We start from the raw sequence: 144,179 nt of genomic DNA on the forward strand, positions 1-144,179 counted from the left end.
AGGCAACAAACTATTTTACACTGATCACCATATTGCACCAACAACTAACCTTGCAAAGTGTCATATCTATCGTCAAATGCAGAAAGACACTTACTCAATTACACTGCTCTTTCACTGAGGATGGGAGCTTGAATATTAGAACGTGAAACCGACCTCCAACCCACCAATATATCACCAGGTACCAAGTCGATGTAGGTAACATATATTTCATATCTTCCACCAAATAAAAGCAAACCCTTTTACATCATTTGTACACATATCGCGAAGACAGGGAGCACAGTACGTATAATCACCCCAGTAGATATTTGCCGCAAGGTTGGGAAGGCATCCACCCCCAACACAAGACCAGAGCGCCCTCAATGGATCGAAGTCACTCTCAGAACTGTACCACAAATTAGTTCTCGTTTCCCCCCTCGGCACAAACGCATTACAATTTCTAGTCCGGACCCGCTTGCTTGCTCACTTTTCTACACCCTTCTCCAGACTCTGGGAGTACAAGAACAAATCTCATTTCGCATGATTTGCTGGAATATCATGCCATTTTCGCGGTACTTCTCGATATCAAGCACACAGCAGTAGCCTACCGATCGCTCACGCAACGTAATTCCGAAGATATAGACTGGAAATTATTTCTCTACAAACCCAAAACTTCAGCACTTATCCTGTCTGTGAAGACCTTTATGTGTGAACTAGTACAAATAGAGGAAAATGACATTTCCACTCGTGAATGCCGATGTCGGTGATATTGTTGTTGTTGTTGTGGTCTTCAGTCCTGAGACTGGTTTGATGCAGCTCTCCATGCTACTCTATCCTGTGCAAGCTTTTTCATCTCCCAGTACCTACTGCAACCTACATCCTTCTGAATCTGCTTAGTGTATTCATCTCTTGGTCTCCCTCTACGATTTTTACCCTCCACGCTGCCCTCCAATACTAAATTGGTGATCCCTTGATGCCTCAGAACATGTCCTACCAACCGATCCCTTCTTCTGGTCAAGTTGTGCCACAAACTTCTCTTCTCCCCAATCCTATTCAATACTTCCTCATTAGTTACGTGATCTACCCATCTAATCTTCAGCATTCTTCTGTAGCACCACATTTCGAAAGCTTCTATTCTCTTCTTGTCCAAACTATTTATCGTCCATGTTTCACTTCCATACATGGCTACACTCCATACGAATACTTTCAGAAATGACTTCCTGACACTTAAATCAATACTGAATGTTAACAAATTTCTTTTCTTCAGAAACGCTTTCCTTGCCATTGCCAGCCTACATTTTATATCCTCTCTACTTCGACCATCATCAGTTATTTTGCTCCCCAAATAGCAAACCTCCTTTACTACTTTAAGTGCCTCATTTCCTAATCTAATTCCCTCGGCATCACCCGACTTAATTAGACTACATTCCATTATCCTCATTTTGCTTTTGTTGATGTTCATCTTATATCCTCCTTTCAAGACACTGTCCATTCCATTCAACTGCTCTTCCAAGTCCTTTGCTGTCTCTGACAGAATTACAATGTCATCGGCGAACCTCAAAGTTTTTATTTCTTCTCCATGAATTTTAATACCTACTCCGAATTTTTCTTTTGTTCCCTTTACTGCTTGCTCAATATACAGATTGAACAACACTGGGGAGAGGCTACAACCCTGTCTTACTCCCTTCCCAACCACTGCTTCCCTTTCATGTCCCTCGACTCTTATAACTGCCATCTGGTTTCTGTACAAATTGTAAATAGCCTTTCGCTCCCTGTATTTTACCCCTGCCACCTTTAGAATTTGAAAGAGAGTATTCCAGTCAACATTGTCAAAAGCTTTCTCTAAGTCTACAAATGCTAGAAACGTAGGTTTGCCTTTCCTTAATCTTTCTTTTAAGATAAGTCGTAAGGTCAGTATTGCCTCACGTGTTCCAGTGTTTCTACGGAATCCAAACTGATCTTCCCCGAGGTTGGCCTCTACCAGTTTTTCCATTCGTCTGTAAAGAATTCGTGTTAGTATTTTGCAGCTGTGACTTATTAAGCTGATAGTTCGGTAATTTTCACATCTGTCAACACCTGCTTTCTTTGGGATTGGAATTATTATATTCTTCTTGAAGTCTGAGGGTAGTTCGCCTGTTTCATACATCTTGCTCACCAGATGGTAGAGTTTTGTCAGGACTGGCTCTCCCAAGGCCGTCAGTAGTTCCAATGGAATATTGTCTACTCCGGGGGCCTTGTTTCGGCTCAGGTCTTTCAGTGCTCTGTCAAACTCTTCACGCAGTATCATATCTCCTATTTCATCTTCATCTACATCCTCTTCCATTTCCATAATATTGTCCTCAAGTACATTGCCCTTGTATAGACCCTCTATATACTCCTTCCACCTTTCTGCATTCCCTTCTTTGCTTAGAACTGGGTTTCCATCTGAGCCCTTGATATTCATACAAGTCGTTCTCTTATCTCCAAAGGTCTCTTTAATTTTCCTGTAGGCGGTATCTATCTTACCCCTAGTGAGATAGGCCTCTACATCCTTACATTTGTCCTCTAGCCATCCCTGCTTAGCCATTTTGCACTTCCTGTCGATCTCATTTTTGAGACGTTTGTGTGATGTAAGATTCCAAATCATCCCTATAATTTACAAGGTCAACTAAGGTGTTTCTCATGTCTAGAGAACAATCAAATGTCTCTTTCACCTGCTAGGTACACACACCACAGCCAATCTTCTCTCAACTAAATAAAGGCATGAAATGTGCAGAAGCAGTCAGCCAAACAATTTACATGGGAGGGAATAACGGTCCAGCACAAACACACCTCCATATTCAATCTTCTCGAATTTTCACGCCATCACGAAAGCTGCCCAACACATACTAAGTAGTAGTTCGCTATTCGGTAGTCTAGAGGACGGCAAAGTTACTCAGCTACATTTCTGCATTCCAACAGGCCTCTCCATTCTGACAGCTCCTACCATTAACGGGATACGTGAATCACCCCTGCACATGCCACCAGCTCTGCAGGTGGAGCACACACAGGTAGAATCAATCATCCTAAGAAATCGGTTACATGTATATTTTATCCCTGTACCTACAACTAAAAGTTACGTTCACGGTCTCAGTTGAATGACATTCAACAAATTGACGGCTCTGGCTCTGGAAATAGAAATATCAGTACCATTCTTATGACTTGACATGCTCTTTCCTTTGCTATCACAGTAGTAGACGTCTAATCCATTCCTTCCTTATGAATGGTCATAGTCTTTTCCTTTGCATATGTCGGAACACAAACACATAATTTATAAGCCTGATGCTCAAGGCGGAACTATCATGCACCCACTACTACTACGTATAATACTTCGTCAATAATTCATTATATACGAAACGAAATAATACTAACAGAAAATCCTCGATGGGTCGACTTGACTCATTATATTTTGTTGTGAGTGATGTCACTGTGTCTTAGAAAGAGAACCGTAACCATCTCATACGTGAAAAAGCCCGATCGCAACAACTACTGTATGTTACGGTCACGAGCGGTCTTGGTTCTACAGGTGCACACAAGTATCCCTGTTAAAAGCTATACTTGCTTTATAAATCCACATATGGCATTACCTACGAATCACGTGGGATTTCCAGACAAATACCGAGACGGTGATCATCTTAAAAACTGTTAGACGTTAAGAAATACGATCCCAACAACTACTGTGTGTTACTGTCACAAGCGGTCTTGGTTCTACAGGTGCACACAAGTATCATGTTAAAAGTTATACTGGCTTTATAAATCCACGTATAGCATTAGCTATGAATGAAGCGTTTTTTCAAGACAAAAACTGCACTGCTGGTGTGATAATATTCACTCCGGCATTCACCGCCTATATGCCATGTCATGGTATTTGTCTGGAAAATTTCATTCATAGGTAATGACATCCGTGGATTTATAAAGCCCGTATAGCTTTTAACATGATACTTGTGTGCACCTATAGAACCAAGACCGCTTGTGACAGTAACACACAGTAGTTCTTGGGATCATGTTTCTTAACATCTGACGGTTTTTAAGATCATCACCATCTCGGTATTTGTCTGGAAATAACACGTGATTCGTAGGTAATGCCATATGTGGATTTATAAAGCAAGTATAGCTTTTAACAGGGATACTTGTGTGCACCTGTAGACTGTAGCAGCAATCATAATATTTAATTGTAGTTACACTGGTAAGTATGTTACTGGCTTCCAATATTCTTGTTAGTCTTGTATGTATTTGATGATTTGTAGACAACTTTGCGGATTTAGCTGTCAATGCAATTTAGCGATCTGTGCAAAATAATTTTACCGCTGAAAGCCTTGTCTGTAGAAAGAAAGAAAGGGAGCATATTGCTTCGATAATGGTGGCACCAGTAATTCTACCGGTAAATTCGATAAAAGCCAATCATAATGCTCGATTCATTCACAAGACATCCCTTGTGCTGGGATATAGGAGTCTCTACGTAGCGTTGGGAACGTTTGTGTGTGTTGAAAGCAGGAAGGGTAACATGTGACGGATGGGGTATCACGTTCGTACCGTTTGGAAGAGTCATTCGATGTTATTCTGCGCTAGTTTCGTAAACAGGTTCTGTTAGGGCAAGAATTTCCGTGCATACAAACATACAAACTCCTACAAAAGCACACGTTAAGTATTTCTGGGGCACTCTGCAATTTACTAGAGTTCAACCTGGTTATTATTTTAGATAGCTCTGGCTCTGAGCACTATGGGACTTAACATCTGTGGTCATCGGTCCCCTAGAACTTAGAACTACTTAAACCTAACTAACCTAAGGACACCACACACATCCATGCCCGAGGCAGGATTCGAACCTGCGACCGTAGCAGTCGCTCGGTTCCGGAGTGAAGCGCCTAGAACCGCACGCCCACCGCGGCCGGCTATTTTAGATAGCCATGTGGCTTCAGTATAAGATTGAGAATGCTGATAAATGCGCTTGTGATGGTATGTAGGCATGCATGGCGATGTGTCAGCCATATGTCACTCATGGTCCATTAGAATCGCTAGGGAGAAAGCAGCTTGTGGTATTCTGGAATGGATTTCTGCAGCGCCGCTCAGCAATAAGCTCTTTGCCAGACCGCAGTAAGAATGAGGTTTCATGTCAGCAGCAGCGAATACATGCACGTGTGGCCCATCTTGGAGTGTCTGCACTCTACAAATAGTTCTTCACTCCCGTGTGGTCACGTCACCAATGGTGCCTAGGTGAACACGTATTTCAATAGGAATTTCTCATGTTCCAAGTGTGAAAGGGATGCCACCGCCTCATGCAGGTGGGACCCAAAGAGGCACCTGTGTTTTGTTTGACGGCTGATGGCAGCATCACTTCACAGGGGTGTCGGTAGCCTCATGTGCATTCTAGTTGACAGGGGCGTGGCAGGTGGTGTCTGCATATGTTGTATGTGTGTCTGTTGCATTATTTTGAGAGTGAGTCTGTGGGCTACACTATGCATTGTTTGGACATTTTATGAGTTGATTTCGTGTTTTCACATCTGTGAACTGCACTATTTAGGAGTTTGCATGTCAGTACTGAAATTGTTTTTGTAAGTTAGGAGTTCTCTGCGTGTCTGCAGGGCATTATTTAGTAGTAGTTTACAGATCTGTGGGCTGTGTGGTGTGACCCCAAGCATGTCAGAACGTGTGTTTTGTATTTGTGCTAAATACACTCCATCCCTAAATAAATTGTTCCAAAATAAATAAAGTACACTTCTTCCTCTCCAGCAGCCCTGCACCGATCAAGTCGTTTTCCCGCGAATCCCTAGGATTAGGTGCGGTCGGATGACTTAAGTTAGTGGGGGTATCCCAAGTGAGTTTTGTTCCCGCCATTTTTATATGTTAGTGGAAGTAGCCCAATTGACCTATCTCCCCTCCAAAATTCAAACTTCCCGCCAATTCGTTGGAAGAGGTGGCAGTCGGATGACAGGTTAGTAGAGGTAGCCCAGGTCACCTATTTTCCTGCCAAAATCCACCACCTTGGATAACGTCACATCCGCCATCTTGGATGACGTCATTTCTGTTACAAAGGCTACACACTGCCATCTTAGATGACGTCATCGCCGCCATCTTGATTACATCTGACAACAATGGAGAGTGGCACAGAAAAAGGCTTTGTCCCCCCACTAACATGTACCATGACGCGAGCTATATTCGTATGAAAGCCACACACAAGCGTTATAACAATGGTTTTGCGAATGTGTTCAGTATGTGGTACTTTTGTAACAGACTATACAAAGCAGCATATGAAGAGATAATGGTTGTCCACCGAATCGGAACAGAGGAAGACATATTACAGCGAGGACGAGTGGAAGCTTAGATTCACCATAGGAAGAAGAAGATATGCATTTCTGAACTCAATGTGCAGGATAGCGGAAACTGTTATCAGACCATACGAAATTCGAAAACTGCGAAACAATCCCTGAACACCCATGGGATGGAGCAAGAAAACGACGGAAGGCTGTTCAACTTATATAGATGAACAACCAATTACAGTGAAGAATACACAACAATACACTACAAAACACAACAAGACGCCATAAGAACGGATAAAACGAGAACGAGGTTAAACAGATCTTCAATCCTAATTCCCGGTCCAGAGAAGATCGTAGATATAACTGAGAAGACAGCGAGATGCACCAAGAACAGAAGATGCAACAAAGAAGATTTGGAAGAAGGAAGTGCCTGGACCAGAAGAGATCAAGAAACCTTTTCAAACCCCTTCCAATACAAGACCGTTATCGCATTTAATCACCAACGAGAATCCAATTTTAACTGTTCTAGTCCCCCATTCGGATCTCCGGGCAGGGACTATTCAAGAGGACGTCGTTATCAGGAGAAAGAAAACTGGCGTTCTACGGATCGGAGCGTGGAATGTCAGATCCCTTAATCGGGCAGGTAGGTTAGAAAATATAAAAAGGGAAATGGATAGGTTGAAGTTAGATATAGTGGGAATTAGTAAAGTTCGGTGGCAGGAGGAACAAGACTTTTGGTCAGGCGAATACAGGGCTATAAATACAAAATCAGATAGGGGTAATGCAGGAGTAGGTTTAATAACGAATAAAAAAATAGGAGTGCGGGTAAGCTACTACCAACAGCATAGTGAACGCATTATTGTGGCCAAGACAGACACGAAGCCCATGCCTACTACAGTAGTACAAGCTTATATGCCAACTAGCTCTGCAGATGATGAAGAAATTGGTGAAATGTATGATGAGATAAAAGAAATTATTCAGGTAGTGAAGCGAGACGAAAATTTAATAGTCATGGGTGACTGGAATTCGAGAGTAGGAAAAGGGAGAGAAGGAAACATAGTGGATGAATATGGATTGAGAGAGAGAAATGAAAGAGGCAGCCGTCTGGTAGAATTTTGCACAGAGCATAACTTAATCATAGCTAACACTTGGTTCAAGAATCATGAAAGAAGGTTGTATACATGGAAGAATCCTGGAGATACTAGAAGGTATCAGATAGATTATATAATGGTAAGACAGAGAATTAGGAACCAGGTTTTAAATTGTAAGACATTTGCAGGGGCAGATGTGGACTCTGACCACAATCTATTGGTTATGAACTGTAGATTAAAACTGAAGAAACTGCAAAAAGGTGGGAATTTAAGGAGATGGGACCTGGATAAACTGAAAGAACCAGAGGTTGTACAGAGTTTCAGGGAGAGCATAAGGGAACAATTGACAGGAATGGGGGAAAGAAATACAGTAGAAGACGAATGGGTAGCTCTGAGGGATGAAATAGTGAAGGCAGCAGAGGTTCAAGTAGGTAAAAAGATGAGGGCTAATAGAAATCCTTGGGTAACAGAAGAAATATTGAAGATAATTGATGAAAGGAGAAAATACAAAAATGCAGTAAATGAAGCAGGCAAAAATGAATACAAACGTCTCAAAAACGAAATCGACAGGAAGTGCAAAATGGCTAAGCAGAGATGGCTAGAGGGCAAATGTACGGATGTAGAGGCTTATCTCACTAGGAGTAAGATAGATACTGCCTACAGGAAAATTAAAGAGACCTTTGGAGAAAAGAGAACCACTTGTATGAATATCAGGAGCTCAGATGGAAAGCCAGTTCTAAGCAAAGAAGGGAAAGCAGAAGGGTGGAAGGAGTATATAGAGGGTCTATACAAGGGCGATGTACTTGAGGACAATATTATGGAAATGGAAGAGGATGTAGATGAAGATGAAATGGGAGATACGATACTGCGTGAAGAGTTTGACAGAGCACTGAAAGACCTGAGTCGAAACAAGGCCCCGGGAGTAGACAACATTCCATTAGAACTACTGATGGCCTTGGGAGAGCCAGTCCTGACAACACTGTACAATCTGGTGAGCAAGATGTATGAGACAGGCGAAATACCCTCAGACTTCAAGAAGAATATAATAATTACAATCCCAAAGAAAGCGGGTGTTGACAGATGTGAAAATTACCGAACTATCAGTTTAATAAGTCACAGCTGCAAAATACTAACGCGAATTCTTTGCAGACGAGTGGAAAAACTGGTAGAAGCCGACCTCGGCGAAGATCAGTTTGGATTCCGTAGAAATGTTGGAACACGTGAGGCAATACTGACCCTACGACTTATCTTAGAAAATAGATTAAGGAAAGGCAAACCTACATATCTAGCATTTGTGGACTTAGAGAAAGCTTTTGACGAGGTTGACTGGAATACTCTCTTTCAAATGCTAAAGGTGGCAGGTGTAAAATACAGGGAGCGAAAGGCTATTTACAATTTGTACAGAAACCAGATGGCAGTTATAAGGGTCGAGGGACATGACAGGGAAGCAGTGGTTTGGAAGGGAGTGAGACAGGGTTGTAGCCTCTCCCCGATGTTATTCAACCTGTATATTGAGCAAGCAGTAAAGGAAACAAAGAAAAATTCGGAGTAGGTATTAAAATCCAGGGAGAAGAAATAAAAACTTTGAGGTTCGCCGATAACATTGTAATTCTGTCAGAGACAGCAAAGGACTTGATAGAGCAGTTGAACGGAATGGACAGTGTCCTGAAAGGAGTATATAAGATGAACATCAACAAAAGCAGTCGAATTAAGTCGGGTGATGCTGAGGGAATTAGATTAGGAAATAAGACACTTAAAGTAGTAAAGGAGTTTTGCTATTTGTGGAGCAAAATAACTGATGATGGTCGAAGTAGAGAGGATATAAAATGTAGACTGGCAATGGCAAGGAAAGCGTTTCTGAAGAAGAGAAATTTGTTAACATCGAGTATAGATTTAAGTGTCAGGAAGTAGTTTCTGAAAGTATTTGTAAGGAGTGTAGCCATGTATGGAAGCGAAACATGGACGATAAATAGTTTGGACAAGAAGAGAATAGAAGCTTTCGAAATGTGGTGCTACAGAAGAATGCTGAAGATTAGATGGGTAGATCACATAACTAGTGAGGAGGTATTGAATAGAATTGGGGAGAAGAGGAGTTTGTGGCACAACTTGACAAGAAAAAGGGACCGGTTGGTAGGACATGTTCTGAGGCATCAAGGGATCACAAATTTAGCATTGGAGGGCAGCGTGGAGGGTAAAAATCGGAGAGGGAGACCAAGAGATGAATACACTAAACAGATTCAGAAGGATGTAGGTTGCAGTAAGTACTGGGAGATGAAGAAGCTTGCACAGGATAGAGTAGCATGGAGAGCTGCATCAAACCAGTCTCAGGACTGAAGACAACAACAACAACAACAAAGCGATATAAACATCCGATATTCTTTATGGCGAATTGCAGTACCTTCAGATGTCATACCGAAAATTGGAGATAACTACTCGTATGGAAACCTAGAGACGAATTGACCAATGATGAACCACCGTAAAAAATACGACGAATGATGAAGAAAGCTTTTATGCTGCCAAAAGTTAATCTCCAATACATTTTCACCATGTGCATATGCATCGTGGAACAAAGGCTACCACGCATTCACGACACGCCCAGACATTCAGCAACCATTCTCTGTGCCGACCGTTATTTCATGCTCAGCAGAGACACGACGAGGCACACATCCGACCGTCATTCCATGTGTAATGGAGACAAGTCGAAACACATGCAGAAAAAAGTGTCAATTGCAAGGAACCATGTTAAAGGTGTAGGAAAAGAACTGTCTGTGGCAGACTACTATCGAGACAAAAGGAAACAATTTAATTTTTTTTTGTTTGGAAATAATTTGAATTAGAATGTGTTTGTGTGTTAGGACTTGATTTTACTAACGATATTTTTTTATCTTGACATATCAATAACATATCAATAATATTTCCTTGAATATTTTATTTTTTCGACATGTTTAAGTTAAGAAAACCTAGTGTCAACATTTTTGGAGGGTTAAGATTCTAGTGTATTGTGTTCATTGAAATATATAGGATAGATAAATGTGAAGGGTTTAGCTATTACGTAATGTCAATTTAAAATTTTGTAAAGTAATTAGTAGGATTAGGAATTTAATATGTTTGTGAAAATCAAATTTGAAAATTTTTGTAAAGTTAGAATGCATAGAGTTAAGATTTTTGGGGAACATAAATATGTTCATGTATAGGATTATGACTGTAAAGTCATTGTAATGGTTGACTTATAAATCATAAAGATTTATTCAAAGTGATAAAACTGTTTACATTATAATTGATATGGAAGCTGAAAAAATTATTATAAAAGGGGAGAATAATGTCAAATGAAGGTTTCCTTAACTTCAATACATATCCATCATCATTTAATATAAATTAAGCAAGCAAGAATGATGGAGGGAATTATGATATGTACGCTCCTCCAGCCGCGTGCGTGTGTATAGCCATATTTTAAGACTAGGGATGACTGCATGTTTTATTGCATAACGAGAAACACAGGGAGACTTTATGCTGCAAAAAATCAGCAAAGGTTTTAATTAGTTTTATAGGAATTTCAGAGGAGAGAGCGGCCTAGCAGACGACAGCTCATCACAGCTTAAGGTAAACACCGCGTGCAGAGGTGTGAACTTGTTGGTTCACCAGTTTGCATCCACTGTAAACTCGAACGACCGTGGGTAATCTTTTGCTCAGTCTGTCACATAACTAACCTTCCACTGTAGACTTTATTGTCATCCTAAAAGCAGTACCGAACTTTGAACCGGAATCGGATGATTTATCGTAGAACTGACCAACATCATAACGAAATCGTAAGAATAATTTTGTAAAGATAATTTAACTTCCTGATAGCTAATATTTAATACTGTTGTGTTTAGGATTATTTCACTTTGGATGTTGATGAGATTCGTTATCCTGACAACTGTTTTAACATTGTCACATGGTAAACTGTGTAAAAGCGTGTATTTCTATGATAATATTGAGACTTTAAACATGTCATTTTACCTTACACAGTTGTCCTCAGTCATAGAATAAGTAAACCATATATATCCCCTTACACATTCGAGGGAAAAAGAAGCTTGGCAGTTGCCTAAGGAACCGCAAATGCAGCCAGGCCAACATGATAGCGATTTCTGTATTTTTGGAGCCCTGAAGAAAGACATTTGTGGTCGTCGATTTGCCTTGGACGCAGAAGTGCACGCCAGGGTGACTCATGGTTCCGTAGGCAACCGCAAACATTTTCCTATGAAGACACTAATCATCTTGTCTCACAGTAGGATAAATATATGAACTGATATGCCAATTACGTTTGAAATAATAAACAGTTAACTTACTTTTTCCAGCTGTCTAATTTTCATTTGATTACCCCTTACAGAATCAAAAGCCAGAAACACAATGTGCTGTTGCAGACTCACGAAAGAAAGCGGGCTGAAGGAAAAACAAAATGTGCTACTTCTTTGTTGGTAACCTGTTGTCTGTGACTCCTTAAAGCAAATGTGTATTATGAAGCTTACAAATATTGATAATTCCTGTCAGATTAAAACTGTGTACTGCAGCGTTTTCGAGTCCCTGTGCAGCACACAGTTTTAATATGTCAGGGAGTTTCAAAACAGTACGCACTCCACTGCAGAGTGGAAAATCCATTTTCGAGATTAAGAACACTAAATTTCCATGCAGTCTTCCTTTATTCAGGACAAATATCTCTCAAAGAAACGTAATCAGTGTACATCTCCATCTACATGAGGGAATCTTCATCCAAAGTTGTCACTGACGTACTGGCCGAAGACTCGTATTGCTTCGAAGAATGGCGTCACGATGCCGATGATTTCAGACGCTGGAGGGTCGAAACCTTGGCTGCCACCACCGGGAAGTTCGATGGTGTAGGCGAGCTCCACTCCGCCGACAGCTTTCGTCCAGTCATCGCTACTGCCGGCTGATGCATCTGTTGAAACAGCACGTCGGCCTCATAATTAGATCAAACATTTTCTAGCCATCGAATCATGGAAACAATTGTATGCCAATAGAGAGTAAAAAGTAAATAAAGTTAAAAAATGGATGACTAGCCATCTATCTGTAGTGATTTGCTCCAACGACGAAGCAATCATTTCAAATTGTATGAGTTTGGTTTGGTTTGTGGGGCGCTCAACTGCGCGGTCATCAGAGTCAAATTGTATGAGTTGTTTATTGAAGTCCGTATTCTATTTGTTTATATTTTTTCAACGGGACTTCGTCTGAAACTTTCCCATATAACACATCATTAAATATCCTGAACATTTTTTAATAAATAAAAACAGATATGGCAAAATATCGAGCTTAAAATTACCGAAATGAAAGTAGTAGCAATAAAATCATAACAAATGATGAACCTATTAATTTAGAGCATTTTAAAATGTGAGATTAAGTAAGGAATGGGGAGGGCTTCAGTTGTAGCCTCTGACTAGCTGTAAAATGGAATGATTTCAGGAGACCATGGAAAATCCAAATTAGGATTACTGGGAGATGTACACCAGGCATACAGCTGTCGTAATTACTGTCTGACAAACCGGGACAATTCTCTTAAACTGACTAAAAATGGACGTAATTTGCGTAGTAGAAACCGGTACACCTCTTCAAGCTAGAAAAAAAGTGAATTAATTAATGGAAATATTTTCTAGGTGCTGTGATTGGTTCAAATGGCTCTGAGCACTATGGGACTCAACATCTTAGGTCATAAGTCCCCTAGAACTTAGAACTACTTAAACCTAACTAACCTAAGGACATCACACACACCCATGCCCGAGGCAGGATTCGAACCTGCGACCGTAGCAGTCGCGCGGTTCCAGACTGAAGCGCCTAGAACCACTCGGCCACACCGGCCGGCATTTTATAAGTGCTAGCAGAGTACACGTTGGATTTATGATTTACGCTAGGTAAATAATCCTTAATAATCTGCTGTTCTCCTATTTGGAATGGAAACGTATCACAAATTACACGTTCTGCTTCATATTCACTTCTCTGTCGTTTTATGAAGAACCATTCTTCTGAATTTTTTTTTTATATTAACACTACCCCGTTGGCATTTGAGGTCACTTGAAACAGTCGACATTTTTATATCAAATTAACTGCTATACGACTCACACAGAGAAACAGAGAACCACATTGTTGCAAAGATTAAACTGAACTGAGATAAGGGAAGATAACAGAAACTCAGTAGCGTTACTGTGAAAAAATACTCGTTAAGGAATCCAGTCAGCTGCGACAATAAAAGCTTTCGTCATTTAGATTATGAGCTGGAGCTGAGATACAGATCCACGTAAGACTTTGGACATAAATTTATAGAGTGAGAATACTCCTCTGAAATAAAAAATCCAGGTCAACTGCCGTCCCGAAAGGAATGATGCCAAACAATGCACCAGGGAAAAAATTAAGAAAATGAAAAAAAAACGAGGGCGGCTTGATAAGTCTGGTAAATTTCCGTGAAAAAATGGAACATTTTAGATGCGCCTTCATAATTGGTTATAGTTTCGTATAACGAATTTCAAAATTATACAGCGTACAGTTTATTGTTGTCAGCCGTCTGTATTTGTAAGTGTGTCGGCTACGATTGAAAATGAAAAGAACCGAATTTCGTACTGTTATTAAACAATTCCATTTGAAGGATTCGACAGCTGCACAAAACAAATCAGAACTGGACGAAGTTTAGGAGGGCTCTGCACCATCATTAAAGACCATTTATTTTGGATTAATTTAAGCACTTAAGACGATGTGCGTACCTGCCGTCCAATCGAGGTCACTATAAAAGAATCCAGTGACAAAATCAATTATATTGTAATGCAAGGCCGCCGAAAAAAAAAGTGAGATTGCTGAGACCGTAGGCATCTCAACTGAGCCTGTGCATAATATCGTGCACGTAGAATTGGCTGTGAAGCAACTACGTGCGACGTGGAAGTCAAAGACCATTTTTGTCAGCTGGAAAGGTGATGGCCACAGGTTTGAGATTCCCTAAGAATAATATTCGTTGTATACTTGAAAAAAGGTAGAACCATGACTGGATCTTATTATGCTTCATTGTTAGATCGTCTGTAACTTACATTGGCTCGAACTGGTGCGCAAAAAAATGCTTTTTCACCAGGATAATGCGCCATTACACACATCAGCGATAACAGTAGCGGAAGAGCATGAACTGGTCTTTGATTTGGTCCCTCATACACTCTATTCAAGAGACTGAGCTACAAGTGACTTTATTCTATTCCCTAACTTGAAACTTTGGATTGATGGGAAGAAAGTTTCATCAAATGAGAATATGACAGTTGCAGAGTTTGACAGAAACTATTTTTCCGATAGGATGAAAAAGTCAGGGGATTGGTGGACGAAATGCATATCCCTCAAAGGAAACTATGTCGAGAAATAATGTGAGTTAAAAAAAGGAAAATTTACTGTCTTATAACATCCGCATATTTAATAAATTCTATGCCGTATTGCGGCACTGAAACGAGTTATTTCAACCTGCAAATGATTAACACAAGCTTACGCAGAGTGTTATTCGAGTCATTAATAACATCTGTTGACTTTTTTATTATCAAGGGCGGACGCCACAAGAAGTGCGTTGTTATTTTTTTCCTTTACATTTAATAACAGAGTTGTACGCCTAAAGGTATACCGAAGAATGGTGTCCAATAAGAATGACAAGTCAGTGAATGCGAAAAAAATTGTAGTTGGGAGAGTACTGAAATACTGCTCAAAGGATGAAGAGCAAGCCTGCAACGAGTGGAGCGAACAAAATAGATGTTGTGGCAGCTGTGCTTATAATTCACATGTTAGCTCCAGAGAAATTACGTGTGCTTCTGGAATAGGTCAGCCTGAGTGCTTCACATTTCGAGCGGAAACAGTTTCCATCCGTAACACGTTTTATTTCACCAGCACGTCAACCAGTGCAGTTGTGTCCGCCCTTTCCCGGTCGCTGACAGGACTTCTGTGGGGTAAACTACGTTCTTTTGTGATATAATTTTCGTTGCTGTTGCTGATGTAATTTTGCAATGAAAGTGTGTATCTTGAGATTAAACTCAGGGCAAAAATGTTATTGCAAGAAGCAGCCAAGAAGTTTCCGTTTGAGGGCGTTACTGCGGCGTATATGCAATATAGTGTGACTTCGACACGGGCATTTGTGTCCCTCCGATGTGCGTGCGTCAAATATGGAAACGTGAACTATGGCGACGTCATTATCAAGTGCATCCAAACAGGACCAAAGTGGTGTTATTGTTTTCTCGGCTACCGAAGGACAAATACCTGTAGGCATCCATCGGAGAATGAAGAATATGTATGGAGCAGCTTATTTGTCTAAAACTAACGTTGTGGAATGGTTCGCAAGTTCATGATAACGCTCGTCCCCATATCGCAATTGTAAGGCAGAAGTTAGACCAATTCAAGTAGGAGGCACACGAGAAGTCTCCCTATAGTCTTGATCCCGCCCCATGGGATTATGACGCCTTCGGGATGCTAAAAAAGGCAATGAAGGGTCGGCGATTCCTGTCGGACGAGGACGCGTAGCAGGCAGTTACGGACTTCTTCACGCAGCGTGACACCATGTTGTACCACACGCGTATCTTCAACCTTTTTGTCTCAATGCTCGCGGGGATTTTGCTCATAGGCGTACCGGCTCCGGACTGTGCGGCCTTCGAACAAAAGCTTTTTGATCGCCTCTTATATTTAACTCTTTATACCTGCTACCTTTCTCAAAAATACATTCCATTTTTTGACGTGGACGTTTCTTTCAAGCCTCTGGTAGAAACAAGAATAATTACCGTCTTTAACTACTGAAACGCTGCAACTGTGCATGCACAGTCGATGCTCTATCTTCTGAAAAAACCTAACCAATTACGCTGGATCAGTTAATGTATAGCAACATAATGAAATGTAATTAATTACCAAGTGGATTAGTTTACTGCTACCTAACAACCGGTGGGCAAGCACTCAATCATTTAGTAAATGTAGTTTCCCTTCTGCCAACATTTGGGTCTGGTTGTGCGCTGCTGCATTGTGATCTTAAGAAATTCTTTAAAAAGTAGTATGCCAACCTAAGGAACAGTTAATAAGCATAAAAACCATACATTAAATAAATGAAATGTTCCCAGAATGAGATTTTCACTCTGCAGCGGAGTGTGCGCTGATATGAAACTTCCTGGCAGATTAAAACTGTGTGCCCGACCGAGACTCGAACTCGGGACCTTTGCCTTTCGCGGGCAAGTGCTCTACCAACTGAGCTACCGAAGCACGACTCACGCCCGGTACTCACAGCTTTACTTCTGCCAGTACCTCGTCTCCTACCTTCCAAACTTTACAGAAGCTCTCCTGCGAACCTGGAGAACTAGCACTCCTGAAAGAAAGGATATTGCGGAGACATGGCTTAGCCACAGCCTGGGGGATGTTTCCAGAATGACATTTTCACTCTGCAGCGGAGTGTGCGCTGATACGAAACTTCCTGGCAGATTAAAACTGTGTGCCCGACCGAGACTCGAACTCGGGACCTTTGCCTTTCGCGGGCAAGTGCTCTACCAACTGAGCTACAGAAGCACGACTCACGCCCGGTACTCGCAGCTTTACTTCTGCCAGTACCTCGTCTCCTACCTTCCAAACTTTACAGAAGCCTCCTGCGAAAGGTCCCGAGTTCGAGTCTCGGTCCGGCACACAGTTTTAATCTGCCAGGAAGTTTCAAATGAAATGTTAGTAATCTGTTAGGACAAAGTTGTTCAAATTATATTCAGTGTTGCATTTATTCAGGTCAAAGAAAGAAGTGACTGAAATGATGGTCTAATGATCCTGAAAATACGCACAATAATTAAATATGATTTGAAACAGCATGGCAGTGAGCAAAACGTACACAGAAAACACTTAATTGTTGCCAGCTAATGTTACCAAATTTGCTCATTTAAGCACTTCGCTGGAGATCGATAAACACTGTTGATTCTGAACTCAAAGTTTAATATAACTGTTGATTTTAAAGCAATGTGGGACGCATTTTCATAATCGTAAACTATTGCATTGAAATAACTGAGTCCAACATTATACATTCCATCTTATCGTAAGCGGTTCGTAGGCTGCACAGAATTTTACCCACTCTAATGACAGCAAAAGAAAGGCCCCTAAACGTGCTCTCCCTCAACCGTGTCACGTGTCTGCTACTGTAGAACGTCATTGTTGCTATTTACAAGATTTAAACATATTTCATATTAAACATACAATATACAATATGGTAATTTGTATACATTCCATTAATGAACAGATTAAATTTATAAATAGTTTCAATTAAGTCTTTTAGATAACTCTTTTACGATACAATCGGAACTACAAGAACCTAGCGAAATCCACAACTTTCTTCTCTATCACCCTGCCGTGCTATTCTAGTCAGCTAGTTCTCCTACAGTGTTATGGTAATAAACTATCATGTTAATTCACATAAACACTAAAGCGCAATAGTATCAATAGTTGACGCTCAGGCTATCCTTGTTCTGTAACTGTGGAGATTATCTGTTCTGTTATTCCTTAACACTAACATGGGATTTTATTTATAACCGATTCCTCTTTTGCCTTTAGTAGGATGTCAGTAGGCTCATTCTACAGCCGTCATCATTCTTTTTTACATCGGAAATCAACTGCTTACGAAATTGTTAGTTATTGTGAATACCTTCGCTAGATCAATTTACGTATAATTATTAATTACATTGCTAATATTGGTCCTACATAAGTACTGACAATTGTACTGGAATCGTTCTTTTTATGACGAATTCAATGATGTATTCAGAATCGCTGTAGGTAATCTGGGACCAACTTTACTCTTTTTGGCGAATATTTCAAGTATTCGCATTTTGATATTGCAGAGAACATCGTAAGCCGCGCGTGATTAACCGAGCGGTCTGGGGCGCTGCAGTCATGGACTGTGGGGCTGGTCCCGGCAGAGGTTTGAGTCCTCCATTGGGCATGGGTCTGTGTGTTTGTGCTTAGGATAATTTAGGTTAAGTAGTGTGCAAGCTTTGGGACTGATGACCTTAGCAGTTAAGTCCCATAAGTTTTCACACACATTTGAACATTTCTGAACATCGTAAAAACGCAGGCACTGTAATACAGTATTTCATACCAAGACAAGACCTCGACAATTATCACAAGTCTCTTCCTATGCGGCAATCACAGCAATTGGGCGAGAACCGGACACTGGATGGCGGTGACACATGGAAGTTTTCGGCGGTCCAGGAGTCGTGCTAGGATGGCCGAGGCGTCGGCACGGTAGCTCAGCGTGTTCGGTCAGAGGGTTTAGCTTCCCTCTGTAATAAAAAAAACTGAGTGAACGGATCAACAAACAACCTGAACGAGTGTCATCGGACGTCCGCCACGAAGACATAAAACAAAAAGCCGGGTCCGAGTCCCTGTTAGGTACAAATTTTCATTTCAGCAACACAGTGTGTAGTTTGAGTCTGATCGTATTCGCGATTGTGAATACATTTCTCGTGTTCCCATATCAGCGCTAACATTCTCTTTCCATGCTGGTGTCCCTTGCGAGAAGGCATGCAGACCGCAAACTTAATCGTTATTGCCTTCCAGTTCACGTGTCTCTCTCTCTCTGTTTCACTTGGGTCTAGCTGGAGCGTCCATCAGCCTGGCGTGACAGCTCCGTGCAACAACACGAGATTCCTCATTAGACAGTAATCGGTCTCACGTTCAAAGCAGAGTTAAACCTGAAGTTCTAAATATTTTACTTTCGCCAAAGCCACTAATCGGAATATGAAGAGTGAAACGTCGTTGAACGCATCTCTCTTAGAACTACGATGTTAACAGCGAAAATTAGCTCTACCTGGAAAAGCGAAGCTAATATCAATATCTCTGAAATTACTACAGCTATGAAAAGAGACTTTACGTCATCTAGTGGGCACTTTTTCATATTTCATTCGAGTGAAAGAGAATTACGTTGCTTTAAACGTTCCGTAAATATTTGAGAACAACTTAGCTGAAGCATCCTGTTTATCAGGACGATGTAGAAATGGTAGAAATGTATTAATGCTTTAAAAGAAAATGAAGAAGACCTGGTCATTATTACTTCTTTAAGAAGTCGTAGGCTCCGACAGTACCAATAAAAAGGGATCCTACGTACTTTTTCCTAATAAAGGCCTCTCTGATTTCAATAGAGCCATGCTATTTTGTTCTGTCACTTTTCCTAAACGCGTATTGAAATTTAGATACTTTATTATTAAATCTGGACTGAAACGAATAACTGATTTTCGCTATTCTAAGGTACTGTTGATACATGAAGTTAAAGGAGCTGGACGCAACGCAGAGACAAACTGTAAGTCCTATCCTGGCCTCAGAAGATGTGTTACAATTTGGATGGTGCAACTCGGAGGCAAAACTATAGTAGGCGAGTCAGGAGAAACAGAACATGCTTTGAGTGGCGATAGAGTTGGTGATTCTCACACAAAAACGTCTTATGGACATATGTCCTATCCCGAATGGTTTCCGAGATAGAATACCTTTAATGTAAGGTTTTTCTTGAATACCTCGAAAATCACGATCTCTAGCGAAAACGTGTCCCTGTGCAAAATTAAGTGCATTAAATTTCCTACAAATAAGGCCCTATTCATTTTTTTGTCTAGGGCTAATACTTTGTGCGAAGAGAGCGAGAGAATATTGAAAATCTTGTGCGAGGCGCATGCCCTGTAACTTCGTTAGTTTTTGTAGGACAGTTTGTGGTAATTTCTTGACTTGACAGACCAAAAATGTCCCGTATCGAATTGTTCGTCTCCAATCCCTCTACACTACTGTGGCACGTTGTAAACAATGAAAATGTACTGAATAATACAAAAATTAACAATGTACATTAAATGTGTCCTATCTCGGAAATCATTCGGAATAGGGCATATGCCCAAGTGAAGTGTTTTGTTCGGAATCACCAATGCTGTCTCCTGTCAAAGTGTGCACCTTCCCTCCTGACTAACCCTGTAAAATTTTCAGCAGCAGCGTTTTAGCTGGGTTAGGGAACTTATGAAAAATACGTAGAATAATTCATAAGGACTCTCCGTGGAAATATACGGGAGGTTATATTTCAGGTATCTGCTAAGGAGACACACACACCCATGCCCGAGGGAGACTCGAACTTCCGACGGGAAAGACCCGCGCGAACCGTGACATGACACACAAGACCACGCGGCTACCCCGCGCAGCTTTCTGCAGCGGAACTCGATCCTACAGTCATTTATTTTCTTTTTAAAGAAATCAATCTCTTCATCTGTTCTTTTAGATTCTGAGTAAGGAGGCTCTGATTGAGAGTTGCGTCAAGACATTTCCTGTTCTGAAGCATTCACTGTCCCACCGTACAGTCTCTCTCCTTCCAAAGATATTCATCGGCTCTTTCTTTGGGATACGTTTTCCATCTCCTTCCTTCATGGGTGACGTCAGACAAGTCGATACCTTTACTTATTTACCAAGCCGTTTGACTCTGTGGACACTACTTCGCTGAATAAATCCCGTCGAGGCTTCTAAATGTTCTCTTCCCCAAACTAATGTCACGTCTGTAGGCGTGGTATGCGAGAACTCAGCGAAATTTCAGTGCAAAAGTGATCTGATCCCGTGGGTCGCGATGAAAATTCCAACTGGATATCAGCGAAAAATCAGGAGCGGACAGCTTTAAGTCTGAAATCTAGAGCCGGCGGAACAGAGTGGGGACTAACGTTGGTGTTTATTAAAACTAAACCCAACCCAGAAGATTTCACTTCTAGTTAGTTTAGATAACTTGCTCAAAATCAAGTGCGCAAATGGATGCGTACATGTCATCCTCGCAAGTATACGCTATGTATGGCTTGTGATATTTATTATGCACTTATGAGACGGATGAGTCCACATCCATTTGAGCACACATGGAACTAGCTAGCTGTCCTTAATAAAGTGTTCTGTTAAACGAACAGCCTGATGCAAATGATGTTGCTCGGTAAAATATCTAGCAAAAGGTGAATTACTCGACAATTCTTCAAAGAGTACTCTTGTTTGAGCAATCACTGATCGCATACGCGCTCCATTTCTTGAAGGATACTAAAAGTAAGAAGAGTACTCACACAGGACGACCGTGGACTCTCCAACCGTGTAGGTGGGACCACCCGCTGCTTCCTGGGCAGCATTGGCTGCGTCACCCAAGGCTTGCTGCGAGCATAAAAAAAAGGAGTGTTGTTTGGTAATAAATACAAAGATGAATGTTCTCGCTGCCAATTTATTTGTTTTTATTTGCATCTGACATATGATTTAAAACGAATGATGAACGTAGGAAAAATTGCTCACCAGTGTTTCCCAGTTATCAGGCATCTCAGCGGTGTAGCTCCACGGGTAGAGTATATACTGCAAAGAGAACAAAAAATTATTCATCCTTTATGGAAGTGCACGCAGAATGTGATAATATTGAAAATAACAAGAGCATCTCTACAGCTACATCTATGCCTACACCCACAGGATGTTTGTTTTAACTTCAGTCAACTAAATATCTCGAAAAGGACGCATCGTACTAAAAAAAAAAAAAAAATGTTCTAGATCAAAAGTTAATGTTAGTAGAGGGAACATCTGTGTGGGCTCCACCTGGCCACCTCCTAATCACCCCTCCTGCGTGGGTTGGGTCAATTTTACATCTTCATTTGTGAGTCCCCCATTTTTACTGCATATTTGGATTCTACGCCAAAAAATACGTACAGTGCACTCAATACCATTGTTTTCCATTCGTGGTAGATGGCACTATAGTGGGCATATACAAAGTGTGCCAGTTTTTGCAATTAAGAACCGATGCATTTGGTTCTACACTTCATTTATGATGTAAATGTGAACATTTGTGCTTTAACGGTTGATATATTTATATTCGAAATTTATTTTAATGCTGCAAATTTGGTTGTGCAGTTAGCTGTATCAATGTCTGGTTAAAAACTACGTTTTATGTGATCTAGGAACAACAACGTGGATGTAATAGTTTTCTGTTACCATCGTGATGCCTGATGTCTGTGAGTCTCCTTGCCTCTCGCCATCGGGATGCTTGATTGTAGTGAGTATCTATGGCAGGTGCGCCCGTCATTATCACTTCAAGGACATTTTACGTAATTACAATGGTTGTGGTTTGTATTCAGCCGGTAACCGCGTAGTGGTCACCCCGATGGCGGCGTTCGAGGACAACCACAGAAATCGAGCATACCGATGGTTAAGGGAAGTCGCCACAATCAACCCAGTAGAATCATGAAACTAAATTACCATACAAGTAGCTTATTTGCCAGAAATGTCAATGTCAAGCCACAATATTTGTACTGTACAATAACATTTGCGACACTCAAGTAACGTTTGAACAGCAATACAAACCGTTAGAGTACAAAGGTTTACATTTACATCGTAAATAAAATATGGAATGAAATGCATCGGATCTTAATTGTAAAAAGGAACACATTTGATATTTGTTGATTATAGAGCCATCTACCACGATTGGGAAACAATGGTTTGAGTAATCAGTAGAATTTCTACTGCGTGCCTGCATCTCGCCTGATCTCTCCCCATTTGAGAACGTTCGGAGCATTATGAGCAGTGTCCTCCAACCATCTCGGGATTTTAACGATCTAACGCGCCAATTGGGTTGAATTTTGCCCGACGTCTCTCAGAAAGACATCCAACAACCCGGTGCCAAGCCGAGTAACTGCTTGCGTAGGGGCCAGAACTTAACCAACGCGTTATTCTTTTGCTGAATTTGTGAAGCTCTTTATCTTGAATAAATCATTTACTTTATCTGAAAATTTAATCATTTGTTTGTCACTACATGTACGTTATATCTACCGATTTACGTTTTAATCGGATAACTCCTTCGCGGTGCGTCGTTTCTTTTGTCTTAAAGTGTACGAGGGTTATTCATTAATTAACCTCCGATTGGCTGTTAAGAATAAAATGCTCGCCTGCGTGGTTGGAAAGGGAGACTTTGAAGGTCAACTAACGTCTGTCAACTCTCTGCGTTCGTCAGTGTGTAAGCCTCAAGCGATTGTAATGGGCGGTGTTATTGGGTCTCTCGCCATTTGCAACGTGCGTTCTGTTATTCGCTTCCTGCTCGGAGAAGGAGTCAACGACGCCAAGATTTAACGTCTATTGTGGCGTGTGTATGGGGATGGTCCTGCGTATGACGGTGTTGTGAAGGAACGGTCCAGAAAATTCGAGGCTGGTCGCCCAGAGTACATGCTGAAAGTGAGGACGACATTCAGAATTGAATCATGAACTTGTACAAGATGTCCACGAAATGATGCGTGCGTTTATTATTTCCGATCTTTCTGATGGTGAACCTTAGACTTCACGGAAAACCCTGTTTAAAATTGTCTCAGGGAGATTAGGTAACCATAAGTTTTGTGTGCAGTGAGTACAAAAATGTCTAATTGATGTTCCATAAAGTTGAAAGGACGTGTTCGGGCTTGACGCTCCTTCAGCGCTACCACGAAGGAAAAGAGGAATTTCGCAACACACTCGTGTGGGAGAAAGCGGAGGGTGCAGTATTTCAATTCTGAAACTAAGTAATAGTCCAAAAAGTGGGTGCACAATCATTGTCCAATTAGCCCTAAAAATTCAAACAGATTGCAAAATGATGGTTACAGTTTTCTTTGTGATCGCAAAGGACTTTTGACAACAGCTTTCATGAGAGTAACGCGTGAGAATATTTTGATATCACAGGTTCATTGTGAGATTCTTACGAAGCTCGGTAGGTCAATTCAAAACAATCGGTGCAGGACGATTACCGAAGGAATCGTTCTCCTTCGCGGCAGTCCGCAACTCTATGTTGCGAATCAAACAAAGGAAAAACTTGGGCTTTTTGGCTGGAATATTTTTCAACACTGTTCTTATACGAGTAGCTCGGACTTGGCACCAAGCGACCTTTATCTTTTCTTCAATATGAAAGACGGGCTGACTTTACAGCACGACCTACAGTGATCTCAAGGACGCTGACAACAATTGGCTGAAGCACCAGGAGGAACCATTATTTAATCAAAGCATAAGCTGGTGTCACGGTACCACAAATGTTTGAATAAACAAAAAGTCAAACGAAGTTAAAATTAGTGTAAGCAGGGCTACACGCGAAGCGTCCAACGAATACAAAAGGAAAACTGTAGCTACTAACTTGACGGAAAATCGTAAGAAGTTCTGTCTTTTGTTAAATCAGTAAACCGATCGAAGGGATATGACCATTCACTCAACGACACTGAAACAAAGAATAACACAGAAAAAGCGTTTTTTTTTCAAAATTGTTTCAGCGAGAAGATCACACTGTGTTCCCTCTTTAAATCGTCACACAAACGACAAAATGACAGATACCGAAATAAGTGACGAAGGAGAGAAAAGTAACTGAAATCGCTCGTCAGAGGAAAGGCCACTGGACCTGACGCGATACCAATCCGATTTTACGCAGACTATGCGAAAGAACTTTCCCTTTTTCTAGTAGCAAATGTATCGGAGGTCTGTTGAGGAGGGAAGGGTTCTTAATGATTAGTAAAAAGCGCAGTTCATTCGCGTTTTCAAGAAACTTCGTCGAAGAGGCACTCAGAACTATACGCCTACATCTCTGACGTCCGACTGTTGTAGGATTTTGGAACATGACTTGTACTAGCGTGTCACGACATTTCTGGAGACCGTGAAGCTCCTCGAAGACAACGAGGGCCCTATTCATCCACGAGACACAGAAAGCAGCAGACACAGGCGCGTAGGTTCCTTTACTTCCAGAAGGCGTTCGATACAGTTCTGCACTGTCACCTAACGAACAAAACTAGAATGTACGGAATATCAGACCAGCTATGTGATTGAACTGAATAATTGCGAACAAATACAACACTGCACGTCATTCTCAGTGGAGAAAAATCTTCAGATGTAAAAGTAACTTCGAACGTGCCCCACGTGAATGTTATAGGACCGTTACTTTTCAGAATACATCTAAATGACTTAGTAGATTATGTCGGAAGTTCCATTAGTCTTTTCGCGGATGATGCGGTTAGGTACAGAGAACTTGAAATACTGGAAAATTGTAGCGAAATGCAGACTTTACTGCACAGAGGCTCGACAAATGGTTCAAATGGCTCTGAGCACTATGGGACTTAAATGCTGGGTCATCAGTCCCCTAGAACTTAGAACTACTTAAACCTAACTAACCTAAGGACATCACAAACACCCATGCCCGAGGCAGGATTCGAATCTGCGACCCTAGCGGTCGCGCGGTTTCAGGCTGTAGCGCCTAGAACCGCTCGGCCACCCTGGCCGGCAGAGGCTCGACACTTGATGCAGCATAAACAGATGTAACGTACTGTGAGTATGTAGACAAAAGGCCTCTTTTTGTATGATTACAAAATTTCGGAAGACTCGCTGCAAGCACTTACTTCCATAAAATGTCTAGGAATGTGCGTATGGACCACTCTGAAGTGGAACAACCACATAAAATTAATTGCAAGGCGGAAGAATCTTCAGAAATTGTAGTCCATCAACAAAGGAAATACCTCACAAAACACTCGTTCAGCCTGTGCTTCAATATTAAACTTCCTGGCAGATTAAAACTGTGTGCGAGACTCGAACTCGGGACCATTGCCTTTCGCGGGCAAGTGCTGTACCAACTGAGCTACCCAAGCACGACTCACGCCCCGTCCTCACAGCTATAATTCCGCCAGTAGCACTTGCCCGCGAAAGGCAAAGATCCCGAGTTTGAGTCTCGGTCCGGCACAAAGTTTTAATCTGCCAAGAAGTTTCATATCACCGCACACTCCGCTGTAGAGTGAAAATTTCACTGTAGTACTTTAATATTGTTGATCATTATCCGTACCAAATGGGGCCAATAGGGGAAATAGAGAATATTCAAAGAAGTGGAGCACGTTTTGTTACAGATTCATTTAGCAAGCGCGAAGGCGCCCAAAATGCTCAGCAAACTCCGGTGGCAGACGCTGCAACAGTCACTCTGCATCACGTTACGGTCCACTGTTAATGTTCTGAGAATGTACATTCCTCGAAGACTCAACCAATATATTGCTCCTTACTACGTCTATCCCGCGAAAAGATCATTAAGGCAAAATTAGAGAGACGCGAGCCCACAGGAGGCTTACCAGTGTTCATGGTAACGGCTAGCAATGGTAAAAATTTTTGTTGTATTCTGCTTCCATCATTTTGCCTTAGTCTCAGGCAGTGGCATGAGCAGTTACGTAAACTACTCCACAGTACTTGTTGGCGGCTCGCACCCGCAATTACGCTGACGTAGGGACGCCACCACGGTATTGCTGAGTGAGGGACCCCAACTTCCTGCCACAAACCCGTCTATGGGAGAACTTGATGCCGTCACGTGAGGTACGCAAGAGTGTCGACGAGGTAGCGGCCACAACAGCGGGTCGCTCTCTTGCCTGCCAGCTTCCTTACTCACCAGTCCTTCCTATTGAGGGTGAAATGCTCTTCCCGAACCATGTGCGGTTCACTCAGCAGCCGTAGCCAGTTTCCGTGAATACTGTACTCCTTTGCTGCAGTTCTTGGGAATAAAACCCATTTTTCTTTGAATTCTGGCATTTTCTTTGAATCCTAGCATTTTTTACGTGTAGGAAAACCCTCCCGGATGCCCACCTGAGCTCCTGATACTATCTTGACCATGTACACCAGCAGCCTCCCTACCCGCGAACCTTAGGCGATGGAATGGAAAAAGGGGGAAATGACACTGATTCACAAAGTACACTCCGCCACCCACCGTAAGGTTGCTTGCGAAGTGTAGACCTAGACGTGAATGTGGAGAAGTAATGTTAACATCTAAGTACATCTACATCTACATCTACATCTACATACATACTCCGCAATCCACCATACGGTGCGTGGCGGAGGGTGCCTCGTACCACAACTAGCATCTTCTCTCCCTGTTCCAGTCCCAAACAGAACGAAGGAAAAATGACTGCCTATATGCCTCTGTACGAGCCCTAATCTCTCTTATCTTATCTTTGTGGTCTTTCCGCGAAATTGGCGGCAGTAAAATTGTACTGCAGTCAGCCTCAAATGCTGGTTCTCTAAATTTCCTCAGTAGCCATTCACGAAAAGAACGCCTCCTTTCCTCCAGAGACTCCCACCCGAGTTCCTGAAGCATTTCCATAACACTCGCGTGATGATCAAACCTACCAGTAACAAATCTAGCAGCCCGCCTCTGAATTGCTTCTATGTCCTCCCTCAATCCGACCTGACAGGGATCCCAAACGCTCGAGCAGTACTCAAGAATAGGTCGTATTAGTGTTTTGTAAGTGGTCTCCTTTACAGATAAACCACATCTTCCCAAAATTCTACCAATGAACCGAAGACGACTATCCGCCTTCCCCACAGCTGCCATTACATGCTTGTCCCACTTCATATCGCTCTGCAATGTTACGCCCAAATATTTAATCGACGTGACTGTGTCAAGCGCTACACTAATAACGGAGTATTCAAACATTACAGGATTCTTTTTCCTATTCATCTGCATTAATTTACATTTATCTATATTTAGAGTTAGCTGCCATTATTTACACCAATCACAAATCCTGCCCAAGTCATCTAGTATCCTCCTACAGTCACTCAACGACGACACCTTCCCGCACACCACAACATCATCAGCAAACAGCCGCACATTGCTATCCACCCTATCGAAAAGATCATTTATGTAGATAGAAAACAACATTGGACCTACCACACTTCCCTGGGGCACTCCAGATGATACCCTCACCTCTGATGAACATTCACCATAGAGGACAACGTACTGGGTTCTATTACTTAAGTTTGGATGTGAAAATTTGTCAACTTCTTCCTTTTTCAATAATCGGAGGTTAATTTACTAATAGCCCTCGTACAGTATTGTTAGATAAGGGTCTTTTGGTCACTTACGGGGCCGTAGCTGTGGAACGAAAGGTAAAGCTGGATGCGGCTGCTGTCTGCCAGAACATGGTCCCTCAGGGCCCTGGTTTCAGACTCGGAAAACGCTTCAGATCCGGCGTACGTCTCACTGCAGGGAAATGAACTGGCTCCAACCTCTGAAACACATGTGGAGGATGTCATGTGAAATTCCGTAACGTCGTTTGTGTCTTGAAAAGGTTATTGTGTGCATCCACAACAATTTCATGTAAACGTAGATCATAAACTGTCTGCAGATCTCGAAAAATAATCTAATGTAGCTATATGTCATGAAATAGCAGGAACGGAACGTCTAAAGTTAAAATGTAGGATAACAATGAGGCGAGTAACCGTTCATCTACAATATGTCTCCACAGTAAAGCACTGGAAACTCGGTTAGAGGACCCCTGATTTTTCAGCAGCTATGAAAGAAATTTAAGTGAGAACTATATAAAATCTAAAACAAGCCTAAAATTTTAAACATAATTTTCTTCTTACCCATCCAATGGAAATCGTAATTTCTGTTGCCGTCGACACCTACGCATAGAATCGACTCTGTAGATCGGGTCTTCCTCCACATCCGTTCCTGTAACATTCAGAGCAGTTACGGAGATATATTACAATGACGTATAAATGGCTCTGAGCACTATGGGACTTAACTTCTGAGGTCATCAGTCCCCTAGAACTTAGAACTACTTAAACCTAACTAACCTAAGGACATCACAAACATCCATGCCCGTGGCAGGATTCGAATCTGAGACCGTAGCGGTCGCGCGGTTCCAGACTGTAGCGCCTAGAACCGCTCGGCCACTCCGGCCGGCACAAGGACGTATACCTTGAGAACCAAAATGATAAAAATATACAGAGAGGCTCTTTTTTTCACAATGCGCTCTGTTCTGTTCTCCAGTGTCTGAAACGATTGGATGTGTCAACTAAATTCTTCATACAATATAATCATTTAAAAAGAGATTTACGTTAGGTATTTGCGGAATTCCAGTATGGAGGTTCCACCTTTCTTACATGTTTACCGCAAACGGGGATACAATGTGTTTTAGGTATGTGAACTGCATCGTTTGCAGGACTGCATTCAGATTTCAAGCAAAATGGGTACCGAGTCACTAGCGCAATGCTTTCAAATGACAACAGCTTGTGTCAAAATGTGCAAGCGTTGGAACTACGGAATATGGATACAGTTCTGAATTAAATACAACAGTAATTCGAGAATTTGCTGGATGCTAAGAGGAATGAAATAAACTTAAAAAGAATGTTAAACTGTTGTTTGAGCGATCTTCCTTTACGTGAAGTATTTTTAGTGACTAAATAAAATCATTTTACTTGTTATCAAAGCGTCTTCATCTTTATTTTCAAAGCATTCTCACTGTGCAATTTATTATCTGCTACCCTTATGGAACATATTTTCCGTGTTAGTTAATTATCTGATTGAGATTTTAATTTGGGGAAGCGTAGTAAAGGAGTGAGAGACTGCTGCAGCAGAAGGTAAACAGTAGAGACGTGAAAACGTAGTGTTTAAGCAATTGTTTCACTTAGTTTTTGCGTCACGGTAGGTTTGTAGATGTTTAAGAACTTGGGGCACTGACGCTCTCCGATTTGTCAGATATTGTTAGTTTCTCTTACGACTTTCGCTATCAGTTATTACATCTGTGTTATGTCGGACCGTTGCCTAAGATGTAACAGTCTATGGCACCTCCTCGAGCACAACTCTTCAAAATTTCATGTGTCGCCAGTCCGTGTTTGAGAATTTTCTGCCTCTCTGTAGGCCAATAATACTGCAGGTGTGTTTCAGTGCCACAACTTGGCATTCGTCTGTGATATGGCTGTTTGAGGCAAAAGAAGATAGTGGAAGGAGGGGGGTATAATTGGAAGTAAACATGCAGAGGAGAAAAAAAGGAGATAAATTTACTTTTTTCGTGTTATTCTGTATCTGTTTGTAAGATCGAAAATTAATAAGGGAAGGAAGGAGTTGTTGCAAGAGGAGTCTCATAAATGACATAGACCGTGAAGTTAGGATGAGGATGTTGCAATTTATTTCCATCTCTGTGTGTTGTTAAGTTCTGACGTTGTTCTTATCCTCGCCCCTTGCTTTGAACGCTGATTGTTGATTCCCATTCATTTCGTCTTTTCTGATAAATGATGCTTGATACCATGCTAACACTTTTATCGAATGCTACCTGTTTAATGATAGAGAGTTGTAATGAGCTACTCATTGAAATTAAAGGCAATTTTACACAGATTACCGATCTTCAGCAGCAGACAAGGGTCGTTACTAAGCTGCAATCATTACAGAATGAACACTCACTCTAGAATAATCACTTCCTTAACAGAGTTTTCGTTGTTTCTATTAGCAGTTAGTCAATTACCAGCTGAGAAACCCGTCATTGCCCCGGTATTTATTTATTCCAGTCTTCTATTAGTCCATCGTCTCTTTCCCCTTCACTCTGTATATCTCCTTCCTCCTCTCTTCGTACATTTTCTCCTTTCCCCTCTCTCTGTACACCTGCTCCTTTGCCCTCTTCTCCTCTCTCTCCTTCTCCTCTTGCCACTTTCTTTGTCCATGTCCTCTTGCCCCCCCCTCTCTGTCCTTCTCCTCCTGCCCCCTCTCTCTATCCATCTTCTTCTTCCCCTCTCTTTTTATCCACCTCACCTCCCTCCTATCTCCATCCTCCCCTCCCAGTTCCCTGTTCATCACCACTACCATCCCCTCTCTCTGTCCATCTTCACCATCCCCTCTCTCCGTCCACGTCCTTCCCTACACCCTATCTCCTATTGCCCCCATCCCCCTCTGTGTCCATTTCCTCTTGCCCCTTCTCTATGTATCTCTGCAATGCGTTGTAGTTCTTCTCAACTTCGTTGTACAATTATGTCACGGATTGTGTTTCATTGCCCGTAATTACGATGTCGACGTCTTCTATCTTCTTCTATCTGAGTAGCATTAAATCGACTTTCGTGTTCTCCAGGTGGCCTTTTGTTAGCTCGAATTGTAGCTTCATAGTCATGACAAACCATTCGGTCTAGTGCTGTTCTGAATATGTGCATCAGTAGACTGTATGAGTGTAAGGTCTTCTGTCCATCTAGAATTACTTCTCGTCTCAGTACATTGATATCTGTGCATCGTTGATCAATTTGTGTTTCTTCATTTCCGACGAAATATACTTGTAAAATTTATTGTCTTCGTTGCGTAGTGGTAGTAATGATCCCATATTGTGACGTATTTGTCCTTGGATGGAAAAAAAAGTACTCGATTTCACTCTGTTAGTGTTGACCGAAGTGACAGAAATAAGTTGTTTGGAAAGAGGCGTAGTACGCTTTTGTATTTAGAAGAAAGTGCTTTGATTCTGGAGGTTCCCCTCTCATTAATGTAAAAATTCCTGTGGAGGTGCTTCCGGTGGCAGTAGTCGAATTTTTCCAGTCATGCAACGGAATCCTGGTGTTTCTCTACTGAAGTTTTTCGCGTTGCAAAATTGGCTGACGCTATCCATTTTTACAATTACGACGTGTTTGTGTTTATCTTCTATCGTCGGGTCGTAGTGAAATGTTTCCTTTGTTAGGTTGTACTGTTAACTTGTCCTCGTTTGCGCTTCTCCTAGGGTGATATTTTCATGGCTGGCTTGAGTTCGCAGTCTTCCATCATAAGATAGCCTCTCAATTATTGATCCTTCAATCCGTCTATTTCGTTGTTCTTCGGTTTCTCTGCTTCACACGGTGCTCATTGTCGTTCATTGGGTACTTAAACGTGCTTTGCGCTGTTCGTCTGCTTCGATAGCGATAACAAAGCAACAAAAGGCGTTTTACGATCTCTGTTTCAACTGGTACAGTTAAGTTACAATGGTACGCCACGATTTTCGACGGATCGGACGTGGGCAAAGATATTGCGTTGCCGTGTTGCCCTCCAAGGTCGCCTGGGGTTTCGTTAAAGACTCTGCCTAAGCCCCTTCTGGTGCGACTTTAAGTGAATCGCGACTCAGCGTAGCGTCCGCACTGTATGCTCCCGACATGCTCACAAGGTTATGCCACGAGGATAACTATCTAGAACGAATATTTCACTCTGCAGCGGATTGGGCTCTGATATTAAACTTCCTGCCAGATTAAAATTGTGTGCGGAACTGATAGTGGAACTCGCGACCTTTGCTTTTCGCAGCCAAGTACTCTATCGACGGGTTACCCAAGCACGTCACAGGATCCTCCTCACAGATTTACTTCCACCAGAACCTCATTTGTCACTTTCCGAATTCCGCCGTTCTCCTGCGAAACTAGCCGGACTAGCACTCTTGGAAGAAAAGATATTTCGGAGCTATGGCTTAGCCAGAGCGTGGAGAATGTTTCCAGGGTGAATTTTCACTCTGCAACGGAGTGTGCGCTGATGTGAAAGGGCAATAAAAACTTTGACCTAAAGCGTATGTGGTGTAGTCAATGCCCACACCGTGGCGCCTGCAGCTGCGTGGCCGCGGTCTTTACGTCATACAGCCAACGGCCGGCACGCCCCGCTTATGCGCAGCTCTGCACAGCTGTACAGCGCTGGCGCGGGCCTCACACACAGAGTGCTTCCGCACTGTCATGGCAACCTCGGCCGGGTCCTCCCGAGAGACAGTCACGTGAGGCCGCGCCGCCAATCATATCAGACACGACCAGCGGACTCGGTTACGGCGGTCATACTCCTCCGCCACTCGCCCTATATAGCGGCATACACCGCCACGCCTGGCAGGCTGGCTCGTGTTTGGCTACCTCTGCTACGTCGACGTCGCACCCAGGAATGACGCTACACTGTGCTACGACTGTTTGCCATACCAGACTTGGACTCTGGAGCCCAGTCGCTGCTCTTGATCAAGCACCAAGTTGTGTTAGTATTTTGGAGCTGATGGCAATAAACAGAATTTGGAGCTCACGCCAATCATTATTTGTTGTTAATCCAATTCCGGATACAACAGCGTAATTGTTAAAAGTTCCTCGAGATCGTGTGTGCATGCATGCAAAAGATACACTTTTGTAAAACTGGGTGGTTCTTCTGAAAATAAAAACTCTGTAAGCCTAACTTAATCATAACTTAAAATTTACTCCGAGTTTCTTTTATTCATGTAGAAGATACAGTCTTGCAAAATCGGATAAGTCTTTTTGAAACAGTGTTTATTTATATGGCCTCTGATTACTAGTGTGCTGGGTTCCTTACGCCCTATACACGTTGGCAGGTAGAAAGTCCAGCGCCTGCACAACCACAGAGGGAGGTGCCCCTTGCCTCGCAGATCCACGGTCTGGTCGATGCGAAATTTACTGTTAATAAGAAGCTTGCCTACCCAGTACTCACTTTCAAGGCGTAGCAGGCCTAACGACATCCCAGTCACGTGAAGTGGCAACAGCGCCATTCGTTGTGGCGACATCTCTCTGTCCTATGCAACAGCTATCTCTAATGCAATTGCTTGTGTGTGCTGTCTCAAACAGGGTGTGCATTAGTTAGGGGGGGGGGGGGGGATATGCAGTATTTTAATATTTTGGAAGATGAATGGCGATTCGCAAGTAGCCATGAAAAGCTCCATTTTCGCAGCTGTTAAAAACCTGTGTAATACCGACTTTTAAATCATTTTCTTGAAAGAAAAAAAATGTGAATACACTATATTTTTTGCTTTTCCTGAGATCTAGGGGAGAGGCGCCAGCCGCCCTTGCCCCTGGGTATAGGTGCTCTTGGTGTACACCGAAGGAGTCCCTGATTTTAAACTTAAGCATCTCGAAAAATAAGATCTATAGACGAGTACAACAAAACATATGTTTATTGTGAAAGCTGTAAAAATTTCATGCAGAAGTTTCGAAAAGCTGCTAACGGATGCCGCTGTACACAGTGCAGGACTTACAGTATCAGCATGCACAATTCAACTCGTCCTCAGCAGGCAGGCTTTGGAATCAGATCACAGTCTTTTCGAAACGTCCACCAGTCGCAGTACGGAGGAGGCACAAACGAACGATGGAATTTGCCACTTCATCCCATAGTGTGTCAATGCAAACGGACTCAGATGCCAAACAGATCGCTGATTCAAGGTTAGCCGTGTGGCGACGAACTGATCCAAAATTCTAGCGTTACGTTCACTCGTCATTGCTTCTCGGTTGAAAAAGGGCCAATAATGCCTGCTGCATACCGCAGCCAAAACAGTAACTTTGGAAGAAAGCAGTGGTATCTTTACACACAAATGGGAATTTTCGGAACCCCAAAGCCATCAAAATTTTGTTTATTCACGACTCCATTCATGTGGAAGTGCAGTTGACCTGTGAACCAGTTGCAGCCAACATCATATCCTTCTTTATCAAATCATTGTGAGAATCTGGTTCGTAAAGTCATTTACCTGTCACATAGCTCATACAGGTACGGCCTTGTGGCTTTGGATTTTGAATGGAAATATAAGTAAGCTCTGTCTGAATATATAATCCATGCGGGAACGCTTCAAGCCAGACTGTGCGGAAATTGTCTTTGATTTTGCAGAATAATTCAAGAAACCACGGCGACATTTTCAGGAGTAACTGCAGTTTGTCTGGGGCCAATATTGCCCGCTAGATCATCAGCCACGCTGCGTGTCCGTTGGAATATGGCGAAGAGATTGCGAATGTTTTTCTTTTGGAACAGTAACTTGTGTTTGAAAACTGCGTTTGTAGTCATATGACTGTGTTCCAACCTGTGGTATTCCATTACCATAAAAAGACGTTGTTGGATGGAATACATGATTTCAATCTCTTCGTTTGGTAGGCTAATCTCCTTCCGCGGTTCAACGGTGGATCTGATCCCTCTGAGCTGCCGGGCGATATCTGTAGGCACGACGTATTGTGAGTACACCGACATCTATTGGCAATGTACAACATTTTCACAGCCTTCACAATAAACGTACCGTTTGTTGCACTCGTACGTCGATCTTACTCTTCGAGGTATTTCATTTTGGAATCAGGGACTCCTTCGCTGGACACCTTGTACAACACCAATACTAAGGTCAGAAATGCTATAGTCCAGGGGCGGGCAAACGTTGCACGCGGCTCATGAGCGCACAGCGCTGCACGTGTGCTGCTCGAGTGCAATCGTCCACTGGGGCAGTGGCGACAGCCGGCAGGTTGCGGCAGTGTGGTGCCAGGCTAAGCTGCGGACGTTGATACCAAGCGACCACTACGTAGTGAACGTTGTATTTCAAGAACCGGAAAGTGCAGAGTGAAACAAGGAAACGGAGAAGTGGAAATTTGCTGTCTTTTAAAAAGTAATGGGAGAATCATTTTTTCTTTGTGCAAAAACGTGAAAATTCGAAATGTTTAGTATGTGGCAGTATTCTCGCTGGTCAGTGGAAGTTTAGTATTGAAGGCCATTATAACAAATTTCACAAGGACGAGTACAGTTTATTGTCGGATTCTGAGCGGATGGGGAAATTGACTGAGCTTAAGAAGAGCGATCTGACGATACTAAATGAATATGTCGTAGTTGCTGTGGTCACGAGAGATCTGCAACTTTATTTCGTCATGTCTCTCATCTAACTGATTTAACATTTTATGGAGCACTGTTTTCAATTTTTCAGGACGACAACAATAATAGCCCAGCAGTACGTGCAAGTTACAAGATTGCGCTTAATATAGCGAGAGCTGGAAAACCATTTGCTGAATTACTAAGTCTCGGTTAAGAGCAGATATCAGTGATGAAAATTGAAGTAACTGTTTGCGTTTGTCTGTACGTAGAAATTTTGTTCCACTCCACCTACGATAATTAAATAAAACGTATCGTAGGTAATAGGTACTCTTTCAAACCACGCACTCCTACTAACCTTATTCCTTCATTCAATAAAGCAAGATAGGAAACAAAACGCATTGCAGAGGAAGGAGCGGACAGAAGGTATGGTGGGGAGGGGAGATAAGCGGGTGGCCAGCTTGCCCCTGTGTGCACGCAGAACACCTGTTAACTGCACGCGTGCAAGTGCACCGCACACGTGCAGGATTCCTGCCCGCCCCTGCTATAGTCAAAAGTAACAAGTGTTAACATTACCGATGTGAACGTGTACTCGTAACCATCAGGGTTGATCACGGGTATGATGTGCCAGTCGACGCTGGCTGTGAGCGCGCTCTCGGTTGCATTCTCAACCAGCTGGTTGATGACGTAGAGGGCGGCAGCTGGAGCGATCCACTCTCTGGCGTGGATGCCTGCGTCGATTACGATTACTGGACGGGTGCCGTCCCCACCCGATGAAATCTTGATCATGTCTATGGGCCGACCCTCGAAGCTCTGCCCAATGGTCTCCACGGACACCAGGCTGGGGTAGCTTGAAGCCAGGTCTGACAGGTACTGCCGAATCTGTAAACCAGAGGTACAGCGTAGACATAACTCATTGCTCTAGGCAATTTATTAATTTAATGAATACACCTTGTAAACTCCATAGCAGTATCTACCCCTAAGGTTCATTAAAATTTAAACATATGACTGTTTGAGCAACAGGAGGACTCACATCTATAGATCGCATCTCTTCTTAACAGTTTCTGTATGCGCCAAACAAATGCAATCACAGTTTGGTTTCCAATCAACATTATACAGTATTAGCAAGCACTCTCTACCCTATTTTGCGATATTACGATTAGAGCTGCATTCTTTGAACTTTTTCGATGTCCTCCGTCAATCCTGTGTGATACGAATCCCACACCTCATAGCAATACTCCAGAAAAGGGAGGACAAACATAGTGACAGCAATTTCTTCAGTAGATCTGTTGCATTTTCTAAGTGTACTGCCAGTAAATTATAGTCTTTGATTTGCTTTTACCACGACATTATCTATGTGATATTTCCAATTTAAGTCATTCGTAACAGTAATCCCTAAGTATTTAGTTGAATTTATAGCCTTTAGATTTGTGTGATTTATCATGTAACCGAAATTTAGCGGACTCCTTTCGTTATTCATGTAGATGACTTCACATTATTCATTATTTAGAGTGAACTATATTAGAGAATGGTACCAACTTCTGAGTAGTTCTTACATGGCCCTTATCAGAAAGAGTGTTGGAAATATCTGCATGGTATTCCATTCCAAAAACACTTAACATGGTTCGAGAGATAGCCAATGCATACACAATTTACGCAGTCCCTATACTACAAAACAAAAAATAAATTGTCTATTAATTACCATTTTTTTAATGGAGAGGGTGTACGCATGTAGAGTTCGAGGAATATGAAAACATACCGTATCTATAATCCGTTAAGGCTGATTTTACTCAATTGTGACTTGTCTAATGTTTAAAAGAAATTAAAAACGGCATATACAACACAGATATAGTGAAATTTAGAAGATAATTTGACAAAACGAGACGTAGAGATTTCGAAATTTTAGCCGAGAAGCTATAGGTTTATTCAGGATACCTTTGTTGTACCTATTCATAGTTTCATAGACAACGGAAAAAGTGTCTTCGAAATCGTAAACATGAAGCCATAAGTAACGATATTTTGTGATCTCCTGCAAACGGAACAATAAAAACTGATCTGTCATTTTATTTTTAATAATTGGACTAGTTTTGAACAGCGGATTTGGGATTTACATTACTTTTACTGCTGTCCCTCCCGTCTAGGCTCTATTTTGAGCTGTATATTCTCTTTGCAACATTACGTACTGGTCAACGAAGGTGGAGTCGCCTTGGTATATCCATATCAGAATTGTTCATCCAGAATGCTCGTGAAAATTGGCTGTCTCCTTTAAGTCATCGATCACGTATGGTTTTTCCTTCCACACCATTTAAATAGCATTATCTGCAAATTATTGAAGACACTCTTAGCAATCTATAACAGGATGAGTTTTATATCTGAGGTGTTTGAACAGAATTTTTGCTGTCGGATACGTCCCTATGTGAACGACGTAATCAATGTCCACTTCATTATCAATATGTTTTAAATATGGGAACCCTTCCACCGCCTGGTAAAAATATATTTTTCGCAGCTGAATGTTATTGAGATTTTTTATTCATTAATAAATACAAGTTTTTTTTATCTTATTCCACTTTAAAAGGACATTAACAAATTATTTCGTTTTATAGCTTTACATTTTTCTCCCAAAGTCCTTCAGATAGGGGTATCTTAAACTAAATGAATGCTTCGTTCTCCATAGAGGCTGAAGCTAGTAACTCAGTAGCGTTATATGCGCTATCAGATCGCTTAGCAACATACTGTCGACTTTTTAGAACTTTCTGTATTTACGCTAAACCCTCTGAGAATCGCGTCAATTGCAATTATCAATTTAGGGTCACGGCATTTGTGTAGTTATTTAAATCGTGGGAGATACACACCTCGTCGTACGTTTGGTACTCCGTAAACGATATGCGGGACTCGTGACGTCGAGGCAGTGCCTTGTGCTGCGTCGAATTCCGCTCCTTCTGGAACACCCTGAAAACCATTCACATCATCATTACAGCACACACACTTGACTGGGACGAAACTTTACACTGCTCACACCACCATCATCATCAGTCATTTGACATTCACTGATGGATAAAGACTTTGGAAAGAGTTTTCCATACATTACGGGCATCAAAATAATATAGGTTGTATACCGTCTTTGGCGACTTTAATGCAATATCTTATTTAAACCACGTGCGTTTCACTTTATGTCAATGCATTTCCAGTATCCGGATGTTTGTTTCCTTCTACACATTAAGAATGAAGCAGGAAACAAAATACCTAACCACTGAAGACGTTTGAAATAAAGTGAAATGCATACAGTAGCAAAGGATCGCCTGTGACCTACACTGAAGCGCAAAAGAAACAGGTATGGGCATGCGTATTCAAATACAGAGATATGTAAACATGCAGAATACAGTGCTGCGGTCGGCAACGCCTGTATAAAACCACAAGTGTCTGCCGCAGTTGTTACTTCGGTAACTGCTGCTACAGTGGCGGGTTATCAAGATGTAAGTGAATTTGAAGGTGGCGTTATAGTCGGCGCACGATCGACGCAACACAGCATGTCCGAGGTAGCGATGAAGTAGAGATTTTCCGTACGACCATTCCACGAGTGTACCGTGGGTATCATGAATCCGGTAAAACATCAAATGTTCGACATCACTGCGGCCGGAAAGAGAATCGTTCAAAGAGACAGAAGTACAAACCTTCCGACTCAGATTGCTGCAGATTTCAATGCTGGGCCATCAACAAGTGTCAGCGTACGAACCATTCAACGAAACATCATCGATATGGGCTTTTGGAGCCGAAGGCCCGCTCGTGTACCCTTGATGACTTCACAACACTAAGCTTTACGCCTCTCCTGGGCCCATCAACAAAGACATTGCGCTGTTGATGACTGGAAACATTTTGCCCGGTCGGACGAGTCTCGTTTCAAATTGTATCCGGTGGATGGACGTATTCAGGTATGGAGACAACCTCATGAATCCATGGACCCTGCATGTCAGCAGGCAGCTGTTCAGTATGGTGGAGGCTCTGTAATGGTGTGGAACGTGTCGGACGAGTCTCGTTTCAAATTGTATCCAGTGGATGGATGTGTTCGGGTATGGAGACAACCTCATGAATCCATGGACCCTGCATGTCAGCAGGCGGATGTTCAGTATGGTGGAGGCTCTGTAATGGCGTGGAAAGTGTGCAGTTGGAGTGATATTTGACCCCTGATATGTCTACGTACGACTCTGAGAGGTGACACGTACGTAAGCATCCTGCCTGATCACCTGCATTCATTCGTGTCCATTGTGCATTCCGACGGACTTGGTGAATTCCAGCGGGATAATGTGACATCTCACACGTTAATAATTGCTACAGAGTGGCTCCAGGAACACTCTTCTGAGTTTAAACAATTCTGGTGGCCACTAGACTCCCCAGACATGAACAATATTGAGCATATCTGGAATGCCATGCAACGTGCTCTTCAGAAGAGATATCCTCCCCCTAGTACTCTTGCGAATTTGTGGACAGCCCTGCAGGATTCATGGTGTCAGTTCCCTCCAGCACTACTTCAGACATTAATCGAGTCCACGGCATGTTGTGTTGCGGCTCTTCTGCGTGACCGCGGGGGCCATACACAATATTAGGCAGGTGTACCAATTTCTTTGGCTCTTCAGTGTATATTACTTGTATAACTGCGACTGAGGAAAATAAGCCTAAAAACAAAAACAACATATATGCGCATCCATGTTCTCAGTGCATGTTTTATGAAGTAAACTACTCATCCGTCATCTCCGTCGTTTAAGTCCTTCTCTCCAGCACCTACCGTCGATACGCTTGATTCGCTCACTTCCATTTTATTTTAGTTAATCATCCAGTCTTTTATCCTGACACATTTGTTTAAGAATTTAAATAATTTCCAAGATACATCTCTCAACTACTCGCTGAGGAGCGTTTTGGTTATGAACAGTTTTTATATTGAGATTCCATTTATTACTTCCAAAGCCATTTTATGCTTTCCTTGACAGTCACATAGAGACATTAGTTTTGAAAACCATTATTAATTTATCAGTTTTTGTTTCTCTTAAAAAAAATTTTGTTTTTCCCCACTTGCAGTCGAAAATACGATGGAATGCTGAGAAGAAATGCCTCAGATTTTTTATATGAAAATTCTTAAGGCCTAAGTAAAACAAACGTTATTAATAATCTACATCTTTCTTGTTCACGACTGCATATTTATTCCTCAACATAGTCACCCTGGCGACGAACACATTTCTGCCAATAAGAGAACAGTTTGTTGATACCATTGCTGTAGAATGTCTGACTTCGTTCCCGGAGCCACAACCTCACCTTTCCTTGCACCGCTTCATCACTGTCAAAGTGAAGTCGCCGAAGGCTTTCTTTAAGTTTTGAAAAACAGAAAATCGGATGGGGCCAAGTCGGGACTGTGTGGAGGATGATCGACGACAGTGGACCCAAGGCGTCGTATTGTTGCAGATGTCGCTGCGCACGTCTGTGGTCGGCATTGTCATGCTGAAGGAGAGGCGAACTCTTCAAATCGAAACTCGATTACAGCACGCTGTCTCTCACTCACCGGCATAGTAACTTTGCACATTGTCGTATTACACGCAACACTTCGGAGCCCTCTAGCGACAAAGAACTGCAAATACGTAGACACGAAGAATAAACATGTAGAATGTTAATGTTGTTTGTTTTATTTAAAAAGTTGCAAGAGTTTTCACATAAAAAATAAGAGGCATTAATTTTCAGCACGCCCTCGTATATACTAGAACAAATACTTTTGCATATTGTTCCACGTAGCCTATCTGTTGTAGACTGCCAAAAGCCCAAATCTTCTACTTAATAGATACCTCGTTGAATTTGAGATTTTCTTTTATTTTGCTTTTACCATAACTGCAACATCTTTGGCTGTTTTACATGAGTACCTTAGTTTAAGGATACATGATACTTTTCCGACTCAATATTACGTAAAAATCAGCGCCTATTTCTTTCAGACACTGTTTATAATGTATAGGTTTTACAGATTTTTTGTTGATATCAGGCAATGGAGCACACTTTCTAAACAAATTAAAAGTATTTTGAATATTTTTGAAACTGCTTAGGGTTATTAAAAAGATTACAAAGAAATTGATGTAATTTTTTTCCAAAATACTTCCTCAAATTGAGGTACCATTTAATCCAATGCCAATGTTATACATTTGAAGGAGACCAAACTTTAACCAGACATGCATGACATGATGGTTGAGATACTAGACCTATTTACTTCCACCTATTATGTATATAAAAATATCACATCTTACATTTTAATTTTTATAATTTTTTCCTAGTGAAAATGTTATTTTTTCTATAATTTAGGTGATTCTGCAATAAAGCTTAGGTCTACTACATATACATACATGGACTATATACTTACATGGACTACTGCAAGTTACAGAAAAAAATTAGAGCGATGCTTTATAAACCTTAGGAAATATTTGTACCTGAATTCTGAGAAGTACAACTTGCAGGAAATTGCAAATGAAGATATGAGTCCAATTAAACTGTGCCTCAGCTGAAGCAAGTCTTCATCCTGCTGCATTTCTTCATCTTCAGGCTTCCTCTTGGCACTTCTTTTGGCGCTTACTACTTCTATGGTAACCTGAAGAGCGAATCTTTCAGCTTCAAGCACCCTTTGTCTGTCACACGCAAGCAATTGATCTTCCGTATTAGAGCGACATTTTATGCCTAACTTTCTCAGGTCTTCCAACCTTCCTATCACTCCAGCACTGAAACATATGACTCCATCTAGTACACCATCTTTTAATGTATTTAGTCCTACAAAAACGTTCTTGGGTAATCTTTCCCATATGCAATGGTTGAAACTTTCGTATGTATTCTGAGTGACTACATGAAGACATTTACTAACAAGGGAACCTCCCCATCGCACCCCCCTCAGATTTAGTTATAAGTTGGCACAGTGGATAGGCCTTGATAAACTGAACACAGATCAATTGAGAAAACAGGAAGAAGTTGTGTGGAACTGTGAAAAAATAAGCAAAATATACAAACTGAGTAGTCCATGGGCGACATAGGCAATATGATGGAGACCGTTATCTCACGGGCGCCGTGGTCCCGTGGTAGCGTGAGCAGTTGCAGAAGGAGAGGTCCATGGTTCAAGTCTTCCCTCGAGTGAAAATTTTACTTTCTTTATTTTTGCATAGTTATTATCTGCCCGTTCGTTCATTGACGTCTCTGTTCACTGTAATAAGTTTAGTGTCTGTGTTTTGCGACCGCACCGCAAAACCGTGAGATTAGTAGACGAAAGGCCGTGCCTCTCCAATGGGAATCGAAAACATTTGATCGCAAGGTCATAGCTCAACCGATTCCTCCACAGGAAAACACGTCTGATATATTCTATACGACACTGGTGACGGCATGTGCGTCACATGACAGGAATATGTTGTCGACCCAGCTAACTTGTACACTTGGCGAATGGGTAAAAAGATTCTTCTACCTTGCCCGATTTAGGTTTTCTTGTGAAAGTGGTAATCACTCCCAAAAAAGTGATGAAAACATAAGAGTTTGTCACATAAACTGAAAATAAAAAATTAAAATTTTCACTCGATGGAAGATTTGAATCAAGGACCTTTCGTTCCGCAGCTGCTCTCGTTACCACGAGACCACGTCACTCCTGCGTTTTGAGTGTCCTTGATGTTTTATATCTTCCCATGAACTACTCAGTTTGTATATTTTGCTTATTTTTTCACAGTTCCACACAACTTCTTCCTGTTATCTCAATTGATCTGTGTTCAGTTTTTCAAGGCCTATCCACTGTGCCAACTTATAACTAAATCTGAGGGGGGTGCGATGGGGAGGTTCCCTTGTAAGCAAAACAGGGTCACTCAGGTGTCTGAAAATTGGTTTTATTTCATTCATAACAGGCTCAAGAAGAGAATTCTTACGATGGTGTATTTGATCACTTTCTTTTGCTTTTTGGTGACTACACCAAGAATCTGCCCCTTTAGGCCAAAGTCCCTGAACAGGGTGGTCATTTGTGGCCAACTTAGGAAAATAGGTGGCCCATACAGCTTTTTCCATTGCTGTAACATCATTCAGAGATGCAGTACGTCTAATGGCCAGTCCATAACAACTCTGAAGAAGGTCTGTTTATTTTTCTGTCAATCCGCCTAGGCCACACAGCAATTTTCCATCAGATAGCACCTTTCCTTTCCTTTCCCTTCGTAGCTTCCTCAATCTAGCAGCCATCCTCTTTTGCACATGTCCACAACACTCCAGTTTTGTTACCAAGATATCACCTTAAACACTAAACTCATTAATTTTATTGAAAGCTTTGGAGTCGCCATCGCCTAGGTACTTCGTATATCTAACGATCTCTGAAATATTTTGAGAGCTCCCTCACTCTCCATAACTCCACTGTAACCGTCATAATTCTTAAAACACTGCTGTTCAATGTGTCCTTCACTGTTACCATGGTAGGTGTGGCAGTACTTAGATAAGCACTCAACACCAACTCCAGAGAAGTAGCACTTACACCACCATTCCAGGAACGATCTCCTTGACGTTGCAATGTCCCATGAAGTGCAACAGCAATGTCTCTGGTTCCACTAATGTTTACAGTTTCTTCTACTGCACGTTTCATAGATGTTTTAGACACAACCGTCAACGCACTTAAAAGTATTTTTATGTACTTGCTGAACCTATTGGGAGGAGAAGGAAGGTCCATCAAACCACAAAACGTTTGAGCAGCCTTTTCTCCTTTTTCATTGCCCGCTTTACGTACACTAACTTCAAATGAATTATGCACACTGTTCAAAGTCATTTTCTTATTGCAGGATCTAAACAGAACAACTAATTTTGACGCTAAACCCTTCCTGCTACTTTGCTCAGTTATCTCCAGACAGCCTACACCATCACATTGTTTACATATCGCCACTTCCTTTATCAAAGAAGATAAGATGCCAACATCAACAACAACAAATCCACTACAAACGGCGTCATTGTTAACACAAAAATTTGAATCACCAGGAGGCGTGCCATGAGGGAGTTTCTTCCCTGAAGAAATGATACATAGGTTGCTTTCAACAGTGTGGCTTGTTTCGTTTGTGAACTGGTTACCACGGAATTTCCTTTTTTATATTTCTTGATGCGTGGCATAGTTCGTATTTATCGCACACTAAAATATATGTACTTCCACAACTATCTGTAGCACTTGGGCAACAAACATTCAGTAACACGTGAACAAACTGCTTCAGCGAAACAAAAGTAATTACTAGCAAAGATAATCATTTACAGACACTAGAAACCTACACTGTTACCAATATATACAATGTATCGTATGTGTAGTCGCTGTAAACAGAAAGTTCACAGTGCTTTTCGAAATAATACTGGTTTATGTAACAGAAATGAAGGGAGTGTGGCAACATACATGACCATAACTTTAAAATTTGGTATATGTAGGTCATTTTTCATTTGAAACCCTATAATGCATATATCAATGTAATCAGGAAAGACTATAGAATTTAATAAAGTCATAAAAAATTTCCATTCTTCCACCATTTAAAGGTACCCTGTATCCTTACTAAGTTTTCGTTCGGTCTATGTCTGTACAACCTTTATCTTCCGAGATTTTGTTACCTCTCAGTTTTTGGATAATTTTGGATTTTTTTGATTTATTTCCTCAAGAGCCTGTTTCATTCTAGCTTTATACTTTTTTTAAAATGTGCATCTTACAAATTTATGATTACCTACAATCAGAAAGTAGTTTAGTTGTATCATAGCATACCTATCACCATTATTTAATAAAATGTGGTCAACTTAATTTGTTGTTCCATTTGGTCATCACCAAGTTCATTTTCTATTTCTTTCTTTCTGAAAGAAAGCCTAAAGGACTAATTGTTTCAGCAAATTCTTCTATCTTAGATATCGTGCCCAAGGTTTTCCATTGAAGAATCGTCCTTTACATGCTCCTTTCCCAATTAAATTTACAATCAATATCCTGTACTTAGCCTTCCTGTTTCTTATCCGTTTCTGTAATTCTTCATGGAGATTTAAATAAGTGGGTAGCTGCAGCTTGCATCCCTCTTCAAACCCTTCACACATAATACCTAACTCTATAACGCAATGCGCCTTGCCTTTCCTTTCACATCCGATTACATTTCACACGCAAATCATAAAAATGTGACATCGAATACATACAAACTATCAGAAAGCGAATTGTTTCGTTGTATGTTCTGTAATAGCACATTCCTTCGTCTGTTCGGCTCCACTCGCTCTTAACCCCTTTTCCAGAGCAACTTCCGAATAACGAAATTCGTTACATCATATGTTGTTTCCTTTCATTTCTTTCCCTGACTTTTTGACAATGTTTTCTCCACGTAACACTGAGCTCCAAGCTCCATCCCTCCCGCTCTGTAACGCTCGTTACCCTCCGGACAACTATTCAAACTTCCTTCTCCAAACTACTTTCCTACGGAACGCGTCCTTGATCTGAGTGCAGTGTATCGTCATCGTCTTCATCGTACGTTAGCACTATATAAGAGTGGTATAATCAACAACGATGGTCACAGGCGTTTTTCAGTCTCTTAAACATCAATACTCAGTAACTGAAAAATATAAATAATTTATTCTTCATAAACTGAATGGTAACAGTGTTATTATCAAATGTGTCCAAGCGGATAAAGGAATTTATACTTGCGGCACACGCTCTTCCACAATGGTGAAGGAAATGAATGAAAATGGAGAAAATAAGTAGTATCATATCTAGTGTAAGAAATGCATGAAAAAACGGTTTATTTGTCAGAAAAACCACGATTTAGCTACATCACAGGTATATAAAGCGATAGTTAACTTTCTGAGAAATGAAATGAGTGTTACAAAGACAGCCATTTATGTACTTCAGGTTTTAACAACCCTGACCGAGGAAGGTATGTATACGTTTTCTGCTGTAGAGGCTATATATGGCGACTGTGAATGTCTTGAATTTGAAAATTAGAATGTATGCTGACATACAAGATGACTAAACCACCACTGTTATTGTTATCTTTGTATCAAGACGTAAAATTGTGCTAAATATACAAGCTTTCCTGGTGAGATCAAATTCTGTTACCTTGGATCCAGAGATAAATTAAAAGAAAATTGCAATATTTTTCAGATAATTGAAATTACATTGCTGAACTGTCTGTGTCGCCATTTAATGCTGTTTTCCGTTATTTTCGTTATCAGAATGACTTTCATCAGGAAAGATACGTCACTATACATATACAACCAAACATTATACTGAGGAGACTGTTGAAGTTTCTGCTTCCATCCTTTGGAGAGAGTCCAGTGGATGCAGTTTCTCAGAGTTGAAAGGGTTACTAGAGCATTTTCCACAATGTTATTCGTGCATGCTTCCTAAAACAATGTAAATAAAAAAACGACTAGTATACATGGAAAGCAAACAAATGAGGGTGTTTATAATCTGTAAATTTATCCTTTATTTTCCACTTTTATTCTGTACCACCACAAAACACGTACTCTCTGTAGCACACTGAACTACGATAACAATAAGTCAATATTGCCAGAAGTGCAAGTATCTGTATCCTCTTGTGTTGCTCAAGGACGTGTGATAGCACTGTTAAGAGTCCACAATATTTATAAATGACCTGACAGATGAGGACTACAGCTTTCTGTGTTTATTCGCAGACGAAGATTTTCTGTAAGAAAGGGCCTACCACTAAAAAATTATTTGGTACTACAGGTGACCAGAACTTGGTGCGCAGCCAAAAAAAAACAAGAATTATTGTTTTTAAGGAAGAATTTTATTTATTCGTCTACATCAATGTTGCCACCTTAAAAATAGTCCACTTTAGATATTCTACCTATGTTTGTAAAATGACGCCCCTTTAAGATTTTTTTTTATTTTTGCGTGCAGAGAAATGTGACATGGTACCAAACTTGGCGACCAGGTGGTTGGGGCGTCATTACGGTATTGTTTTTGGTGGTTCAAAAATAGCAACATGCTTCAACACAAATCTCCTTGTTTTTTTTTCTAGTTGTTTCACGCAAACGGCGTTGAGCATGTAAGTAGAACTCCACACTGATAATTGGTACCTGTAACAACAACTCGTGGAACACTATGCTCTTAAAATCTAAGTGCACAGTGATCATAACCTTCAAGCTTAACCAAATTTATCAAGCTTTTTATGGTATTGGTGATCCAAAATACTTAAATAGGGATGACTGAACGTTAGTTTCAAAGTCATATATGCAAAAATATGTTTTATCATGTTTTGCGACACATTTTAATTGTACCGGATCATCGATGACTTCAACTAGAAGCTGAGCAGCTTCTATTTTCCGCTGTTTTTGCTCGAAATTCAACAATTTTGAAACAAATTTTGCTGTCACACATTTAATGCCGAAAACAGCGAAAAACGAGAAGAGACAGTTGATACACCAACATGATCATCGATTTCTCTGACAGTGGTTCGCCGTCATTTCAAAACCATTTCTTCCATTTTTTCCGCGATTTCATCGGTTGATGATGTGCTTGGTCCTCCAGAGCGCTTATCAGCTTCTTCGAAACTGTTAGATTATTCGTAAGTCCTTGCTTTGCCCATGATAGACTCACCAAACACAATATTTAACATTTCTAAAACTCTGCTGACTTCCCTCCCTTCCAATGGCAAAAGTTAATACAAATTCCTCATCCACTTTTGCACAAAACACAAATAATCGTGATATTACCAAAAGCATATGATCTTTTTGACAGCCGATGACAGACGTAATATCCAATATGGTGAACACTGTGTACACACTTTTCAGACATCTTTACCAAAACAACTACGAAAATTCGCACGTATTCGACTAATGCAACACGCAAAATTACAGAATTTTCGCTCCTTTCTCAAGACATTACGTAATTGTAATTCATTGAGCGTAAATATGCGAAAGTGTATGCTATCAGTTAGCTACAGATCGGCGAAATTATGAGAATTAGTTACGGAAGAGAAGACAGGAGCGGTATAAAGTGGCTTGGCCACATATTTAGCTGTGTGGAAGGCGTTTCCCGTACCGGAGATATACTGGAAAAGATCCTTTCCAGCAACGTCGTTCGACCCGTTCGGGAGAGTTGTTTCCGTTTTGGGACTCTTACCAAGTGCGATTGACGAAAGAGAGTTGTTGTTGTTGTGGTCTTTAGTCCTGAGATTGGTTTGATGCAGTTCTCCATGCTACTCTATCCTGTGCAAGCTTCTTCATCTCCCAGTACCTACTGCAACCTACATCCTTCTGAATCTGCTTAGTGTATTCATCTCTTGGTCTCCCTCTACAATTTTTACCCTCCACGCTGCCCTCCAATACTAAATTGGTGATCCCTTGATGCCGCAGAAAGTGTCCTACTAACTACTTCTAGTCAGGTTGTGCCACAAACTCCTTTTCTCCCCAATCCTATTCAATACTTCCTCATTAGTTATGTGATCTACCCACCTAACATTCAGCATTCTTCTGTAGCACCACATTTCAAAAGCTTCTATTCTTGTCCAGACTATTTATCGTCCATGTTTCACTTCCATACATGGCTACACTCCATACAAATACCTTCAGAAACGACTTCCTGACACTTAAATCTATACTCTATGTTAACAAATTTCTCTTCTGTAGAAATGCTTTCCTTGCCATTGCCAGTCTACATTTTATATTTTCTCTTCTTCGACCATCATCAGTTATTTTGCTCCCAAATAGCAAAATTTCTTTACTACTTTAAGAGAAAGAGAGTATGAGGGTCGAAAGTATAGCTGTCTCAGGTTTGTATTGTCTGTGTGTCGTAGAAGAAGGTCTTCTCAAAAAATTCAAATGGGCAGGATAAGAAGAAAGGCATTACTGCAGAGAGCATGCAACTCATGCACTAATAACGTTCGCAAAAAACTTAAAAATACAGATCAAATGTTTTGTGAAATGATTCATATAAAAATAAGAAGTAAAATAGATTAGAGAAACATTTTACTCTCCTTTGAATGGTGCTGGAAATCGTCTACCCAAGCTTAAATGCTCAAGCGTCCGACTTAAGGAGACCACTGACAAAGAAATATCGAAAAATTGGTCATATTTTAAGGGAAAAAAGTACACATGAAAGATCTCAGGCCCAGCAATCGGTTCCGCGCGAAAACATTGTGCCATAATTCTGATAGAACACAGTTATGACCTTCTGAAAGTACAGCTTTTAAACTTCGTTTGGTTTGCCGAGTACAAATGTAAATACAAAGCTCATAAAATAAGTCATATTTATGTTGTTCTCAAATTGACTGTGCTTTATTTAGTAGCTTCATTGCCCACGTTACTGCTTACAGCTCCTCCTCAGACAATATCTGACTAAACACGGTCATCCTATTTTCCAGGGTTTTTAAGCCGCTATTTCTACATAAAAAAAAGCACTCCGTCTGCAGGCCACAAGTGGCCCATCGGGACCATCCGACCGCCGTGTCATCCTCAGCTGAGAATGCGGATAGGAGGGGCGTGTGGTCAGCACACCGCTCTCCCCGTCGTTTCGATGGTTTTCTGTGACCGGAGCCGCTACTATTCAGTCGAGTAGCTCCCCAATTGGCATCACGAGGCTGAGTGCACCCCGAGAAACGGCAACAGCGCATGGCGGCCCGGATGGTCACTCAGCCAAGTGCCGGCCACACCCGACAGCGCTTAACTTCGGTGATTTAACGGGAACCGGTGTATCCACTGCGGTAAGGCCGTTGCCCATTTCTACATAACAGGCTGCAAAATTGGGCTATACGAAGTAGTAGCAAGAAATCTCACAACAAAAATGTATTTCACCAGCAGTTGTAATGGCACAGCATAATGAGGAACAGATAGTTACTACTTTTGAGCACAGTCAGATTATTTGTACAAGCAGACACATGGTTGCTCCTTTGGTATATCAGGGCATCAGTTATAATATTCATATAACAAACGGGCGTTAGACCCATTTAAGTACGACAAAAGCTTGCGCTTGTTTATAGTAAACTTCTTCCCTCTCAAATGCTTCACTGGTGTACATGTGTAGACTGAAGCGACGAATGAAAATTTGTACCAAACGCGGAATTCGAACCCAAATCTCCTACTCACTACGCATATGCCCTATCCACTACGCCACCCTGGCGCGCTGACTTTGGACAGCTCAAGGATTATCCTAGACATCTCCCTGCTCAGCCCCAACTCGCATTCACGTCTCAGCCTACTTGGTATCCCTCCTAAACTCTAACAGCATTGCTGAGACTCTCCAGGAGTATTGTCACAGCACCTCAGCATCAAATGAAACGGGAGACTCTACCTGAAACACAGGAATAGTGTCTCTGGTAGGGTTTCAGTCAGGATCCTCAATTTCGTTTGATGTTGAGGTACTGTTCCGATACTCCTGGAGAGTCTCAGCAATGCTTTTAGAATTTAGGGAGAATACCAAGTGGGCTGAGGGGTGATGTGCCAGGGTGACGTAGTTAACAGCGCATCTGCCTAATAAGCAGGAGAGCTGGGTTCGAATCCAAATCTTGATACAAATTTTAATTTGTCGCTTCATTCTGCATATATACATCATAGATGTTTTGGTTTTAAAAGGTGTCTGAAACTATATAGTTCAATGTGACATCTGATAAGAGGTTCGTACTACTCAAAGAGCCGAAACGAGAAACAGCGGGAAGATTGGGTTCAGCCACCTTTCTAAGATGACGAGACCACTGGAGCACAATCTAAGATTGGGGAAGAATGGGAAAGAAAATCTACCATGGGCACTTAAAGGAACCACCTTGGAGTTTGCGTTAGCGATTTAGAAAATCAAGAACAACCTATGCTGAAGAGTCGAAGCAGTAAGATCACTACCTACCGAGAGATAGTTTTTCAACTGGTGACATTTTGAGGAAGGTGTATATAATCGGAGCAGAGACGAATGGGGATTCATTCCGACGGCGATACGGTCCACAACTGAGAAAACCACTGACATAAGGACTTTGAGAACGGGCAGGTTGTTATGGCCTGGCGCATAGAGCGGACATCTCGCAAGAGGTGAAGCTGGTCGGCTGTTCACGTGAGTATTGAGCAACTACCGAAAAAACCCTGAAGGGTGATGAAACCACGAGTAGGCAATAGAGTATTGGACATCGACGCCTCATCACAGAAACGAAGGTCGGAAGCCTGCCCGCTCTGTAAACCAGGACAGCTGCAATCTGTAACAGATCAGAAGACAGAGTACGTGCTGATGCAGGCACATGTGTTCAGTCTATGTTGTTGACCTCTGAGCACCGCAGCAGACGACTATCTGGGCTTCCATGCGACTTAAGGCAAGTTTTTTATTTATTCGTATGGCTAGGGCCCCCCGTCGGGCACGCCGTTCGCCGGGTGCCGGTGTTTCAATTTGACGCTACTTCGGAGACCTGCAGTGGATGAAGATGAAAGAACGATGATAAGGACAGCACAACACCCAGTCCCTGGACGGAGAAAATTCCCCGACCCAGCTGGGAATCGAACCTGGGCCCAGAGGATTGACAATCCGTTATGCTGACCATTCGGCTACCGGGGGCGGGCACTTGAGGCAGTAATCGGAAGCAACACTATAGACGGGGCTACATTACTGCGGACCACCTTCATTCTGGACGTCTTCCCCGGAGCCATTAGCATCATGCATGCAGGATAGCTTTCCATGTCATAAGGCCAGAATCGTGCTACAGTGGGTAGAGAAGCATGATACCGAACTCACGTTGATATCTCGGTCACCAAATTTGTCTGACCTGAACCTGATGGAACACATCTGGGCTGCTACAGGGCATAATTTGCTGGAATTGCGTGACCTGTGCGTACTCATCTGGTTGCAAATACTCCTGTAAACCTACAAATGACTTCGAATCCATGCTACGCATAATCACTGCTGTGTTGCGTTCCAAGTTGGTTCAAGGGGCTATTAAGCAGGTGGTCAGAATGCTTTGGCTCACTGGCGTAAATAAGAATACGAGTAAGCGTCCACTGGGCCTACTTGTTCCGTGCGAAACTGGAAATCTGAAGTACCGCATTTTCAGAAAATATGGATCACGTGACTTATAGATCTTCTTAACTGACACATCATGTTCACGTGCAGTTACACGCGTCGTCCTCTAGTAGCAAATGGGCTACCGAAAGTCATGTTCCCACTTTGTTCCAAATTGGTTTCTATTACTTGGCGTCAATAACTGTAACTGTGACATTGACGACGTGGTCCCGATCAGATGCACTGAAATGCATCGTCCCGTCCATTCTGCTCACTGCATCATACAGTCGGTCAGTATAAGATCTGACGGTATCCCCGACATGCGACACAAACTACTGTTCTATTCACAATGGGCAACGGAGCGCTCTCGCTCTAATTCAGTCACTCAACGAAGGTGCAGAGCAGCTTGGCAAAAAATGAACAATATCTCGCATTCACTTTAACTCTTGTTTCACAGAGAGACTATTACCGACTGATTGCAATTATGATATCACAACTCCTGGGTGACGCTAGACAATAATCCTAGTTTCAGGTATGAACATCTTTGTACTTTTTGTTTTCAAACAAGTAAATTTATCTTTGTTCCCGATTCATTTTTGTGAACATAAAATAGTTTCTATCTTAAAATATTAAAGAAACAAGAAAAGAGTTCCTCCTGGACTGGCTGTGTTGCTGCATGGACACAAAAAGAATAGAAAGCGTGATATTTCTGTATTTGGAGGAATAAATAATTCTGGAGAGTTATATAAATATTGTCGCTGCTGTTTGCATTCATACATACTAGCTGATCAAAAGGATCCAGACACCCATTAGTGGAGATTAATATTGGATATGTCCACCCTTCGCATTTATAATGGTTTGAACTGTGCTGGGGACATTTTCATTATGTCTGTGGAGGAATGGTAGTCCATTTCTCTTCAAGAGCCAAACCAGAGAAAGTTGTGATTTTTGACGCTGGGTCTGGAGCAGAGTCGACAATGTGACTGACGCCATAGGTCTTCCGTTGGGTTCAGGCCGTGGCTCTTGGCAGTGTAGCCCATTTCGTAAATGTTACTATTCGCAAACAAGTACATCACGGAAGCTGTTTTATGAGATGGCGCGTTGTCATGCTGATACAAATAATTGCTGTCCTCTTATTGCTTCTCTGTTGTACGCAGTTCACGATGCTGCAAAACGTGTCCTTATCCTTCCGCATTTAGCGTTTTCTTAAATGCAATAAGAGGACCGCACGCGAGCCACACGCAATAAAATCACTTCCTCAGTATTGACATCTGGCACTACACACGATGGCAGGTAACGTTCTCCACGCAATTGCCAAACCCAAGCCCTACCATTCGGTTGCCACACGATATAGCATGATGCATCACTTCAGATAACTCGTTTCCAGCATCCACAGCCCAGTTGCGTCGCTGTTTACATCACCTCAATCGTCGCTTAGTGTGTTGGCTACAGAGATGTGTAGCTTATGACGAGTCACTCGACCACTGTACCTCACTCTTTTTACCTCCGTAACCACAGTCGTTATGCTAGCTGCACTGCTGGTAGCACTTTTGAGCTTACGAGCGGTTTCTTCCACTGATTTCTTGCGATATTTTACAACCCCACATCGCACACTCTATGACGTAGGTCCGCCAGTACCTGAGATCTCCCTGCTCTTGATTTAGCTGCGGTTGTTTTTTCGCGTTTCGTCTTCACAGTCATCACCGACAGTCGACTTTGGCACCTTTACATGGATCGAAATGTCGCTGATGGATTGTTACTCAGGTGACATCCAATTACTACTGCACCATCGATTCTCTGAGTCCTCGTGTCAGACACTTTCTGCTCTTACTGCTTCTCTACTAATGACAAAGCACTCACCGCCTCCTTTCATACTGATGTGTCTACTTTTCGTGAAATCTAGCGGTCAGTTCCGCATTACATAAGGGCGCCCGGATGCTTTTGTTCGGATAGTGTACTTAAACACCACTTTGGGACTTTTCAGTCGTGGTCGATGCTAGAAGAACATTTAAATCCGCTGTTTTATGGGGCAGAAATTGTTTTTATGTTGGTTTGGAGCGAAGACATGGTATAATAACAATTATGGCAAAAACAGAATGGCCAGTACGCTGCACAAAGGTCACTCACATCAGTGGAGCTTAATTCTGGGTTATCCATTGGCACATGCTACCTACTGTGCAACAGCGCATACTATCCGGGTCATGGATACTTATTTTTGGTTTCAAGTGGAAGGACATTACAACTATTATTAGGTGAAGAGCAGTTCACATTGGTATCAATAATACGAAGTACCTGTTAAGATTAATACCTTCTCTGAGCTGTCATTATTATGCAGTTAAAGAGGACTACTTACGTGTTAGTGTAGGTAAAACAAATGAAGAGCAAAATACTTCACGAAGTTCTCAAATTTATTAATTACTTCGCACACTGGTTATTTATAACGTGTAAATATATCTGAAAATTCATTAGATTCAGTAAAGCCAATCATTGATGTTAATTTATGGCTTCAATTTCATTTGATTAGTTAATGGTATAAAATTTAAATGACGCAGTGCTGAATTTTTACCAAAGCGTACAGAAATTAAATTTCAATATTTTCATCGGTACTCTGTGTCATACCTACGAAATAAACTTAATTCGATCTTGTTACACGTGTTTTATATTTTATATTTGGTTGAAAGTGCCCTTGTCTGAACTAATTTAAAACAATAATAGTAATATAACAACGACAGTATTTCATTACTGTTTCACTGACGTGTCATGAAGAACATAAATCTTGTCAGTGTGTCTGCAGCACATTTCAAGACAATGAACAACATATCAGAAAACTGTTGAATTTTTTTGGACCACATTTACGAATGTATGGTTTCATCACGCATTTAACTGTGAAGTGTAAGTGTGGCAATAGTGGAGCGATATACCCCGACTGTAATAAAAACTGTGTTGAAACTGATGTGGACCGATAAGATTACTTCCCGTTATCGGCTATCAAATACTGTTGTGAAGTGCCAGCATTACAGATATTGTGCAAATACGTAGCCCCTAGCCCTTTTCCACGAAAGTATCAAACCTTTGTTCCACTTTTGGAGAGCTACTGGGTGTTACACAATCAGGCGCAATGCTGCTGCCGTAATTATGGTCGGTAACACGTGGCTGCAAACTAAAGACTATCAAGGGCGCAGACTATTAGATTGCCAGGATTCGTGTGACAAGGAAAGAGGACGTGGTGGGATGCAGTTCCTGATGATCCACCGACCGAGGTGGCGCAATGGTTAGCACACTGGACTCGCATTCGGGAGGACGACGGTTCAATCCCGCGTCCGGCCATCCTTATTTAGGTTTTCCGTGATTTCCCTAAATCGCTCCAGGCAAATGCCGGGTGGTCCCTTTGAAAGGGCACGGCAGTCTTCCTTCTCTAATCCGATGAGACCGATGACCTCGCTGTTTGATCTCCTCCCCAAACAGCCCAACCCAACCAACCTGCTGTTCTACCTAAGGGAACAAAGTTAGATACTAAATATTGCGCAGCGTCTCATGGACTGAGCGCATATGACGCTGTTGATGAATGGGGGCGCTATTCTGTGCAGCACGCGTGGTGCTATTCGAGAGGACAATAGCTGGTACAAAACGACAAAGAGACCGACTACTTGTTGTTTACAGGGCAGTTTCCATGGTAATAACCGACGAGAAAATTAGCGTGATCACTCCGTCATGCAGCCGTTAACGTAACTGTAGTGATTTCTTTCCGTTTTGTGAGACGTATGTATTTTATACTGAAGGATGGCTGCAAATGGCTGCGAAAACGTGCACAACAATGACAAGACTATCGTGACTGTAAACCGAACTCAGTCCAGCATCTTAACTGGGAGCTGTGAATTATTTTTAGTAGGGAACTACACCGCTGTAGCCTGTATTAAATGTAAAATATTTCGGCAATGTATCGTGGAATGAAGGCGTGTGATACCGTTGATTGTGATCCGTTCTTAGGATTAGGACGTTTAGCCCGGCTGCCGCCGTGATGCTGTTAGAGAGGAGTGGGCTATGTGCCACTCTTCCTGCGTTAGCGGCAACACAAATAAGGGACTACAGTCTCGAAGTATTCAGCACAGTCCCTCGCTTCACACAGTCACACTTAAAGACGTGACGCTAACGCTCTGAAAAGCAATGGTGGCCGATGAGTTTGCAAAAAGCAAACCCGAGTTAGACAGATGAAGCGCTAGGGCATATTCCTGCCGTGTATGCCAAACAAAATTTACAATTAGCTTTCTCCTTGTTGTTCGTAATATGGAATATGTTACTTGATCTACATGAAAAGCTGTAAAATGAACGACCTGTCATAAAATGTAAGGAAACAAGTCTCTAAATGACCAAGAAATCAAATTCGAAAAATTCAGTTCTCCTTCACGTATCCCATGCATAGAATCAAATGCGGTAAGGCCACTGACACACACCGTTGGGTGGCTTGCGGAGTATAAATGTAGATGTAGATGTAGATGTACATTGATTCCCTACTCGGTAAATCCCGCTTGTATAGGTTGGGGAAATAAGAGGCCCAGACGAGTGAATACGATTGGACGTGAATGTATGCATATAACCATATCCCGTGAGGAGGAAGAGAGCTACAATTACTTCCTACAGGCTGGATCAACTGCCCATAGAGACAGCCGAACCTTGGGACACATTTACACAATCTTCACGCCTGATAGAGTTGTTAGCAATCTGATCGCGACCCTAGCTGGCTACCCTGGTCACCGATCTGTCAGTGTGGGATTTATTTGTGTGAGGAGCCCTCAAGTGTAGGGTGTATGGCAACAACCCTCATAGTCTTCCATAACTGCAGCAGAACATTTTTGATGAGATAGCAGCAATCCCGCTTCGATCTGCCTTTAGCAACTTGCTGACCAGAATCCAAAAGTGCCAAGAGATGAATGGCGGTCACTTTTAGCATCTGCTACAGTCACATTAGTACTGTATTTCCTTTCCTCTGCTGTGTTCCTTTATAACCTGGAACTCTGTTCTCCGGGGCACCTTTATTTTTCCCACCCCGAAACAGTGATTGTGTTTTGATTTTGCCTGACTTCTAGACAGTAATGAGGTGAAAATAACAAAACAAACATTGCAACACAGTTATTTCAGTAAGCAGGCATATAACTAATTTTATCTCTCATTAATAAAGTAGCTGGTAGCCAAAATTGGCTGTAGAAAGAATCAAAATTCATATTTTTTGTTATACAGCACATATTGCACAAAACTCATTTTTCTTTGCTGAAAATCATTCTTATTGACAAATTCAGACAGTATGATTGCTCCCTACTTCTTTTGACACTATCGATTTCTCTGTCCTGATAGTTAGTTCGTTTCTGACAACTGCAGAACGAGTTTGATGCCGTTTGTTACGGTCTCCATGAAACAATTTACGCTCTCTGATCAGGAGTATCCAGATACACCTGTGCAACGCGAAGTAGACCTTTCGATGCTACGAGAGGCGGGTCACCCAATATAAATTGTGGCGGAGAATACTGTGTTGCGAGCTGAGAAGCAGTAACAGGAGAATGGGTCGGCCTGGAGAACTAAGTGACTAAGGGTTTGGTCTACTCAACAAATCATTCAGGGATGTTTTAACCCTTCTAAAGCTGCCCAGAAGTTGACTATTGGTAACGTGAGTGTAAAATGAAAACGCGAAGGAACAATCAAGGCTAAATCAAGACCACGCAGACTTCATTACTCATGTACAGGGACCGCGAGCATTGCGAAGGGTGCCAGATTTTCACTCTACAGCGGAGTGTGCGCTGGTATGAAAATTCCTGGCAGATTAAAACTGTGTCCCCGACAGAGACTCGAACTCGGGACCTTTGCAGGAGAGCTTCTGTAAAGTTTGGAAGGTAGGAGACGAGATACTGGCAGAAGTAAAGCTGTGAGGACCGGGCGTGAGTCGTGCTTCGGTAATTCAGATGGTAGAGCACTTGCCCTCGAAAGGCAAAGGTCCCGAGTTCGAGTCTCGGTCGGGCACACAGTTTTAATCTGCCAGGAAGTTTCATTGCGAAGGGTGGTGTTATAAATCACATGACATCAACGGAAGGAATCACTCATGAGTTACAAGTACTACCAGCAGTCCAGCTAGCACAATGATTGTGCGTAGGGAGTTAAAAAGTTGTTGATGTTGTTGTTGCGGTCTTCAGTCCGAAGTCTGATTTGGTGCAGCTCATGCTACTCTGTCCTGTGCGAGTCTCTTCATCACCGAATAACTGTTGCAACTTACATCAGGTAGTGCTTACACTCGCTGTTGATATATACACAACTTTATTATATTGGAAAATACAGTTTCATGGTTAGGGGAATAGTAGATTTGGGGGCTTCGAGCGTACGTCTACTATATCTATGGCACTCAGCCTCAACATCTACATTTAAACCCCCCCCCCCCCCCTCCCCGCCCATCCATCCTTGGGGGCTTCGAACGTACGTCTGCTATATGTATGGCACTCAGCCTCTACATCTACATACATTTAACCATCCCCCCCTCCCCCTCGCCGCCCATCCATCCCAAAGCCACGGTATTGTGTGCTGCAAAAAATTCCCTGCGAACGAATAGATTACTATCACATTTCCCTCCTCCTCCTTAATTAGGTCGCGGGCGACTAAAACGAAGAAAACCCCTCTGTATGATTCTACGAGGGGAATCCCAAAAGTAAGGTCTCCTATTTTTTATAAGTACATAGACCTGTTTATTTCTACAATGGTTTGCATCAGTTTACAGCTTGAACATTTAGCTATTTTTCGACATAATCACCATTTCTATCGATGCATTTTTGTAGACGCTGGGGCAGTTTTTGTATGCCCATGTCATACCAGCTCGCCGCCATTCTGTTCAGAAAGTTATGAACCTCTTCTTTCACCTCATCGGTGGTGATGAATGGCTTTCCGGCCAAATGTTCTTCTAACATAGGGAACAGGTGATAGTCACTGGGCGCCAAGTCAGGACTATAGGGTGGGTGGGTGATTATGTTCCACTGAAACTGTTGCAGGAGAGCAACGGTTTGCCGAGCGATGTGTGGGCGAGCGTTGTCATGGAGAATGTGTACGCCCTTGCTCAACATTCTTCTTCTCCGGTTCTGGATTGCCCGTTTGAGTTTTTTCAGAGTCTCACAGTACCTGTCAGCATTAATTGTGGTCCCAGTGGGCAGAAAGTCGACCAACAATACCCCTTTCCCATCCCAGAAAACGGTTGTCGTGACTTTACCGGCAGACTGTGTTTGTTTCAATTTCCGCGGCTTTGGCGAAGAAGGATGCCGTCACTGGCGTGATTGTTGCTTGGTCTCAGGTGTAAAGTGGTATGCCCAGGTTTCGTCCCCCGTGACAATTGAGTCCAGAAAGTTGTCCTGTTCGGCTACAAGGCGGTGAAGAAAGGCGCGGGCAGCATCAAGTCGTTGCCGCATGTGGTCCTCAATCAGCATGCGCGGCACCAATCTTGCGCATAATTTCCGGTAGTTCAATGTTTCCGTTAAAATACTGTGAGCGGTGCTTCGGGAAACCTCAGGAACCAACATGCAGAGATCATCCAGGGTGATCCGCCGATCTTCACGCATGCTTTGCTCAACCTTCAACACTGTCACCTCAGAAATTGACGGTCTCCCGCTCCTTTGTTCGTCGTGAATTTCGGTGCGACCAGATGTAAACTCTCTACACTACTTGCGAACATTTTTGACATCCATGCACGACTCACCATACACCTCCGTCAATTGGCGATGGACTTCAATCGGCGCAGTGCCCTTTGCGTTCAAAAACCGAATAACTGCGCGCACTTCGCACTTGGCGCTAACATCCAACTGGAGCTCCATTCTCAACGGCTGCCAAGCCAAGACTGAGCGACTCAGTACGGCGTGCGCATGTTTTTACACACAGCGCGTGAGGCACTCTTCGTAACAGTGTGACCAACTGCCTGGAAAACAGAGTTCTGTACTTATAAAAAAATAGGAGACCTTTCTTTTGGGATTACCCTCGTAATTCTACCTCCATGGTCAAGACGCGAGACTGGTGGAAGTAAAATTTTCTAGGTCCGGAATTTGGTGATTAAAGTTCTGTGCGATACCCCCGCCATTCTTGTAGCTTTTCCAGTAGCAGTTTGTCGACTGTGACTCTCGCTGTATGTAAAAAATCCTCTGACATACCGGGAAGCTTTTCACCGAGTTCTTTCTACACTGATGAGCCAGAACATTATGACCACCTACTTAATAGCTTGTTTGTCCGTCTTTGGAACGAAATACCGGGTGATCAAAAAGTAAGTATAAATTTGAAAACTTAATAAACCACAGTATAATGTAGATAGAGAGGTAAAAAAAAAACAGAGTTCACAAAATGTCCGACAAATGGCGCTGGACAGCAAAACGTCAGCGACTGCGCATGACAATTGTGTATAAAAGGAGCTGTAATGAGAGAGAGAATCCCGGAGATCAACGCCTCGTATTCTGTGTGTGCCGTCGTTTTGTGCTTAAGTGATTCAGTTCAAATGGCTCTGAGCACTATGGGACTTAACTTCTAAGGTCATCAGTCCCCTAGAACTTAGAACTACTTAAACCTAACCAACCTAAGGACATCACACACATCCATGCCCGAGGCAGGATTCGAACCTGCGACCGTAGCGGTCTTAAGTGATTCAGTGTTATTCGTTTTGTTCACCTACGTTCACGTGTGACAATTTTCGTCTCTGTCTGTGTCCAAGTGTCTGAACAATTTTATCTTGAACTCTACGCCCGTGAACGGCACCTTGTATTTTAAAAAGTGTTTGTCTCCGTTTATATGTCCACCATGTTTTTTCTCTAAATGTCTTCATTTGTATATTTGTGTTTCTCTGCGGCCAAAGAGCGGCGTCGTATGCTGCTGCAGGCCTGCAATAATACAGGTTTCAAAATAACAATAAAGGAAAAAAAAAGAGAGAGAATCAGATGCGCCAGCAGTCACAGCATGTTGACGTTACCTGAAAAGGCACTTTTAGTGAAGCTGTATTATGAGAATGGGGAATGTGCTAGTTAAGCATTACGATCCTATCGCCATAGGAAGGGGATTCGAATGGGTAAAGGTACGTTGACAAATGCAGCTGTGGCGAGAATGATTTCGAAGTTCGAAGCCACAGGTTGTTTAGAAGATAGACCCCGTAGTGGCCGACCGAGCACAAGGCGAAATGCTGCTGAGACAGTTCAGGAAGAAATGGACACTGTAGCATGTTTGTCTATGCACGGGGAAGTCAGCGCTCGTGCAGTCGAACGTCGCACCGGCATTCCATACACTACTGTTTGGTTGGCAGTTAGGCGTACCCTCCGATGCTATCCGTACAAAATCCATCGGCATCATGAACTGTTACCTGGCGATTTAGTGAGCGGAGGGCATTTGTGGTGTGGGCATTTCAAAAGATGGCGGAAGATGAAGATTGGTTGAGTAACGTGTTGTGGAGCGACGAAGCTCATTTCACGCTCCGAGGGTCTGTCAACGCCCACAACTGCAGAATTTGGGCTACCGAAAATCCTAGAAGTGCCGTGGAAACTCCATTGCATGACGAGAAAGTCATGGCATGGGTTGGATTTACCACATCTACCATTGTCGGGCCTTTTTTCTTCAAGGAAATGCGTGTTATGGTTTTGTAACTGCTACAGTGACGAGTGAGAGGTACGCCGATATGTTACAGAACCGCATCATCCACAGCCTGGCTGATAAACACCTGCTGGAACGTACTATGTTAATGCAGGATGGCGCTCCACCCCATATTGCTTGGTTTGGTGATGATCTTGGCTCAGCCGCCACTTTCGTAATGCTTGGCCTCCCAGGTCCCCAGACCTCAGTCCGTGCGATTATTGGCTTTGGGGTTACCTGAAGTCGTAAGTGTATCGTGATCGACCGACATCTCTAGGGATGCTGAAAGACAACACCCGACGCCAATGCCTCACCATAACTCCGGACATGCTTTACAGTGGTGTTCACAACATTATTCCTCGACTACAGTTATTGTTGAGAAATGATGGTGGACATATTGAGCATTTCCTGTAAAGAACATCATCTAAGATTTGTCTTACTTTGTTATGCTAATTATTGCTATTCTGATCAGATGAAGCGCCATCTGTCAGACATTTTTTGAACTTTTGTATTTTTTTGGTTCTAATAAAACCCCATGTCATTCCAAGCATGTGTGTCAATTTGTACCTCTCTATCTACATTATTCTGTGATTTATTCAGTTTTCAAATTTATATTGACTTTTTGATCACCCGGTAAATCACTGATTCTGCATGTCAGGGACCCGACAGTTTGTTGGTAAGATTGTGAAGGTATATGGGATTAGACGTCACAATTAGCATAAATAACGGGCCGCTGATTTGCCTACGCGGTGATGGCGCCCGATGGCGATGGGGTTGGGTTCCATACGATTTACATCAGGTGAACATGGCCACCAAGATATCAACGTGAGTCAAACCACTGTAGTGCAGCCGGCCGGTGTGGCCGTGCGGTTCTAAGCGCTTCAGTTTGGAACCGCGTGACCGCTACGGTCGCAGGTTCGAATCCTGCCTCGGTCATGGATGTGTGTGATGTCCTTAGGTTAGTTAGGTTTAAGTAGTTCTAAGTTCTAGGGGACTGATGACCTCAGTAGTTAAGTCCCATAGTGCTCAGAGCCATTTGAACCATTTTGAACCACTGTGGCGCAGATCTGGAACCGAGACGCGGACAGTTATACTGCTGAAAGATGACATCGCCTCGGGTAAGACATCAAGCATGAAGGGATGCAGGTGGTTCGCAGCTGTCAACGTGTCTTCGATTACTACCGCAGCTCCCGTGCAAGTGCAGATGTATGTAGCCCGTAGCATAATGCTGCTCCCACCAAGCCGCGTCCGTGGCGAGCTGCATGTTTCGAGCCACCGTTCACCTCGATGACGGCGTTTGTAGAGACGACCATCGACCCAGTGAGGCAAAAATGTGATCCACCCGAAGAGCCGACGGTCGAATCCCGATGGTCCCATGCCCACTGAAGTCGTAACTGACAATATCGTTGGGTCAACGTGCGACCACGCAAGGGTGGTCTGCTGTGAAACTCCATGTTCAACAATGTACGATGAACGGTGTGCTCCGAAACACTTGTGCGTGCACCAGCGTTGTGCCCTTTGGGCAGAGATGCCACAGATCGCCATCTATCCTACTCTACAGAGCAGACAAGCCTCTGAAAACTCGTGGACGTCAAAGCATTTAATGCCTAGTGGTAGTTTCACTTTCCTGTCTCTGTAGTTGCTCACGAGAGTAGCACTTGAAGATTTAACCAGGTTCGCCGTTTTCGAGATACTCTTTCACAGGGTATGGGCGATAATAATCTGCTCTTTGTCAAAATCGCTTATCTCAATGGATTTCCCCATTTGCTGCTTCGCTTACAAGCCTTTGTTACCGCGTCACGTTCTCGCAGAATTACCAGACGCATCCAGTAACGCGGTGGTCATAATGTTTTGACTTATCAGTGTTCACCTTCTGATAATCTAACCTGATGATGGTCCCGTAACAACGAAGGAAGGCAGATTAGAGTTCAGTATTCCATCGGCAACAAGGTCTTTAGAGACGAATCACAAGCTCGCACTACGAAAGGGCGAGAAAGGAAATCGGCCGTGCCCTTTCCCACAGTGCGCCACCTCGCTCGGTTATCCCAACGAATAATTCTCAAAAATCCATCGAACAAAGGTTTCTCCTTCTTGCATGACTTACCCACCCTTATGATTCTTCTAATAAATATGAATCTGTCACTTGCCTTCCCCTGGCTAGATTTAAGTGATCGTTCCACTTTAAATCACCCTGCATTTGAATGTTCCTTTTTTTTAACTTACGTTCTCTGAACTACATTTAGGTTGACACTTACTTGCCTGTCCTTAAGTTTTGTGTGCGTTTCGTAAAAATTTCCTAATGATTTTACTCAGTTGTCTGTATTTGCGTAAGCCGGCCGGAGTGGCCGAGCGGTTCTAGGCGCTTCAGTCTGGAACCGCGCGAATGCTACAGTCGCGGGTTCGAATCCTGTCTCGGGCATGGATGTGTGTGATGTCTTTAGGTTAGTTAGGTTTAAGTAGTTCTAAGTTCTAGGGGACTGATGACCTCAGATGTTAAGTCTCATAGTGCCCAGAGCCACTTGAAACATTTTTTTGTATTTGTGTAATCTGTGAACAGTTCCAGTTGCCATCATCTACGTGTCATTTACATTCAACTAGCGATCTTGTGCTACTACCAGGAGATGCGCCAGACGCTTCCGCTTCGTCATCTATGTTACTAAACTGTTAAACTGTTAACACTTACACTGGACGCATTCCTACCTATAGACTGCCTACCTAACGGCTTCCAGACCCAATAAAAATTATATTTTCAGTATTTTATACGGTTACTGACAGAGTTTAAAAATTTAAAATGCTGTCATAATCTACTAATTAAGAGGTGCATTCTTATGCTAAAGTGTTGACGCAATAAGACGAATAATAGTCAGAAACCGTATAATTACACTACTGGCCATTAAAATTGCGACACCACGAAGATGACGTGCTACAGACGCGAAATTTAACCGACAGGAAGAAGATGCTGAGATATGCAAATGATTAGCTTTTCAGAGCATTCACACAAGGTTGGCGCCAGTGGCGACACCTAAAACGTGCTGACATGAGGAAAGTTTCCAACCGATTTCTCATACACAAACAGCAGTTGACCGGCGTTGCCTGGTGAAACGTTGTTGTGATGCCTCGTGTAAGTAGGAGAAATGCATGCCATCACGTTTCCGACTTTGATAAAGGTCGGATTGTAGCCTATCGTGATTGCGGTTTATCGTATCGTGACATTGCTGCTCGCGTTGGTCGAGATCCAATGACTGTCAGCAAATATCGAATCGGTGGGTTCAAGATGGTAATACGGAACGCCGTGGTGGATCCCAACGGCCTCGTATCACTAGCAGTCGAGATAACAGGCATCTGATCCGCATGGCTGTAACGGATCGTGCAGCCACGTCTCGATCCCTGAGTCAACAGATGGGGACGTTTGCAAGACAACAACCATCTGCACCAACAGTTCGACGACGTTTGCTGCAGCATGGACTATCAGCTCAGAGACCATGGATGCTGTTACCCCTGACGCTGCATCACAGACGGGAGCGCCTGCGATGGTGTACTCAACGACGAACCTGGGTACACGAATGGCAAAACGTTATTTTTTCGGATGTATCCAGGTTCTGTTTACAGCATCATGATGGTCGCATCCGTGTTTGGCGACATCGCAGTGAACGCACATTGGAAGCGCTCCATACTGGCGTATCACGCGCCGTGGTGGTACGGGGTGCCATTGGTTACACATCTCGGTCACCCCTTGTTCGCATTGACGGCACTTTGAACAGTGGACGTTACATTTCAGATGTGTTATGACCCGTGGCTCTACCCTTCATTCGATCCCTGTGAAACCCTACATTTCAGCAGGATAATGCACGACCGCATGTCGCAGGTCCTGTACCGGCGTTTCTGGATACAGAAAATGTTCGACTGCTGCCCTGGCCAGCACATTCTCCAGATCTCTCACCAACTGAAAACGTCTGGTCAATGCTGGCCGAGCAACTGGCTCGTACAATTCGCCAGTCACTGCTCTTGATGAACTGTGGTATCGTGTTGAAGCTGCATGGGCAGCTGTACGTGTACACGCCATCCAAGCTCTGTTTGACTCAATGCCCAGACGTATCAAGGCCGTTATTACGGCCAGAGGTGGTTGTTCTGGGTACTGATTCCTCAGGATCCATGCACCCATATTGCGTAAAAATGTAATCACATGTCAGTTCTAGTATAATATATGTGTCCAATGAATGCCCGTTTATCATCTGCATTTCTTCTTGGTGTAGCAATTTTAATGGCCAGTAGTGTATGTGTGTTGAGGCAGCGTAGCTCATGAAGCGAAAATTACCTAGATTATAAAACTCCAGTATTTGAAAATGAGAGCACTTAGCGACTTCCAACAAACTTAAAAACATAATTTCAAACCTTTACGAAACCCCTTCGCTGAATACCCTCCAAAACTGATGAAAGGAAAAAGTTCATCGCTTACTAAATTTTCGCTGTTCGTGCAGTGAATCTGCAGTATTAGGTATGACGTTTTAATTTATTTCTTCTTTACTATTAACTCTATTAGCAGCACCCTTTGCAGGTAGTATCCCCAAATACCACTGAATATACCAGCAAAATTAATATCATTGACTCCACATAGTTGTGAGATGCATGTAAAACCAGCTTTCGCGTAAAGCGAGGCACAACTTCTTGCAGACTTTTTCTTACCAACAGCCTTAACATCAAATATTTAACACATTAACTGATTTTTAAACTAATCATAGGTTTAAAGACTTTTATGTGCTGGAGTTCGATTCTTTAAAAGAACCGTGGATAGTGCTCTCCCCGGTTTTCTTTTAAAGACAAAAGGTTTTGAAGTGATTATGGAAGTCAAGTTGCACTTAATTATAGACGCACTTCTTTCGAATTGCAGTCCACAAAATCATTTCTCACTTGATGTCACCTTCACAATAAAGCAATGGCACAAACGTAAACAATCATCAACGCTAGTCCTGGCAGTTAGCCGAACTACTAATCAAACATACACTGCGTAGCGATCTGAAGACTGTGTTTGTTCGACAAAGTTTTTGTATACTACATTTGTTAAATTTATTCTTTCATTTTTATACATGCTATATTTAATTTTTTCTAATCCAAGTTATTATTATTATTATTATTACTTTCACACTTATTAAAATATTCCGGAATAATATACTATGTGTCTTCTAGCAACCCAACGTTTCGTCCTCATCTGGGGAGAAATCCTCCCAAAGAAATTGTAGTTTCTATGATGATCCGATACACTCCCTGCTTCGCTACTAACTGCTGTATGTTCAATGTACTCCCACGCATATATAAAACGTTACAGGTTTTCAAAACTTGAGGGCAATTGCTATCGCTCTACTTTGAAATACTGGTAAACAGATTCTTCAGCGACGGAATCTAGATACCATTCAGTTTCACACACTTCTCCTTCCGACTAATGTTACTGGCGTGTTTCACAATCGCTGTAGATTCTCTGTACAGCCTATCATAATACCTGCACGTGGCAGCCAGAATCTAAGTTTTATCAAATAGAGGCTGGTGGTCCCATGGCAGAAAAGCAACAGCTCATTTATCTCTTTCTCATTTTCTCCCCTTCTGCATCTGTCATTCGACCTGTCGTTTCTCCAGTGTTCGTTTCGTAGTAGCTACGTAAATCGTAAACATTTCGAGAAGCACATGGTATCTTGCAAATTCTTGGTTTTGTATAACAACTCGTTTTTGCCGTATATGGGGACATGAATCAGATGCAGGTAACGTTCAGTGGGTATGTGTTGTCGGTATACCATGTGATGCAAGCTTCCGTTTCTTTCTTGAAGACTAGCAAATCCAGAACATGCAAACTGTCATTTACCTCCGTGTCCATGGTTAACAAGATTTTTGGATTAATCTTACTGAGGTTCTTTTGAAATAACGTAGTTTATGATCAATAAAATCCAGCCTGTTTCTTCTTCTTCTAATATTTCGGCGCTTTTTTGAATGAACTGTCAAAGAAGTCGTTTCAGTGCAGATAATAATGATACATCGATATTACAGCGTGGATCGACCACGTAGCCACAGGTTCAGTTTCCGTATACTCTTTTGCCTGAAGACGTTAAACCTGCTACATGTATCTGCTTCAAAAGGAAGTGAGTAGATGCGGCAGACGCCTTATTCATTCTGGCATATTTAGTTGTTTTGTATTGTTTCATGCAGTTTACCTTTCCAAGGTAACGGTGCACTCAAGATTTATCACAAACACGTCATCCTTATCATGAAATGTCACTCTTTGGCGCATCAACAACATAAGCCTTCAAGAGACACTATGATACCCAAGGAAAAATCCAAAATCATATGACTTTGCGCTAACATAATAGGTTAACTTGTAGATTTCAATTATGGCGTAATGTGAGTGACGTCGTGGCTTACAGTGCTGAAGAAAGTAACTTCGCGTTCTGCTCTCTGTTTGTATTCTTTTTCTTTCATGTTGGCGTTGTTAACACATTTTGGGACTTAATTATTAATGTAATACAGGTATGTTCAGCAATGTTCGATATTATTTGTATTTCGGTCTGATTAGAAAACGAAGAAAGAAATAAATATTTGGCTGTATTTTAGAAAAAAAATGTGTGTGAAATCTTATGGGACTTAACTGCTAGGGTCATCAGTCCCTAAGCGTACACACTATTTAATCTAAATTATCCTAAGGACGAATACACACGCCCATGCCGAGGGAGGACTCGAAGCTCCGCCGGGATCAGCCGCACAGTCCATGACTGCAGCGCCTATGACCGCTCGGCTAATCCCGCGCGGCTTATTTTAGAATATGTGGTGATTTCCGAGAGTGTGGATAGGCATGAACCTAATTGGATGGTCCAAATTCTTTGTTGTCACAAACATTTAGTTGTTTGAGAAGAGGGGGGAGAGCAGGCTTTGCGCATGCGTAAGGTAGGGCTCCTTACGTCACTTCCGTTTGGATGTTTAACGTGTTGTAGGTTTAACGCATGGAGACAAATACAGAAGGGGGTTGTCATTACGTCACACGTTTGAAGCCGACGTCCGCCATATTATTTATCCGAAAAACATTAGGTTCACTGCGTTTATACCTCCGTGGTTCACCGCGGTGGTACTTCCCCGTGACTTCATTCTGAAGTGCCCAAGCACAGTTCCGACCGTTGAGAATAACTATCGACTTTCGTAGTCGTATCCCAAATAATATCTAGTGCTTTGATTATGTGGAGACGTAGTTCTTTCATAAAAATTTCTATACTGCATACAGTTCTATTTCTTTGACATTTTGATAATCGTTCACTTTGCTCAAAAATGGTTCAAATGGCCCTAAGTACTATGGGACTTAACATCTGAGGTCATCAGTCCCCTAGAACTTAGAATTACTTAAACTTAACTAACCTAAGGATATGTCCGAGGCAGGATTCGAAACTGCGATCATAGCAGCAGCGCGGTTCCGGACTGAAGCGCCTAGAACCGCTCGGCCACAAAGGCCAGCTCACTTTTCTGACATACACAATATACGATAGCAAGCCTTCCTTCTGTCTTCAGTGCACATGTTTATGGGCTAACATAGAACTCGTAAGTACATGTTTTGCAAACGCGACCATTATAAATGTTGTGCAAACGAACTGATAGCTGAAAATGAAACTAACAATATGCAGTACCAGTGCAAATAATAATTGGTTTCGGAGTTCTGGCTTCATTTGCTGTAGATACAAATACAGCAAAAGTGAAATTACATGGATTACGGGAAGTATCCTTTTCACATCACAACCTTCTCTTCTCGGTTATTCGAAATATATCAAGAAAAAGCAAGTTGCATTAACGAGGTCAAATGTGTCGTATTACTAGAGCAAATACACATTCAAGAACAGAAAACCGTTCGAAATTGCCTTCCTGATGCTATGTTATTCATGTAAACACTGTAATTTTTAGTATTTAAAAGAGCCGTTGCATGCACACGACACCAATAATGAACATGAAGCAATCGTAAACAGCAGTCTGCTAATGTTTCGGCCTTTTCAAAACGGCGACAGGTCCCGCCTACACCGGTTCCACAACAACGTACAGCGTAAGTCTATACTAACATCTCTCTTCTTCTTTTTACCTCCATGGTTTAACGTCTTGCCTATTTGCCGCTAACAACATCTGTGGTTATTGTGTGTATCTGTAGTTTAAAACGACGGAACGAAAACTGCAGCTTCAGTCCGTCGGCGCGCGCTGAAGATAGTCGAAAGGTATACGACGAAAGATTAAATAAAAGAAGAAACAGGGTTCATACGGCTGCACTCCCGACATTTAATGGTTCAGTTATTACGCTGCCAAATAATGAAGACGTAGATTTCGTTCTTCTTTGCCGTGTCACCGGAAAACAAAAGTATCGTCCTTGTAATGGAACCAGAGTTTCAGTTAGTTTGGTGTCAGATCCCAGAGCCTATTGTACGAATTTTTCCGTAAAAATTTTTACCATAGCCGTGCTTAAGGACTTACTCGTGGACACTCATTCGTCTGTTCTTAAATCTGGCCGCTCCATTTGAAGTGAAGTGTCGTTGATCAGTATTTAAACAGCTCTCAAATATTGACAGGAAAAATTCGATTCAGCTGCTCCAATATCTCACTAAGGGGAACAATAGCAAATATTTTAGTAAGTGTTATACTTCCGGCCGTGAAAGTTAACATATCACTATTACTATTATGAAATACATTTTATTGGTTTGTGACATCTTAACCAGTATTAACCCTTCTCCTCTCCTTAAAAGGCTATGCATACATGCTCGTTTAGGTCATAGTTAGTTAATTGGTTTCATGTTCCGCGAATCATTTGCACGATAAATTGTAAAGATGTGGAAAGAGTCATTTTAGAATCACATCGCGAATTAATTTGTAATCATGGCTACATGTAGAACATTTATAACTTTTCTTCTTTTTTTAGCCTGATTCGTATTTTAGGCTATAATACTCATAAACTGTCAAACATTATTATAATTTTAAATTTTGGTTTTATTTGATAATAAAAGGTTACATTTGTACCAGGATTATACAGTTTCGGAAATACTTCCACCCACTTTTTCAACAGAACTCTTATAGGTACTAACTTCTCTTCCTGTTCTCCGATAAGACTTGTCATCGAAACGTTAACACACGTGAAATACAACAGAATCGTTTCTGTTACATTACGGCAGGAAAAATGGCTCTAACTATTTCTGGATCCCACAGTCTTTGTTGATTCACCGTACGCCTTACACACACCAGCCAAAAATAACAAACATTTAAGCTTCAAGTGTGATTTTGTCTTATTGTTCCCTTCTATCATCACAAACTTCTTGACGCTCATTAGTCACTTACACCATAAACTGTGAATATTTTTGTTCGCAAGAGATTGAAACGACGATTTTATGTAATTTTATCAGGAGATAGCATATCTTATTGGATCGGGAGTAAGTTTTACAAAGTTTCCACTGAAAGTCCTTCCGGTTTGTAGAAAAGATTGTCAGTTCTACCTGCTACTTTTGTCTTTTGAATTAAGAACTCGTACCACTTGCAGTTTCCGTGTGAACTGTCCATACCTGAAGTGACTTCTGATTTAGATGTAGGATAAATTCAGTTGTCGATCTTACGATTTCCTTGTTCAGAAATGTTCACCTTACTGTTAGGTGCATTTATTAATGCTTCTAACAGCTCATCAGAAAGAATCGTTTCTTCACGACAGCCGCACCAAACGATTGATGAAACATTACTGTTAGCTATAATGCTTTAATAATTTGAATCTAATGAACGACCTGCATTTATGTGTAACTTTATACATCACAACAATAAGCAAGCAAAGACCTTCATTAAAAGAAAACAAGACAAAAAGCCACTACAGACATCAACGAAAGTTTTGTATCACCCCTTTATTTAAAAATATAAGTAATAATATCGGCACGGAATTTACTGGTTTTGAAACATGCGTATACATTCGTCTGAAATATGTCCAGCTCACCAAATCAGAAAAACATTTGTGTAACGACAAAATCGCCTGTTTCCCATTATTTGTCTTTTTTCGCAACACTTCTGAGCAACATCAGGGTGCAGGCTTCACTCCGCCGTGGCATACCATCGATGAGATCAAATTGTTCCACTCTTCATAGTCGATTCTGCATAAGTCGCACAGAAAACGTGGTCGTTTCAAACGTCAAAAACTAGCTCGTGTTTATCGATCCCACACATGTTCGATTGGGTTTATGTCCGGGAGAAAGGCAGATTATGGTGATCCTACCATGCTGAAAGAACGTATTCACGAAGAAAGCACGATGATCATGCGAGGTGCATTATGTGATCAAAAGTATCCGGACACCTGGATGAAAATAACATGCAAGTTCATGGCACCCTCCATCGATAATGCTGCAGTTCAATATGGTGTTGGCCCACCCTTGGCCTTGATGACAGCTTCCATTCTCGCAAGCATACGTTCAATCAGGTGCTGGAGGGTTTCTTGGGGAATGGCAGCCCATTCTTCACGGAGTGCTGCACTGAGGAGAGGTATCGATGTATGTCGGTGAGACCTGGCACGAAGTCGGCTTTCCAAAACATCCTAAAGGTGATCTATAGGATTCAATTCAGGACTCTGTGCAGGCCAGTCGATTATAGGGATGTTATTGTCGTGTAACCACTCCGGCACAGGCCGTGCACTATCAACAGGTACAGACGAATGACGCAAGCGACATCCAATCACCTGACCACGTTCGAAGCCCGGAGTTCCGCTGAGCGACCCATTCTGCTCTCACGATGTCTAATGACTATTGAGGTCTCTGATATGGAGTACCTGGCAGTAGGTAGCAGCACAATGCAGCAAATATGAAACACGTATTTTTCTGAGGCTGTCCGGATACTTTTCATCACATAGTGTACTATCCATCAAGATAAAAATGTCACTAAAATGTTGGCGATACAGACCCATTATTTATTGTAGAATGTCTTCCGTGTACGTAGAGCAGTGGGATTGCTCTCAACAACCATGAAGGGTGTACGTTGGCTATATGTAGAACCAGCCAAGAATATCACTCCGCCACCACCTTGTTGCTCCTGTGGGAGACAGTGTTGGAGGTGCTCAGTAATACCTGCTGTATCCACACACGTTGTCTGCGATTATAGAATGCAAACAGACCCGAGTGCCATCCATAAACAGCACCTGACGCCAGTCGTGCGGTGTCCATTCTGTTTAAGTTGTTGGCCACTTGTAACGAAGTCCATGGTGTTGTGGTATACGACATGGCGCTCGCCATGGTAATTCTGTACATCCTTCAGCCTCTCGAACGCCCAATTCGGTTCTAGAGCACTAAGTCCATGCTTGTTTGAGTCAAAAGTCTTATACAACGATCATCCTGTACACCTGTCGAACGTGGACAGCCTGCGTGGTGTAAGTCCTCAACGCTGCCCGTCACTTGGAACCGATTCCATGACCACACAATATCACCTTGACTCCTGTGCACACGCTGAGCTACTTCCCCGATTGATCAACCTTCTGCGCGAACATTATGCAGACCCATTCGTTGGTCGCGATTGTCCTTCGTCACGTAATGGACGTTCACTGCACAGAGTGCTACAGAGATGATAATGAATTGCTGAATTAGATTAGGAAATAGGACGCTTAAAGTAGTAAATGAATATTGCTATTTGGGGAGCAAAATAACTGATGATGGTCGAAGTAGAGAGGATATAGAATGAAGACTGGCAATGGCAAGGAAAGCATTTCTGAAGAAGAGAAATTTGTTAACATCGAGTATAGATTTAAGTCGTTTCTGAAAGTATTTGTATGGAGTGTAGCCATGTATGGAAGTGAAACATGGACGATAAACAGTTTAGACAAGAAGAGAATAGAAGCTTTCGAAGTGTAGTGTTACAGAAGAATGCTGAAGATTAGATGGGTAGATCACATAACTAATGAGGAGGTATTGAATAAAATTGGAGAGAAGAGAAATTTGTGGTTCAAAATGGTTCAAATGGCTCTGAGCACTATGCGACGTAACTTCTGAGGTCATCAGTCGCCTAGAACTTAGAACTAATTAAACCTAACTAACCTAAGGACATCGCACACATCCATGCCCGAGGCAGGATTCGAACCTGCGAACGTAGCGGCCGCTCGGCTCCAGACTGTAGCGCCTAGAACCGCAAGGCCACTCGAGCCGGCAACTGTGAGTTCCATACTCGACATTGCAAACACACGTAATGAAGTATTATTTGAAGTTAAAGGCGTTCAAACGTCCGTTTGGAAACGAAATGAGTGATAATATCATGCAAAAACATCATCAGGCTTGTAGGCAAATGCTCGACATCTTTACAACTCTTCCTACGTGGGGGAAACTGTTTTTCTCGGACGAGTGTGTAATATATCTTAGTAAAAAGGCAAGAAACATTTATTTCTAGAGTTAAGAAGGCCCACATTTTTATGAAGGACCTGAACTCAGCCTTTCGTCTACGTTACGTGATTTGTTTGAACCACATCTGCAGAATCGGGGGTTGCTCGCTCGTATATGGTTCCAGTAGGTTCGAGCACCAGTCCATATCTCAAGGAGATATTTCCTGATAAGTGGATCTGACATACTTCTGTCCACTTTCGTGAACGTTTGGAGTGGCTAGCACGATGTTTGTTCTGAGCTTACATCTTGCGACTATGCATTATCGGGGTTCATACAAAAGATTGTTGTCAAACGTTACGAGATAGTTGAAGAACTTAAGAATGCTGCTCGACATGTACACTCCTGGAAATGGAAAAAAGAACACATTGACACCGGTGTGTCAGACCCACCATACTTGCTCCGGACACTGCGAGAGGGCTGTACAAGCAATGATCACACGCACGGCACAGCGGACACACCAGGAACCGCGGTGTTGGCCGTCGAATGGCGCTAGCTGCGCAGCATTTGTGCACCGCCGCCGTCAGTGTCAGCCAGTTTGCCGTGGCATACGGAGCTCCATCGCAGTCTTTAACACTGGTAGCATGCCGCGACAGCGTGGACGTGAACCGTATGTGCAGTTGACGGACTTTGAGCGAGGGCGTATAGTGGGCATGCGGGAGGCCGGGTGGACGTACCGCCGAATTGCTCAACACGTGGGGCGTGAGGTCTCCACAGTACATCGATGTTGTCGCCAGTGGTCGGCGGAAGGTGCACGTGCCCGTCGACCTGGGACCGGACCGCAGCGACGCACGGATGCACGCCAAGACCGTAGGATCCTACGCAGTGCCGTAGGGGACCGCACCGCCACTTCCCAGCAAATTAGGGACACTGTTGCTCCTGGGGTATCGGCGAGGACCATTCGCAACCGTCTCCATGAAGCTGGGTTACGGTCCCGCACACCATTAGGCCGTCTTCCGCTCACGCCCCAACATCGTGCAGCCCGCCTCCAGTGGTGTCGCGACAGGCGTGAATGGAGGGACGAATGGAGACGTGTCATCTTCAGCGATGAGAGTCGCTTCTGCCTTGGTGCCAATGATGGTCGTATGCGTGTTTGGCGCCGTGCAGGTGAGCGCCACAATCAGGACTGCATACGACCGAGGCACACAGGGCCAACACCCGGCATCATGGTGTGGGGAGCGATCTCCTGCACTGGCCGTACACCACTGGTGATCGTCGAGGGGACACTGAATAGTGCACAGTACATCCAAACCGTCATCGAACCCATCGTTCTACCATTCCTAGACCGGCAAGGGAACTTGCTGTTCCAACAGGACAATGCACGTCCGCATGTATCCCGTGCCACCCAACGTGCTCTAGAAGGTGTAAGTCAACTACCCTGGCCAGCAAGATCTCCGGATCTGTCCCCCATTGAGCATGTTTGAGACTGGATGAAGCGTCGTCTCACGCGGTCTGCACGTCCAGCACGAATGCTGGTCCAACTGAGGCGCCAGGTGGAAATGGCATGGCAAGCCGTTCCACAGGACTACATCCAGCATCTCTACGATCGTCTCCATGGGAGAATAGCAGCCTGCATTGCTGCGAAAGGTGGATATACACTGTACTAGTGCCGACATTGTGCATGCTCTGTTGCCTGTGTCTATGTGGCTGTGGTTCTGTCAGTGTGATCATGTGATGTATCTGACCCCAGGAATGTGTCAATAAAGTTTCCCCTTCCTGGGACAATGAATTCACGGTGGTCTTATTTCAATTTCCAGGAGTGTATTTACTGCCTGCCTCCAGGCAAGCAATGTTCAGAATTTCACATTGCGCATAGAGGACAATCATACTCTGTTATAAAAAATATAGTGTACACACAACAGTTCGGAATAAATAATACTGGATAGTGACACTACCTCAAAGTGGTCGTCTGGTACAATCACACATTAATACAATGGAACCATCTGTGAATACGCAGACACGCGATAGCGGGTAATGGGTCTTTGTATTCACTCTGTGCTGTTCCACAGACATCTTTCATGCAACCCTAATGGTGCTTTACTTTCAAGTGAAAGGCTGAAAACCGTCCGAGTGCGGCGTGATCCCAATAGGTAGTGCTTACAATAACTGCTTGTACGTTTACAAACAACTTCAGGGGTGGCCTTCCGATCGGTACAATAGCAACACATCCGCACGAGATAACGGCACGATTCAAAACTTTTATTGATGTATGTTTTTGTACATTTGTCTGCACCTTTGGCGTAGATACCCCAATGTCGTGATCTGTCATCTTGTGACACTGCATTATAAGTGTTCATTAAGGGGGGTAGGACGTCAAACGGGCCGACTCGGAGCAGTAGAGGCATCGCAGGACATTTTAATTTCCAGTGTCTATACTTTTACAAATAAATTCATAAAACTTTGTCAGCATCACCAGGAAGGATTCAGGATTAACACTCATAGCAGTTGAAGTTCGAAAACATAACAAAATATTTTTTTTTAACTTGTGAAATTTCATCATTTTTTCACTTACTAATGGCTGCATTTGTTGCTATAGGTACACTTTTCTTCATAAGTTACAGAGATTCTTCGATGAATTTTTCACAGCATACATACCATACTTACAGGTGTATGAATTTATTTAATTTATGAAAAAAATTATGATCTGTTGTATTTTAAACTTCATGTTTAGAAAAAACACAAATGTTGTAGTTAATTACCTCAATTTTTACCACAGTTTTTAATAGATTTGGAAAATTGTAGAGTTTCGTACACCTTTGAGTATGGTTTGTATGCAAAATTCATCGAACCATCTCTCTTACTTATGAAGAAAAGTGTACCTATAGGAACAAATGCTGCTGATGACTGGGTGTTGTGTGATGTCCTTAGGTTAGTTAGGTTTAAGTAGTTCTAAGTTCTAGGGGACTGATGACCATAGATGTTAAGTCACATTGTGCTCAGAGCCATTTGAACCATTTGAACAAATGCTGCCATCAGTAAGTGAAAAAAATGATGAAATTTTACATGTAAAAAAAAAATTACTTCGTTATGTTTTTGAACTTCCACTGCTATGAGTGTGAATTCTGAATCCTTCCTGGTGATGCTGAAAAAGTTTTATGAATTTATTTGTAAAAGTATAGACAGTGGAAATTAAAATGGTCTGTGGTGCCTCTCCTCCTCAAAGTCGGCCCGTTTGACGTCATACTCCCCTTAAACGGAAGGTGGTTGCCACACGTTACAAGAAAGGCAGATAAAGACAAAGTTTTAATGCTAACTTATGTAGATAGTATGAATTTTTAAACACTCTGGTCAAGGGCACAAGAGTAATAAATTAAGCTATAACAAGGGGGAGGAAACCCATTTCTTTTCATTTTTAGTCTTAATCTGTGTAGAAGAAACCAAGCCATTAAGTTTCGATCGCTGGTATTTCAGTATAATGACGTCATGGAAAATCAAACTCCTCTCCAGGTCATATTGACCGGAAGGTAACAGCAGGCTTTATGGAATAAATTCGTTTATTGTACGTTGATAAGAGGCTGGAATACATACTCTTCGAGATCGGCGATGAGCAGCTCGTGAGGCACACTGTGGCGGTCGAGGTGTTGACGGAAGGAGTGGAGCAGCTGCGGCGGCACACTCACGTCCACAGGGTGGCCGGCGAGGTGGGCCCGCGACCAGAAGTCGAGGCCCCTTCTGCCCCTCAGGGCCGCCACCGCCGCCAGGTGCTCCTCCGCGGGCTTCAGCCGGTAAACTTGGTGCCTGTCAACAGCGCGCCACCTATTAGACCATCCCCGTTTCTGCTTCCTCGAGGCAACACTGGGCAGCTCGTAACAGGTCCAGAATAAAAATAAGTGTACCAGACTTTCGTGTATACATACTGCCCTACAAAAATAGTGAAGCATTCAGAAGACCCAGTCAGCTGTCAACAAAGAAGTCGGACGCGTACTTGTCATCAGTAGAAGGTACGGGGGGTGTTCGATTAATAAAACAGAAATTTCTTTTCTGAAAGCAAGTTGGTTTTATTCGGGATTCCAGTACGCCACATTATTATCCACTCGTTTGGCTGCAAAACCCTATTTTTCAACATAATCTCCGTTAATTGCAAAGGCATTATGCCACGTTACTCATGGCAGTACTCAACTGGTCGACGTCGGACCAACGGCTTGGTGCATCGATAACCAAACAATCGTCCACGTACTGCTTCCCGCAGAGTGCATCCTCCATTGGACCAGACAGATGGGAGACGAAGGCGCGAGATTCGGGCTACAGGGTGGATGAGAAAGAACGGTCCAACGAAGTTTGCGAGCTCCTCTCTGATACGCAGACTTGTTTGGAATCTTGCCTTGTCATGGAGATTGAGAAGTTTGTTTGCATTTTTGTGGTGAAGGACAGGCACTCTGAAGCTTAGCTTGCATTTATCGCGAATCTCTTGCCCCACGTAAAGTCCCGAGCGACTGGAAAAAAGCGCAGGTGACGCCTGTATATAAGAAGGGTAGAAGGACGGATCCTCAAAATTACAGACCAATATCCTTAACATCGGTTTGTTGCAGGATTCTCGAACATATTCTCAGTTCGAATATAATGAATTTCCTTGAGACAGAGAAGTTGCTGTCCATGCATCAGCACGGCTTTAGAAAGCATCGCTCCTGCGAAACGCAACTCGCCATTTTTTCACATGATATCTTGCGAACCACGGATGAAGGGTATCAGACGGATGCCATATTCCTCGACTTCCGGAAAGCGTGTGACCCGGTGCCACACTGCAGACTCCTAACTAAGGTACGAGCATATGGGATTGGTTCCCAAGTATGTGAGTGGCTTGAAGACTTCTTAAGTAATAGAACCCAGTACATTGTCCTCGATGGTGAGTGTTCATCGGAGGTGAGGATATCATCTGGAGTGCCCCAGGGAAGTGTGGTAGGTCCGCTGTTGTTTTCTATCTACATAAATGATCTTTTGGATAGGGTGGATAGCAATGTGCGGCAGTTTGCTGATGATACTGTGGTGTACGGGAAGGTGTCGTCGTTGAGTGGCTGTAGGAGGATACAAGATGACTTGGACAGGATTTGTGATTGGTGTAAAGAATGGCAGCGAATTCTAAATATAGATAAATGTAAATTATTGCAGATGAATAGGAAAAAGAATCCTGTAATGTTTGAACACTTCATTAGTAGTGTAGCGCTTGACACAGTCACGTCGATTAAATATTTGGGCGTAACATTGCAGAGCGATATGAAGTGGGACAAGCATGTAATGGAAGTTGTGGGGAAGGCGGATAGTCGTCTTCGGTTCATTGGTAGAATTTTCGGAAGATGTGGTTGATCTGTAAAGTAGACCGCTTATAAGACAGTAATACGACCTATTCTTGAGTACTGCTCGAGCGTTTGGGATCCCTATCAGGTCGGACTGAGGGAGGACGTGGAAGCAATTCAGAGGCGAGCTGCTAGATTTGTTACTGGTAGGCTTGATCATCACGCGAGTGTTACGGAAATGCTTCAGGAACTCGGGTGGGAGTCTCTGGAGGTAGGGAGGCGTTCTTTTCGTGAATGGCTACTGAGGAAATTTAGAGAACCAGCATTTGAGGCTGACTGCAGTACAATTTTCGCCGCCAACTTATATTTCGCTGAAAGACCACAAAGATAAGATAAGAGAGATTAGGGCTCGTACAGAGGCATATAGGCAGTCATTTTTCCCTAGTTCTGTTTGGGAGTGGAACAGGGAAAGAAGACGCTAGTTGTGGTACGAGGCACCCTCCGCCACGCACCATATGGTAGATTGCGAAGTATATATGTAGATGTAGATGTAGAAGTCGTTTCTTCAGTTTCCTGAGGGTAGCACACTACACTTTAATACTGATCGTTGCAAAATGAGGGACGACAACAAACAGAATAACCCGCTCAGAACCACAAAAGACCGTAGTCACGACTTTGACAGCTTAGGGTGTGGCTTTTTACTTTTTCTTCGAAGGAAAGGTAGTGTGGCACCATTCCATCTATGACCGTTTTGTTTCCGGCTCGAAGTGACGAACCCATGTTTCATTTCCTGCGACGATGTTCGACAAATAATTGCCACGATCAGCTTCGTAACGCGCGAGCAACTCCGCAAGATGGTCCTTTGTTGCTCTTTATTGTCTTCTGTTCCGTGGCGAGGAACACAGCGAGCTCACACCCTTGAGTACCCCAATTGGTGGACAAGTGTGTCAACTCTGTCAACAGAGACGTCCAGTTGTGCAGCGAGGTGTTTGACTGTGATCCGTCGATCATCTCGAATGAGAGTGTCAGCACGTTCCAACATTGCACGTGTCACAGCTGTCTGTGGCCGGCCGGCACGCAGGAGATCGGACAGGTTTGCGCGACCTCGAAAACAGACGCTTCGCCCAAAGACTCACCTTGCTTTTATTCACTGCCAGGACTTTGTAAACATTCTGCAAGCTCCTATAAATAGCTGCGATGCTCTGCTTTTCCGCCAAAGAAAGCTTAATGAGAACTGTCTGTTTGGAATGCACCTCCGTTACAAGCGTCATTTTGAAGGCAACGTATAGCGCTGTAACCTATCGGAAATTCATGAAAGAATTGGGACTGAAGCTGTTTGCTGATGACACCAGCTTAGTAGCGAAGAATCTTGTGTGTAATATTGAAACAGTATCAAATAATGTAGTTCATGAAATATGTTCGTGGCTTGTGGAAAATAATTTGATGCTAAATCACAGTAAGACTCAGATTTTACAGTTTCTAACTCACAATTCAACAAGAACCGATATTTTGATCAGACAGAATGGGCACATTATAAGCGAGACGGAACAGTTCAAGTTCCTAGTCGTTCGGATAGATAGTAAGCTGTTGTGAAAAGCCCATGTTCAGGATCTTGTCCAGAAACTAAATGCTGCTTTATCTACCATTAGAACAGTATCTGAAATAAGTGACAGTTCAACACGAAAAGTAGTCTACTTCGCATATTTTCATACGCTTATGTCGTATGGTATTATTTTTTGGGGTAATTCTTCTGATTCAAAAAGGGTATTTTTGGCTCAAAAACGGGCTGTGTAAGTTCGAGAACCTCTTGTCGACTCCTATTCAATAGTCTGGGAATTCTGACATTGCCCTCACAGTATATATTTTCTTTAACGTCATTTGTTGTTAGCAATATTAGCTTATTCCCAAGAGTTAGCAGCTATGACTCAGTTAATACTAGGCAGAAATCAAATCTGCATATGGAATGCACTTCCTTGACTCTTGTGCAGAAAGGAGTGCAGTATTCTGCTGCATCCATTTTCAATAAGCTACCACAAGAACTCAAAAATCTTAGCAGTAGCCCAAACACTTTTAAGTCTAAACTGAAGAGTTTCCTCCTGGCTCCCTTCTTCTATTCTGTCGAGGAGCTCCTGGAAGAGCTGAAAAATTAAGCAAATTCCAGTGTTACATTGTTGATGTTCTTTATTTAAACTTACGACTTGTCGCCTGAATATGTTTCTTATATTTCATTTTATCTGTTTCTACTATCGTGTTATAATGTCATGTATTGACTCGTTCCATGACCATGGAGACTTCTCCTTAATTTGGTCCCACGGAACAATAAATAAATAAATAAATATTTCACAATGTCCTACAATAAATTCCGCAATTCTTCAACCGAAATTGACCGAGAGAACAATGAGTTGCATTACTTGAACGCCCCTCGCAAAAGATGAGAGCTACAAACCTGCGTGACAGGTAGAATGGCCCACAGCGTTGATTACAGTTGTTCGTGTTTAGTTTTGTTATCAGGCCAGGTAGGGTACGTATGTTGTGTGAATGGCGTCAGACGTCGATTGATCATTGTGAGGAACACTGAGATGCTACGTACTCGTTTGAGACAGTTCTATCAGCATCTGGCACAGTTTCAAAGGGACCTCAGTGTGGGTTTAGACTGATCGAGTCATGTAATTTCCAGAATTGTTTGATATTTGTATGTGACAGTGGCCCGGAAATGGACTATATGGGATTGTGAAGGCAAGCATACTTGTCTTCAAGGTTCCGCTCGATTATGTATGATCATCACAAGGGATATTCGCTGTACTGTGTACAAGCACAATGCAGCTGTCTCACATCTGCACCAGGCATCTGACAATAAGTAATGGACCCTCTCCAACATTCTATGTGCTACCGCTTCATTGATCGGAGACTAACAGCCTAGTGTGCCGTTAACACCACAACACAAATAGTTGTGTTTGGAGTGGTGCCATAATCGGGAATCACGAAGTGCTGAAAATGGCGCCGCATTGTGTCCACCAATGAGTCACGGTTCTGCAGTACTTCGGATAACAATCGTCGGCTAATATGACGACAACCTTGGGAAAGATCCAATTCGTCCAATATTTTGGAGAGATTCACCAGTGTTACTCTTGGCATCATGGTATGGGAAGCAATAAAGCATGACTTCGAGTCAGGGCTAGTAGTAGTTAAGGGAGCTGTAAATAGCGAACATCCTGCGTCCTCATATGTGACGTCTCATATGACAGAATCGTGGCGACATTTTTGAACAGGACAGTGCTCACCCATAAATGCCTACCAATGCAATTAAGACAAAGGAATACAAAAAAGGAAAAGCAAGAAGCGATAGGTAACAAAGGGATAATACTTATGGGTCTACAAGAGTGATGCAACAAAATTAGGATTTAAATTTTATTGACTAAGGAAACTGCAGTGGCTCCTTACTTACACTTGGAGCAGAATTTGACGCTGGACGACACTCGAGTAAAAAATAAAAATAAAAAAAATGAAACTGAGGAGTTGACTGTTATAGTGGAAGTGCTAAAGCTATGGGCTAAAAAACAACAGAGGTGTCACGAAGAACTCAAAGAATAATGTATGTGAAAGACAGAAAGCCATCACGCAACGCATGGTATTGGATATTGAAATGATTTCTACGTTTTTGAGATAAACACTTCTACTCTAGGAAGAGAAATTTTTCTTTCAATATTTGAACTAATTGAGAAAGCAGTTGCACCTCCGTTGAGAGATTACCTTTAAATGGACCAATGAGAACGTGATATTTTTAACTCACCCCCGGTAGGAGACGGCTGCCAGCGCGGAAGCCAGCAGTGCTGCCAACAGCAGCAGACTCAGTCCCGAGGAGCGCATCTTAACGTTTGTCATCCGTGATGGATGCCCGCCTATATATACGCGACCTTATCAGTTCAAGTGAGTGTTTCCGTGATGCCTGCTTTCTTAACAGTCTCCCACGAATGTGCGGTGGAAAACGTTTTGTTTCACTTTGGTTTCGATAACTTCCAATGTCGGCTGCAGTTATTGAATTACTATTCTCTAGAGTGATTCAGTATATTTACTTTCCGTATAAAATTCGGTAGGCCGAAATGCCACCATCAAACGTAGATATTGTTGTCCCAAATGCAATCGATCCAACTAATCAAAGAAAAACAAAATCAAACAAACATGATACATCAGAAACATTACGCACGTAGAACACATTCGACGTAAGGATATTTCAGAACGATTCACTCTTTTTAATCAGACTAAGTCTTCTGCACGAATAAGTAGTTGCACGTAGCCTGTTAAAACTTTACGTGTGTCCTAATTGCAAGTTGCCGATTCATACGGGTGCCATTGTGTGTCTCCCTTGTAATCTACTTCCCTTGAAGATTCACTGTTTATATAACGGTTTACAACGTGCGTCGAGTTAGCGATAGCGCAACAACAAAAGGAGTTTTGCATCTGCCATTTCACCAGACGCAATTCATTTACACCTGTGCGGCGTCATTTTTGTCGAGACCCTCCCGCAGCTCTAAACTTGGTTTATGTAAGACATGTCTGGTCTCGGTACCATGATCCATTGCGATGGCAGCCATATTGAGTCTTTAACGCGAATGTAACCGACTGTCCTCATGTAGTGTTCATCGCCAGAAAGTGTCTGTGATTAGAAATTTCGGACTTTGGCCTTGTGCTGCACCTAATTGTAGCAGCAATTCGTGTAGAGAAATTGGGCTATTCAGATTTTTCTACAGACAAATATCGGAGAGTAAAATGGAAATCAACTACACTTTCAAAACTTGTGAGGTGAGGTACTTAAATTAACTAGTTAAAGTAATTACAGCTAAAATATCATGTTTTCTACACAGTATATGTCGCATAACTTCTTGATATTGCGATATATATATATATATATATATATATATATATATATATATATATATATATATATATATGTATGTATATATATGTATATATATATGTATATATATATATATATACACTCCTGGAAATTGAAATAAGAACACCGTGAATTCATTGTCCCAGGAAGGGGAAACTTTATTGACACATTCCTGGGGTCAGATACATCACATGATCACACTGACAGAACCACAGGCACATAGACACAGGCAACAGAGCATGCACAATGTCGGCACTAGTACAGTGTATATCCACCTTTCGCAGCAATGCAGGCTGCTATTCTCCCATGGAGACGATCGTAGAGATGCTGGATGTAGTCCTGTGGAACGGCTTGCCATGCCATTTCCACCTGGCGCCTCAGTTGGACCAGCGTTCGTGCTGGACGTGCAGACCGCGTGAGACGACGCTTCATCCAGTCCCAAACATGCTCAATGGGGGACAGATCCGGAGATCTTGCTGGCCAGGGTAGTTGACTTACACCTTCTAGAGCACGTTGGGTGGCACGGGATACATGCGGACGTGCATTGTCCTGTTGGAACAGCAAGTTCCCTTGCCGGTCTAGGAATGGTAGAACGATGGGTTCGATGACGGTTTGGATGTACCGTGCACTATTCAGTGTCCCCTCGACGATCACCAGTGGTGTACGGCCAGTGTAGGAGATCGCTCCCCACACCATGATGCCGGGTGTTGGCCCTGTGTGCCTCGGTCGTATGCAGTCCTGATTGTGGCGCTCACCTGCACGGCGCCAAACACGCATACGACCATCATTGGCACCAAGGCAGAAGCGACTCTCATCGCTGAAGACGACACGTCTCCATTCGTCCCTCCATTCACGCCTGTCGCGACACCACTGGAGGCGGGCTGCACGATGTTGGGGCGTGAGCGGAAGACGGCCTAACGGTGTGCGGGACCGTAGCCCAGCTTCATGGAGACGGTTGCGAATGGTCCTCGCCGATACCCCAGGAGCAACAGTGTCCCTAATTTGCTGGGAAGTGGCGGTGCGGTCCCCTACGGCACTGCGTAGGATCCTACGGTCTTGGCGTGCATCTGTGAGTCGCTGCGGTCCGGTCCCAGGTCGACGGGCACGTGCACCTTTCGCCGACCACTGGCGACAACATCGATGTGCTGTGGAGACCTCACGCCCCACGTGTTGAACAATTCGGCGGTACGTCCACCCGGCCTCCCGCATGCCCACTATACGCCCTCGCTCAAAGTCCGTCAACTGCACATACGGTTCACGTCCACGCTGTCGCGGCATGCTACCAGTGTTAAAGACTGCGATGGAGCTCCGTATGCCACGGCAAACTGGCTGACACTGACGGCGGCGGTGCACAAATGCTGTGCAGCTAGCGCCATTCGACGGCCAACACCGCGGTTCCTGGTGTGTCCGCTGTGCCGTGCGTGTGATCATTGCTTGTACAGCCCTCTCGCAGTGTCCGGAGCAAGTATGGTGGGTCTGACACACCGGTGTCAATGTGTTCTTCTTTCCATTTCCAGGAGTGTATATATATATCGCAATATCAAGAAGTTGTGCGACATAAACGAAAGTTGGCAGACACGTTTGTGCATCTGGAAGATGATGTCTATTGAAAGAGGGTACAACGCTGTAATGGTCGTGAGCATTAGTTATCTTTCAGATTGGACGTGATGAATTGATGTTAGTCAAGAATGCCTTTAAGACAGCAAACACGCTACTATCAACACCTCACGAAATTTGAATGAGACAGTGTAATAGGGCTACGAGATGTTGTATGTTCCTTCTGCGATATTGCTGAAAGCCTTGGCAGGGATGTAGCCACTGTACGTGAATGCTGGTAGCGCGGGTCACGGGTATGTACAGTTGCAAGAAGACCCGGCCCCGGATGGCCACGTGGCACTACCAAGAGGAAAGACCATCGTGTTCGGCGTATTGTTCTGACGCATCGCACTCTACCTGCAGCAGCAATGTGAGCAGCAGTTGGCACAACACTGACACAACGAACTGTTACAAGTCGGTCACTTCAAGGACAACTCCGAGCTAGATGCCCTGTAGCGTGCGTCCCACTGGCCCCAAAACACCACCATTTGCGGTTTCAGTGGTGCCAAGAGAGAGCGTATTGGAGGGCGGGGTGAAGATCTGTTGTTTCTTCTGATGAAGCTGGTTCTGCCGCGGTGCCAGTGATGGCCGTGTGTTGGTTAGGAGGAGGCCAAGTGGACGCCTGCAACCAGCCTGTCAGTGGCATAGACACACTTGACTTACACCTGGAATTATGATTTGTGGTGCAATTTTGAGTATTTCAGCAGGAGCACTCTCGTGGCTATCTCACGAACTCCGTCTAACAACTGACATCCAGCACCTGTTCGACAACACACCGAATGCAAGTCTCCATGCATCCATTCGACGTTCTGGCGGTCACACCGATTATTAACGTACCAATATTTCACATTTGCAGTGGCTTACCTAGTGCTTACATTAACGTCTGGTCTTGCTATATTAAGCACTCAAGTAAGTTAGCTAAACAACTTTCTTGCTGAAATTTCATTCCTCCACGTTAATTATTTGTTTTTGTTGCGATTTTTCCCCGTTAGTGTACGTTTACGATTGAGAATTCACAATTCGAGTTGAAGAGAGCTGATGGAATGGAATTCCGACGAACTCTAACGTCCCAAATCCAATGAAACCGTTCTCTCCTAAACGAAAATATCCAAAAGCAATGATAGTGACCAAAGCGGACAGTAATGAAGGTGAGATATTCATCAATGTTTTAGTTTTCATGTATTCATTTTTTCGACACAACGCAGCTGTTACCTTTATTTTAGGTTGTTGAATATAAGCTAGTAATATTTGATCTATTAGCACCACTCGCGTAGCCAGAAATATTAATTTTTGAGGGTACCAAATTAATGGCAAGCAAATTGCTCCTCGAATTAAATTGTGGACTATCAGAAATTCCCGTTGAAAACTCTGTTTTACTTTTTTATAATTTCTGTTTCTGTTGGTTATCAGAACTACACTGCCATACATTCTATCGACTACATGGATTTGTACAATTTGTTATTTTGTAAGGTAGTGAGTGAAATCTTTCATGTAAAGAAGAAACTTGAAGCTACCAATTTTCACACCTGACACACTAATTAATTGTGTTAGCAGGTGTTGTAGCTGCAAGTGCAATTTTGTGATCGGGAGTACAGTAAAACAAACTTGGTTTCATAGCTGAAGGCATGCCAGCAGTTAAAATGTCATTGATAAAATGAAATAAATGCTCCTGTAACTCTAGAGTTCAACTGTTATGCAAATATGTTCAAGAGAAGACAGATGTATCGTTGGTAAAATGGCTACTTAAAACGCTAACAGTACTTCAACTCTGGTGTTTATGTGAACATTTTCACTTGTGAAAAAAGAGAATTTCCTATCTTTATTTTCAGACAGCGAAGTGTCTAAGGAAAGAACGTGTGAACTGCAACAGGAAATGTGCAGTATAACTGAAGATTCCACTGCAAATTTGTAGTTACCGAAAAAAAGACTGAAATCAGAGGAGAATTATTTCATGTCACTTTCATCATTAAGAAAATCCAGTAATGATAAATGTTTTATAGTAATGATCATTTACGACTGTTTGTAAGATAGGCCAACGTATCTCTTCAGAGATGAAGAAGATGAAAGACATGATAGCTGTCATCATATTCATGTCCCCTCATTTATCAAAAACCTAAGTACTCTAAACTCCGTCCGTACAGAGCTTGAAGGCTGTAATTCCCCCCCCCCCCCCCCCCCTTCCTTCTTTCACCTATTGTCCACATTAAACAATGCCCAGTCTAAGTAATTAATGAGAAAAGTCTTTTATGAAGATTTGAGAGGAGTGAAGATAACAATAAACTTTCAAATTTACTTACCTTGTCATGTTGAGATGGCTCCAGTTCTTCTTGTCTAGGAGTCTGATTCTTGAAGCTGAAAATCTAGATCAGATCCTCATGATTGATTTGAACTAAATAAATTAGAAGATTGATGTCGCAGAATTTTTTACGTAAATATCTTTTCCACTGATTTTCTCACATTTCAGTACATCATACAGTATTTTGATTTTTCACATTAACAAATCCGAAATTACATTGTTCCTACCTATTACACAAAAAAGTGTCCGATCACATCAGAGGCAAGCTTACCGCTCCCACTCTCTGCGAAAATAATAATATTCGAAAAGGTTTACAGTTTTTCTTAACAATTGAATTCCTACCGGTTGTCATTACGTTATTAACTTCAATTACTTTCAGAAATTAATCCAGAAATATACATAGTAAACAGCCCAAGATTCCGAAATTAATAACAGGAATTTTAATTGTTCAAGTAATTCGTAATTTCAAATATGTATATATATATCCGAAAGAACAGATACCATCAGTGACCATGCAGCTCGTTAGAATGAAAATTCAATGAAATGAATACCCTTAGCTGCATACAGGCGTTGATATATATCAACGGGGGCAGTTGAAAATGTGTGCCCCGACCGGGACTCGAAGCCGGGATCACCTGCTTACATGGCAGGTACTCTATCCATCCTTTTTTTAGCGTCTGATCGGTGTATTTGGTCGTTGCGGACGTCACATGATAGCCGTTGAAGTTCGTTGTTGATCCTTTCACTCAGTTTTTTATTACAGAGGCCAACCAGCTCTCTGACCGAACACGCTGAGCTACCGTGCCGGCGAGATCCACATTCGCAACTTATTATCCCGCCCTATATTCATAGTGCCCCTGATCATGTCCGAAAGAACAGATACCATCTTCATATATGCACAAGAGTGCCCGAACTCTTACGGGAATCGGCAGTAAAGCCGCGACTAATGAGTATGGTGGGCAGGGGCACTATGATATAGTGCGGGACAGTAAGTTGCCAATGTGGGTCTCACGGGAAGCATGGCAGAGATAAGTCCCAGCAGTCGCACTATCCTCTCTGTCCTCAGTGGCTCAGATGGTTAGCCAGCACGGTAGCTCAGCGTGTTCGGTCAGAGAGCAGGTTGGCCTCTGTAATAAAAAACTGAGTTGAAGGATGAACAAACAAACTCGATCGGATGTCATGTGACGTCCGCAACGACCAAACACAACGATCAACAACGAAAAAAATGCAAAAAAAAAGATGGATAGAGCTTTTGGCATGTAAGCAGGAGATCCCCGGTTCGAGTCCCGGTCGGGGCACACATTTACAACTGTACCCGTTGACTTATATCAACGCCTGTGGATGCGAAAACAATAACGGAAGTACAACTGTTTTCTAAAAAATTGGAAACAGCGTCAAAAATTCTGATGTGTTTTCTGCGGTTAATGAATTTTGCGTTGAAAATTATTTGTCTTGGGACAGAGTTATCGGAATTTGTACTGTCAGAGCACCAACTTCTTAAGTATTGCCAAAGAAAAGAATCCTAATCTTATTGGCGCTCACTGTATGATCCAGAGACAGGTCATAGTTTCTAAAACTTTACTTAAGAAACTGAACACTGCACTGAAAGTGGCTATCAGTGTAGTTGATAAAATTACGTCAAATGCTGTCAATATTCGTTTTTTTCTCGAGTCCTATGTAATGATCTCAATGCTGAACACCAATCTTTCATACCCAAGTCTACTGACTTTCGAAGGGCAATATACTTAGCATACTGTGTGAACTGAAGTCAGAGTTAGATCTAGTCAAGGGAAAGCTGAGCATCGGTACTCCACTGATGAGAGTGTCGCCTGGATGCTCCCATTACTAACTTTTCGCCATTTCCATCGATTCAGTGAACATATGGATAGGCAACTGTGCGATGTGAACGAGTGTAGAGCTATTATCAGGGAACACCTAGAACGGCTCCAAGGGGAGTTCAAACTTAAGTTCCCCACTTATCTTCAGAAGACTGACAGGGCAAGAGGATGCAATTGAAATGAAATGTGATTCGGTTGCTAGGAGCAGTTTCAAGCAAATACTGTTGCAAGAATTTTGGGCCAGTTTCCTTCCTATTAGTCTAGGAGTGGTAAAGGAAGCCTTAAAAGTCCTGGTCCAGTTCTTATCTTTGTGAGACTGGATTCTCGACACTAGCGATGATGAATAGGAAACATTGCAATCGCCTGAACGTGGAGAATGACCTCAGTTTTGCTTTAAGTTTGAAACTAAACATTTAGGAAAGGCTTAAAGAAAAACAATTTCAACCATCTCACTAATGTTCTACATTCTTCTTGTGATTTTCACCACATAAAAAAAGGAATGCAGGATGTGAAAATTGTTGCTCAATGAAAACAATATAATCACATTTTTAAGTTTTTAAGTAAGACAGAAAGACATTTCTATTTCGGCTACTACTCCTCTGAAACACTGGAGTTTATATTAGTCAATATTTGATAATCCTGACTCACTAAAGTGTGGAGTCCAGATTATTGAGAAATAAAGTTTTTGGATAGAAGCAAAAAATAAATGAAAATGGAAGTGAAGATGAGATATCCCAGGGTTGTAAACACGATACGAGGAGGCAAAGGTTGTTAACGACCGGACTACGCGATCTCGTGACGAAATGGGCCGCTCTTCGTTGGATCTTATGTGTCTCTTCTGTTAATCCAACCTGACAGAGGTTCCAGACTGACGAGCAATATTCAACAATAGGTAGAACAAGTGTTTTGTAAGACAGTCTTTCGTGGATGAATTACAGTTCCTTAAGCTTCCTCCAACGAATCTCATCCCGGCATTTACTTTCTGTACATTCTGTTTTGAGTGGTTATTCCACTTTATGCCCCTCCGAATGGTTACTCCTTTGTGTTTTTCCATTGTTATTGTTTCTACTGATTTGTCGTCAATAGTGCAATCGTACAGTAGTGGATTTCTTCGCATGTTTATGCACAATACGTTACAATTATTCGCGTTTATGGTAAAGTGCCAGTGACGAACAATCATTGACACCTCTGGACGTCTTTTTGCAGTTCTTTATAGTCTTCTGGAGTTTCTACCTTATTACAGACAGTCGCATCATCTGCGAATAGCCTTATGGAGCTTCCGATGTTGTCTACTAACACATTTATGATGCTCTCACTATTTCGAGGAGTATTACTGCAATTACCTTTACATCTGTCGAGCTCGTTTCGTTAAGAGCACCTTGTAAATTTCTGTCAGCAAGGAAGTCAAGAAGCCAGTGACAAATCTGATCAAATTCTCGGTGATCTCGAATCACAATTCTATATAGCACTGCGAAGCATCAACCAGGTTGTCGATGAATATAGCGCTCTGGATCGCATGGAGGAACAGAACTAGTTGAGATTCACAAGATCTCTGTTTTCGAAATCGAAGCTGATTTTTAGAGCAGATTTTCTTTTTCCAAGAACGTCATGAAAAGTGTGCATAAAACATGGTCCATAATTCTGCAACAGACTGACGTCAGCGATGTAGATGTCAGCACAGATATAGGCCTGTTATTATCTGCATCTGTCCTAAGACCCTTCTTTGAAATGGATCTGTTCTGCACTTTTATAGTCTCCGGGTATCTTTCGTTGCTCCAGTAATGTACAATAAACCATTGCTTCAAAGGGAACAAGTTCTTTCACATGATCCCTGTGCAATGACACAGGTATCTTGTCCAAACCATAAAGAGAATTTTGGAGAGACGACGAGAATTCAATTTAGAGACACATATAGCTTTTATTGACCACGAAAAAGCTTTTGAATGTGTGAAGAGAAAGAAACTATGGGACATGAGGATTAAAGCTGGATATTTATTAATTTCAAGTTTCAGCTACCAGTCACTTTTTATTTTATGCTTAATCTAACATAATGCAACGCGTTGCGAACATGTTTTGATCATCTTCAGGCGTTTATACATACGAGGGCGGTTCAGAAAGTAACCTCCGATTGGTCACAGTGTGGGTTGTGGGGAGAGTAGCGACGCCATCTGTGCGTTCACGCACTCAACAGGTCAGTCGGCATCAAGCCGTGGTCGAGTGAACGTCGTACCTGCGCTAGTTTAGTTTTTGTGGCAGTTTGAAATGTGTGCTGCAATAGAAAACCCTGCCAAATGTGAAGTGCGTGCTGTCATAAGGTTTTTTACAGCCAAAGGATATTCTGCAGCAGCTATTCATCGTGAGCTTTGTGCCGTGTACGGACCAAGAGTTATTAGTGAAGGAGTTGTCCGTGAATGGGTACGTTTATTTAAAAGTGGACGAGAAAACGTTCATGATGAAGAGATGAGTGGTAGACCATCATTGGTGACTGACGAACTCGTTCAGACAGTTGATGCAAAAGTTCGTGAAAATCGACGTTTCTCAATGTCGGAGTTGTCTACTGGTTTTCCACAGATTTCTAAGACTCTCTTGTACGAGATAGTGACAGCAAGATTGGGTTACCGTAAGTTCTGTGCACGATGGGTGCCCAAAATTCTTACCGACCACCACAAAACTCAAAGAATGGCCTCTGCACTAGACTTTCTGTCACGTTATGAGGACGAAGGAGAACCATTGTTAAACAGAATCGTGACCGGTGACGAAACCTGGATTAAGTACGTGAACCCAGAGACAAAAGAACAATCAAAGATGTGGGCACATTCAAATTCGCCTACCAAACCAAGAAAAGCCTCACAAGATTTTTCTGCCAGAAAACTGATGGCAACGGTGTTTTGGGATGCCAAAGGGGTGTTGTTGGTTGAATTCATGGAACGTGGTACGACCATTAATCAAGACGTGTACTGTGAAACAATAAAAAAGTTACGACGGGCTATACAGAACAAACGCCGTGGTATGCTGACTTCCGGTATCGTTTTTTTGCACGATAACGCCCATCCTCACTCTGCTCGCAGAACAACGGCCCTTCTTGAGTCCTTCAAGTGGGACGTTATCAACCATCCACCTTACAGCCCAGACCTGGCGCCAAGTGATTATCGCCTCTTCATGCATTTGAAGAAATGGCTCGGGTCACAGCGGTTTGATGACGACGAAGAGCTCAAAGATGCGGTCACAGGCTGGCTCCAGGCACAAGCGGGTGATTTTTATGCAGAAGGAATTTCAAAGCTTGTGAAGAGATACGATAAGTGCCTCAATCGCTATGGAGACTATGTAGAAAAATAGTGCAAAGATGTAGTTGTAAGATGTATATATTAAAATATTTTTATTTAACTTGGTGTATTTTTTTTAAATCAACCGGAGGTTACTTTCTGAAAGGCCCTCGTACATAAATAGAGAAATGTTACTTAAAATAAACTAGATTAATGTACAACACTTTGTCCATTGTTTTTTACTGTAGCTGCTGATGTGGCATTTGGGTGGAAGGAGGGGGGCAGTGTATGGCTAGAAATCGAAATCAGTTATGTCTTCTGCTGGTTTTCTTCTTTGTGGTTGACTAGGTATATCACAGCCTGTACAGGATGCAGAAAGATTTGCATCAGTTATGTGTTACGAAAATAGTGTGAAAGGCTTTTATATGACAGCTGATCACTTACGATTTCATAATCTTGCTGCTTCCCCTGCATCACTGGTGTAATGGCGGAGCTGTTGATGGACATTGCACTATTGCACATTATAATTATGTCACTTATTTCCAACGTAATTCACTGCACAAATTGCTTCGATGTCATACACACAGCACAAGATGGCAGCCTGTAGCATGTGAGTCTGTATCGATTATCGAGGTTTTCTATCGATATTCTTAGTACTGACAGATTTGAAGTCACTTATTTACATTGAAATATCTTGAATCTATTGAGTTAGAACTGGCTTAACACTGCTGAAGAATTCTGAGTTTTTGAATTCGGTTATTTCATTAAGAATGTCATCTCCATGCTTTGTGTTATGTATGAAAATTTCCATTTCTTCCATGATATGCATTATTTTACATTTTCCTATTTGTTGTAAAATTTCGAGATTGTCTTCGATTTTCAGAGGGTGGCCAGTGTCTTTAATGTTAGTTACTACTGCTGATTTGTTACATTGATCGAGCCTGTAGGAGTCTAAATGTTCTTTGAATCGTGTTCTGAAATTTCTGCCTGTTTGGTCGATATAATATTTATTACACAGGCTGCAGGTAACTTTGTAAATGCCAGATGCATCAAGACTTGTATCTGGTGGTTTTATATTGTGAAGAAGCTTCCTACTTGGGTTGTTGTTGGTGGTGAAGCTGATTTTTACTTCTGTGGTTTTGAATAGTCTTGCTAATTTGTCAGATACTATTCCAAGATATGGAATTTTTGCATATTTGACTGCTGGGGCACTGTCAGTTGTGAGTGTACTTTGATGTTGTTTGTTCAGTTTATTTTTTGTCTGTTGTGACATGGTATTAATTAGAGAAGGGTCATATCCATTGTTTATTGCAGTATACGTGGGCGGTTCAGAAAGTAACCTCCGATTGGTCACAGTGCGGGTTGTGGGGGGAGTAGCGACGCCATCTGTGCGTTCACGCACTCAACAGGTCAGTCGGCATCAAGCCGTGGTCGAGTGAACGTCGTACCTGCGCTAGTTTAGTTTTTGTGGCAGTTTGAAATGTGTGCTGCAATAGAAAACCCCGCCAAATGTGAAGTGCGTGCTGTCATAAAGTTTTTTACAGCCAAAGGATATTCTGCAGCAGCTATTCATCGTGAGCTTTGTGCCGTGTACGGACCAAGAGTTATTAGTGAAGGAGTTGTCCATGAATGGGTACGTTTATTTAAAAGTGGACGAGAAAACGTTCATGATGAAGAGAGGAGTGGTAGACCATCATTGGTGACTGACGAACTCGTTCAGACAGTTGATGCAAAAGTTCGTGAAGCCGCGTGGACCGTGACAAGACGCCCCAGACAGCTCGGCTACCCCGCGTGGCGATTTGATTATAAACTTCGGTATACAGATTAATAGAAATAAATATTGTAATATCTGTATGTAAGCAGATCTTGCCCCCCCCCCCCCCTGCCGAAGCACGGACATTGTCGTTGGTGTGGAGAATTGAGTGCCTCAGCGGTACAGGTAGACGTGCTACCACAACGGAGGGGTATCTCTTGAGAGGCCAGACAAACGTGTGCTTCCTGAAGAGGGACAGCAGCCTCTTCAGTAGTTGCAGGGGCAATAATCTGGATGATTGACTGAATTGGGCTTGTAACGTCAACGAAACGACTTTGCTGTGCTGGTACTGCGCTGGAAGCAAGGGGAAACTGCAGTCGTAATTTTTTCCCAGAAAATGAAGCTCTACTGTATGGTTAAATGATGACGCCATCCCCTTGGGTAAAATATTCCGTAAGTAAAATAGTCCCTTATTCGGATCTGCGGGCGGGGACTACTCAGGAGGACGTCATTATTAGGAGAAACAAAACTGGTGATCTATGGGTCGGAGCGCGGAATGTCTGAACCCTTAATCGGGCATGTAGGTTAGAAGATTTTTAAAAAAGGGAAATGGATAGGTTAAAGTTAGATATAGTGGGAATTAGTGAAGATCGATAGCAGGAGGAACAGGACTTCTGACCTATTGACTACTGACGGGACGGGGTGGGATAGGGGGGGGGGGCGGTGGGAGAGTGTACAATTCTCGACCTATGGCGGAGGTCGAGAAATTCGCATCCGATATCGTTGCAGAATCGTCTGGCCTTCACGAACTCAGCCAATCGCCAAACGAAACTGAGGCTGGCGCCAGGTATCATTCGTGACATATGAGTTATGATTTTCAGCCTCTTGAAGGTACGTTCTCCTCGGTCTTGGATGAGATAATGACGAAGATGGACTAAACTGAATAAGACAAGATTAAAACAATTGTGTTTTCAGATGTCTTGGGAAACGGGGAAGAGGAGGTTCAGGAGCAAATGGAGGCCTGGGAAGAAATTGTGAGAGTATGGAACGAAATTTAACCCAAAGAAACATGAGAAGAAAGAAGGCAGACAAACTAACAGAGTAGGGATTGGAGCTGATCAATTGAAGAAGGTGAAAGCGCTGAGTATTTTAGACGTGCGATACAGGAAGGTGGAAGAAATGAGAAAAAGATCAGTGAACGTGCTAGAAAGGCAGAAGCATTCCTGCAACGTGTTAGGAACCTGATTTGAATTAAAGACGTCCCACAAAAAGGAAAGAAGTGATACCTAGAAGAAGTACTGAAATTCGGGTAATAAAGAAAAGAGATGTAAACAGGTTACAAGCAGGTGGAATTTAGTTTCTCGGAAGTAGGCTAGGAGTAACAAGGAGAAATAGGACGAGGATTGAAAGGGTAGAGGAAACAGTGAAAGAGGAACCCTTGCAGAACAGGATAGAAACATCAAACCTAAAATGGTGTGAACATTTAAAGATAATGGTATACAAGAAGATTCCAAAGAAGGTAGATGAAATGGAGATGCTATGGAAACGACCAAGAGGAAGACAAAGAGATAGATGGCTAAAAGGTCTGGAGAAGTCTGTTGAAAAAAGTGGCGACGAATGGACCAGAATGAACACAAATGGCGAGACTTATGTTCCAACCTGATACAGCCTGGGCTTGAAAATTGTTCAAAATGATGATGATGATTACCACGACGATTGTTCAAGATAACTGTGAACGATTAAACATTGAACGATACGTTCGTTATCAGTTAACTTGGAAAGTCTGCGATTTGTTGATTTTTACTAATCTCTATTCTCAGTCACATCGTTCTAGCGAAGGTTGACACAATGACTTTAAAGTTCAGTAAGCATAAAAGAATGTTACTTAAATGCCTTCCGATTGATGAGATGGAAAACGACGAAATACTTTTCCAGATGTATACCTCGAAAAGAGCCAAAATACAGCACATGTTTGAGCTCAAAAACGAAGAGGGACAGTATCGAACATTTATCATGACCCATACAGGTGAAGACAATAAAAAGTTCTCCGAATTTTTCCGTCTTTCCGTTGGCCAATTTCATTCGTTCTAGGATCAATCAAAGGCTGTATCTACAAAGAACCATACAACAGAGATTTGTATTGTGTAACACCGGAAGAAAAACTTGCTACTACCTTGAGGTAAGTGCTACTGGTATTTACACTCTGAAATTCTATTGTGTTGTATTTTCGAAATTTACATATGTACAATAGAAGTAAGGATAATAAAAATCAGTGTATAGTGAACAAATTTATTGAAAGATAAGGTTCCAAATATTCAAATTGTAGGAAGCAAAATATTCTACATCGATTAATTTATGCAAGAGCTTCATCTCCGACGGGAAAACTTTTCGGAAGTTCAGAAGGAAAATGAGGTTGAGAGAAACAAAGTATCTCTGTTAGCGTATGGCTTTGACTTGAATAATTTGCTTCATAATTTGGCGGTAACGACAGAGGTGAAACAGTAGCTCCGTAATAACTGCAAAAGCTCTGCTATGGGAAATTCAGTAGGAACCATACTGTATGGATTTCCTCATTTCAGTTTCCGGCCTTGGTATTACGTGCAACGTTTCAGTTTTTAGTCTATCCTGTAGAGCAGGTGTTAATTTTATTAGGGATTGGACAAACTTTTGTAAATAGGTCAGCATCATTCTCACTTTCTTCTACAAGCAATGCCCTCATAATTTCATTTCGACCATATTGCCTCTTTTCTACGAGGGTAAGTCAATTATTATCCTCAAAGTAGTTATAAAATTTTATTGTAACCAGATGGGGAACTTATAAGAACATTATTTTTCGACATAGTCTCCTTGCGTTTCAACGCACTTGGTCCTTCGTTGTACAAGCTTCCTGATGCCCTCATAAAAGAAGGTCTTCGATTGAGCTACGAGCCAGGAATGCACTGCTTCTTTCACTGCTTCGTCCGAGGCAAATCGACGGCCCTTTAATGCCTGTTTGAGTGGACCAAACAAGTGATAGTCAGAAGGGGCAAGATCGGAACTATATGGAGAATGAACCAGTACTTCAAATTTGAGTTTCTGGAGCGTTTCAGCAGTGTGGGCTGTAGTATGCGGACGGGCATTGTTGTGCAACAACACAAAACCTTTTGACAGCAATGCTCGGCGTTTGCTTCGACTTGCAGGCTTTAGCCTGACACTAAGCACCTCACTGTAACGTACACTGTTTATTGTTGTGCCCCTTTCCCCAGAATGTTCCCGTACTGGACCCTGAGCTTCCCAAAAACCGTAAGCATCAGTTTTCCTGCGGACGGTTGGGTCTTGAACTTTTTCTTGCACGGCGAATTTGGATGTTTCCATTCCACACTCTGCCGTTTACTCTCCGTCTCGTAATGGTGGATCCATGTTTCGTCACCAATAATGATCCTGTCTAAGAAGTCCCCTTCGTTACCACAGAGATCCAAATGTTTTTTGCAGATGTCCAAGCGCGTTTGTTTATGCAACTGTGTGAGTTGTTTTGGGACCCATCTTGCACAAAGTCTGTTGTGGATGATTTCGTAGGCAGAACCGGACTCATTTACAGATGATGTGCCACTTCGTCAATAGTTACTCGTCTGTCTAAGAGAATCATTTCACATGAACGCTCAATGGTTTCTTCATTTGTGGCGGTAAACGGTCGTTCGGCTCCTACATCGTGCGTAGCACTTGCGCCACCATTTCGGAATTTTTCAGTCTATTCGTAGACACTCCATTGTGGCTAAACACTGTTCGCACACTCTACTGAAAGTCTTCGATGAATTTCGGCCCCTGATACGCCTTCCGACCACAAAAAACGCATCACTGGACGTTGCTCTTCTTTGGTGCAAATAGACAGCGGAGCAGCCACGATTAACAGCACGGCAGCGATAACGAAACTAACCTAGCAGCTTGAAAATTGCAAAGATATAACATCAAATAAACAAAGCATGCGTCGTCAACGTAAAACGATAGTACTACCAAAATAAACAAAAATATAACTAAATTGCGAATAATAATTGACTTACCCTCGTAGACTGTCTGCAATTCTTTCTCTATTGTGTGATATTCTTCCTCTGTGTGTTGTGGTATTACAAGAGTACGTAATCGGAATGGTTGCTGCTGTCGTTGTTGAAGTTTCCGCAAGTTTACCGTTGCTGTTGACGTTTGTATCAGTGAAATTTGCTCTTCACCTGGCGAAAGTGAATCTAATTCATTTTCTTGTGACAGATTGAGACTGGAGAAGTTCCTGAAAGGAAATCGTGTACAGTAAATGTTATACGTAATAGTTTTAGGATTTATTTATTTTGAAAATTAGCTACAAACCCAAGATGTATTTATATGTTCTTAGAACTGACAATTTTTCCTCTAGAGGTCATTTTTTTTCCTTGGAGCAGCTGCTGTGCCGGTGTTCTTTTCTCTCAAAGTTGTCTTTTATGTTCCTCCAGCGTGCTACGCATTGATCAACTGCAAACAAATATATAATAAGTAAACCAACATACATTATTAATTTAGAATGTAGTAACCGATAATAAATTAGTAAGTGACACTGATTTTCTTGTTCTTATTTCCAGGTATTTGGCAACTGGTGATTCCTTTCATTCTCTGCAATTTCAGTTTCTGTTAAGCGTAAGTGAAATTCGTAAAATAGTAAAACACATGTCGGGCAGCATTCAAAGACTTTATTGTCATTAATGTTGCCGCCCCTGGCTCAAGAAGACTTGAAAAGAAAATCAAAAGAATGTGAGTTGAAAAGGGATTCCTCCTACTGTTCAGGAGCCATTGATGGAAAACATATTCGAATTGTATGCCGGAAAAATTCCTCTTCTCGTTTTCATAACTAGAAAAGGTTTCTTTTCAACAGTGCTTCTGCCTATTGTCGACGCAGATTGTAAATTCATTTATATCGGCGTGGGATCCTGTGGAAAAGAAAGTGATCCAGGAATTTTCGAACGGTCTTCTCTGGGAGACTGTTCTATAATCGAGCGATGCTTCCACTCCCAAGCAAGCTACCCATCTCCGATCTGGCGTTATCTCACGAGCTCGTCACGATAAAGCTTTTCGCTTGCTCCAAAACATGCTGGAGCCATAATCACGAGACACCTCGAAATCTGTGTTTACTTATAGTTTGTGCGGCGTTTGCCGAACTTTTGATAATGCGTTTAGATTATTAGCACAAGTTTTCCTTATTTTCTGTACCCCAATAAATTTACTCCCCGAAACTATCAACGGAGCTGCAATAATTTCTTGCTGCTTACACAACGTACTGTTAAATGCCTGTGCCGAAAAAGTGAACTTTTTATTATGAACCAGACACTTCGCAAAATTCATGCAGTGGCAATTTGAATAAAATGCCATATTTAAAGCATCAAATGTTTCTATTTTAAACTCAAATTCTATCGGTTTCGGTCATGGATCACCTTCACAGATGAAGTGTTAAAATGGTTGAAACCATGACTGAAGACGGAAATCAATAGAATTTGGGTTTAGAATAACAACAGCTGGTGCTTCAAATATGCATTTTACATATTACTTAACGGCTGTTGGCAGTCATCATCCAAAAATGTTTTAAGGACGATTTGATCAGTTTGGCAGGTGCTCGTGCGTAAGCAAATGTTGAAGGATTTGAAGTAAGAGATTCATTTGCTACACATTTCACCAGCGACGGGAGGCTGGGCTGGTAAGATCAACAAGTTAATTGAACCGATGGAAATTAATTATCGGTACGGTACTATTATTTTCTTCCATGTATTACTGCTATATGAAAAACCTTGCTCTATTGATCTCAGCTACGAACAAAATGTCACGAACGTTTAATACTGACGTTTTATTATTATTAACAGTGTGGCTATTATAATCATCCTTATTATTTTTTCTAACTTTGTACACGAATTGCACAACATTATATAATGTAGTTACTGAGTATATTAAAATTTTCTGTAAAACGAAAGACCATCCAAAGTTACAAATTTCACTTCTTTTGTTCTCTCAATAACTAGTTTCAGGCCATCTTCAAATCTTCGTAACGTAGTCAAACATAGTATTTCTGAAAATGCAACCGTGTCAAAAATGTGCAAACGAACAGTTACAGCGCTGTTTTCACATTTTTGACACGATTGCACCTTTGGAAACACCATTTTTGACTATGTTAAGATGATCTGAAAATGGCTCCCGGCCCGAAACTAGTCATCGAGTGAACAAAAGAAGAGAAATTTGTAACTTTGCCTGGTTTTTTGTTTTGCTGATTAACAGAAGTTGCTGACCCACAATTATTTCAGCATGCTGGAAGTTCGTATTAAAACTTTGCTCATTACGTAGTGCCTTTTCGTCCGCAAATTTTACATTGCAAATTATTTAAGGTAAATACCTGTACTTAAACAACAAAGAATAATTTACTTGGTTTTCCAACTTCGTTGGCAGTCTGAGCCCATATATTGTCCTTGACCCTTTGATCCTTGCCAGACACATTTGACAGCTGCCACAGTGACGGAAGATTCGCTGCTTCTTCGACAGGATTTTCATCATCTGCGACAGAAAACGAAGGAGCCATCATGCCAGTGGTCTTTTATAATAGAAATCAGCAGAGACTGAAGCCTAGTCATCTTTCTCCCGTACTACTATTCGAGACTTAGTGTCGTCGTTAACGACTGTCAGCAGACACTCGAAGAAAAACAGCTCCATAAGAAAAGCAAAGCAATAGTGTTCTATGATTATTGTTGCACGATCATTGTTCAAAGATAATTGTGATAGTTGCATCGAGGAAAACGTGTCTTAAAGGTTTTTCCAACCCTCCCGCTTTTTGACTTTTTGTTCTTGAAGACATTTTTAGCCTCTACTCAGATTTGATTAAGCTTAATAAGATTTTTCTGCGTAACTCGCTGTTCGTATTGTTTATGAGAATTTCTTCTTTCGGTGACGGTTGTACTGCGGTTTTTGTCCCATCACGAAGTAGATATCCTCTGATGCAAATGTATGGTTTATGTAAAGGAACAGATGTCCACGCTGCTTGTCCAATACATACTACGTAACTAGTGTAGCTCCTTGTGGGGTCCTCCGTTATGGTCGAACTCTCAATTTTGTGCGCCTCATTCTCCCTATAATCCACTCCAGTTTCCTCTCTGTATAATCCACTTTATGTTGACTGGACTGGAGTTGCTGTCGCTATCGTTGTTTCACACGAACGTATTAGAAGAAGCACACGGTCCGAAGCAAGAGGCTCCTGAACCTTTCTTTATTCAAGTAATGGACTGTGCAGCAATGGGATTGGCAAAACATATGCCTACCACTCTGCTGATTTTCAGTAACCAGTTTGTTTTGGTCAGTGATCCGTCATTAGGTATTGTTTTCTTCTTTTATTACTTCAGTTATTGCTTTTTCTAGCCTGTTCTCACTTAGGTTATCCCAGTTTGGACAGCGAGCGCTGACGTTCTCCACATTCAACTTGCACTTAACAATTGATCTTGACATCTGATATGAGGGGGCTCTGTATGCAGACAGTATAATCATCGTGAGGTTTTTCCAGCGTATTGTGGTCCCACTGCTTCAAAATCCGTTTCTTCGAGGACGTAGTCAATTTGTTTGTACTATATACAGTGTATAAAATGTATCGCAGTGCCTCCATACCCGTCAAACCTATCCGTGCACAATACTTAGTGACCAGGTACATTAAAATATGTTTGTGGCCGCAGACAAGGTTCAGCAATCGCACAGAGTGATATACAGTGTCCACTCAAAAATGGAAAAGTTTTTTTTTGTTTTTTACAGTGAGAGAATCTCAAAACACTATTTGGTCAAGCACTGTGGAGTGGTTGCCTACTTATTACGAGGGTGAGTCTAATGAAAACCTTAAATTTGTAATAACAAATCGAAATTTCTCGCCGATAACCTGTAAGATGCTAAGCGTGCTACAAACAGCATGCAGAATGGCCTGTAGGTGGCAGCATAGTGCAGATGCACACATACCATCGCAGTATCAGCATAAAGATGGCCGCCCCACTTGCGACTTGCACCAGGGAAGAACAGCGTTCTGTTATTCAGTTTTTGCGTAGTGAAGGTGTGAAACCTATTGAAATTCATCGACGAATGAAGGTTCAGTACGGTGATGCATGTTTGTCGCAGCAGCAGTTTTACGAATGGAGTAGGAAGTTCGCAAATGGTGTGACTTCAGTGGAAGTTGCTCCTCGTCCAGGTCAGGCACAACGAGTTGTGACTCCACAGCACATTGCAGCAGTTGAAGCCATAGTGAAGGAAAACCGCCGAGTGACAATGAATGACATTGCAGCATGTTTACAGATTAGTCATGGATCAGCACACCACATTATGCATGATGTGCTCCAGTTTCACAGAGTGTCTACAAGATGGGTACCACGGCAGCTGACTCCTGAAATGAGAGAACGACGTGTTGATGCTTGTGAAGAACTTCTTCGGTGCTTTGAACGAGAAGGTGATGGCTTCCTTGCAAGAATCGTTACTGGGCACGAAACCTGGGTTGACGTCCACCAACCGGAAACGAAGAGAGCGAGCAAGGAATGACGCCATTCCTCATCACCAAAACCAAAGGAGTTTCGAACAGAACCATCAGCAGGGAAGGTTATGCTGACTCTCTTTTGGGACGAAAAAGGCGTCATTCTGGTGCATTACTTGCCCAGAGGGACCACTGTCACCAGTGCATCATACACATATCTCCTAAAAAATCATCTGCGGCCTGCAATCAAATCAAAGCGACTTGGATTGCTGCAGGCAGGTGTCCTTTTGCAACATGACAATGCAAGGCCCCACACTGCCCGTACAACAGTTGCAACAGTCACAGACCTGCATTTTGAGTGTCTTCCTTATCCACCATACTCACCAGACCTTGCCCCAAGTGATGTCCATATGTCTGTACCACTCAAAGACGCAATGGGAGGAAAGCAGTTCCGTTCTGACGAAGAGGTACGCCGCGCGGTGCGTGATTGGTTGTGCGGACTACCAAAAGAATTTTTTTCTAAAGGAATTTATGCAGTTTTTAAGTACTGGAGGACTGGCATTGAGCGTGGGGGAGATTATGTTGAAAAGTGATACAGCTTTGTACCACTTCTGCACAATAAATAATGTTTAAAAAAATATTTAAGGTTTTCATTTGACTCACCCTCGTAGTTACACACATAGAAACAGATGTTATGTGTAATAAAGTTTAAATTATAGGTGAACCTAATAATTTCATTATTATGTTTTCTGTTAGTTGTCTGAGAGAACATGGTTCTTTGTACTCACATCGTCAGTTTGGGTTGTCGTATTCACAGGTAAGACCGCTCACGTTAGCTTTACTGCGTCTTTCATATTGTCAGGTAGTTCCCAGGCGCTGTTTTGAGTAGGGGAGGAAACAATCTGTATAATTTTAGCCCAGCTCACATAGTTCAGAAAAACAAAGCCCTCAACATTGCTTTCCACAAAACATCCTCGTGCTTGAGCAAAGCCACATCTCATAGACAGAAAACACTTAAAGCCAGAATTGTCGGAAATTTTTAAGGAAAATAAACGTAATAATGTGCACATCGTCGACAGGATTTATTTTAAAAAAGGATATTTCTTTTCTACGATTATGTCTCTATGGTGCAGGCCTAAATTGAATCCAACAGCCTTAGAATGTAATTCAAGAAAAGTTACAAGCAAGAAGTCGTTGCTTTCATTGAAAAGCAATGCAGGGACTGGCAGAAAGCTGCACAAAACAAATAACTGTAAAAGAATGGGTGAAACCTTATCCACACGTTAAAATCATTGAAAGGTGATGATTCAATATGGCAGGACTGATTTTATTAGTGATGTCTGAGTGATGTTACCGCAGTAACTATGATAACAGTTTGAACTAACAATTCTAAACAACAGTCAGTTGTGAGCAGACAGTGTTAAATAGCGGACATGCGGCGGTACCGTGTCGACATTGTTGCTTACTAAATCATAGTGAAGTATAATCTCCAGATCGAGTGTTCAAGACATTCGGCAGAATGTTTTGAAGAAGATGAAGTGTGTGCAAAGTTAGCCCCGCACAGGTTGACTCCGGAAAAAAAAAAGTCTTGTGGATGCCTGCCGCGACTTCATTGAAGAACGCATACAATTCTTTCAGCAAAAAAACACAGGTGTTGACTTGTTGTTATGAATACGAGTCTACCACAAAACAATAAGTGCAGAAATTCACATTAAGGGTTAACGATTTGACGACATAACCGCCATTCAAGGCACAGTGACGCACAAGTTGAACAACATACCAGAGAAAGACTTTTCCGACAGTGTCACAAGGTTTTATGAACGTTGTGTGCTTTGTAGCCCATTGGGCGGAGATTGCTGTAGAAAACCTCAAGGATTGAAACCACGATATTAAATTTTTTGTTTTTTTATTAATCCACTCTAGAAACTTTTTGAACGTTGCCTCAGCCAGATAATCGGAAGGAAGTTGTATCATTTGGCCAGGGACTCTGATAAATCTGATGAAATCACGCTTTAAAGACACTGTATTACTGTATATACAGATTTTACGATTGGGTACAGTACTCAATAAGAAGCTTTGTGCGTAAGCAATACGTTTCTGTATAGGACTTACCAGCGTGCTACATATACAGCTGGTAAACTTCCGTGAGAGAATTGAACATTTTTGTTGCGCCTTCGTCGTTGGTAAGGATCTCAACGATGTAAAGCGTACAGTTCACCGTTGACAACCGACTGAATTGGCCGGTGTGTCGACTACAATTGAAAATGAGAATTCTGAGTTTCGTGCTGTTTTTACTTTCGTTTGAATGATTAGACTGCAATTGTATGAAGTTCAGGGGGGAGTCTGCACCATCATTGAAGAAGAATTGCTTTTGGATTAATTAATTTAAACGCGGTCGGATTAGTACCGAAGACGAATCGCACTCCGGCCATCCAACCGAGATCATCATAAAGGAACCACTGTCAAAATCCATGGTATGGTAACGCACGACCACCGGATAAAAATTGGTGAGATTACTGAGACCCTAGGCATATCAACCGAGCGTGGTGCATAGTATGGTGCAGTGACAATTGGCTATGAAGAAGCCACGTGCAAGAAGGGTGCTGCGACTGCACACAGTCGACCAAAAACTCATCCGGCACATTTCAACACAATGGCTGGCGACGTTTAATCGTAGAATTTTTTGCACCGATTTTTGACTGTTAATGGAACCTCGGTCGATCATTACACAGCAGAGTCAAAACGGCAATCAAAACAATGGACAAAGTCTGGTGAAAGTGCACCGAATAAGGCAAGGAACATTTTGTCTACTGATAAGGTGACGGCCACAATTTTTTTTTTTGTTTCGTTTCCGCAGACAAACTTAAGGGACATAAGTAAGCTGACACGCCCGGGCAGGATCATTTTCGAAACATCTTGATTATCACTGCCCGATAATCATGGATAATAAGCATGTCATGATGAACAATGTCCAAAGCGAAGCACAATGGACGACAGCACCTTTGAAGCATTTGATGATGAATTCAGAGAATTAACTAACAGTATCTGAACTAACACTTGCCATGAGGATGAGTTTTGAAAGTTTGATTGCTTCACTGTGTATCTGGTGGTGGGGAGATTCTGCTTTCAGAGCTCTTTAATTTCCTAAAGAAGCTGAAAGTTCGTTTTTGTTTGTTGGCGGAGTTAGTCAATTTGTTATTTGATTTATTCGATAGGCGGATATCGTCGTGGAGTGCCACTCGTAACCACTTGAGCTCCACCACTGAAATGAAAGATCCAGCCAGCCTGGTCAAAAGTCTCTCTGATAACATCAGTGTACGGTGTACGTTATTCAGACCACTTTTTAAAGTCTAGACTACTGTGTTTTCTCGCCTTAGTATTCGCAGCTTTCCTCTGTGGTTTTCAATTATACTGGGTGTTTCAATATGAATATTGTGGTTTTAAGGCTTTGTAGCATTTATTTCATTTAACTTAAAATTCTAAATAATACATCAAAAGAAAGAGTAGCTCAAAACGTTTGTGACCGAAGATCGTGTTGAACAAATGAGAGGGTATTCCACGCATAGCCCCAAGAAATCAATTCCGAAGGCTAGTGTAACATGTACTGGGCCATAGAATAAGAAAGGGTGGAAACTAATGAGTCATAGTTACATTAACACAATCCAAACAATTAGCAAATTATCAAAGCTGAACCGTGATAATTATTCACTACAGGAACCCAGGAGTAAGCAAATATTCAACATTGCTCAAAGAAATAAACTTGGCACCTGCTCTGGAATCTACGGGAATTAAATGACTTTAGGGGGATAGGAATGGAAGACGTGGTCTCAGCAAAACCATTACGAGGGTAACAGTTGTACATAATTCCTTAGAGTTTACTTAACTCACCAATAAACATACCAAATGACTTGGTATAGCATCCACTAGTGAACGTATAACAGAAGTAATATTTGGGACGGTTCCTTTCTTTGTGCGTAGCTTTCTTAGGTTCGAGGCGCTGCGCCGTTATATGCAGTATTTATATCATCAACCTTTGAGTTCCTTCATATGACGGATAGAATTCAATATCTGATAGCGTATTTGAAACAGGCCAGTGTTAGAAACAATCACTACAAAGCTTCACTGACAAAGGCGCCCTGCACAAGAGTGTTAAGAACTAAACAAGCATACACCATACACATTTTAATGAAATACATGTAATACTACACACAGAAGCGGGTGCTACTGAGTAGTTTAAATCAGGCAAATACCTCTGTAATAAAGAGTTGTACCCGAAAGCGTTGACTCTCTACATCTCACGTAGCACGTGAAATACACATGAACGGTTTCGTGAGCAAATAAAATATATCATAAGAATCGAAAATCATGAAGTGGCGAGGTAACCAACAGTACACAGTACCAAAAGGAACTGAATGTTCCACACAATGGACACACAAAGTTTCTGTGAGTCCGGCTTATTCATATTCAGTAAGCTCACAGCCCGCATCTCGTGGTCGTGCGGTAGCGTTCTCGCTTCCCACGCCCGGGTTCCCGGGTTCGATTCCCGGCGGGGTCAGGGATTTTCTCTGCCTCGTGATGGCTGGGTGTTGTGTGATGTCCTTAGGTTAGTTAGGTTTAAGTAGTTCTAAGTTCTAGGGGACTGATGACCATAGATGTTAAGTCCCATAGTGCTCAGAGCCAGTAAGCTCACAGCGCGTTCGTCCCCAGCATACACAATGACTCCGTGCGACTGACCACGGTTCCTTCCGATTAGGAACAGCCAAGTAAACAAACCGTTTATCCGTATCAGGTGTTCCTTGACGCTCAGCGAGAACTTCCCTTCTACTCGCAGTATTGATTCCAACTTGCTGTCGCTGTCAGCCCCTTTGCATGCTGCGCGAAAGCGTCAATAGAGAGTGTGGTGTCACCGCCAGACACCGCACTTGCTAGGTGGTAGCCTTTAAATCGTCTGAGGTCCGTTAGTATACGTAGGACCCGCGTGTCGCCACTATCAGTGATTGCAGACCGAGCGCCGCCACACGGCAGGTCTAGAGAGACTTCCTAGCACTCGCCCCAGTTGTACAACCGACTTTGCTAGCGATGGTTCACTGACACAATACGCTCTCATTTGCCGAGACGATAGTTAGCATAGCCTTCAGCTACGTCATTTGCTACGACCTAGCAAGGCGCCATGTTCAGTTACTATTGATATTGTAAATAATGTACAGACAAGAGCTGCGTTCAACATTATGGATTAAAGTTAAGTATTCCACCATCTGCGTCCGTTTTTCTACGTTCTAATTTCCTTGTCCTGTTCCAGACCTCACGCCAGCCTGCGTGAGCTAAAACGCGTGCCTTTCGGCTTCCTCTAAATTTAGTGGGTTGGTCTCCTGCCAATCCACAACAGGGAGTATGGTCAATGTAGAACAAAAGTTTGGGTGTTGTCAATCTGGGTCATAGTGTCAAACGCGACACCCTAGTCATGAATTACCAGTTCCAGTGACGTCTGTGTGGAGACCTTTAAGGAGACACTTACAACTGCGACGTTATCGTTTGCAGTTTTTGCAAGCTTTATAGCCTAGAGACTACGGTTGACGTGCCAACTTTGCAAACAAAATATTTCTGCATGACGATTCAGATTTCCTGGATCGTGTCGTGTTCGGTAATGAATCGATATTTCGCCTAAGTGGAAATGTGAACACACATAGTGTGCGCATGTGGGGGTCAGCAAATCCCCACGAGATGGTGGAGTTTCCCCGAGACTCCTCTAAGATGAATGTTTCTTGTATCACATCTCGGCGGAACGTTTGTGGGTATTTCTTATTCGGTGAAGCAACGGTAATTGGTGTTCCGTATCTTGATGCGCTAGAACTATGGCTGTTCCCTCAGTTGGAAGAAGCTGTTCCACAGAACTTTATTTGGCAGCATGACTGTGGATCACCTCACTGGCATAACTCGTTATGCAACTGGTTAATCTACGTTATACTCAGAATTAAATTTTCACACTTCAGCGAAGTGTGCGCTGTTATCAAACTTCCTGGAAAATTGAAACTGAGTGACGGACCCAGACTCTGCCTTTCGCGGGCAACTGTTCTACAAACATTTTTTTAAATTGTCGTGACCAGGAATTTAACGTAGGTTATTGTGGCCACAACGCCATGACCTAACCACTTTTTTCTTTTTACATTGATCACCTCTTTTGCTTTCTTCCTCAGTTTCCTGATTATTAAGAAATCTATAAAAAAGGGGTCTATTTGCCACCGCCAATTCGACCCTAAAAACAAAAATGTCTGCACCACTCCAGGCCCTGGCCTCCAACTGCGCCTGTCCCAACACCACATCTACCTAAACTAAGAAAGAAGGGAACGAAAGCAGGGAGAGGGTAACAAATGTATTTCACAGAGAAAAAGTTTATTTATTCCTCGGACCTATAGAGTGAAGTCCATGAAAGCCCCCCACAGCCGTGGAGAAATCGATGGACACCTTCTCGAAATAAGGGAATACCGTTGGGGATTGTAGTAGCAAAAAATTAAAAATTGTGCGCCAGATCAACTGCTCATTGCAGGGACATTCCAACTGCAAGGCGGGTCGTAGAAGGCACTCCAAAGGAAGCTGTAAAACTATTGCCTGTATTTCGGATTATGGAGAATGGCGCAATACCGTTCGTTCGAGTAAGTCCAAAAATCGAGAATACTCATGTCACCAGTGACAAAAAATAACTAACTGCAAGGTCGCGGAATCAATTCACACAGGGAGTCTTCGTCTGCGGATAGTAGACGTCATGCGGGAACAAGATCGACTGCGTTGTTATTCGGTCAGGAGCGGCACGTATGAGGAAGGCCAGAATTCGCTGGACCGAGGGCCAGACGTCTACTGCTGGGCCAGAAAAGAATCGACGACCGTCAGTATCCGGCACCCTGCACGCGAGGCTAAGTGGAGAGTCGAAGAGGCTAATTTGGTGAACATTTACTAAGATTTTATCTGTTCTTTTGGACATGTCCGAAAGAACAGATACCATTCTAGTAAATATATAGTTAATGCTCACCGGCCACTTGACCATCTTCTTCTTCTGTGCGAATGCACAAACACTGACCGAACTCTTACGGGAATCGGCAACGCGCCGCGAGTAATGAGTATAATGAGCGGGGGCACTACGAATGTAGTGCGGGACAATACGTTGAGAATGTGGGTTTCGCGGGAGGCGTGCCAGAGATAAATCCCTGCAGTCGCGCTATCCTCTGTGTCCTCGGTGGCTCAGATGGATAGGGCGTCTGCCATGTAAGCAGGAGATCCCGGGTTCGAGTCCCAGTCGGGCCACACGTTTTCATCTGTCCCCGTTGACGTACGTCAACGCATGTAAGCAGCTAAGGGTGTTCCTTTCATTGTAATTTGGTGGAGACGAGAACAATTCGTTTATTTCCCGAAGGTCGATGACGATGTTTGGTTTGTGGGGCCCTAAACTGCGCGGTCATCAGCGCCTGTACAAAGTCTCAATTTTTACACAGTCCAAAGATTAACTCAGTCCAATCTAGCAACTGTCACAAATAATGATGATGATGATGATGATGATGATGATGAAATTATGAGGAGAGAAAATCCCCAGCCCGCCTGGGGAAGGTGAAGGGCTCAGCGGGCGTTGGGAGATCTGCTCTTGGCTAACAAAGGAACCCATCGCAGCCAACAAGCGGCGAACCAATGTGTGTGGCACCAGAAGAGTTTATATCGTGTGAGGGATCTGCGACACTATGTAATTGTTGACATAGCGCGTACGTTCATGGGGGTCATGGGAGCTGAGGCGATATTCAGCGAGTTCAAACCTGATCCTCTGCAACAGGAGTCTGTAGTTGGGGGCCATAGAGCGCCGCGATCAGTCATAAATTCGATACGAAGGCAGGCCTGTACCAATATACATAGCTCGTGATTTACGTACCTCAAGAAAGCTGCCCGACGCCTCCCTGTAGCTCGCCACCGATGCAAGTGCCGCCAGGGTTTCATCGGTACCAAATCGTCCGCATGGGCGGTGCAACAAATTGATGTCTACCTAGCGACCTCCTGATCCGTTGTTGTCGTAGTCCACATGACAATGATTCTAGGGCAAAGACGTACAGCAGCGCCCACAGGGCCCACCCCCGTCATACCGAACACGTGATCAGGATAGATTGGGTGAGCCTATCATTACATGGCACCCTGAATGACACACCGCGCAGGGGACACATGATCACCTCGCCAACAGCTTCTGGGTATCCCATATGACGGAGACCAACCGTAAGAAAAGAATGATCGACCCATTCAAATGCCTGGCTGAAGTCTAAGGATGACAAAGTTGCGGGCAAATATTGAGCCCTGCGAGTGCAATGAGATCCATGTTGCAGCAAAACACTATCCGAATGTTAGTTATATGCTCCCCTAGCGACGCCTGATCATAGGACACGACATGATGGGCCGTACTCTTAAGTCGCGCTGCCAAAAGGCGTGTAAGGACCATGTCGCTGTTTAACGGGGTCAACAGGCGTTAGCCTCCGATGTGTGGACAAATGGTTCAAATGGCTCTGAGCACAAATGGCTGTCCCCTAGAACTTAGAACTACTTAAACTTAACTAACCCAAGGACATCACACTCATCCATGCCCGAGGCAGGATTCGAACTTGCGACCGTAGCGGTCGCGCGGTTCCAGACTGAAGCGCCTAGAACCGCTCGGCCACAGCGGCCGGCGATGTGTGCACACTTATGCGGTTTGTGAATAGAGACAATGAGGCCCTCTAGAAAGTCATCAGGAACCCTCACCGGGGGGGGGGGGGGACATCAGTTCTCCACAGATAACAGTAGCTTGTTAACAGTTCCCACTCGGATAGCAATAAGGACTTCGTCTTCTGTTACTGGTGCCTTCAATGATAATGTCGCGTCTTTTAGTATTGGGCAGAACGTGAACTGAGATTCTTCTTCAATGAAGAATGCCTAGCACAATGGGCATGAATGGCCGCATTAGGTGTCATGTGGTCTGCCATTGTCATCAGTTATTTTTCGAATCAAGCCCAGTGACGTTGTTGCCCGTCTGCTATAACGTGGCACATCAACAGATTTTCGAAAGCCATATGGTCACAAGTGCGGGCTCGCACCACAGTCCCTTGATGGCAGTTTTAATCTGCCAGGAAGTTTCGTATCAGCATACACTTTGCTGCAGAGTGAAAATTTCTTTCTAGAAACATCCCCGAGGTCGCGGCTAAGCCACGTCTCCGCAATATCCTTTCATCCAGAAGTGCTAGTCGTGCAAGTTTCGCAGGAGAACTTCTGTGAAACGAGTTATCGACGGTAGTATAGCTGTAAGGACGGGTCGCTAATCGTGCTTGGGTAGCTTAGTTGGCCGCAATCGGCTCAAGCCGTGATATGAGTCAGACGTGCTCTGTGCTCTGAGGAGCACTCAGCAGGCGCGCTTCTGTTCGCATGTTAGCGCGCGGTGCTACGTCGCTGACTTACTCCAACTTCTGACCTGCAGTGGCGTTATCTCACTGCCGTGTGACTATAAAAATCATCTTTAAAGTGGAACATGTACAATCTCGAGCGCAAGAAATGGAACGAACTTCATTTTGCACGTCAAGATGTTACAGGAATTCACGTTTTCAATGTCACGAGCAGCGTGATTTGTATCAAACTGCGGACGGAAGCGGTTTGCACTGACGTTTTGTGACGCTGCACCTAAGGACTGAGATTCAAACACACTGATGGCCATGTCAGAGCTGTTTCAGTTTATCATGGAGCGTTCAGCCTCCGCACAGTGAGTGTTTTCGAACTTCATTTTGAGGTACTGAAGGACGTGGTCGTATCTGCCTTACAGATGAGTCATCAGTCACGTCGCGGAAAAATGGCAGATCTTCGAGGCCTACCTCATCTTAAATGGAATGCAACAGATCAAACCTGAACTGACAAAGCACATGTCTTGTGTAAACAGTCTTCACGGGTTTGCCGTCGGATCACGTTATGCAAATTCCACAATATTTCCTCAGAGCGACTGTCCGTCATCTTCAGGTGGTTCAACCTTGCTGGTGGCTAGGTACGTACCTGGGTGTGATTTTAATTCTACCCTCTGCTCCAAACACCATCTGCCGCGTCGTTTGCCTGCGCAGAGCTTGCCACGATCGTCGACTGTCTCCAACTTGCGGACATGTGGAAACAAAATGGTTCAAATGGCTCTGAGCACTATGGGACTCAACTGAGAACTAGTTAAACCTAACCAACCTAATGACATCACAAACATCCATGCCCGAGGCAGGATTCGAACCTGCGACCGTAGCGGTCTTGCGGTTCCAGACTGCAGCGCCTTTAACCGCACGGCCACTTCGGCCGGCATGTGGAAACATTTTCATGGTGACCGCCCTGGTTTCACGCACTACACTACACATTCTTCCAGTCACTATGGTCGCTTGTATATCTCACGTTCGCTGGTGGGACGAACCCGACTGGCTCAGATTTGGCCTGACGTTTTTTTCCGACCATGCAGAGTATGTCTGCACCATCACACTCGACTGCCAGACGGTGTAACATGGCTGGGTGTTTGGAAGCTGCATGTGGCCCTTTTGGCGTCTCCTTACTGTCGGAAACTAACCAAGGTGACGTGTGAATCACGACACCGCTGCCGTGGCGCTTACACGTCTACGTCGTCGTGGTGACTGTCCTGTGCAAAACCTGCCCTCCGCCACGCCATATTGGCGAATGACTGAGATTCGGAAACTTGGAGGAGGCAGTCCCTGAACTTATATTACCAAGTATTGAGGGACTGCTCTACGACGCCCTTTCCGCCTGAAATATGTACAACTGTGAACTGCGTCAAAGCACAGATCACAGCACCTCACCTCACCTTGAAGGGACGGTCGTGCGAGCCCGCACTTCTGACCATACGGCCTTACACGGGCAAGTGCCCCACCAATTGAGCTACCCAAGCACGACTCATGACCGTCCTTACAGCTTTACATTGTCCTCGTCCGCTGGATTGGTCGCAAGGGGCTGAATGACAAGGCTTGTTTCGCGTAGCCTCCACGTTCACCCGATCTGACGTTATACGATTTTTATCTATGGGGATTTCGTAAAGGATCATTTGGTTGTTACTCCGCTACCACTTGATCTACCCGTCTTCAGAAAAATGGATGAAGCAGTTGTTGCAACTATTATTCCAGACACACTGATCAAGGGTTGGGAAGAACTCGCCTATCGATGTGTGCCGTGTGGCAAACGGTGTTCACTTCGGACACTTGTAAGAATAATTTGTAATACCTTATTTATATAGGTAGGTTGAATGTAATAAATGCTACAAAGGCTTCAAACCCCGATATACTCATTTAGAAACACCTGGCATAACATAGTTCTATTGCGAAATATTTTCCGATGCTGGGTAACTCTCAAACTATGTATTTGCCTCATACGGGTCTATCTCTGGCTGCTATGTCTCCTAGATGGAATGTTGTGCTATTAATCTCTACAGGAAATGACAGCATTTCTTGTGGTGTTTAACGTAACGGAGGATCTCACGAAAATAATTTCGTCATTTGGGAAAGATATGTGCAAGACCAGTGGTAAAGGAAAGCTTTTCAGAGTGTGTGTTACACTTTACAGAAACATACAGTAATGTCAGTTATCGGTAATAGACATAGTACAACGTACAAAACAAAATCGAGCAAGAATGATTTCATTGTGGTGGTGGATGTATTATTGGGGGCTCTTACATGACTTGTACAGTGTATACCAGTGAACGATTATGTTTGTAATTCATTAGTCATTTTGCAACACTCGCTGGTGAAGGACGAGAAACGACCTTCTCTACAAGAGTCGCATGGAACCGGATTCGGGTGAAGGATTCAGAGGACAGTGAAGGCAACGGTATTCTACTAATCCCATTGCTTTGTGGTTGGAACAGGAGTCATGCAATGACTATGGAACCACTGAACGTAAAATATAGATACTAGATCAAAACTATACAGCTGGAAGACGGTCGTAAACTGAGTACTTCTAGATAATGAAATAACGATTGGAAAAGAATATTTAGTTGTTTAGTTGCATAAACGATTTACTTCATACTACCAACTTAATTTCAGAGCAACTATTCAAAGTGACAACCGTTAGTCTCAAAGCAAACTTCACCGCAGCGCATTTAAATCAATCCACACTCTCTCAAATGTTCGTGCTGTCTGTTGGGCAATGAGGCAACCAGCTGGGATCCCACCAACCAGTTGCTCTTAGGCTTCCGGCGGGGTGTCATACACCACAGATTCATGTAATCCCACAAGGAAAAAAATCCACATGAGTGAGATGAAACTAACTACACGCCGGCCATGGGACAGGACTACACCTTCCAGTCGAAAGGCTGGCTGTTACCTGTATACGTGGGAGCTATTTTTAAATGTACTCTGAGTGAGAGACTTGTAAAGTGTCTGTATCAAATTAATGTTCAGAATCAGTTGTAAATACTCGTGACATTCCTGTAGAAATTTTCAAAGCGATGTGAGGTGGAACGAGCAAGCGAGAATTGTGATAATGATGGTGAATGGTCAACTTCGGTTTATTGGTAGAATTTTAGGAATGAGTGGTTCACTTGTAAAAGAGGTCGCATAAAGGACGCTGGTGCGACCTATTCTTGAATACTGCTCGAGTGTTTGGGATCCATATGATATGGGATTGATGGAAGACATCGAAGCAATTCAGAGGCGGGCTGCTGGATTTGTTACCAGTTGGTTCGAACAACACGCAAGTGTTACGGAGATGCTACGCGAACTCAAATGGGAATCGCTAGAGGGAAGGCAACGTTCTTTTCGAGAAACACTACTCAAAAAATTTAGAGGACCGACATTTGTAGCTGACAGGCGAAGGGTTCTACTGCCATCAACAAACACAGCGCGTAAGGATCACGAAGATAAGATACGAAAAATTAGGACTCATATGCAGGCATATGGAAAGTCGTTTTTCCCTCTCTCTATTTGCAAGTGGAACAGTATGGGACGTGACAAGTAGTGGTACAGGCTACCATCCGCCATGCACCGTACGATGGCTTGCAGAGTGTCTATGTAGATGTTGATATAGATGTAGAAATGGATTATACAAACCTAAGTAATTCTTCTTATTTATGTTATTATAAATTGGACTAATATTTTATGTGTTACAGTATCTTCGCAGTCTCCTCCTGGCGCAAAGTAACCATTGAACTGAGCAGCGAATTTTTGCCCGGTACAACAGTCACATTCCTAATCAAAGTTATTGTTATTGTTGTTGTTCTTGTTGTTGTTGTTGTTGTGCTCTTCTGTCCAGAGACTGGTTTGATGCAGCTCTCCATGCTACTCTGTCCTGTGCAAGGTTCTTCAACTCCCAGTACCTACTGCAACCTACATCCTTTTGAATCTGTTTAGTGTATTCAGCTCTTGGTCTCCCTCTACGATTTTTACCTTCTACGCTGCCCTCCAGTACTAAATTGGTGATCCCTTGATGCCTAAGACATGCCCTGCCAACCGATCCCTTCCTCTAGTCAAATTGTGCCACAAATTTCTCTTCTCTCCAATTCAATTCAATACCTCCTCATTAGTTATGTGATCTACTCATCTAACTTCAGCATTCTTCTGTAGCACCACATTTCGAAGTTTCTATTATCTTCTTGTCTAAACTATTTATCGTCCACGTTTCTCTTCCATACATGGCTACACTACATACGAATACTTTCAGAAACGACTTCCTGACCCTTAGATCTACACTCGATGTTAACAAATTTCTCTTCTTCAGAAACGCTTTCCTTGCCATTGCCAGTCTACTTTTTATATCCTTTCTACTTCGACCATCACCAGTTATTTTGCTCCCCAAATAGCAAAACTCATTTACTACACTACTGGCCATTAATACACCACGAAGATGACGTGCTACAGACGCGAAATTTAACCGACAGCAAGAAGATACTGTGATATGTAAAAGATTAACTTTTCAGAGCATTCACACAAGGTTGGCGCAGGTGGCGATGCCTACAACGTGCTGACACGAGGAAAGTTTCCAACCAATTTATCATACACAAACAGCAGTTGACCGGCGTTGCGTGGTGAAACGTTGTTGTGATGCCTCGTGTAAGGACGAGAAATGCGTACCATCACGTTTCCGACTTTGATAAAGGTCGGATTGTAGCCTATCGCGATTGCGGTTTATCCTATCGCGACATTGCTGCTCGCGTTGGTCGAGATCCAATGACTGTAAGCAGAATATGAAATCGGTGGGCTCAGGAGGGTAATACGGAACGCCGTGCTGGATCCCGACGGCCTCGTATCATTAGCAGTCGAGATGACAGGCATCTTATCCGCACGGCTGTAACGGATCGTGCAGCCACGACTCGATCTCTGAGTCAACAGATGGGGACGTTTGCAAGACAACAACCAATTGCGCGAACAGTTCGACGATGTTTGCAGCAGCATGGACTATCAGCTCGGAGACCATGGCTGCGGTTACCCTTGACGCTGCATCACAGACCAGAGTGCCTGCGATGGTGTACTCAACGACGAACCTGGGTGCACGAATGGCAAAACGTCATTTTTTCGTATGAATCCATGTTCTGTTTACAGCATCATGATGGTCGCATCCGTGTTTGGCGACATCGTGGTGAACGCACATTGGAAGCGTGTATATTTGTCAGCGCCATACTGGCGTATCACCCGGCGTGATGGTAAGGGGTGACATTGGTTACACGTCTCGGTTACCTCTTGTTCGCACTGACGGCATTTTGAACAGTGGACGTTACATTTCAGATGTGTTATGACCCGTGGCTCTACCCTTGATTCGATCCTTGCGAAGCCCTACATTTCAGCAGGATAATTCACGACCGCATGTTGCAAGTCCTGTACGGGCCTTTCTGGATACAGAAAATGTTCGACTGCTGCCCTGGCCAGCACATTCTCCAGATCTCTCACCGATTGAAAACGTCTGGTCAATGGTGGGCGAGCAACTGGCTCGTCACAATACGCCAGTCACTACTCTTGATGAACTGTGGTATCGTGTTGAAGCTGCATGGACAGCTGTCCTGTACACGCCATCCAAGCTCTGTTTGATTCAATGCCCAGCCGTATCAAGGTCGTTATTACGGCTAGAGATGGATGTTCTGGGTACTGATTTCTCGGGATCTATGCACCCAAACTGCATGAAAATGTAATCACATGTCAATTCTAGTATAATATATTTGTCCAATGAATACCCGTTTGTCACCTGCGTTTGTTTCTCGGTGTAGCAGTTTTAATGGCCAGTAGTGTACTTTAAGCATTTCCTAATCTAATTCCCGCAGTATCACTCGATTTAATTCGACTACATTCCATTATCCTCGTTTTGCTTTTGTTGATGTTGATCTTATATCCTCCTTTCAAGACACTGTCCATTCCGTTCAGCTGCTCTTCAAATAAATATTTTGGGTAACGTTTTCTCTAATTCACACTTTCAGTAATTCAGACTGAGACTTGCACCAGTTACTCCAAATTAGTGAAATTTCACTGTATTTCTGCTACAGGAAGCACTTTGTATCTGATTGATCTGAGTGGCTCGACAACACGCAGACAGAAAGCAGTTCAGCTACAATAAATAGGACTTGTGCAGGAAGCGGCTCACTGCATCTAGATACCTTGTGTGTGTAAGGAGCCTAAAAATCATCCAAGAACAACTGTTAATTTGTATGGCAATCCTAGTGAATGATTTTTTAAGAAATACAGTTGCTTTTATAGCGTAGTTTATTGTAATCTTGACGTTTTTCCTACTACATAGTTCCAAGGATGAGATCCTGTTCCTATATCCTGGTTGTATTCAATTATTGAATGAGGACTCTGATGTAACTGATGCATGAACTAAGCATCTTTTTCCTACAGTTTTCTTAAATCACTTAATCTATACTTCGCAAACCACTGTATGGTGTATGTCAGAGGTTATACTGTGTACCACTGTCACTTCCCCTTTTCTGTTACAATCGCGAATGACCTGTGGGAAGAACGATTGTTGCTAAATCTAAATTGCTAAATCCAAGCATATCTTCATTTTCTTTTCACGATATATACATAGGATGAAACGATGTGTTGGTTGACTCTTTGGGGAATTTATGCTCGTAGAATGTTAACCATAAATCACACGGTAATGGACCACGCATCACGTGTAACAGCGGCCACTAGAATTCGATGAGAATCAGTGAGATGCTTTCCCGCTTACTTTATGAACCTGTAAAGAAATGCGCTGTTCTTCTTTGAATCTCCTGTATTTCCTCTATGATTCCTGTCTGGGACGGATCCCATACGAGCAAATTTATAATGTTGATGGAACGGGATTTTTGTTAACTAATTCCTTTTTGGGTGTACTACACTTCCTTAAGATTGCCCGCGATTGATTTTATGGGTTAGTTCCACTTTAAATATCTATGCACGCATGCTCTTAGATATTAAACGGTTGTGGCTTAGAGCTGTAAAACCACTGTAGGCTACTGTACACTTTCAACACTATGCATAGACTACGGCTGTTTTGCTAGTAGCTTTGGTCAGTTAAGGTCATACCTGCGTTACCTGCTCGTTAGGCGTGTTGCATAACTGTAACCTACGGGACATTTTTGTTTTAAATGGTTATCCTCCTGTCTGCTACATCAATGTAAACAGGATTTACAGCAAAGTTAAAATTGTCAGTATTTAATTCAGGTTTTATTCATAAATGACTGATTTGTAACATGAGACTGACAGATGTTGTAGCAAAAATAAAGAACACAGTACAGATTTATCACACAGCGCTAGAAAACGCGATTTACTCAACGAAAAGGTAAAACAAAAGAAACCACAATGCAATAAAGGTCAAATATCGTTTCAGTACTCTGTCAACTTATATAAAACATGTTTCTGTTATTCATAAACAACTTTCCCATGTTTTGTCAATAATCACAGGATACTCTGGCCTTTGATCATGACGAAGAACGTTCTATTGAGTAGAAACGCAATTTGAAATTTTAATGTATATAAAATACAGGATGAACTAACACTGAATGATGCGCGATTCTACGAGAGTTGATTGAAAAGTAATGCCTCCACCTTCGTAACTCTTCAACAGTTGGCAGCACTGGTATCCGGCAGGTACTGGCTTGTTCCGTAGCCTCTTCTCTACAGCTCCAGTTGGCGGGAAGCATTAGCATTGAACGGTTGTGTTGTTACATTGTAAAGTACGGAACCCTGTGCGGACGGTCGGTCAATGCGATTTAAGCAATGTGCAGTCATTGAAATCTTGACTGCAGAAGGTGTCACCCCAAAGGAGATTCATCAGAGAATGAAAGCAGTTTATGGTGATTGTGTTGATGTGAGTACTGTGCGTCGTTGGGTGAGTAAGTTTAAAGACGTTGAGGCGGGAACGTCTGTCCTGCGTGACAAACAAAGAGTTGGACGACCTGTGACAGCAACCACCGAGTTCCACCAGCAACATGTTGACGGATTGATTCATGACGATCGTCATATCACTCAGAGAGAAACTGCAAGCACAATCAGCATTCTACAAGAACGTGTGGGTCACATTATTGCTTTTCTTAGCTATCGGAAGATCGGTGGACGATGGATACCCCAGATGCTGAGTCCTGAAATGAAAGTGCACAGACTTGAAATTTGCCAGGAACTCCTGTCGCTTTATGAGAATGAATGTGACGCCTTTCTCCATTCAATTATGACAGGACACGAAACGTGGGTACACCATTACGACCCGGAGACCGAAATGAAACGGGAAATGTTTTCCTGCGGCATGGCAATGCCAAACCACACACTTCACGTTCCACCACAGCTAAACTTCAGATATTGAATCTCACTACCGTACGGCATCCTCCATACAGTCCAGATTTAGCACGCCTGACTTCATCTGTTCCCGATAATGAAGGACGATCTGCGGGGACGTCATTATTCTTCTGATGAAGACGCTGAGAGAACTGTGAGGCTGTGGTTGCGGAAACAGGGTGTCGACTTCTTCCGTGATGGCTTCAGAAAACTTGTTCATTGTTGGCAGGGATGTATCCAATTGACTGGTGATTATGTGGAAAAGTGAATTTTCCTAATTAAAGATCACATTCCAAGGATTTTTTCTGCGTTTGATTTACTAAAATATTCCCATCAAAACCCAATTAACGAAGGTGGAGGCATTACTTTTCATTCAACCCTCGTAATTATGTGCAAACAAACATCCAAAGAAATTAAAAAAAAAAACGAGGAGAAGTTGTCGGCTGCCAGTTTTTCACTTACACATTCATTTGCTTTTCCTTCCCCACCAATGCTCTCTGTACTACCGGTAATCCTATCATTTATTACGTAATTTATGTGGTATAACAAAAAGTAACGAACCATAGTTTTGGTAGAGCTCAACTCCATTGTGAGTGCTTCCAGTATTCATTCTGCATTCGTATAATCACACACTTGTTCTTTCTACCTGTTTGTGCGCAGTACATTAAATTTTATTACGTTGAAGATCAACTGTCTCTCGTTATATCATGCGTCGATCCTCTACAGCCATAGTCACTGAAAGATTGTTCAAGTAACAACAATAGATCTTCAGCGTGAAGATCATTTGAATAACCATGAGCATTTTTAGAAAAACTAAACGATTAAAACATTGCTTCTGACACACTTGAGGAAAAAAAAATTATTTATGTTATCCATATCGTGTGGTTGTAGTGAATCCGCAGGAGTTGGCTTGGTGTCCAGTATTACGGCAGTTATATCTTTTGTTAGCGCTTGTGAACGAAAAACATTTAAATCTGTTTTCAGTTTAGGTCAGTGCAATCTTTAAAGATAAGCGTTAATGTGATGTGACGCGATTACAGTGTCGTTTGTGAGAACTCCAGCGATAACAGTATTGTTGCTTCAGTACAGGTGTTCAACTAAACTGCAAGTCGAAGCGATTTACTTAGCGTAGACTTACAATTTTTTTACAGGCAGGAATATTTTGTATCATACACACGTCTCAGACTTCAAGAAAATATAATAATTCCAATCCCAAAGAAAGCAGGTGTTGACAGATGTGAAAATTACCGAACTATGAGTTTAATAAGTCACAACTGCAAAATACTAACGCGAATTCTTTACAGACGAATGGAAAAACTGGTAGAAGCCGATCTCGGGGAAGATCAGTTTGGCCGTGCGGTTCTAGGCGCTACAGTCTGGAACGGAGCGACGGCTACGGAAGCAGGTTCGAATCCTGCCTCGGCCATGGATGTGTGTGATGTCCTTAGGTTAGTTAGGTTTAATTGGTTTTAAGTTCTAGGCGACTGATGACCTCAGATGTTAAGTCGCATAGTGCTCAGAGCCCGAGCCACTTATTTTAGAAGAAAGATTAAGGAAAGGCAAACCTATGTTTCTAGCATTTGTAGACTTAGAGAAAGCTTTTGACAATGTTGACTGGAATACTCTCTTTCAAATTCTGAAGGTGGCAGGGGTAAAATACAGGGAGCGAAAGGCTATTTACAATTTGTACAGAAAGCAGATGGCAGTTATAACAGTAGAGGGACATAAAAGGGAAGCAGTGGTTGGGAAGGGAGTGAGACTGGGTTGTAGCCTCTCCATGATGCTATTCAATCTGTATATTGAGCAAGCAGTAAAGGAAACAAAGGAAAAGTTCGGTGTTGGTATTAAAATCCATGGAGAGGAAATAAAAACTTTGTGGTCCGCCGATGACATTGTAATTCTGTCAGAGACAGCAAAGGACTTGGAAGAGCAGTTGAACGGAATGGACAGTGTCTTGAAAGCAGGGTATAAGATGAACATCAACAAAAGCAAAGCGAGGGTAATGGAATGTAGTCATATTAAGTCGGGTGATGCTGAGGGAATTAGATTAGGAAATGAGACCCTTAAAGTAGTAACGGAGTTTTGCTATTTGGGGAGCAAAATATCTGATGTTGGTTGAAGTAGAGAGGATATAAAATGTAGACCGGCAATGGCAAGGAAAGCGTTCCTGAAGAAGAGAAATTTGTTAACATCGAGTATTGATTTAAGTGTCAGAAAGTGGTTTCTGAAAGTATGGAGTTTCTGAAAGTATGGAGTGTAGCCATCTATTGAAGTGAAACATGGACGATAAATAGTTTAGACAAGAAGAGAATAGAAGCTTTCGAAATGTGGTGATACAGAAGAATGCTGAAGATTAGATGGGTAGATCACATAACTAATGAGGATGTATTGAATAGAATTGGGGAGAAGAGGAGTTTGTGGCACAACTTGACTAGAAGAAGGGATCGGTTGGTAGGACATGTTCTGAGGCATCAAGGGGTCACCAATTTAGTACTGGAGGGCAGCGTGGAGGGTAAAAATCGTAGAGGGAGACCAAGAGATGAATACACTAAACAGATTCAGAAGGATGTAGCTGCAGTAGGTACTGGGAGATGAAGAAGCTTGCACAGGATAGAGTAGCATGGAGAGCTGCACCAAACCAGTCTCAGGACTGAAGACCACGACAACAACAACAACAACAACAACAAGAAGCACAGCACCAAAAATGCAACAGGAGCGTAATATATAAGAAATTGTCCACGCAACCTGCCACTGGTGATGCCTTGCAGAAAATAAAGGCGAAACGCGTATGGCACTAAAATTGTGTTTTATTCAGTTGCTGTCAGCGGGTCCATAAGTAAAAATTATCAGTATACCGTAATAGAAGTAAGTTATACACGCTCTTAAAGACAATTTGGTTTACTTCGGAAACAATGCGTTGTTCCCAATCTCATCATGTACACTATCGGGCGATCAGTGTGAGCCTCATCATCTCCGAATAACTTCTGCAACCTACATCCTTCCGAATCTGCTTACTATATCCATCTCGTGGTCTCCCTCTACGATTTTTACCCGCCACACTTCCCTCCAATACTAAACTGATGATCCCTTGATGTCTCAGAATGTCTCCTATCAATCACTCCTCTTCATCAAGTTGTGCCACAAATTTCTTGTCTTCCCAGTTCTATTCAGTACCTCCTCATAAGTTCCGTGATCGACCTATCTAATCTTCAATATTCTTCTGTAGCACCACATTTAGAAAGCTCCTATTATCTTTTTGTCTAAACTGTCTATCGTCCATGTTTCACTTCCATACATGACTGCACTCTGACAAATAGTTTCAGAAAAGACTTCCTAACTCTTAATCTGTATTCGATGTTAACAAATTTCTCTTCTTCAGAAATGCTTGTTTTGTCATTGCCAGTCTACATTTTACATCCTCTCTTCGTTGGCTATCGTCAGTTGTTTTGCTGCCCAAATAGAAAAACTCATCTACTACTTTAAATGTCTTGTTTCCTAATCCAATTCCCTCAGAATCGCCTGATTTAATTCCACTACATTCCAATATCGTTGTTTTGTTGTTGTTGCTGTTCATCTTATATCGTACTTTCACGACAACGTCCATTCCATTCAACTGCTCTTCCAAGTCCTTTCCTGTCTCTGGCAGAATTACAATGCCATCGGCAAACCTGAAAGTTTTTAATACGTTTCTTTGTGTGGCGATCTTCCGCAGCAGCTGCTAACAGCTGTTATTGTAGGTGATCTGTCTCGAGCTGACTGTAGTGTAATTAAAAAGAAGTACACCAGACGCGTTTCGCTTTTATTTATAAAACATATACTGTGGCATTGGTGTTTCTTTACGTAGCCTGCACCTTCCCCTCTTGCTAGCAGTGGTTGATGTCGATAGGCTTCATTTCACATCTGCAGTTTTTGGTATTTTGCATTATTTTTGCGCTGCACTATTTATAATTGACTGTTTTTCATTCATCACTGCTACTGTGTTTATGCCTGTATAGGCATCCAACCTACAGCCAAGATCTCGCACCTCCCAACATCTGCATCTACATGGATACTCTGCAAATCACATTGAAGTGCCTGGCCGAGGGTTCATCGAACCACCTTCACAATTCTCTGTTATTCCAATGTCGTACAGCGCGCGTAAAGAACGAACACCCATATCTTTCCGTACGAGCTCTGATTTCCCTTATTTTATCGTGGTAATCGTTTCCTCCTATGTAGGTCGGTGTCAAAAAAATATTTTCGCTTTCGAAGGAGAAAGTTGGTGATTGGAATTTCGTGAGAAGATTCCATCGCAACGAAAAGCGCTTTGCTTTTAATGAAGTCCAGCCCAAATCCTGTGTCATTTCTGTGACACTCTCTCCCATATTTCGCGATAATACAAAACGTGCTGCCTTCTTTGAACTTTTTCGATGTACTCCGTCAGTCCTATCTGGTAAGGATCCCACACCGCGCAGCAGTATTCTAAAAGAGGACGGAGAAGCGTAGTGTTGGCAGGCTCCTTAGTAGATCTGTTACATTTTCCAAGTTCAAATGGTTCAAATGGCTCTGAGCACTATAGGACTTAACATCTGTGGTCATCAGTCCCCTAAAACTTAGAACTACTTAAACCTAACTAACATAAGGACATCACACACATCCATGCCCGAGGCAGGATTCGAACCTGCGAACGTAGCGGTCACGCGGTTCCAGACTGAAGCGCCTAGAACCGCACGGCCACACCGGCCCGCCATTTTCCAAGTGTCCTGCCAATAAAACGCAGTGTTTGGCTAGCCTTCCTCACAACATATTCTATGTGTTCCTTCCAATTTAAGTTGTTCGTAATTGTAATATTTAGGTATTTAGTTGAATTTACGGCTTTTAGATTTGTCTGATTTATCGTGTAACCGAAGTTTAACGAATTCCTTTTAGCACTCATGCGTATGACCTCACACTTTTCGTTATTTAAGGTCAACTGCCACATTTCGCACCAAAATGGTTCAAATGATTCTGAGCACTATGGGACTCAACATCTTAGGTCATAAGTCCCCTAGAACTTAGAACTACTTAAACCTAACTAACCTAAGGACATCACACACACCCATGCCCGAGGCAGGATTCGAACCTGCGACCGTAGCAGTCCCGCGGTTCCGGACTGCAGCATTTCGCACCATTCCGATATTTTTTCTAAATCGTCTTGCAGTTTGTTTTGAAGTTATTATGACTTTATTAGTCGGTAAACGACAGCGTCATCTGCAAACAACCAAAGACGGCTGCCCAGATCGTGAAGGGTGCACTCCGCGGTAAGCAGCACATGGATGATGGGGAGGTTATTGAAGCATCAAGACTTGAGCTCCGACGTCGACCAGTAGAGCGGCACCATGCGGGCACACAGGCCCTCCGAGTAAGGTGGCGTAAGACCGACGCATCGAACGGAGATTACGTTGAAAAATAGGCTTTTGTAGCCAGAACAGTAGGGAATAATATGGAGTATTGGAATCCTGGCTGAAACGACCCAGCTTTCGGGAAAAAAGTGTTGCAGTACTTATGTAATGTCCCTCGTGTATGCACTATGCATCCAGTAGATCTGTATGTGGTCCACCGTACCTTATTCGGGGATGTATCTGACTTCATATTCTCATTGACGTGTTGTTGACGTGATGATATGTCTGACGTGGTAAAGCCTGGGCTTGTTTGATCGAGAGCCTGTAGGTTTTGCTGAACCACGTCCTGTCCAGCTGCCTCGAAATTGTTCATCAAGGAACTCACGCACCTGAGTAGCAAAGTGTGCTGGACCTCCGTCCTGCTGTACTTACACACTTCGTCCATGATTCCCTTGTCTTTGAGCTGAGGTATCAACCAGGTTTGCATTGTGCCCAAACGAGAATTTCCACCCGCGCTCCCCTCAAAAAACTGTGGTCTTAACCGACATCGTGATGACATCCTGGTTCATACCATAACATGACCAGCATTACTTTCCAACTCTTGGACACCATGGGGACGGTCCTTAGACAAGAAAACCACATTCCTCCTGTGTGAACTGCGACGTATTGCACATTACTTGGAAACTATCACTCTTGAGCGAGACACGGCAAATGGAAATCGTGCAACTCACTGCTCCAAGTCTTTGTTAGACAACTCATTCAAAACATCTGTCTAAATCCATTCATTCTGAAATCTTTTTTTTTTTTTTTTTCATATGATCATGCACTGTACTTCAGATTCAGTTGCTCCTTCGTGCGTGTATTTCATCGGTGGATGCTCAACTGATTCCCTTTTTCTTACGTTCACTACGCTGTATACATTTCACACTGCCTGAAAAAAAGTACGTTTCTCCCAATCAAGCAGATCTGCTTTACTGTCTGAGACTTTGCCAAAGCGACCTCTAAAATAACTCACTGTCTGTGTCATTGTTTGTCCTGTCTGTGGACGTTCGTGCAGCTTCAGACACATCTCCAGTCACTCCTAAACACTGTTTACTGAGTCAGATCACATCAGCCAAGGCGCAACTAGAACAACGCAGTATTGAAACAAAACGATGCAATACTGACAACAATGTTCTTCGTCAGCTTCAAAGCAGGGATCCCAATAAAACAACTACACGACACTTATAAGGTCATAAAACATTTTTAGAAAATTGGTACAGATAAGTGACCAAGAATGACGTCACAAATGGCACGGAATATGAAAAACAGGCTCTCAAATTTTCTTTTACTGCGTTTAAAATGGTTGCGTGTGTCCACCCTTCATCACACGGCAAACATCTCATGGGTAGTCCAGTTCTGCGCACATCCGACCCAGCATATCAAGTGTGGTGGTAAGAACTGCTGCTGTGATGAGATGTCGAAAGTCTTCAAGGTACATAATAGAAGTGGAACAGTACCAAACTTGCCGGCACCATGTTAAAGAAAACCTGAGCGTTTGTCTTTCACTCTATGTCATGTTTAACCGTGTACCTATACCAGTTTTTAAACTGTTTCATTGACTTTATACGAGGGGTGTTCAACAAGCAATGCAACACATCTTTTTCTCGGCGACTTTAGGCTGAAATAATGCAGATAAGTTGTGACACATCGTGGCTCCCATAATCTCATGAGTTCAGATAGGCTGCGGCTCTGTACGCAGCCTTCAAAATACCCTCTGTAACAGAGGTAAGTTCCAAGCAGAGAACTGTCATTGAATTTCTTTTAGAGGAAAATCTGAGCATCGCTGACACTTATACGTGCTTGCAGGATGTCTACGAAGACCTGGCAGTGATCAAAAGCACTGTGACTCGTCGCTCGAGTGCGAAAATTTATATACAGTAATAAAAATACACTACTGGCCATTAAAATTGCTACACCACGAAGGTGACGTGCTACGAGTACAGACGCGAAAGTTAACCGACAGGAAGAAGATGCTGTGATACGCACATGATTAGCTTTTCAGAGCATTCACACAAGGTTGGCGCCGGTAGCGACACCTACAATGTGCTGACACGAGGAATGTTTCCAACCGATTTCTCATACACAAAGAGCAGTTGACCATCGTTGCCTGGTGAAACGTTGTTGTGATGCCTCGTGTAAGGAGCAGAAATGTGTACCATCCCGTTTCCGACTTTGATAAAGGTCGGATTGTAGCCTATCGCGATTGCGGTTTATCGTATCGCGAAATTGCTTCTCGCGTTGGTCGAGATCCAATGACTGTTAGCAGAATATGGAATTGGTGGGTTGAGGAGGGTAATATGGAACGCCATGCTGGATCCCAACGGCCTCTTATGACTTGCAGTCGAGATGACAGGCATCTTATCCACATGGCTGTAACGGACCGTGCAGCCACGTCTCGATCCATAAGTCAACAGATGGGGACGTTTGCAAGACAACAACCATCTGCATGAACAGTTCGACGACGTTTGCAGCAGCATGGACTATCAGCTCGGAGACCGTGGCTGCGGTTACCCCTGACCCTGCATCACAGAGAGGAGCGGCTGCGATGGTTTACTCAACGACGAACCTGGATCCACGAATGGCAAAAAGTCATTCTTTCGGTTCTGTTTACAGCATCATGATGGTCGCATCCGTGTTTGGCGACATCGCGGTGAACACACATTGGAAGCGCGTATTCGTCATCGCCATACTGGTGTATCACCCGGCGTGATGGTATGGGGTGTCATTGGTTACACGTCTCGGTCGCCTCTTGTTCGCATTGACGGCACTTTGAACAGTGGACGTTACATTTCAGATGTGTTACTACCCGTGGCTCTACTCTTCATTCGATCCCTGCGAAACCCTACACTTCAGCAGGATAATGTTGCAGTTCCTGTACGGGCCTTTCTGCAAACAGAAAATGTTCGATTGCTGCCCTGGCCAGCACATTCTCCAGATCTCTCACCAATTGAAAACGTCTGGTCAATGGTGGCCGAGCAACTGGCTCGTCACAATACGCCAGTCACTACTCTTGATGAACTGTGGTATCGTGTTGAAGCTGCATGGGCAGCTGTACCTGTACACGCCATCCAAGCTCTGACTCAATGCCCAAGCGTATCAACGCCGTTATTACGGCCAGACGTGGTTGTTCTGGATACTGATTTCTCAGAATCTATGCACATAAATTGCGTGAAAATGTAATGACATGTCAGTTCTAGTATAATATATTTGTCCAATCAATACCCGTTTATCATCTGCATTTCTTCTTGGTGCAGCAATTTTTAATGGCCAGTAGTGTAGTAATATAAAATATATATAATTAAACAAATTGATTGTATACTATTGACATATTTGGTTTTTATGAGTTTTTGGAGAGAATAAATTGTATTATCGCGTTTAATTCACATATCCTGTAAATTGTGGGCCAATGGTGTCGTGAAGTTACGTGGTGTCCTTGATTATATTCATCTTTTTCCGCCATTAGTATTTATCTGTTGATCGTGTGTATAACAGTTCTTAATCGGGCTTCTTCTTCAGATGCATGCCTCTTGTGGTCCTGATATTGAGATGGTGCGTGGAAGAAAAGAAAACTTATGTGGTTTTGCACAAAAAACGAGTTTTTACACTGAATATTTTCATAGGATTATTATTCAGACAACACATTGATTCACAAGAAAAAACGTCTTCTCCCCACGAGGACTAAAGACAGAGTCTCTCTATTAATTGACAAAAAAATTGAATGAGGTTTCCCTCATTTGTTACCGCCTTCCGTCATATTAAAATACATATTTTGCTAACGGTTACAGCGGTCCCGCTAATGTTTTTTGTCAGTGCTTTTCTTACACGAGGCGTCTGTCATCGCAACAAGGTTGCGCAACCCTATCCGAGCTCCCGCGTGCCTGCCAGCGGCACACAGCTGTGACCCCTACAACTTTGGGACGTTACAGTCACTCTGATTTGATGTGACTGGCGGATTACGATCAAACATCTCGCTGCTCGACTGGATGTCTCTGTTGTAGCGATGACATACTCGTCCTCCAGCTGGGGTACTCAATGGTGAGTGGCCGCTGCGTTTATCGCCGCCTAATAGAAGACCATAAAGAACATCATCTGTGCGGAATTACTTGCACGTTACAAGGGTGAGCGTCACAATTTTTTGTCGAATATCGTCACAGGCGATGACACATGGATCGATCGCTAAGAACCGGAAACAAAACTACAAACCCATGGGGTGGCGCCACATCACCTCTCCTCCGAAAAAAAGTTAAAGCTTCACCCTAAGCCGGTAAAGTCATGGCGACCGTCTTCTGTGACTCTGAAAGGGTTCCTCTGTTTGATGTCCTCCCTCATGGTGCAGTGGTCACATCTGATGTGTATTTTGCTACACTCAGGAATATTAATAGGGGTTTTCAGCTTGTTCGTCGCCGCGCAAGTACAAACGAACTTCTCCTTCTCCATGACAACGCAAGGCCTCACACAAGTCAGCGCACCCGAGAAGAGCTCAGAAAACTTCATTGGACTGTTCTTCCTCATCCACCACACAGCCTGGATCTCGCACATTCGATCTTCCATCTGTTTGGCCCAATGAACGATGTACTCCGTGGGAAGCAGTTCGTTGATGGCGGTGAGGTTACTGATACAGCAAGATGTTGTCACCGACGTCGACCAGTAGGTTGGTACCATGCGGGCATACGGGCCCTTCCAGTAAGGTGGCGTAGGAGTGTCGAACTGACCAGAGATGTCGTTTAAAAATAGGATTTTATAGCCAAAAAAATGGGGAGTTATATGGTATATTGCAATCATGAATAAAACCACCCTGCTTTCAGAAAGACTTGCCGCGGAGGATACACAGGTTCCCGTCAGATCACCGAAGTTAAGCGCTGTCTGGCGTGGCTGGCACTTAGGTGGGTGACCATCTGGGCCATCATGCTCTGTTGCCATTTTCGGGGTGCACTCAGCCTCGTGATGCCAATTGAGGAGCTACTCTATCGAATAGTAGCGGCTCCGGTCAAAGAAACCATCATAACGACTGGGAGAGCGGTGTGCTGACCACACGCCCCTCCTATCCGTATCCTCAGCTGAGGATGACATGGCGGTCGGATGTTCCCGATGGGCCACTTGTGGTCTGAAGACGGAGTGCATAGTGCATAGCTTTCAGAAAGAAACGTGTTGCGTTACTTATTGAACGCCTCTCGTAATTACTCTGTATTTGTTTCCCAAACTCGGGCATGTTGTAGAGGTTAGCACAAACAGTAAGCGATGAATTACGGCACTAAACCAGTTGAAATCTGTTTGGAATCGAAGTTGACTGTGTGTCACGTAAAATAGGGTCATTGTTTTGGCGGTGATCAACAGAGACGGCTGTTGCCTAGCAACTAAAGGTTCCTGAGGCGCTTTAGGTCGGCGCGTGGCCAATGGCTTCGATCCGGGAGGTGGTGGACGAGAAGCGCGAGGAGTTCCGTCAGTACCTGGAGCGCGGCAACGTCATGATGTCGGTGACGAGAGCGCTTGTCTCGCTCTACGACGAGTACGAGAAACCTGAAGATCCCGTGGAGTACGTGCGCAAAGCCCTGGGTGACGTCCGGCCCACAGCCGCCGAGATGGAGAGCGTGCGCGAACGCCTCAAGGTGAGACCTGCGTCTGGGACTGGTGGCTCGCTTCTTAGACATTTTGTTTCCCTGTTGCCAGCCTTCTGACTGGCTTGATCTGGTCCATCACGACTTCCTCTCCTCTTTCAATTCCTTTTGCTCAGAACTGCGCTCAATCTTAACATAGGGGACACTGTTGTAGTTTGGAACACTTAACAGACTTCCGCCTCTAGCCCAGCTTCGTAACAGAAGTTTAACATATTTTCTTACTCACTCTTTAAATGATAAATTCAGTTTCTGTGTGATACAGTCTTCTTCATACTGTGGAAAAGTAAGGTTTTTCCAAATGTGTAAAAGTGTTCCAAGGAACAACATGACCATGCGCCTAGGAACATACACTGACAGGGAAATCGGTAATTTACAAGAATGATTGCTTATCGAAGTCGCGGGGTCCAAACGACACATATCGAACGTGCGATAGTAAATCGATCATGCGAGTATCGTTGCGGGCGTTATGATCCATTATTTGTGATCGTCGTTTTTATATGTTTTCCGTCATTCCTTTAGTTGCTCTAAATTACATTCCTCCGCGCTTGGGAAACCCAGACGATTTCAGTCGATAGTGAGTGTGATGTCTGTTATTCCTGACGTTTCTTCGGCAGATTCTCTGACATGGAAAAATCTAATTTCATGCTTATCCAGAGTAGAAAATTGTTTGACTTTCTGTCGCAAATATGGAGTACTACCGGACGACAAAAGGAGGGAGTGTATGGATTATGGTGATGCGAAGTGTGTAAAATCCATAAGAGGAATTTCGATGCCGAAATACAGTTTCAATTTCATTGAGGAAAGTGGGAAACGAACGCGTTTCAGGAAGAATACGTGGTTCGACTCTTCCAAATTATCCATCCAGACCAGCGTAATTTTTCTATCTTGCTGGATTCGAGACTACACGTTGCAAACAACAGAATCGGAAACTGAGTTATCTGCTAATACCGTGTGTGATTCTTTCGGGTTTTTGCAGAGAAATCTGTTATCTGGTTGTGACAAACGACAGTGTACCAACTGGTGGAGCGAGTAATGTTGTGAAAGTGGGCGAATCTCATATAGCTAGAAGGGAGAACCAGAGAGTACGACCTTCAAAGAGTGAAATAGATCATATTTGGGTATTCGGTGGAATAGGAAGAGAGTCCCGGAAGTGTTTCGTTGTGAGAATATTGTCCCGAGACAAGGTGACTTTAGTGGGTCTGATAAAGCACTTCATGCTGCCTGGTACTAAAGTCATTACAGACGGTTTTCAGTCCTACAAGACTCTGAAAGATGAAGGATTCGACCACGAGTTCGTGAACCACTCCGTAGAGTTCGCGTCTTTGGATGATGCTAGTGTGCACACGCAGAATATCGAGCGCCTATGGAAATTTGTGAAGTCTTCCATTACAAGAGTAGGGCGTCCAGGACAAAGAGACGAACTGTACTTGTTTCAATATCTCTATTTCCACAACTTGCGTTTGCAGGGAAAAGTTAACGCATGTGACACTCTGCCGATATTCTTGTGTGATATTGGCGGAGTTTACGCAGGTTATGGCAAAAAGGGAACTGTCATTGTAGCGTACACATCATATGGACTTTCTCATGACGACACGATCGACAACGAGTAAGGTAAGTCGTCTCCTTTGTAATTAGAAGTATTTTTTTAACGCTCTTCTTTTGTCGTTCTGGTAGTGACCACCGTAAACATACTCATAACGCCCGCGACGAGAGTCACACGATCGTTTACAATCGCACGTTTGATATGTGCCGTTTGGTCCCTGCGACTTCGATAGGCAATCATTCTTGGAAATTACCGGGTCGCAACAACAAGAAGGAGCTGCGCAACATAAACGAAAGTTGGTAGTCTCGTTTCTACATTTGAAAGATAATGTCTATTTAAATTTCGCGCCAGTCGCATAACTATAGCGTTAGTAGCTCCAGTATGAGGATGCAAATTAGTTTTGCTTTAAATACATGCTGTAACTGTCGTGAATGTTAGTTGTCTTCGAGACTGAATTGGTTAGTTGATATTAGGCAAGAATACTATTAAGGTGGCAAAGACGCCATTATCTACACCTCACTGATTCTAAACTAGGTTGTGGAATAGGGCTACGAGAACCTGGATGTTCCTTCTGCGGTATTGCAGAAAGACTTGGCTCGAGCCGGCCGCAGTGGCCGTGAGTTTCTATGCGCTACAGTCTGGAGCCGAACGACCGCTACGGTCGCAGGTTCGAATCCTGCCTCGGGCATGGATGTGTGTGATGTCCTTAGGTTAGTTAGGTTTAAATAGTTCTAAGTTCTAGGCGACTCATGACCTCAGAAGATAAGTCGCATAGTGCTGAGAGCCATTTGAACCAACTTGGCTCGAATGTAGCAGTTGTACATGCTTGCTGACAGCGGTGGTCACGAGAATGTACTGTTGCAAGATAACTCTGCTCTGGACAGCCACGTGGCACTATCGAGAGGGAAAACCATTGTGTTCGGCCTATGGCTCTGGCGCGTCGTGCTACGTCTGCAGCAGCCATTTGGGCAGCTGTTGGCACCACAGAGACACAAATAAATGTTAGAAATCGGTTACTGCAAGGACGGAAGACCTGTAGCGTGCATTCCACTGACCCCAGACCACCGTTATTTGCTGCTTCAGTTGTGGCAATCGTGTGTTCATTACAGGACAGAGTTGAGGACTGTTTCGTTTTCTGATGAAATCTGGTTCTGCCTCTGTGTCAGTGATGAGCGTGTGTTGGCTAGGAGGAGCCCAGTTGAGGGCCTGTAACCAACCTGTCTGCTTTCTAGATACGAGGGTCACTCCAAAAGAAATGTACACCATTTTTGTAAAAATACTGTTTTCATTCCGCATGTGTGAAAGTTTTACAGTGTGTAGATACATCCTTCCCACTTGTTTTCAAACTTACTTCAACCTGTTCCCGTGAGTGACGTCGTCACAGAATGTCTTCAATATGGCTGCCACACTTGACGTTCGTCAGAAGCAACGTGCTGTCACAGAATTCGTGTGCTGTGAAAACGAGACAGTGGGAAACATCCACAAGAGGTTGAAAAAGGTGTGTGGAGATGCTGCTGTCGATCGCAGTACAGTTAGTCTATGGGCAAGTAGGTTACGTGATGAAAGCGGGCACGGCAATATTGAGGATTGTCCTCGCAGCGGCAGGCCTCGTACTGCACACACTCCAGACAATGTGCAGAGAGTTAACGAATTGGTGACTGCTGACAGATGCATCACAGTGAACGAATTGTCACGCTACGTTGGGATAGGGGAAGGAAGTGTCTGCAAAATACTGAAAATGTTGGCGTTAAAAAAGGTTTGTGCCATGTGGGTTCCCAGGATGTTGACAGTGGCTCACAAAGAAACAAGAAAAACGGTATGCTGCGAACTTTTGGAACAGTACGAGAATGGTGGAGATGAATTTCTTGGAAGAATTGTGACAGGTGATGAAATATGGCTCCATCATGTTTGACCAGAGACGAAGAGGTAATCAATGGAGTGGCATCATGCAAATTCACCCAAGGAAAGAAAATTCAAAACCGCACCTTCTGCTGGAAAAGTTATGGCTACGGTGTTTTTCGATTCCGAAGGACTCTTGCTTCTGGACATCATGCCAAGTGGAACCAGCATAAATTCTGATGCATATCTGACGACACTGAAGAAACTTCAAGCTCGACTGAGTCGTGTTCGACCACATCGGCAAAAGCAGGATGTTTTGCTGTTGCACGACAATGCACGGCCACATGTCAGTCAAAAAACCATGGAAGCGATCACAAAACTCGGATGGACAACACTGAAACACCCGCCTTACAGTCCTGACCTGGCTCCATGTGACTATCATCTCTTTGGGAAACTGAAAGACTCTCTTCGTGGAACAAGGTTTGAACATGATGACTTCCTTGTGCACGCTACCAAACAGTGGCTCCAACAGGTTGGTTCAGAATTTTACCGTGCGGGTATACAGGCCCTGGTCCCAAGATGGCGTAAGGCAGTTGAGAGGGATGGAAATTATGTGGAGAAATGAAAATATTGTTCCTAAAGGATGTATCTACACACTGTAAAACTTTCAAACATGCAGAAGAAAAGATTGACTTAAAAAAAATAGTGTGCATTTCTTTTGGAGTGACCCCCGTACAATGGACCTATAGCTGGAATCTGGTCTGGAGTGCGATTTCGTATTACAGCAGGAGCATCTTGTGGTTATTCCACACACCGTGACTGCAAATTTGTACGTCAGTCTGGTGATTCGAGCTGTTGTTCTGCTATTCATGAACAACATTCCAGTGGTTGTTTTCCAAAAAGATAATGCTCTCTCACATACCGCTGTTGTCACGCAACGTGCCGTACAGAGTGTCGTCATGTTGCCGTGGCCCGCTCGGTCTCCAGCTCTGTTTCCAATCGAGAACACATGGGACACCACGGGACGACAGTCTAGTGTCATCCACAAACAGCATCAACCGTCCCTGTACTCACTGACCAAGTTCAACAGGCATGGAACTCCATCCCGCACACTGACATCCGGCACCTGTGCAACACAATGCATGCACCTTTGAATACATGCATTCAACATTCTGACGGCTACATCGGCTATTAATGTACTAGCATTTCACATTTTCAATGGCTTATCTGGTGGTTATACTCGTATTAACATGCGATCTTGCAATGTTAATGACTCATCTTGACAAATGTATTCCCGAAATTACATTACTCTACAGTAATGATTTTTTTAGTGTTGAAATTTTTTCACTCCATGTATATTCAATTGAAATTTAAATGTGTTGCACCCAAAAAATTCTATCAGTATTGTATTTAGATGTCTGTCCGTTACATTATTACTCTCCTACACACAAATAATCGGTAAGTGAAATCAAATTAAGTGGAAGTATTAATAAAAACCCGTTACAAGTTAAAACCCGACTGCAGTCCGCGCTAGTCCTCGCAACAAGAAACAGTACTTGGTAGTACCTGAAATTGAACCTGGGTCCGCCGTGTGAGAGTCAGAGACGCTGACCACACGGCTACAAAGGCCGGCTACTATCAGTCTTACTTAATTTTACGAATCTTTCTGTAACTTCACACGTCGCACGGTTCAGTTCTTCTGTTTTTCCTGTTTTCTGACAGCCCACGATTCACCACTATACAGTACCGAGCTCCAGACATACAGGTTGTTTATAAATTAGGTATACAAAAGTAACCTTTTATTAAGAAAAAAGTAAATAACTTACAGAAGTGTTTGATATAACACTGAATGCAGTATATCTTCCAGTTTTATTTACAGATGTTCGGTGTTATCTTTTGTAACAAGACAAATTTTCTATATGCAAACAGTTTCCTGCAAAGTTCTACGAAGCAGGTATCGATGTGTGGTGGCAGTTGCCTGTGTTATGAGTTGCCGCGGCTCGTCGACGTTTCTCGGAAGCGAAAGACCAGACACTTTCGCTTTAATGTAACCCAATACAGGGAAGTCCACTGGGATTAAATTAGGAGATCGTGGTGGCAGGACATTGTTCCACCATGTCCAATCGAAGATAGCACATTCCTACGAAGATACACGACAACTTCACGATGATAATGCGGTGGTGCGCCATCTTTCTAGGAAGTAAAATCTGTGCCCATATCATGCTGTAATTGAGGCATCAGATAACGTTAGAGCAGGCCCTGGTACGATATTCCAGCTACAGTTGACTCGCCAAAAAAGAAAGCACCCAAGAGGCATTGTCACTGAACACATTTTTATTAAGAAAATCATCTTCAGTCAGCATTTGTTAAACATTTCTACGAGGTGCTTTGAATAAGTAATACATTTTTTCTCTACCAAGTTCGGTTAGAAATGTAGAATTGTTGTGGGACATCGTGGAGCACTCCCTCTTCAGCATGTACAGTTTGATGAAGTTCCGATAGTTGGCGGCGCTATACGCAGCCTTCAAAATGGCATCTGCAACGGAGGAGTGTTCCAAGCAGGGAGCTGTAACTGTGTTTGCTTTTGCGGAAAACCAGAGTGTCACAGATATTCGTCGGCGTTTGCAGAACGTCTACGGTGAACTGACAGTGAACAAAGCACGGTGAGTCGTTTGGCGAGGCATCTGTCATCATAACAACAAAGTCGCGCAAACCTGTCCGATCTCCCGCGTGCCAGCTGCCCCCACACAGCTGTGATTCCAGAAATGTGGGAACGTGCGGACACTCTCATTCGAGGCGCACGACGTGTCACATTCAAACATTACTCTGGTCAACTGGACATCTCTGTCTTATGGTGCTGGCATAATCGTCGACCAGTTGGGGTACTCAAAGGTGTGCGATCGCTGGGTTCCTCGCCGGCTAACAGAAGAGTTCCATCTGCTTGGCCCAATGAAGTATGCTCTCTGCTGGAAGCTGTTCGTGCATGGTGAAGAGGTTATCATGCAGCAAAGCGTTGGCTCTGAAGTCGACCAATAGAGTGGTACCATGCTGGCAGTAAGGTGCCGTAAGGCCGTCGCATTGAAAGGAAATTATACTGAAAAAATGGAGTTTTGTAACCAAAAGAGTGGGGAATAATTGTTTTATTGGAATCCTCAATAAAACCAAGCTGCTCTCAGGAAAGAAATGTGCAATGTAATTGAATGCCTCTCCTATAAAGCTCGGCTCATTTTCTTGTCACTTTCTTTTAAATCTTGCAACAATTCCAATTTCTAAGGTTTGAGTGATAGGCGTTTCCGTAATACCTTCCACACCGTAACACTAGACGTACTTAACTGTAATTTGAAGCACGTCTCGTTGATTTACCCGGAGTACGAATGTAAGATTGTTCAGATTGTTCAATTGCTGCGACAGAGACTGCCGGCCGACCCTGGTACACAGCCAGTTTCGGTGAAACGATTGCACTAATTAATAACAGTTTTCCTTTGAGGCGGTGGCGTGCGATATTTGGACCTGAATTGTCTCTGAACTGTAGCAGCGGATTTGGTTTCATGAAATGATGAACAACACTGCGCACGCTCTGCACCGTCATACCAATCCATGATGGCTGTTCTCTATTAATTCATTCGCGTATTTCACCTAGCGGTGACGTCGGGAACTAACAGTGTTAGGCGGGAATAAAACTTGAACATATGCTGCATCAAAAATTTCTGTAAGTTTTTACCCTTATCACAGTTAAAGATTACTTTTGTATAACTAATTTATAGACATCCAGTACATTGTCAGAAATTTCTTCCTCAAATCAAGATGTATGTCTAATAGTAGTTGACTTCTACTAGCGGAGAATCGTCTCTTTGTCTGTGCTAATCCGCTACATGTATTATTTTGCCTCCGAAATAGCAGAATTCCTTGATTTCATCTACTACGCGATTCCCAGTTTTTATGTTGACAGTGTCGCTATTCCAATTTCTGCTACTTTTCATTCCTTTCGCTTTTTTCAGGTTTTCTCTCAACCCACATACTACAGTCAGTAGAATGTTCATTCCATTGAACTGATCCGGCAATTCTTCCTCAGTTTCAGTGAGGTTAGAAATGTCATCGGCAAATCTTATTGATATCATTTCACCAGGATATTTAGCGCCACTCCTAAACGTGCTTTATGTTTCCGTTATGACCCTTTCGATGTATAGGCTGAACGATATAGAGAAGATGGCATTCCTGCCTTACACCGTTTTCTGTCGGGCACTATCCATTAAAAGTAACCGGACAGCCTTATGAAATATGGAACTGACCACTAGATGTCACAAGAGGCGCTTCAGTCTGGAACCGCGTGACCGCTACGGTCGCAGGTTCGAATCCTGCCTCGGCCATGGACGTGTGTGCTGTCCTTAGGTTAGTTAGGTTTAAGTAGTTCTAAGTTCTAGGGGACTGATGACCTCAGATGTTGAGTCCCATAGTGCTCAGAGCCATTTTTTGATGTCACAAGATGCGGACCCGCCAGTATAAAAGGAGCTCCATCGTGCTGTCACTAGAGAAGCAGTAACAGCACAATTGGTGGGTCAGGAGAGATCACTGACTTGGAAAGTGCACTAGTCGTTGGATGTATAATGTGACGCGCCTGCCGTTGTTCTGGCGTTATATGGAGGTGGTCTTCCTAAAGGTTTTTGTGGTCGCCGTTACTTATCTATCGTTACTTATCTATATTATCTGCCTGACCGTGTTGCCGTATCTTGAGGCATCAGCCTTTCTCGGAGAAGCAAAGTTCGTACCAGCTGGGAATCTGAAACACCAATTACGAATTCACTTGCTGCTTCTTTAGGGCACGTGTATTTCACCTCCATTACATACACTCCATTTTATATTTTACTACATCATGCGACTTTAACAGAGTTCACAATACAGATTGGTCTTTCCTATTTGCTCTCTGTACACCCTCTCTGTGTTTCTCTCGAAAGGTGAAGACACGACCGTTGTCCATGCTCGGCGAGGTTCCGTGGTTCGCAGCGAATCTCGGAGGTGAGACAGCGCTTTCACAGAATCATTGCCTCGATCAGCAGGTGTCTCCAAGAGCAGGTTCCCAAGTGCTCATCGTCCCTGCCTTGCAGATACGCTGCGTCCACTTTCGCTCTCGTGACATGCGCAAAAGAAATAGAAAATTTCCGCACACATGTGGGTCAAAGACAATTCACCGTTGTGTCCCCCCTAATCTTCACCTCTACACCCTTCATCTCCTTTCCCAAGGTGGCTTCTGTCGACTCCTACTCCCAGATGATGTTCTCTCTCCCTCCATTTATCTCTCCTATCAACTCTGATCCTCACCTCCCCCTCCCTTCCTGTCCTTTCCCTGGCCTCCCTGTTCCCCAAACCTTTCCATCCAGGTTTTTTCCCCACCTACCCTCTCTCTGCCTTCCTTCTCTCCCCCGATCGTTTTTGCTCTCACCTCTCCTTCCTTTCCCACTCCTTCTCGCGTCTGCCCAGCCCCTCTTTTTCTATGTCCCCTCCCTCCTTCAGCTCCCCCGCTTTTTTCTTTTCTCTCCTCCCCCCTTTTCCCTATCATAGGTCTGGGTCCCGCCTCCCCATCTGCAGCCTTGTCACCTATATAGTGCTGTTATAAGTGAGTGTTCTGTGTTGTGAGTCCCCTGTCAGTGTTGCAAACAGCCATCATACTGAAACTTCCTGGCAGATTAAAACTGTGTGCCGGACCGAGACTCGAACTCGGAACCTTTGCCTTTCGCGGGCAAGTGCTCTACCAACTGAGCTACCCAAGCACGACTCACGCCCCGTCTTCACAGCTTTACTTCCGCCAGTACCTCGTCTCCTACTTTACAAACTTCACAGAAGATCTCCTGCGAACCTGCCACCATACTGTCGCTCATTGTGTTTTTTATCTCATGCGAACAGAAACCAGACTGTCGCCATATTTTTTAATTGTGCCTGTCTCCTTCTTGTGTATCTTCATCTGCATCGTCACCTCAGTGTTTTTATATTTTAAATTCCAAAACTTTCAGCTATTTTACAGTTTTCCACAGTGTCACCGTTCTGTCACTTCTTCTTTTGTTTGTTTATATTCTCATTATGTTTCTTAACTTTTCTGTAGGCTGCAGAGCAGCATATTACACTGCTGCCAGCCCCCCCCCCCCCTTGGATTGAAATCCAATAAACGAAAAAAAAAATCAAAGACGAACACTCACTATAAGAGCAAGATGCTTGCTCAAGGTTACGACTATCCTTGGTCAATTAGAGAGATAGTGGGAACAACAGATAATTATCTGCAAATTGATAGGTTACGCCTCACGTGTCACCTGAGTAACAAATCCACCAGGGACACTTAAACCGTTCTAAAACTGAACAAGTCGACTCTTGCTGATGTGATGGTAATGAACAGCCACAGCTAATTCAAGACCAGGGAGACCTCACGTACTGACGGACAGGGACCGTCGAGAATTGCTGGGGCTGCTTGTAAAAAATTGCATGAAATCAGCAGAAGGAATAACTCGTGAGTTACAAAGGGCTACTAGCAATGCAGGTACCAGAATGACTGACTGTGCTTAGGGAGTTAAAAACAATGGGTTACAATGGTCGAGCTGCACATTTCTGTAGCCGGTGCTAAGTTATGCTTGAGGTGGTGTAAAAAAGCGACGCCAATAATGGTTCAAATGGCTCTGAGCACTATGGGACTTAACATCTGAGGCCATCAGACCCCTAGAACTTAGAACTACTTAAACCTAACTAACGTAAGGACATCACACACATCCATGCTCGAGGCAGGATTCGAACCTGCGACCGCAGCAGTCACGCGGTTCCGGACTGAAGCGCCTAGAGCCGCTCGGCCACAGCGGCCGAGCGAGCGTCACCACTGGACAGTGACTGACTGGAAACGAGCGATCTGGAGTAATGATGAATCACACTATATCCTGTAGCAATCGGATGGAAAACTTCGGGTTCTGCGAATGTCTGGAGAACAATACCAGCCATGATGTGCAGTGCCAAAAGTGAAGTGCGTAGTAGGTAATATAAGGATATGTGACTGTTTTTCGTGGCTAGGTTGTTGTCTCCGTATTGTCCTTAATACAACACTAAATGCGAAACGATGTGAATACATTTTACGGAATTGTTTCGGAGATGATGATTTTTGTATCAGCATGAAAATACTCCCTGTCACCAAGGCCGTGGTTTGTGGACAATAACATTCCTGAAATGGACTCGCCTGCCGAAAGTATGGACCGGAACGCAATTGATTATCTTTCGGATGAATCAGAACGTTAACTTCGTTCTAGATCCTGGCTTGCAGTATCTCTACCTTCTCTTATTTCGCCTCTTGAGGAATTCTTCCATAGACATGCAGATACCTAATTGAAAATATCCCCAACAGAGATCAAGCCGTTATAAAGCCGAAGGGTGGACAGATTCCATACTAATGTCAACTAATAGGTATCCGGATAATTTCGATAAGATACTGTACATTTTTCTGCTCATACACGGCCTGAGTCTAGGTTTCTCGTAGTTGATGGAAAAGCGTCTACCTATAATTTTTGTGACAGTGTAAGACCAGGCCTCCTAGTGTAAACACCAAGGAAGGTGGTACAGAGCTTGAGACACTGGATTTTTTTCCGCAAAATCGGGGTAAAATTTCCACGCTACTTCTCTCACAATTAACTTTTCCCATTTTTGTCTAAAGCATTTTAACCGAATTCCAGGCTATTAACTCAAAGAAGGCCACGAATGCTTTCCTTCCTCCGGTTTATTTGAGACTGTGCTCAGTCTTCTATTATGGACTCATTATCTATGGCGTTTCCCCATAGACGGCACTTCGGGTCTAGTTCGAATGTTGCTGGTTTATTTCCTTACTTCGCTTCTTTTATTACACAAGGTGGTGCAGTCAGAAACAGTCCACCTCCAGTTTGAATGCGAATGCAGTATTTCGACTTCTGAAATAGAATAAACAGGTAGGACAAAGGACAGTTTTATGCAGTAAACGATTGTTGGCATTTTTCTGTAAACATTTCAGTTTATTTCACCAGGGAAGTTAGACCTTTCTCTTTGCGGTCTGCAATATGACATTCTGGATAGAAGA

The 144,179-nt window shown here is 42.9% G+C and overlaps 1 protein-coding gene across 1 annotated transcript; it reads right to left on the reverse strand.

Annotated features, from left to right (window-relative positions):
* Nucleotides 1-12,002: 12,002 nt before the first annotated feature.
* LOC124613000 (carboxypeptidase B-like) lies at nucleotides 12,003-83,711 on the reverse strand. Its single transcript, XM_047141552.1, has 9 exons — nucleotides 83,631-83,711; nucleotides 78,138-78,347; nucleotides 38,501-38,597; nucleotides 36,225-36,530; nucleotides 28,712-28,799; nucleotides 28,208-28,353; nucleotides 21,629-21,685; nucleotides 21,409-21,493; nucleotides 12,003-12,278 (listed from the first exon to the last, which is right to left on the reverse strand). Exons 1-9 carry the CDS (start codon nucleotides 83,705-83,707, stop codon nucleotides 12,088-12,090), a joined length of 1,257 nt encoding a protein of 418 aa, XP_046997508.1. The 5' UTR covers nucleotides 83,708-83,711; the 3' UTR covers nucleotides 12,003-12,087.
* Between the last annotated feature and the right edge of the window lie 60,468 nt (nucleotides 83,712-144,179).

The sequence above is a fragment of the Schistocerca americana genome, chromosome 4 (genome assembly GCF_021461395.2).
Source record: "Schistocerca americana isolate TAMUIC-IGC-003095 chromosome 4, iqSchAmer2.1, whole genome shotgun sequence".
Classification (NCBI taxonomy): domain Eukaryota; kingdom Metazoa; phylum Arthropoda; class Insecta; order Orthoptera; family Acrididae; genus Schistocerca; species Schistocerca americana.

What these genes read in the sequence shown, in the direction of transcription:
- LOC124613000 (XM_047141552.1), bottom strand. Translation starts at nt 83,707, where the DNA reads ATGCGCTCCTCGGGACTGAGTCTGCTGCTGTTGGCAGCACTGCTGGCT. An exon ending in GCAGCCGTCTCCTACCGGGG is followed by an intron (nt 78,348 to 83,630) that starts GTGAGTTAAAAA and finishes CGCTGTTGACAG; the next exon opens with GCACCAAGTTTACCGGCTGA. An exon ending in CTGATAACTGGGAAACACTG is followed by an intron (nt 21,494 to 21,628) that starts GTGAGCAATTTT and finishes TTATGCTCGCAG; the next exon opens with CAAGCCTTGGGTGACGCAGC.